This window comes from Clarias gariepinus, chromosome 1, assembly GCF_024256425.1.
Source record: "Clarias gariepinus isolate MV-2021 ecotype Netherlands chromosome 1, CGAR_prim_01v2, whole genome shotgun sequence".
In the NCBI taxonomy this organism is placed as follows: domain Eukaryota; kingdom Metazoa; phylum Chordata; class Actinopteri; order Siluriformes; family Clariidae; genus Clarias; species Clarias gariepinus.
In genome coordinates this window covers 45,051,558-45,195,736 of record NC_071100.1, presented here as the reverse complement: position 1 = coordinate 45,195,736, position 144,179 = coordinate 45,051,558, and the positions used below count along the sequence as shown (strand labels likewise).

Genomic DNA, 144,179 nt, shown 5'->3' with positions numbered 1-144,179 from the left:
AAGTATTCTCATTGGATACCTTCCTATCTTCATTTCTTCAAGTAAGATTTTAAAAATAAGGGCATGGTTTTGCACTCACACACACGCGATGCCCTCACTGCACATACAGCATACACATTACCCTGCATGGCTCAGGTTCTGTATATTGTAGGAGCACAGAAAAAAAACTACAATATCTGCATTGGGTTTAATCATAAACAAAACAGTGCATCACTACCGATATCCGTGACACCATTCAGGGGACAACACATTTGATTGAGAGAGAATCCAACAACACACACAATATTATGTGTAATGTGTGGGGGCTCCTGCATACAGTACCTGTATCGTACTGCCAAAGCTAAGAATCAAAGTTAATGAAGTCACGAAATAACAGAAATCAATAAATTCAAAATATATACACGCAAAGTGACCAAGTGACCCTAGGGATAAAAACTACTGAAGAAAGAAACCCAAAAGCAAAGGTAATAAAAAAATTAATAAAAAGTAATAATCATAATGATAATAATAACCATATTTTACCTCAATTATGTTTATTATCCTTTAAGTGTCTTACGATAAAAAGTGCTACATGACTATCAATTTTAATATCACTGTAAATATTAATATGTATTTCCCTCCTCCCTCACACACTCTTTAATGTGTCACTCTGCTGGAGGCTAGAAATGCATTTAAATATCAATTCATTTTATTAGATTGTTAATCCTTATAGCACTATTATGACTGTCCCAATTATTACCCCTTCTTTTATGTGTGATTGATGTCTTCACGCAGCTGTAAATGTCTTAATTTTAAGTGGAGCCTCCGGCTGGTGCGTCCGGCTGCAGTATATCTGTGTATGTGAGAGATTATAGGTGGGACTATGGGACATATGTCCATTCCTCCAATGTCTATACCGTTTATGTTCTATACCGCTTTATTCTGTATTCAGGGTCGCGGGGACCTGGAGCCTATCCCGGGAGGCTTTGGGACATTGGCACTGGACAGGGTGCCAATCCGTCGCAGCGCACACACACATACACACACTCACACGCACACTACGGGCAATTTGGGAACACCAATTAGCCAATTGTCTTTGGACTGTGGGAGGAAACCGGAGTACCCGAAGGGAAACCCACCAAGCACGGGGAGAACATGCAAACTCCATGCACACATGCAAATCGAACCCGGTCCCTGGAGGTGCGAGGCGACACCGTGCCGCCTTCAGGGACACTATGTTTAAAAAATGTAAAAAAAAATTACCATTTGCAATGAAATCAAAAGTGACATTTTGATGACTAAACTAAAGATCACAAATTTGAAACTGAAAAGCCTTTAGAGTGAAACTGAAAGAAAGTGCAGCATGAGTACATGCCTGGTTAAAATACTCTCTACGATAGAATAACTGATTTTGTGAGGTTGTGGGGAAAAGACAGCATTCAGTCATGAAACAGGCTTGAAGACCGAAGTTAATCTAAAAAAAAAAAAAAAAAAGGTATTTTATTGCTATTGTAAACTGTTAAATCGATATGAAGATACAAGCATTTCAAGCACTAAATAAGGTAAATTTGATATAATTGTAAAAGCGATGTTAAAATATTGCTATTACTATACTTTTTGAAAATGCCTTCATTATCATTAGGCGTGAAGTATGCTGTCTAATCATGGCTGCAGTGTATTGGGAGAACTTTCTACCTTGATGGAGTAGGAAATGAATCTAAAACGATTTGATGTTAAATAAGATCCTTGTATTGAGTCTAACTTGACAAGGTACAGAAGTTGCCATGCTAACAGACTATTGTGGACTAATAGTGTTCATTTTGTCAGCTATTTTATTTGTCAGCTAACGGGATAAATGTCCCTGTTAGTTTTTTATCATATTTAGTCTTTGATCTCATTCTATTTTTGTTTAGTCAAGTTTCAGTCAACTAAAAGTCTGGACATAAAGTTATACTCAAAACCTTTAAGTATTATTAATTAATAGAATTAATTAATTAATTAATTAATTCTTGCCTAAACCTTTTTTTTAAGTTTTTTTTTTTTTTTTTTTTTTACAAAATAATTATCTTTACATTTTAAAATGTACCTTTCATCTGATGTTTTCAGCAAATTATATTTATTTGTAAACATCACAACAACTGCTACATGTGCATATTTTTTTAAACTACAAAACAACAGAAGAAGTATGAACAGTGTTTTGAATTATTATTGTTTTTTAAATGAATTTACGCACTTGGTCTGTTGTAGCTGCTATGGGTCACAATTATTTGCTAACATATTAAATTAATGTCTCTTCAGGTTTGTGGTGTTTCTCCCAGCAGTTGTCTGCCTCCCCTGATATTACAACACATCTGCTTTTTTTTCTCCAGTTCAATATGAAGAAAATATATGAGGCGCCGCATATGGCCTAAATCAAATTTCTCTCATGCACACACACACACACACACACACACACACACACACACGAAACACTGACATACAGATACTGTATGTGAAACAGTCACACATTGTTTGTGTGTGACTGTGTGTGTGTGTGTGTGTGTGTGTGTGTTTGAGGAAGGTTAATACTTTTGAAATTCTCCTGAAAGGATCTCTAATACTGCTGCGATGATGCAGAGGTAAACATGACTGAGCTTGTCACATCCCGTCACTGCACACGCAAACTACTCCTGATACACCACGTGCCATGACCCGGAAACACTGCTGCTTGCACCGTGATGAAGGAACACCGGATAACGCAGCGGATTGTGACAAAAATTATATGTTGACGAAAATAAAGACAGTAGTTTTATTCGTTTATTTTTTAAACCACAAAAATTAGTCTTGCATTAGATATTGCATGCTGATTTTGTCACTGTTACAGTTCACTGATAATCATGACGTCTCGTCATCGTCTCATCTTAGTCATGGAAAAATGTCAACAAATATTTTTTCATAATTATTTTCGCTGACACTATAGCGGGGTAGGGGCATGCTTATCTAATTTTATACAACTTTTCTTAGGTATGCGACTGTGAATGACTTCATGCTTTAGAGACATTCAATTATTTTGCTGAAAAGTGTCTTGTTTTACTGTTTTTTACTGTTTCTCCTCTCACTACCTTAACTATTATGTTGTCTCTTTTGTATAAAACTTAGATAGCTTTTTCTGTTCACTTAAAATCTCAATCTTTTCTTGTCTCAGCTAGCCAGCTAGCAGAGTTGGGTATAAAGCGCTACTGTAATCTAATTACTTTTCCTAAAAACGCAGTAATGTAACGCGTTACATTTTAAATGCATGTATTTTGATTACAGTTACCAAAGTCAATAACATTACGTTACCAGCATTACACAAATTTGGTGTTCAAAAATTTATCAGAATGCATTTAAAAATCACGTTTTGCGCGGCAGCATCAGTTAACGAGCATGCGCTATAAACAATCGTTGGGGAGCGTGGTAGTTTTACATTTGATGCTGTAACGGGTTCACCCTTTTTTTTTTATGGGCGGCACCACAGACACACAGAGGGGTAATTTTATTTAGAAAAAACAGGAAAGAAGAAGGGTTAAAGGATTTTTAACGTGGAGAATCGAAAAATCCATTAAAATTAATTATCGCCAGCCGGCCCAACCTGGCCGCCTCTCCTCTTTGCGCTCCTGCAGAAGGGGGTGGGGGGGGGGCGGGGGCTTTGGTGGCGCCTACAGAGGGAGCCTACGTAGGGAGCGAGGAGCGACACACAGTGACAGATGTTTTTAAATAACTTGAAAGTTGCATAATTGGCAATCTGATTACTTTTTACATGTAATAATCAGCAATGTAATTAAATTACAATTTTAAAGTATTAATTAGTCATTTGTAGTTGATTACTTTTTTTGAATAACTTCCCCAACACTGCCAACTAATTAGTTTAAATTAATAGAACAGTTAATATGTTCATTTATGCTGTACATTTATATTGTCGTGTCAAACTCTAGTCTTAGCTAGTCAGCTAATTAGGTTTCTTAATTAGCTAGTTAGCTTTTGTTAAAAGATGTTGTTAATTCATGTTGTCTGAGGCACCTTAGTCCTGTAGCAGCATTGTTTCTTTTTTACGGTGTACTGAACTGTATATGGTTGAAGTGACAATAAAAACCTACTTGAACTTGATTCACTTTACTTAAAGAAATGTGAGTAAGACCTTGGTAAGGTAGATATCTACATTCTATATGGATCGTTCAAGTTAAAACAGGACTTTTGATTGTGCTGAATAACCTTTATATGATCACCCCTCCCATTGGCTCTTTGCCCTCCTGCCTTCTGGGAGGCGCTAAAGGAGCCTCCAGACCAAGACAAGCAGGTTCAGTTACAGCTTTTTCCCTACAGTTTCTTTGCTGAACTCTGCCTCCACCTGGTCACATACACACTAAACTGTTTAACCCTACATACTTTGGACTACTTGTAAGATACTACGATACAGACAATGTAAGTGGAATTTCACTATACTCATAAATGCTGCTCACAACTTACTTAAATACTCAGGATTGCACAGTTATATTCATAACTGTTGCACATATTGTATATAATAGCCTCCCTCATTTCATTCTTCATTATAATTTGCACACAGTAACCCTAACCCTAACCTTCTCAAACCATAGTATCATATCTAGCTTTTCAACCTACAAATCTTTAAAATGCTTACATGCTTTTTGATGTCTAAATGAAGATCAAGGCTGAAATTGTGCAGAATTTTTGTGCAGCTTTTTCTCCCTGCATTGGAAATCTAAAAAACATTTTAGTGAAACTGACAGTAAGAGTAGAATATGAGGATAGACAGTAGTTAGGATTCTCGGTCTTTAGAATAACTGGTTTTGATGTGAAAGAAGTTTTTTTTTTTGTCTTTACACTTTTTAATGTGGTGATCCTAAAGAAGAAAATAAAAGCTTTTTTTTCCAGTTATAAAGTCATGCATGGTAATTTTCTCATTAGGTTTTACTTAATGAATGAATGGAAATTTTGATGTTTATGCAGGTCAGTAATTTAATGTAATACAAAAAAGAACATGAGTGCAAAGGAATTTTTTTTAACATATTATAAAAAAAAAAACACCATCAGTTTTCTTGCATTTTTCTGTAGAAACCATTAAATATTCTATTTTAAACACTACAAGAAAAGTAACATTTTACTCTTATTTAAATTGAATAATTATATGTTTTTTAATGACTTTTATGGTTTATAACCTGCTAGGCTACAGGTGTCTTAAAACTTATATTCGCTATAAAAACTACTGTTCAAAAATAGTGAACACATACTGTAATAAAAATGGTGTATCTGCTAAGATTTGAGATGTTTCACGGTTTGTGCCAAAATAGATCCTGTTATGCAAGGTCTTCTTATATCTTTCTGTCAGTTATATGGCAGTGACACAGCAGCAGAGACCAACAAGCATTTTGTAGACATAAAACAAGGTGTTTACTGAGAGGTGTCAAAGCAGAAACAGGCAAAATAAGGCTTGGCAGACAATTTTAACCATATGTCATCATTAATTAGTCAGTATTTGCTTTTCCAGACTTTGCTCAGTAATATTTCATGATTCAAGAGATTTTATGTGCAATATGGGTGCATTGGATTTTTTTTGTGCAGTAGCTCGCTGAGTCAGTTTACAAAAAGAATAAGATAAGAAACGTATAATAAACATACAGGAATAATAAAGGAAATAAATATTAGAAGGAAGCAGTCATATATAATAAACATTTTCTATGTACTATAATGGACTATGTACTGTATATCGATAATGTACAATGTGCATCTATATAACTATCTATAACATTATATATAATATAATGTTCTTTTTATGATGTGCATTTTTCTTAAGGTTTAATTGCACATTTAATATCAGTGTTTTTTATATTGCATTTTGTACAGATCTCTAAATGACAGACATGGGGTGGGGCAAACATGCTCGTCCATTATTTCGTTGTTGTCATTAGCCTGGCTACGGCTGGAAAGAAGCTGTTACAGAAATGTGCTTTACGTGTGATTATACTGTCCAGTCTTCGGTGTCTGAGATTGTTTTTGCGTTTGTGCATGAGCAGAGAGTGAGCTCAGTGGTGTGTGTCCCGGAGGATACTTTGTGCTATTTTCCTGCAGCATTGTTTGTATAAAGTGTCCATGGAGGGAATGTCTAATGATCTAATGATCCTCTCTGCAACCTTTATGACACTTTGAAGAGCCTTCCGTTCTGCCTGAGTGGTGTTTCCAAACCAAACGGTAATGCCACATGCGAGGATGCTGTATATAAGTGTTTTAGTAGGCCTGGATGAGAGGGAGACGACTGAGTCTAGCCTTCTTTAGCAGCCTAATTAAGTACAGACAACGCAGAGACTGTCAACCCCTTTCCACCTCAGTCCCTTTAATGATGAGGGGAAGCAGGGGGTGGGGATTCTTTTTGAATTCCATTAGTCTTGTTTATGTTGAGGATGAGGTCATTTTTTCCTCTTTATAGACAAGACTGTTTTTGACCAGTTCCCTGTAACCGTATTTGTCCTCATTGTTGATGAGTCCAAGGATGGTTGTTTCATCTGCGCATTTAATGATTACACTGTTGTCCTGGGTCGTGTCAGGTTGAAGCCCAGGTCAGTCAGCTTCACAAACAGCTTTTTGCCATTGGTACAGTATGATGATGGCAGGCTTGAATAAACGTGGGACGACTGCTTGTGTAAAAGCCAAGTTAAGGATGTCTGTATACTGTACGTACACATCTGCCAGCTGCTCAGCACTGGCTTCTTAGTACTTATGGTGATATGCCGTCAGATCCGACCGCCTAAGTCTTCAGGACCTGTGTGTGTCCTCTCAGGAGGGATTTTGAGGGGGTACAGTATCTGTGTTCACTCTGTCGAATCTGTTGAATTTGTTGAGGCTGTCTGGTAAGGTGATATTTTGGATTTTGGTCCTCTTTGTGTTTCTCTTGTAGTTCGTGACGGACTGAATACCCTGCCACATGCTGTGCGTATTGTTTTGCAGGTAGAGGCTTTCAAGTGTTTGAGAGTATCTGATCTCTTTGCAGCTCTGATGGTTTTTGTAGGTCATACCGGGCCCTCCTGTTCTCCTCTTTATCCTCTGACTTTAAAGCTTCCAAGTTAGCTTTAAAGCTAACTTTCAGTCAAGGTATGTTGGCGAAGTAGTCAATATGGTCTGCAGTATTGAGGAGAGATCAAGCAACTGCCTGGTAAAAAAAAAAAAAAAATCCACATTAAAAAGCTCAAAACTTTCAGATTATGTTACCTGATAATGTTATGTCATCTTAAACAACACATCCTCTCCTTAGTAATTGCCTTTAAGTCATTCCAAATGTGGTGTTTTATTGTATACGCCCAAGGTGAGCTACAGCACAAAGCTGACTAACGCAAGACTGAAGCCCAAATCCCTCTCTAACCCTTAATCAAGGGCACTACTTGGTGTGTGGGACAAGGGGATTAAACACCCTGCAAATTTCACTAGCTTTCTATTAACACTTGGGATTCAAACTCAGAACCTGAAAGTTAAACAGCTGATATTCTTAAGCAGGATCAGTGGAAACATAAAGAGAAACTTTAGATAGATGAAGATTTACAGGATTGTCCACAACCTCCATTTTGGAGTCGCTCTCATTCAGCCATTTAGCCATTACAGTTTGGCCCTTTTGAAAGTCATTCTTATGTTGGCCCATTTATTTTCTGCTTCCAAGTACGCCCACTGCCAGGTACCATTGTAACAAGATATTGTATTGGTGGCTACTGTCAGTAGAGCCAACTTGTGATGGCTAGAGGACTTGGAAACCCTAGGTCTTAATAATTCACTAGATTCCTGATCTGCACTTCCAAGGTAATCAAACCCCAACCACCAGTCTGGCCAACAAAAGCAACAAATTCAGATAGAGAAAGTTCTGATGGAGAATCAGGTGGATTACTAAAACATAGTTATGGAAAGCAAAATTGGGTCTTAGTCTTCAATGCATGCTTCAGTATGGTAGTCGCAGTTTTAACAGAAGTACAATACTGCCACCCATTACAGTTGAAAGATAAATAGGCTAGATTACCCCTAGGTGGCAGCATGGGATTTCTTAAACCATTCCAAAAGACCAGACTTTTCTCCAAGGTAAGTAAGTTAAACAAATTTTTTTTTCACTTCTGCAGAAAATCGTCTCATTCTTCCCCAATAGAAAATAAATACAGGTGTATGGCCCTACACATTAAAATAATATGAGATGTTGATTTTCAAAGTATGCATACAGTAGTTTGCAGTTGTGTGACATTTTAAATGGATTCAAGGATCGACATTTAAAAAAAGGCACTGCAAACATGATATTCAGGCACATGCAGACTCAAGTGCAAGGTTCCAAGATTGTCCATGTATCCAAGTATCTTATGGTTTGTTTAGACTAAATCATTCCAAATTGATTTAAGTGTGCTCAGCCAAGTACACTCCCTAGTAGATTATTAAATCCAGCACATGACTGTCCATAACATTACTTTACTTCACACACTTTGACTGAACACTCTCAGTTTGGGTATTTTGCACGCCCTCACCTGGGACCACTGCGGGTATACAGGCTAATGACCCGTGTTTTATCTCATAGTGGTTCTTCACATAACTGCTTTTTATTAGCACCATGGTGTTGTAACATGTGAGACAAACTGTACATGAACAATGACCTGTCCATATATCTATGAAGATTCAGTTTTTAAAAGTTACATACTTTTTTGGAGTAAGCCATGCTGCGTCGTGCATATGTTTGTGTTTGGTGAGGATTTGGGTTAGGAATGGTTAGGGTTTTATGCTCGTTTTTATTTCTTCCACATTCTCAGTGTATTTACGGTAAACTATTGCATTGATCTGCTATGTTGAGTGGCGTGCATAGCCACGCCTCCTTCGAGGGCAGAAACGCTGTATTTGTCTGAAAAAGCAATGGCTGCTGTTAGGTAATCTGGCACAAAACTCCTCATAACGTCCCTTCTACTCAACATTTTGGTCTAATTCACGGCGCAGATTTATCTTCAGGCAAATATCGAAAGACTGGCAAAGTCCTTCATCCACAGACATGCAGATATACAGACATACTGACATTAAAATACTGATCCTTAAAATTTTTTTTTTATATTTTCCTGAGACATTCTGCATGCACCCTTTTGTCTTGCCCACAATATGGTCATCAGTGTTGGGGGACGTTACTTTTTAAAGTAACTAATTGCATTACAGAATTACTGTCTTTAAAAAGTAATCAGTTACATTACAGCGTTACTTTCTGATAAAAGTAACTAGTTCGAGTACTTTTCCAATGCAGAAGATGAAAACTCTTTTGTGATTCCTCAGGCATGTTGTTTTAGTCAAGACCTTTATAATTATCCTACCATCATCACTCAGTGAAGTTTGGCCCATAATCTGTTAACTACTAATACCCCTATCTCACCTACGCGAGTAGCCGAAAGTACAGTTTATCATGTTTTACCCGCGGGTTCTGACACAGTGATTACTGTAAGTTTCCATCTTATACGGAATACATTTTTTTTTTTTTCATTATTACTTAATAACTGAGTACTTAAATGCCGGATCTAATGCATTAGATTACTCATTACATTTAAAAAGTAACACTTTACACCCAACAGAGATGGTCATACATTGTTCCATATTGCCCAAATCATACATATTTTTTACATTTAGAATGTTCTCAATGCTTTGTCTTCTACAACCTTCTCATGCTTTAGATCATGTTGTAACATTTGTTTTGAACTGCTTGCCTTTATGATTTCTGTTCATGATGACACTAAAAGAGAAGCTAACATGGCACTGTGGTTATTTTGGCATTTCTTGATGAGCTGTTCCTTTAAACTGGATCAGACAGATGAACGTGGCATACAATGTTTCTATTTTGTCTCAGAGGAGGTCCTTGTTGCAGGACAAATAACATTCTGGCAAATCTAAAAGCAGAGCACGGAAATGCAGACAAGCGTATAATATTTGGACTTGTAATGTTAGAGCTGTACATATACCGACTATTTATCTGCTGGAGTGGATTATGTGTGTTTGCTTTCTTTGTGAAGGGAGGAACACAAAATGTATGTAAAAATGTTTCACAAAGAGATCAAGGTGATGCATATACAATAGTGCAGAAGATTTTTAAACAGTTTATCACAAGAGACCTCTTTTACATTAAAATAAATTTTCTATAGTCTCTCAGAATTTAGGACCATCATACTAATACCGGGTAGAGTCCTCATTGCCATAAGAAAAGCCTTGGTTGTTCTTTAATGCATGGACTCCAAAGGTGTTTGAAATGGTGGTTAAATAGTAGGGTATCTCAATTTTTACAGATTTCTGCATTCTGATTCAAATATGGCAACTAGGAACATCAAGGAGGAGATGATTTTTGCTTAGTGCATTAGAATGTCCAGAAGTAGTCATTAGTGCACATAAAGGGATGATCAACAATAAAACTCCGATGCTGTGGTGGTCAAACTGTGATTGATTTCATATTAAGAGGTTCACAGCCACCATCATCACCAAGCTGAAGGGTTGAAAAAAAAAGACTGCAAGGTTGGCAGTGAGTATAATATCCTAAAGGGATTGAATAAAAGGAAGAAAATATCCTAAATCTAGCCCAATTTAGCTACAGTTACTTATTATAAGATTTTTTTTTTTTTTTTATGAGATTTTGTAACCCATTTGTAGATATATTTTACTCTTTTTAAAAACACCTTTTATATTCTTTGGCAGATCATTTTTAAAACAAAGAAATTTAGGTTTTAAAATAGTACAGTACAATACAACAATCAGCCATAACATTAAAACCACTAACATTAAAACCAGGAATAAAACCAAAATAGAAGCATGCACATCAATAACATACAGTAGTAAGGACTTCATTAACTTCTTAGTAAAAAAAAAAAAGTAAACATCAGGGAAAATATTAAGGCTTTAAAACCAGATAATTCAATAAACATTGATGCGGGTAATAAGTTAGCCATATCAGATCAGCGCCTAGAATATTTTACTCCCCTTCAAGAGAGTGAACTAATTTTACTCATCTTTTCTGCATAATCATCTTGTGTACTAGATCCTATTAAAAATGTTAAATCTATACTCAGCAGTGGGAATTTTCCAAAATATTTTAAAGTTAGCAGGTTTTAAACCACTAATTAAGAAACCTGACCTTGACCCTTGTCAGCTGTCCAACTTCATGCATATATAAAACCTCCCCTTTATCTCCAAGATCCTAGAAAAATGTAGGAGCACAGCAGCTATGCCTATATTTACATATGGGGGGTTTAATGTAAAGTAAATGACTTCCTACTGGCCTCAGATCAGGGTTGTGCCACTTTGTGTTAATTGACCTTGGTGCAGCTTTTGACACCATTGATCATAGTATTCTCTTTTATAGATTAGAAAATGTAGTAGGAATAGGGGGAATGGCCCTTTCCTGGCTCAGGTCTTATTTGACTGATCATTATCAGATAGATAATGTAGATTGTAGATTTAAATGGTGACTATTCTGCATGTTCTAAAGTGAAGTTATGGTGTTCCACAGGGTTCAGATTTAGGACCATTGCTATTTTTCTCTTTATATGCTTCCTCTGGGTAACATAATCTGTAAGCATGATACTTCTTTTTATTGTTATGATGATGACAAACAGTTATATTTCTTAGCAAAACCAGATGAAAAAAACAGCTTCATAAAGTTGAGGAAAGTGGGAAAGACATTGGACACTGGATGATAAGTAACTTCCTGCTTAATATTGACAAGGCACTAGTACTAGGACCACATGCAGTTACTGTAAAAGTAAGCTTTCTAATTACACAGTATGTCTAGATGGCCTTTCTGTTTTATCAAGTGCAGCAGTAAAAGACCTTGGTGAGATTATATATTCCAATCTTTCATTTGAAGCTCCTGTAGATAATATTCCTAAAATAGCATTCTTTCACTGCACAATGAAGTAAAATCCGGTTTATGCTTTTGTCACATCTAGGTTGGATTATTGTAATGCCTTACTGTCTGGATGTTCTTCCATGTTCTTGTCTGGACTAGGTGCATAAACAAGCTACACAATGTTTGTCCACAATGCAGCAGAGAGAGAGTCCTCTACTTAGAACCAGAAGACACAAGCACATCACCCCTATCTTATTCACACTGCATTGGCTCCCAGTGAAATTTCGCATTGATTTAAAAATGCTACTATTGACCTATAAAGCTCTAAATGGTCTCGCGCCACAGTACCTGAGTGAACTGCTAGTGTTTAATGATCCGCCACGCCTTCTTCGATCAAAGGATGTAGACTGCAGTCAGTGCTGAGTATTATAAAAAATACAGCAGGGGAAGAGCTTTTTTTTTTTTTTTTTTTTTAAAGCCCCAAATTTATAATATAGCTTTCCAATTCATTTGCCTTCGGTCTGGAGCTCCATGCAAGATTTCACCTCGTGGGGTAAGGATAATAATGAGAAAACTGAGAGATCATCACAGAACTACATGGGAGGAGATTGTGAGTGATCTCAAAGCAGTTGGAACCACAGTCACCAAACAAACTATTGGTAATACAAGACACAGCCATGAGTTAAGATCCTTCAGCGCTCCTCACGAAGGCACATGTACAGGCCCGTCAGAATTTTGCCAATGAACAGAAAATGATTGAGAGAAAATGCTTTGGTCAGATGAGACCAAAATTTTGCTCTTTAGCATTAACTTGTCTCACCATTGTTGGAGGAAGAAAAATGCTGACTGACCTAAGAACACCAAGCACAGCGATGGAACCATCACGCTTTGGTGAACCATCACGATTTTGGATGAGAACCACCTGAAGATAGGTTGTGGAAAGCTCTTCCAGCATGACAATGACCTAAAACATACCAACAAAGGAGTGGCTCAAGAAGAAGCACTTTAAGGTCATGTATTGACCTAGCCAGTCTCCAGACGTTAATTCTATAGAAAATATATGGAGGGAGCTGAAACTTTAAGTTGCCTAGAGACCAAAATCTCCCCTGAGATATGTGCAAACCTGGTAACCAACTATAGGAAACGTCTTACCCCTGCGTCCTTTTCCACAAGTTATTAAAATGCAAACCAATTGATAACCTTAATATCATGTGCTTTTTCTCTATTTTTGTCTCTATCTTTTACAATAAGTCTGTGATAAAAATTATAGACCCTTCATTTCCTTGTAAGTGGGCAAACTCTGCAAGGGATCAAATAATTATTTTTCCCACTGTGTGTCTTTTTTGCAGTGCGGAATTTAGCAAGATGAATTCATAGACCCACTTCAGTGTGACGGTGCACAGTGAAAAAGAAAAAAAAAAAACAGTGTTAATTTAACACTTTCAGTTTGAGTCCAATTTAAATCCTTTTTTTGCTGCGTGAGCCTACCATCTGCATGCCAAAGCAGAAAAACAATTCATCAGACCAGGTAATAGATCTTCTATCCAGTTTAAGGAAGCCTTTACTTGATGTTGCTTCAGATTTCTGTTCATGGCAACATGCGCTTTGAATTGATTGCATTCGAGCCACGAATGAAGGAATCACGTGCTTTAAACTAAATCATAAATACTGTGTAATAACATAGATAATGTGGGTTGTTAAAATTTACACAGAAATAATAATAAGAAGAAACTGAAATCATCTACCTCCTGGTTATGTTTCATGGAACCACCACATTGGGAACCATTACCACGGTGTAGTCACCAACTCTATGATGACTGCCTCTCCTGTGTTCTTTTTCCAAGCAAAGACATTTCCATCAATTGCAACTCTATATATCCATTCAATATATATATATATATATATATATATATATATATATATATATATATATCCATGCAGCTTACAGCTTCATTCTGTGCTTGCTGTTCCTTTAACTATCCCTATTTTAAGCTTCCCATATAACACCCTCTCCAACCTTCTATCCTCACAACTTATCCGTGCATGGATTTTCTGTCGACTTACCTGAGGGAGATCGAAGGCTAATTAAGATTGTTAATGAAGATTTAATTTTCCGCTTTCCAGCTGGGCAAGCACTCGGAAGATGTAAAAGATGCAGTGAATTTTTATTAAACAGAGAAAATAGTGCTGGACCTGCAGTCCGATCACCCCCCCCCCCCTCCCCCAACGTAGCATTGCGATCACTGAAACGTGTCTTAACTAACTTTCTTGTCTTTGCTTTACCGGTCAGGACCTCTAACTCTGCCTACAAATAAAACTAAAACACGCTCTCACCAAATAGCCTGGGGAACGTGTCTCTGTATCAGCCCGGACGGATCAAAAAGAATGGGGTATCGGTTTCCTGCCGAACATCTACCTACCTTCATATCCACAGGGCTGTTTGCCTTGATGTGAGTGCAGGACTGTGTGGCCTGCGGTTCTCTCTCGCTGCCTTGCCGCATTAATTATTCACCAGGCTAATTATGGAGTATGTGGTTATCTTCACCTGCTGTATCTCGGCAAAGCGAACAGCGAGCGCGCTGTCGGCTTCTTCAGTTCATGTCCCTGAAAAAATGTGACACTCGTTTCAATAGTACAAGGCGAGAACAATTTACTTGCGAAATCTTCATTGTGCGAAGCTTTTAGTGCTTCAGTGAACGCGCCTCGTATATTATTTGCATTCCTCTATGCCCATCGCTAGTATTTAGTAAGATTTACAGCATCGTTTCTTTTTAGACCACGCATCCCTTTGTTGAGAAGTGACTTAAATTGCTTATATAACAGTGAATAGAGGAAACAATTACCAAAAATAGTCTTACTGCTCTCGCTGCGTGGGTAATCTGCTTGGAGCTTGTGCACTCCGACTTCACTTTCTTACTTGCATACAGTACTGATTTGCACTTCCCGTAAACAGTTTATACACTTATTCAGTGAACGATTTCACATAGATGCTATGAATTTCACTGTAGGTGAGAATTTCTGCTGTACTCTTAAACAGTGTCTCACTCTCATCTCCGAATTTTATTGATGATATACACAAAGTTTAAAATTTAACTAAGGATTCTTCCTTCATTTCTTTTAAAGACACATGTTTGTGAAATGCCTATGATAAATTGCCCCAAGGTCCTGAAAAATGCTGTACATATTTTGCATTCACCTTTAAAATACAGTCCATAGTCTAGGCATGTACTCACCTGCCTTTTAATTATCTCTAAAACTTTAAAGCTTTGAGCTATTTCAGAGACTGACCCTGTTTCGATCGAGAAAACATCAGCGTGTTATTTTTCGAACAACCCGATCATCTGTAATCTCAGGGCCGGACGGACCACAAATATGAATCACGGGATAAAAATGGGCCCTTGTGGGTATTGCAAAACTGAAACTATTGATTGTGAACATTTTGTGCTACACCATGCACCGCATCATTTTTCCGAGGTTAGATGGTGCGCGGTAAAATCCGATTTGTCAGGCTGCTTGGAACGTTTACAGACAAATGTAGATTTTATTCTTTATGTCAGGATGAGCCAATACCACAGACCTTGGTCTGTATATAGAGCTGTCTATTTTTTATATACTGTACATAGTCATGTGGAATATATTCTCTTCCACATAAAAAAAAAAAAACATGTTTTGGTTATTTGGCAAAAGATTTATCCAAGAAAAGAAAAAGCACTCGAAATGTAAAGGTGTTAAACAAATAGTGTGAAAAAGAGATCGGAATACTGTTTACTGCATAAAGGGAGAATATTTTTCTGTTTTAAATAATCAGTAAAGCTTGATGTAATAGTTCTACAGAACAATATCAACACAAAATGAACGTAACTAGGGCAGCATGTCAACATTCATTTAAGAGCCCATATTTTACTATTTCTGAATCAAGTTAGCACGGGTATCAGAGCTCTCCCAAAGTGTATCTGTTAATGCTTCAGCTCTAATATTCCTCAGATAATGCTTTTTTTTTTATCTCTTTCTCCTCTCACTCCTCCACCACCATTTTTGTGCTAATGTTAAATGATCTACTGCCAAGCCACACCCCTCGACATAACATCAGATCAGAGCAACAAGCTGGGGAAGGGTTACTCTGTATGAGGTCACATTAGGGGGATTGAATCTGCTATGTTTACTTTACCTCTGGCCAAAACGGAGTAATGAGAACCAGGAAATACCTGTTCAGTTTGTACATGCACACTGGAGACCATCTGAAAGTCTACAAATGGTCTTAACTAATTAATTAATTAATTTTCCACAATAGGTCCCCTTTAAAACGCATATCATATACAGTACATACATAACATTATGACACCATATTGAGTAGGTTCCCCTTTTGCCATCAAAACAGCCCTGCACTGTTGCGGCATAGACTGCATTAGACTGGGATGAGGTTGTGCATCCTTTAAGTCCTGTAAGCTGCGAGATGGGTCCTCCATGGATCATGCATGTTTTTCCAGCACATCCCACCAAAGCTTGATTGGATTGACATTTGGAGAGGTTAGAGGCCAAGTCAACATTTATTGTTGTGCTTCTCCAACATCCTTGTGGATGTTACCTTGACACATACAGTACCTCCTGTAGCTAAACACTGTTGCTGACCAAGGACACCCCCTCATGGAAATTCTCCAGAACTTAACCCAATTGTGGGTTTGCTGGAAAAACCAAGACCCATCTTTGGAGACCCGACCTCACAACATACAGGATTTAAAGAATCAGCTATTGACGCTTTGACGTCATATACTGTACCACATCATACCTTCAGCGGTGTAGTGGGGTCCATGCCTCAACTGGTCTGGGGAGTTTTGATGGTAAAATGTACTGTAATGTAACAGCTGATCAATGTGCACAAAGCCATTTTAAAAAGCAGCATAAAAACCTTCTTTAAAATGGAAACCTCTTTGCAGCTTTGTTAGTGAGGAAGACCCCACTCAGCCTGGCAACCAAGAAGTCTATTAATTCTGATTATAACAACTGTCCGAATAATTCCCCGCACATAAAACTTATATCAATACCGGTTTAGTTCCAGGCGGAGGAGGACCCATTCATTTCGAAATCAATTACTGGGAGATGACCTGAGACCCAGCACTCCAACACACTCCAAATAACCCGAGCTAATAACATGGTACGTTCCGTCATTAGTGTGTATGTACTGTAGATGTTACAATACTGAGAACAAATACTTTGAGAACAAAGGGGCACTTTATATCTGAAATGTGTCTTTCTTTCTATTTACAATACACATAATACATCAGCATGTGTGGAACGGTTGCGCTTCAATTAGAAGTATGGATTTCTTTTTAAGAAATAAATGTTGACTCTATTAATAAGATGTATCCCTCCAGTTATAGAACATTCCCAGCCTGCCAGATGTTTACACCGATTCTTTCACTGATATAATACAGTAGTTTTTAGAAACCAGAGCAAAAAAAAAACAAAAAAAAAAAACGTCGTATTATATTATTTTGTTGTTTGATTTTAAGGGGATCCACTTTTAGAGGTCATTTCATCAACATATCCAGAAGCCTGGACTAAATAATAACTGCCTGGGCGCGCTGCCAAGACAGCACCAAGTGGACCAACTTGATTAGACAGACTTTGATATAACTTGTTTCATGTCATCTTCTATCAAGTTATATGTTTATCATTTTCAGTGATGCAACTGTTGTACTTCTTGCTTAGGATTTACTCTTAGTGTTAACTTGTAAGGAGACCCCGTGGTTTAGTGGTAAGCACTGTTCGGTTGGGGGTTTAAATCTTGCTTCTGGTCTGTGTAACTCGAGTCCTGCTACTGTAGGTAGGCCCGACATTCAGGATGTACCCATCTCTGTGCCCAAAGTTCCTCGAAATAGACTCCAGGTGCCCTGTAACCCTGCACAGGATAAGCGGTGTAGATCTTTTTTAAAACCAGGACTGTTGAATAAGAAAATCTTGCAGACGGTCAAAAAAATTTCTAATTACTGTCCTCAATTACTTCCCTGCCTTGTATGAGTTGGAGACCTTAAATGACCTGATCGTGTCAGCTTCACCTTATCGTCACCTTCCACACGTGCACGAGGCACTAAGCGACAAAATACACATCATACTTCAATCCAGGAGGTCCTTTATGGATTTATGGCTTGAAAACACACAGCAGTGCGCCGTTCATGCAATGTACATGCAGTACCTGAACATGTGCACTCTCCCACCGCTTCACCTCAGGAAAGAAAAAGATAAAAAGAAAAAGAAAACATGACTGAGAGGGAGAAACGTGAAGGTCGAGGGTATAAGGCAGTAGAGCAGGTATCGGTTGCTGGAGTAGTAGCCGCACATCTGCGCGAGCGTTAGAGAGTTAGCGGCAACAGATATACACACATTCTGCATGCATTTATGTTCCTCCTGAGACTGAACGCATAGTTAGGTGAATACAAAATGGCTTGAGGGGAAGACTAATAGCCTCATTATTCTAAAAAAAGAAAGCTGGTTGCAGTGCGCTGAAATTCCAAGACTAAATGTTACTGTAGCGTTTCAGTACAAAAAAAGGTGCTAAATGTTTTATTGAATTGAATTCTATTTTCTGGCTGGTCAGATGTATTTTTATCCCTACTGTATGTGACTTCACAGTGAGGTCTTTGTGGATCCTAGGTAACATGAAAAGTGTCTGCTGAAAGAAATAACCCTTGCATACAGCTGCCATGGAAAACCTAATGTTGGATGACGTTTTCATATAGAACATTTGTCCTAACCACATACAGTATGGTAACTAGGTTAGGACAAAACATGACTTTGGGTCAATGCTGTTTTAGAGGTAGAACGATTTTGGGATAATACTGTACAACCTCAAAACAATAGAATATAAACCTTTATTTATAGGATTTATGTCACATAAAATCCATATTCACATTTCCTCTGGTCAGAAATTCCACTTGGAGACTGGGACGTAACCGGCTGTAACAAACAGAAAATCTTCCTGCAGGACACAAAGCGTTCGTGCATGTCTTGATTTTTGAAGGGTTATCTTTAATTACCCTCAAGTTTTCTTAGCAATTATATTACCATCTCCCAAATGCAGCAAATCAGTGCAGTGTTGTAGATGAGAACACTGCCAACATGACAACTAGTGAAATCTTCTTGAATGCAGCCAAACCTATCTACAGTTTCTTGAAATAAGTTCACAAAACAAATCTCAGATTATTAATTTTATTTTTAGTCAAGTGTTACTAAAATTTTGAGCGAAGGTGTCTCATACTATTGGCAGAGGATTTTGCTTCTTGCAAGAAGATAATAAGCAAAATTATATGTCAGTAGAACAAGTTTTATGCTTAAAAATGTAGTACAAATGTATAAGTAAGCTAAACATCTATTTTTTATTTTTAAAAAGTGTAGATTTGCTTATTTGCTATATTCAAGATGGTTTCACCTCCTAACCTTATTAATCATATTATATATTTATATATATAATTTTTATTATTATTTAAAATAATTAATTGAACACCACAAAGATGGAAAAACAGTGAATGATATTGCTCGTATCCCCTATAGCTTTAATAAGAACACAGAACGGATCTCGAATGTTAGGAGGCTCAAACCTATACATCATGTATAAGCACTGCCAAAAATAAAAAATAGCAAGTAAAAATGTTATGTCAAATTTATTTACAAGTTCTTAATACTGTAAATGATTACAATTTATGGGATTATTAAACAACTTTTACAAATTTTGTTCTATTGGAAGTTTTTTTTTTATTCTAATTATTTATTTTTATACTCAATAGACTTATGTTTGATTAGTTGTAGTCTTACACTGTATTATACATTTTTGAGATTTAACACTTGATGTAATTTATTTCCCCAGCGAGTTTATAATGACCATACTTTTTTGTTTATCAAAAAATAATTTATATAGGTTTATAAAAACAGCTTTATAAGTTTGTTTTAGAATGGTTTGGTAAATTGTAATAGTATTTTTTTGATGTATGATTTATTATTTTGTTGTTCATGCTGTTTGACAAAGCAATGTATGTACATTTATTAGTATTAGTAACAGGTGGATGGTTTACTTGCCAAAATAACTAAATAAATAAAATAAAATAAAAAATTAAGCGAACTGTCAATAACATTTTGAAATTGTATTTGCAACGTCGCAGGATGTTATTCAAATGTCATGCAGTCAACATTGGTCCAACATTATATATATATATTTTTTTTTTAATAAAACAAAACTTTCTGCTGAGTTTAACATTAATCATAACTAGAATAAACATGTGTTACCGATGTTCCACACTATATAATGTAACTCTAGATAGATTAAGTGTAATTGTCCTAACGTGCTGTTACATCATAAGGAAGCGCAATTATATTACATTATGTTGTTTTATTGGAAAATAATAACAGCAATTCCACTTTGTGTGTCAGGCCACACCCACACACGTTGTATTGATTGTAACTGACATTGTTGATATCTTAAAAGGGTTGCAGTGCTTTAATTCCTTCTTATTATTTTGATATCTCTTTTCTGGCTCCCACCCACTCAGAAGTCAACACGTACGAATTGATTTAATAAGTCAGCTCTAATTTGAGTTGCGCAACAAGGCTGTCAAATCAATCAGCGTCAAAGGGTGAAAGCGGTATTTATATGATGGAGATAATAAACGATGACGTTAAATTTCTTTTGACCCGCATTTCCATCTCCCATTATGCTCTCCGAGGCAATGTTTGTCTTATTTAAACTTCTGAATGCCTTTCGCCATTCTATTATCGACTTTGTGTTCAGTGTTTGTCAGAGGCTGGTAGAAAAGAGATTGGAGTGGACATACTGTTCGCTGTTGGAGTCTTCCAGCATTGACATCGCCTGGAGTGTATCCAAAGCGATCTGAGTAGCTGGTTCTCATTACTCCATGCCGATGCAAAACGTCTAAGGATGCACACTCGGGAAGGAAGGAGAAAAAAACAAGGGCCGCATAGAGGGACGGTTAAAAACGGTTTTATTTAAGAAATTATTTATTTACGCGCACACACAAAACCTCAAAACATAGGTCTTTATTCAAATTTACAAAAAAGAAAAGAGAAAATACAACAGAATAATATAATAAATAGACTTCTTTTATATGGCATCGTGAGATTTGAATATTACTCTGCATAGAGCAGGATCAATAATGGTAAAAAAAAAAAAAGGAGGCAGAGCCATTGTGGCTGGAAAGATGGAGAGCCTTAAAGCGCCTTCCCTTCCTCTCCCGGCAATCTCAGCCAAACCACAACACTAGTTACAAATGTATTGCTCATGTATGAAATCCTGTAAAGTGTATACAGCATTATAAGCTTTTAATAAGCAATGAAACTGAAGCATTTTTTTTTTACCTAGAGTATTACGGAAAGCGTAATACTTAGTGTTCTCGGTTGAACAGAAATGAAATGGTTTAGTGATTAACTGATGAAATGGATTCAATGAATAAAAGATGGGGGGGTGAAGTGGCTCGGCCTCCTCCTCCTCAACCCGTTATCATGATTGTACACCAATACAGTGGATCTGGTTCTGGTCTGGCCCAGTCACAGTGGCTCTGAGTCAATACGTCCCACTTAATAATCAGAACACGCAGGACAATGAGGAGGTGTGTGTGTGTGTGTGTGTGTGTGTGGTCAGGGTTGGTCGGAAAAAAAAGTATCGATAGCCTCCTTAATGTATTCGGTATCGTATTTCATTACAATACACAAAAAAAGCAACTTGCTCCCAACGCATTTTGAAAAGACACAGTGTGCTCTATTACCATTCTACAGTTTTTTCAGTCACTCGTGTTTTTTTTTCTTCAAGTCCTTCCAAGCACCTTGTTACTACTTCCAGAGTGATCCTGTCCTATAACGCGGCCACCTGCTTTTATCTTGTCTGTCATTTTGAGATTAGTTTTATACATTATGAGTGCTTTTCCAGTTAATGGAAAATACACTCCTAAGAGCCAATATGTATTGATTTGGCTACAATCAAAAGTTTGCTCTTTGTACTCCAGCTTGGTTTTCTTCTCATCACGCTCAATCTTTTTTTGATCTTCTTTTTCCCAAAATTTCATGGTATCACTATACCACACATGAAAGCTGATAAAAATTTTAATTTAAGGCCCTTTAATTGGGCTATAATAAATGACATCACAACAAGTGAAATATTTTAGAATCTAGCCAAACTATAATTTCTTAGAATAGGATAACAATAAGGATGCCACGGAGATAGCACTGTCACCTTGCACCTCCAGGGTCTGGGGTAGATTGCATGCTCTCTCTGTGATTGGTTTGGTTTCCTCCAGGAACTCTGGTTTCCTCCTAATTGACGTTCTCATATTGCCCATAGTTGCATGTGTACATGGATGCCCTGCGATGGATTGTCACCTTGTCCAGGGTGTACCCCGCCTCGTGCTCTTATTCTCCTGGGATGGGCTCCCTGACCCCTGTGACCATACAGGATTAAGTGGTAAAGACCGTAAGTGTGTGAGTGAGTTAGAGTAAGGCTTATAAAAGGTGAAATATTAAATGATTATACTTATTTTTGGTCAAATGTTACTAGTTGTTCTGTTGGCAAAGATTTTTTTCTTCCTTCAAAAAATACAATAATATTCTAACAATAACAAAACTATTTGCCAAGAGAACAAGAAATGTTTGCTTAAAATTAGCAATCTTATATTTGGTTTGTTGTAATCCTATTTTAAGAAAGTATCCATAAATGCAACTATATTCTAAATATTTTCACTTGTTAAGATATTTTTTGCAGTGACAAAAATCTCGGGGGAATCAATTTACTGACCGAAGTATGTCTGACTCTGCTACAATAGGGGGCGATAGGGTTCCCCTCGCAGATTGTTACCATGGTAGCATTTGAGGCGGTGAAAACTCGGTTTGGTGAAATCCTTACTTTTTGTACATAAGGAGTGGCTCAACTCCCAGCGGAATTACAGTATGTGGGTGTGATAGCTCAACTTTAAGAAATTTAATTAACTACGAATAACATGTTTACTTTTATTTTAAGAATCATAACTTTAGATTATGAAGTACTGGCTGTGGACTTTGGTTAAATGCCACTATTGTGGTTTATATGGTTTTCTTTTTATCATACGATGCGTTATTTATTGCTCTCTGACTCAGCAACATCCCGAAACACGTGCCATTGACCTGCTTTAAACTAACTGTGACAGCCACTCTTAAAAGGGCAGAAGCCCAAGTGGGATGAGAATCAGAGAGTAGTATACGACCTACAGCACTAATGCACCATTCTGCACAGCACTACTTGTAAAGGAATTCACTATTTTCCAGGGCAAAGGTTTTATTGAGAGCTTTTTTGGAGGATATGGACAGATAGGGCCAGAGCGCACGTTTTAGCTAATATGATGGATTACAAACAGGTCAGGCTGAGCCACACAGATGGATGATGTTCTTGTGGGAACGTTATGATATTGCATCACACGTGGCATACACTGGCAACACATTATCTATTATACTGCTAGCACTGAAACAAACACTTTACAGAAATTCTGTAGATATGGAGAGTTGGCCAGAACCTTTGCCAGGATATAGTCTGGCTCGCCACCAACCTGGTTAAAGCTTAATGGCAAGTGTGGTTGACACAATCCATGCTGCTGTACATGTGCAACCCTTCAAACCTGACTCTCTTTAGCAAACCCTATACAGACCCAAACAAGACTGAACCAGTAGTCCAGGAATACTCCTGAATGCAAGAGCAACTCTTGAACCTGGCTAGGTGGAAGCTAGTCTGTATATGGTGGATCCAGCTTGAATGGCATCTCTATACCGATCGGGATCCCCCCTTGTACTGAAGTCCGTTAAGGCCCCTTCTTAAAATCCTGTGCAAGACGCAATAAAAACTAACAACCACTTCAACAAAAAGTGTGGGAGAACCACATCCTCTGGCAATTAGCTCATTGGGCATAATGACTTGGGAGTCACCAAGCCCAAGGTCAGGCCACTGAATTTTTTGCAAATCAGTCAACTGACCATGCAGCTTTCCATGAAGTTCCATGAGTCTGTAGATCATCTCATGTTGTGTCTACACAATCTATGGTATTGTTTAGGATCTAACTCGTCCTCAGACCAAAGACTGTTCTTGAGAGCTTGGCACGCTGGTGGTGAACGTTATCACCTTGCCCTAGAGTAGGGACAGATATTCCCTTCCCATAAGAAGAGTATCCATAAAGAGTGTCTCTTCCTTATGGGAATTACTTGAAGGCTTTCTGCTTCTGGTAGTCCACACTGCCGGTACCTCGGTGAATTGTGGAAGCATTCATTAATTCTTTAATTAATTTCGTCACAGAACCATTTCATTTACTGCTTTATCTTGGTCACCAGAGGTGTCCATGCAACGGGAACATGTACTGTACCAGATGCACAACCTTGCCGTCCAAAACAGCTGAGGCTCAGTGGTACTTATTGTAATTTCTTTCACTTGTGACATATCAAAAGGTATTTACGGAGTTTTCAGCGGTTGATATATCCACAGTTACATACCCGATAAGAGTGGGCTTTACAATATTTTATTTCCCAGTGAGAAATAAAACATTCAAACTAGGTAATGTTGTCACCTGTATTTTTCTTGTACAACACAACCCTGTGTGTATGTGTGTGTGTGTGGTCCGTTTGTGTACTGTATGTGTGTTTTCACCCTTGTACAGTATAAGTATGGAAAACAAAATGGTTACATCCAAGTGTCCATCCTTAGATGATTTGAGTTGAAATTCTGTACATTTGAATTGAGGGGATTCAAAACATCCTCAGACGCTCCTTAGTTTCAGGACACGCTATTTCAGACTTCAGCGTAGTCAGGTGGATCAGTTCTAGATTCCAGTTAGGCTCGATGCGTAGGCTCGTAGAGTTAATCCGAAATAATCCAGACAAGTCCGCTTGCTTCCGTTTATTCTTCTGCAGGTGATTTTTTTTTTTTATCCCTCGGTGCTGTAATCCATCATGACATTTTAATCTTTTATCTCCTCTAGCTTTCCTTTAAATTACTTTTCAGGTTGTTGTTTTGAATACTACGGTACTCACTCAGTACTCAGCAATCACTTTACACAATGATATTCGATATTTACATTTACATACAATGTCAGAATATTTATATTGATCTTTTTTTTTTATATGGAAAAACAACAACAGTATCGTCATATCTATTATTGAGCTTCACATATAAAAGTGCATTCCAGCTGAGACTCCTGCATCCTGCTCTGTTTTTTTTTTCTTTTTCTTTGAGTAATTGTGCCAATTAATTTCAGCAGTCGTTCCAGAGTTAGTCAGTACTTAATTTAAAATAATCAGCAAATCATTGTTGTGCTAAAAAGTGCAAATTATCGACTTAAAAAAAAAAGAAAAAATCGAGGCATCTAATTGTTGTTTCCAAAACCCTTTATACGGATCCAGCAAAGGGACACGGACCCTAGATCACACCCTAACCTGTAGCCCCCCGTTGACATGAATGTTCTTTAGATGTCGAACATGGCAGTTGATATCCAGTTCTGTGAATATGAATTGCTTTCACTTCTTCATGGCGTATAGGTTGCGAGTCCATCTGAAATCCAAGTCGAGATGTTTTGCATTGAAAAGGCATCAAAAGAAAGTAAAATATGTCCAAGATTTTTCCATTTCCATTAAAAAAAAATTTGGCCAACACCACAAACAGACTGAATTACTTCGGCACTTTTAGTGCAAACCTTTATCTCTCACCTTTATTGAATCCTTTGTATTTATCAGTTGTGGTATGATAGCCTACTTTCCTTTTCTTTTTTTCTTTTCTCTTTTTTTTTTTTACAGACTCCCTGGCAGTTTATTGTCTTGCACATTGCCCCAAACACATAACTGAATTCACCTGCAGCTCTCTCTCCCTCTCTTTCTCTCACACACACACATACACACACTCACTCGCTCTATCAGTCTGTGAATATAAAAGGTTATATGGGCATTTTCCCCACCCCTGCCTGAAACACTTAGAGAATGGTAAACACTCTAAAGAGAAACAAACCATTTCCTGTCTCTCTTTCTGTGCTCACTGTTATGCTTTTTTTTTTTTTTTAACACATATTGCTTTAAATTGCTTCAACCTCTCTCTCTCTCTCTCTCTCTGTCTCTATTTAGGCCACGTTTGTTTTGCATGTCTGTTCCAATCATCCTCTCTTTCTCTCTCTCTCTGTCTATTACTTGGTTGGCGATTACTTATCCCCCCATAACCCATAACCCTTACACCGTTCTCACCTCCACCTTTCAGTCTTTGTCCCTTCTCTCATCCTCAGACTGCTCCTCTCTCTCCAGTTTTCCCTTATCGTTTAGTTTCCTTGGTGTCTCTGGCTTGCTCTCTTTGTCATCCTCTATCTCTTTCTCCCTTTCCTGGAAGAGTTGGGCTAGTTTGTGGAACCGCGGGCCCCACTCCTCCAGCCCACCGCCCCACTCCTCCTTGTTGCCCTCCTTCTCTCCTTCGCTCTCCAGGGAGCTGAGCGAGCCAGCACGCGACCCTGTGCCTTCGAGGCCGTACACTTGCACCGAGTCATACGGCGGCTGCGTCGGATCGAAGGTCACCTGCGCGAGGCGTAGTCGCAGGAACTCGCCGACTCTCAAGGCCAGGGACTGGCCCCCTCCTCCTTGCACGCCCCTTCCTGCTGCTTCAGGCGCTGTTGGCCATGCTCCTCCATATCCCAGGATCCCTCCGAATGCCCCTCGGCCCTGCCCAGGGTATGGCAGCAGCTGAGGCATCATATCCCTCCTGCCCAGGGTGTAAGCCCCGACACCCACCCGTTCCCGCCAGTCAGCCATAAAACCTGTTTCCTCTGGGACGCACAGTGGAATCCCCCCTTCTGGTCTTGCTACCACAAAACTACTTCCCATTTCCAATCCTCCTCGGCTCAGGCTGCCCGTGTAGTCCTTCTGTTGCTCCCCCTGCAGGCCGGTGGTGAAATTGCGTCCGACAGATTGCATGCCATTGTTTGCTCCATCTGCGCCATCTGCGGAACCAGCTGCACTCTTTTTTGGTGAGAGCCCAGCACGTGAGGAGCGCCGTCCTGCCATGGGCAGCGTTGCTGAATCACACAACCAGCCACCTGAAACTCCAGGCCTGGCCAGCGAGCCTGAGCGAGTCAGCACCAGTTCCCTTGGAGCCGAATCTGACTGCACCTGTTGGAGATGGGGAGGACCAGGAAGGTTAAAGTGGGTCAGGATGAGCTTATGTTTCTAAAGGAAGGAGAATGGAGAGGAAAAGGAAGAAACGTGGGTAGTTTTTTTTTTTAAGATGAGGAGTGTAAAAGAAAGAAGAGAGACTAATAGTTAATCCAAACAGGTGCAAACAAACATGTGTATACGAAAAGCACAGCTGCTACAACGCAATCCTTAAAGGCGGACTTTTAGATGAGTAGAAAAGCTGTAGCAGAGATTAACTGAAGAGCTTAAGAGAGCTCTGTAAATTGAAATACGATATGAGACGGTACATAAGAGCACATTGTCATTGCTACTATCTTCTCATTTTTTGTTTGCACGCCAATCAATTTCCATTGGCTTTCAGTTTAATCTTGCTTTTACATTTTTAAAAAAATACTATATTTTACTCACCATAAAAAAATACATTGTTGATGAAATTATTGACTTTTTCCTCTTTATATATGTTTCCTAAATGTAAATCGATTGCATAGAAGAAAACATTAACCCTGAAACACTATAAATATCTTTATATTAAAACAGGTGTGATGTGTTAATGATTCTGGTGCTGTGTTTCCATGCCATGTCACAGATAGACGTCGTTAGCGCATTTGCTATGACCTTTAACAGGCGACAAAGGGAAGGGTTTGACTGGTAGTGGTAGTGGCTTAAAAGAAAACAGCAAGTGCTTCTGGCAGCTAATGAGAAAGCCAGTGTAGAAACAGCGGACACAGGAAGCGCTCAGGGTCAAAGACAGGATGAAGATGGCGTGTTTAGTAAGCGATGTACAACATGACGGTGGTGTTGACCAAAGGTCGGAGGTTGGACAGATTAAAGGACCGGAGCGCTGCTGCATTGCTGTTTTGTTTTAGCTAGACATTAATTCCAACTGGTGCCAACTGGGGCTTAAGTGAAAATAGAGCACTAGTAATTAAACTGTTAGAGCGCATTAATATTCAAGGTGTCCAGGGGAGATTTTCACTCTTTAAATGTCAATGTAAAAATCAGTGTACAACTCAAAACGAAACAAGCAGGCTGTTTATTCCAAAAAAGGAGATTAATGTCTTTACCCAGTTTAGATCCTGGCTCTGCTGGGCATCACTGCCCGAATCTTCCTTGGTATCGTTTTTCTGTGGCGTTCCCTCTTCGGATGCAGCGGCTCCCTCCTGGGACGCAGTTCCCTCTCTAAAGCTATTTCCCACCTCACTGGGTCCCACATACAGAGCTCCTGGTTCCAGAGGCCCCACCATGGCACCTTGGTTATGGATTACAAGGGAGTGATCCGGCTGGCCACTGGAAAACCGGTATCCCAGTTCGGTCAGGCCGGGGTCGTACGGACCCTGCGACCGCCGTAGTACAGGGAGGGTCTGGCTGCTGTAACACAAGCGACCATAAAGAGGTGTCTGGCTCGGGTACTGTCCAGTGTCCATAGCTCCGGACTGAGCCCAGCTACTGTAGGTCCGTGATTTATCCTGGCCACGCTGGGAGAGGCGTCTGATTGGGCAAAACAGAAACAGGTTGTAGTGTTAGCTCAAATATTATCCTGACATAAATAACATACAGTATTTGCTAGCGAAGTGCACAACTAAGGAAGAGGACGAATAATGCGAATGAATTCAGCCGGCCATGACTCACATGTTCCTACTGTCTAAGGTTCGGTATCCCCTGCGAGCGCTGTGGGGGGCGCTCTGGAGCGCAGTGATGTCGAAGGCAGCGGTGTCGGCTTCACCGCCTCCCTCGTCGTCGTACGTGATGATGTTCTCCCTGACATCGTCTTCCTCAAGAGGAGAAAGCGAGTCCCTTTTTTGTCTGCGCAGGGACAGAGACAGAGCGCTGACAGCTAAAGAGAAAGAAAAAGGGAAATGGAAATGGAAGAGGAATCAGTTTTTTTTTTTTTTGTCATTTGTAAAATGGAAGACATACTGTCTGTAGTTTGATATGTTTTTTTTTTTCAATAAAATTGCAGGGTGCTCCAAAGAGAAAATGATTCCAACAGGCCATTAGAACAAGAAGCACTCAGACTGACGCGCAGACAAATGACTAGTCATTACATGATCTTTTCCATGGTCATACCCAAAAGCGTCGCCCCGCATGCTAAAATTGCCAGCAGGGCCGCTGTGCTGAGACCCGGAGAAGGCAGCGAGGAGTGCTGGGGTAGGCACACGGTTTCCCTATCCCACTCCGCGTCACTCTGCTTCTCCTTCTCCCCAGCTCGTGCGCCTCCTCGCAAACAGGGACACACCGAGACCGTGACGGTCGCTGTGCTCGTCAGACCCGACGACACGTCCCTGAGGACCAGAGGAACATGAAGAGTCAGAGAGGACGTCGAAGAGCGGGAGAGCGCCTGTAACGGCGAGACTAGGACCAGGCTTGCGGTGGGACCTGGAGAAAAACAGACAAACAAGAAAGAGGGAAGAGGAAATGGAGAGATAGATAGATGGTTAGATTTTTTTTTTTTTTAAGGGCAGGAAAATGGCTTTAAGCTCAAACCCTGATAGACATTTAATTCCACTGAAATCATTCAAGTGAAGTTTAATTCCATTGCTTCTGGGACTACATTTGTCCACACCATTGAGTTTGAATGCTATAGAGAATGCCAGAGCGTATCCTCTCTAAGCGCCGAGAGAAGATATATGTGGCAGGCAGAAGCGAAGACAAACAAAGTAGCAGTGCACAAAGAAGCCGGAGACACGAATGATGACGGGAGAAGCGGAGACAATGCGGCAAACAGAAAAGCAGACTGAATTATATATACAGTATAAAAGACAGAGAAGACAGAGAAGAGAAACTGGAAAAGAGATAGGGAGTGAAAGAGAAAAAAAAAACAGCAGGGAAGAGTGGGAGAGCTGGAGTAATAGACGGGGCGAAAAACAACGGCACACCTCCGCTCTCTCTAATGCTGAAGTTGAGTGCGGCGCTGGACTCCGGAGGGATGTTGAAGTAGACTGTGCTGTCGTTCCCTCCCTCGTCTCTATCAATCGCTCTCAACACCTGCACCACCTGAGAGGGAACACATGGCAAAGAAAGGCAGTGAAGCAAGCAAGCAATAAATAAAAAAGAATAATATATAATCTATATATAAGTCAAACCGGGACTTTTGATTGTACAGAATAGCAGAACGCTGTTATGAGTCCTTGCTCTCTGTCACTCACTCATCATCTATACCGCTTTATTCTGTATTCAGGGTCACGAGGAACTGGAGCCTATCCCAGGAGACACAAGGTGCCAATCCATCGCAGGGTACACACACATACACTACAGGCAATGTTTGAACGCCAATTAGCCTAATCTGCATGTCTTGGGACTGTGGGAGGAAACCGGCGTACCCGGAGGAAACCCACCAACGTGCACACAGAGACGGGAATCGAGAACCGGGATTTGAACCCGGACCCTGAAGGTACAAGGCGACCTGGACTTCTTGCTTCTTGTCTGAAATGATGGCCTCCCAGAAACACCTTGAATACACTCCTTTAAACCATCTGAAACTGGCTTGGAGCAAGGTCAGGACTGTAAGTGGGACGAGGTAATACCTCGCAGCCAAGTTCCTGTTGGTGTGTACAGTTCCCACATACAGTACAGTACAGATGCATCTCAGACAGGATCGTCATTCACGTACGTTCTGCCTTCTTTAAAATGTTTGCACCATTCGAATGTTTTACTGAGGTTAAGAGTCTCATCACTGTACTGTGCTTGAGGTTTTTTTGTAAATGTCAAACACTTGATGAAGGTAAAAAGAGAGATATTAAAGCCAGATGCCGGCATTAATCCTCATAAATCAATCAATGTATTTCCACAAACAAAAAGATAACATAATGTAAAGTTCTGTATATGTGATGATTAACTCCAGGGCGACATCAATGCTGTCCAGGGTCGCTGGTTTGATCCTGTTTGTGCTGTGTTTTTACAAGGTGTGCATTCTGGAGTTCTGGATTCCTCTCACCTATCAAAATCATCCTGGCAGGTGGACTGCTTATGTGAAATTGTCCCTGGGTGTGAGTAATGAGTGTGTGCATGGGTGTGTGATTCTGTACAGAAATAGGCTGGCATCGCATCTCATGAACTCCCGTTTAATCCCAAGTGTTAATGGGATCGGTTATTTATAATGAACCAATAAATCAATTAATGAATGAATCAATCACTTACTGTAATGACGTACTGATCATGTTAAAGTACCTACTGTATATACAGTATACACACATCCCAAGTTTACCATAGGGATAAGAATACCTCCAGCCCAACAGACGCACTTAGGCTTGAAATAACCATCAACATCTTGCATCAAGGATCTTTCCTCACACCTCAGGGATACACTGGATAGAAAAACGAGTGTAAAGTGGTTCAGAAGCAAGTGCTGGCAGGACAGTTGCACTGTGCCAGGGGAAGCCTTTTTTTTGTGCATGTGTGTGTGTGTGTGAAAGTGTGTGTTTTACATAATGCATGAAGATTAAGAGACTGTCGAGTCACATTAGCAGCTCGGTACATCCCGAAGTCCGTAAAATGTTCCTGTCTAGTCTGGCTCCGGTTAGAAGTCGGGAAAGAGCTCGAGAAACGAGCGCAGATTAAATGTCTGAGAAGAGACATGTGTTGAGAAATTGGAGCAGATGGGCATGGAGACCCAATTAAAAACTAAACATGTGGGAAAATATCATGACACAGTGAGACGAGCGGCAAATCACAAACAAACAGTGGAATAGCTATTCAATTAGTTTGGGGGGTGGGGGGGGGGTGAGAAGGCAAACAGCGAGATGGTTGAAGAGATCTGGTTTAAAAGTTAAATAAAAACATTATGGTGTACGGAACAAGGGTCGGATATTCAAGTCACACTCTGGATGTTCTAATAATCATAATAGCTGATAAAATCAAGGGAGAGACTTATCTAACGGCTGACATTAGAAGAGAAAAAGAAGGATTTAAACTTAAAGGAAGATGAGGGAGATCAAGACCTGCTGGTACACACCAAGAAGACTAGACAAGAAATGAATTCTGGACCCTGGAAGGTGTTGGACAGTGAGAGCTACAGGTTACGGTTAATTGTGTGGATGAAAACATCTTCCACCATAATGTATGTAACTTAAGTGAAGACAGGTTTATAACCTCGACATATAAACGCCCCGCCCCACAACTTTTCACGTTAAGAAATGAAATTTGTCGAAAAATTTGTCTCGGCATACGAAACTTTTTAGCATGCACAAATATGATTACAGGTTTTGGAAATTGGTGATATTGGTACGGTGTTGTGAGTGACTGGAATGGATTATCTGCATTTACATTATTTCCTATGGAAAAATGTGTTTTGCAATACAAATTTTCGCAATACAAAAGTTCGTATGCTGGGATACCGCTGTAATAAAAATAAAATGTTAGTCATTTTCGCATATAGTGTTACAACAACAGCCAGCCTTTTTTCTAACTAATCTAAGAGCTAATGTTTTAAGATTCGACCATTCTACTCACCTGTCCGATGGAGGCGGAGTCACACATGGCTGTCGTGTATTGTCGATCCAGCTCTGGAGCATTGTCATTCAGGTCTAGTGTCTCTATGGCAACCAGTACTCGGGAAACCTGGCTCGGGTTATCTGATGTCAGAGAATGGAAAAGCATTGTGTTTGTTTTTAAGATATTCCGTGCAATGGATTCCACCTTTTGCATCACTCATAACAAAGGATGTCACATGCTTCTCGTTTCGGGTTTTAGTTCTTACTCTATGCCAACTGTACGACTGATCTGTAACCAGTTGTGTTAACCTGTTCTGTATTAACCCCATGTTTCCTTTGAGCATCTTTGTTTTGTGTTTCCTGATTTCAGCAGTATGAATTATTCTTGTCAATTGACCATGCAGTGGACTTTGACCATATAAGATACGCATATTCACATATATATAAAATGTGGTAGACAGATGCAGTGCGACTATTCCAAGATGCAGTTCAATCTCTAAAGCTATTCGGCAATGTACGACGTCTCTAGCCCCTAACTTAATGATTTGGCCGGGCCAGTGGGAAATCAATATGCGTACCAGGTCACCAAGACCGAGCACATATTGGCATAAGGAGAGTCGGCTGTAACCCAAACGTCCACACAGAGTATGAGGGTTGGGGTGCTGCCAGAGTGTGACATTTTTTACAAATTTAGACTTGAGAAGATCTTCAATCATTTCTCCCATTCCAGATTAATGCCTGTCATATCAAATAAATAGCTTGTGCTCGGTTGTCTTGGACAATATGAGCCTGTCATAGACTTGGGCTTAATGGATCGCTTCTGAGCCTGAGAAAGTATGCCTACAAAAGCCTCCTCACATTAACATTCAGCGCCACACATTCGGCTTTTGGTTCGGACTTTATTCCAACGTATAAACAAACACGTACACATTTATAGTGCACAAACATATAAAAACGTAAAGATACTGTGTAGGTTCCCAGGTACTGCGAGAAGAAATCCTTACTTTGCGTAAGAAAACTTTAGCAGATAAAAGGAGCTTTTTATTCAGTACTTCAGGTACTTAACACACTGGTGTTCATAATGTACAGCTATTCAACTGATTCAACAAATTTCTAATCAGGCAACCACATGGCAACAAATCAATCTACTCCAATTTAGGCACGGTCAAGACGGCCTGCTGAAGTTCAAACTGAGCATCAGAACAGGGAAGAAGTGTTATTTAACTGTCTTTGAACGTGATGTGGTCATCGGTGAAACTGCTGCTCTACCGTGATTACTGTGATCTACTGTGTCCATCCCTAAGGTTTACAGAGAATGCTCCGAAAAAGAGAAAATATCCAGTGAGCACCAGTTCTCCGGGTGAAAACGCCTTGTTGATGCCGGAGGTCAGAGGAGAATGACCAGACTGCTGGGAACTGATAGAAAGGCAACAGTAACTCAAATAACATCTCGTTTCAACCAAAGCTGAAGAGCATCTTCGAACACAGAACATGTCAAACCTTGAAGCAGACAGGCTAGCAGCAGAAGACCACGCCAGGTGCCGAATTGAGGCTATAATTCGCATGGGCTCACCAAAGCTGGTGAACACAAGATTGCAAAAACATTGCCTGGTTGTTTTCCAGCATTCTGCTGTGACATTCGGATGATAGAGTCAGTATTTGGTGTAAATAACATGAAAGCGTGGATCCATCCTGCCTTGTATCAACGGTTCAAGCTGCTGCTGCTGCTGCTGCTGGTGTAATGGTTTGGGGATTTTTTTTGTCTTAGCACACTTTGGGTCCTTAGTACTGTATGACTTGAGCGTGGTTTAAATGCCACAGCCTAACTGAGTACTGTTGCTGACCATATCCATCCCATTATGACCAAAGAATAACATGACAAACTGGTTCAAACTGTTTTTTTAAACATGACAATGAGGTTACTGTACTCAGGTGGTCTCCACAGTCACCAGAGCACCTCTGGGATGCGGTGGAATGGAAGGTTTGCATCATGGATGTGGAGACAAGAAATCTGCAGTGATTGCATGATGCGATCATGTCAATAAGTACCAAAATCTTTAAGGAATGTTCCCAGAACCTTGTTGAATTTATGTCACAAAGGCAGTTCTAAATACAAAAAGAATTAGGTACTGGCAAGGTGTACCTAATAAACTGTCCAGAGAGTGTATAATTAAACGATATATTCTTCATGTACTTCACATCCTGTTGCACCGATACAAGACTTTTTAAACTGTATGAAAACTGCTAATGAAAATCATATCGCATTATGACATGCTTGAGGTCAATACGCCATATACAGTACAGTAGACCACAATTTTTCCCTCAACCTTTGCTCCAAACCATTAAATTCTTTTTTTTTGTTATATTTATTATATATTTATATATATATATATATATATATATATATATATATATACTGTACATATATATTTTTTGTTATATTTATTATATATTTTTTTCATTTATATTTATTATATTGTTTTTCTTTTCAGTTATACTTATTTACTGCATAAAAAAATATAAAACTGAAATGTACAATAGTGTACTGCACCCACTTTTTTGTTAGTTTCTTTCTTTGTTTGTTTTGTACAAACAGATACATGTTTAGTTTATGATTTTTTTTTTGCACATTATGCACATCTTTGCCCTCATTCTGGACACTAATGAACACTGCACACCTGCACATTTGTGCACATTTATACAGTACATATTTCTATTTAATTTTTTGCTTGTTGCACATAAGACATTTTTCTATATTGTACAGAAAATAATGTATTTTTTCATATTTGTACAGCTGGGTTTTTCTTTATATTGCGTATTTGTACAGCTCGTTTTTCTTATATTTTTCTTACACTATATATTTTGTCTTATCTTCTATAGATATATTTTTCTTTCCTAAGTTATTTTCTATATTTTATTTAATATTTATGTGCAGTCGTTTAAGCATTTCACTGCATATTGTATTGTGTATGTAACAAATAAAATAATAATTTACATTTTAATTTTATTTTATTATTCTGATTTCAAAACGTTAGTATTCCACCACCACCCCAAAATAAATTAATTACTTAATTTTAATTAATTATTAATTAAATAAATTAATTAATTTTAATTAATTATTAATTAAAAATTTTAATTATTAATAACAACAACAATAATAATAATAATAATAATAATAATAATTATTATTATTATTATTATTATTATTATACAGAAAAATATTTCTAGGCCAGTAAAGAAAGCAGCAAAAGAGAAAGAAAGCTTTTGGTGTTTAGAAAAAATAATTAAAAAGCCTTTTAAAACTGCACAAATTGTACCTGAGATAAGCAAAGGGTCATCACACCAGTTATTGACTTTGTCATTAATTACTGTTAGGTGTTTATTTATTTATTTATTTATTAAATGTAGAAACTTTTTCTGGAGACCTACTGTATTTGCTCTACAGTATAGCAGCTATTTGCTAAGTTGCATTTTTTTCTGGACTTTTGTGGAATACCGTATAACTGCAGTAGAGAATGCTGGAAAAACAATAATGCTCTGATTTCTCAAACAGTAAGAAAAATAGATTTGAGTAAAAAAGAAAAAAAAAAGAAAAAATCAATCCTAAAAAAATCTGCAGTTCAAAAACAAGATCAATCTTAAGTCTCTCTGCCTTTAATGAACCGTAAATGGAAGAGTAGTTATGTTTGTGATTATTCTTTTTAATCTTAAGATAGTAAAATAGGATAAACATGTGCAGTATTGTATAATTTGTTTTTTTTTTTCATTTAATATTCTGCAATCATCTCTCCCCTAGGTCTAATCTATCTGTTGTACATAACGCTCGAACAGGGACATGTAGTTAATTTTCATTCATTCATCATTCATTATTTACACACCATATGGTCTACATATTGCTGCTAACGGACTACCAGTGAGAACCACAACTTCTTGTAAATGTACAGTATCTAAAAAATGATGTGTGAAACAAGTTTCACCCTTTTGTTTCACAAGTTCTATTGTAAAATTTACTTATTTTTGTGAATACAGAACAAATAAGCTCTGATGGTTTATGTTTCTGTGTTTCCCTGGCATGAACTAGCACTCTTCAAACAGTCTGTGAGAGATGAAGGCCTGTTATTACCTCTTTGTGTAGCGATGATGGTGATATTGTGCCACTGCTCGTGCTCGCGGTCCAGCTCCGTTGTCGTGGTGATAAGCCCAGTGTCTGGGGTGATGCGGAACAAAGCCTCCGGATCTGACTGAGGATCAATGGAGTACCTGAGAAAGAGAGAAAGAGGCCAAAGGTAGGACAGAGACAGGCAAGGATGGTTAACAAAGAGTGACATTGGGATGCAGAGACTTTAGAAACATATAAGAAGGAGTAAACCAGCATGAGACATCAAAGGGGCAATCAAAGACGGTTTGTTGCAGCTGGCTGCTGTGTTTGCTCAAACCTGAACAACGGATGAAAGTAAGCCAAAAAGCGATGAGCCTTAAACATTACTATCCTGGTACAATCCACATCCCTGAAGCTTTCACTTAACTCGATGCCATAGAGTTCATCTGGAACTTGCAAAAATGTGCAAGCTAAGGCAAATGCGTTAAGGGCAAATGAATCAGAGTAACCTCTCTGGAAGACCGAATGTGATAAGCACTTTGGGTCTCTCAAAACTGAGGACACTGTACTGTCTCTGGCAAAAAATCCAGGTCAGTAGGTGCTTCTATTATACGTAAGGGGAGCTATTAAGTTCAAATCAGTAATAGACGACCTTAGCATAGTAGGCCTTGACAGAAACCCATCTATACATCCATTATCTATACCGCTTATCCTATGTAGGGTCAGGAAACATCACTGGATGGACTGTCAACCCATCATAGGGCACAAGGACACACTCACTCACACACAATCAATCACTATTGGCATTTTGAAAACGGCATTCAACCTAGACCGTATGTCTTTGGACTGTAGAAGGAAACTGGTGTAAGCCATGATTTGAACCCTCAACCCTGGAGTTTTGAGGCGACAGTGCTGGAACAGAAACCTAAAATGGTATTTTGAAACCCACTAAAGAATACCTTAATGGCCTAAACCTTCTCAGTAGTAGATCATAGTGTTCCAGATCAATTCTTGATCGAATTCAAAGTCCCTGATTCTCAAAAACTTTGCATACATGAAACTGAGAAAACTCCCTCGTGCTAAGCTCTCTAAAGAACTACAGTATTATACACACTCAGGTCTCCCACATGTCTGCAGCCAGGAGGATGCACAGGAGGAGGTTGGATAGAAATAGTCAGCTCGTTGGGCTCTGGGTTTCACAGAGCCTAAAGTCAAAGAGTCTTTACTTTTACTGTAAGTTTTCACAATAAAGAGAACTGAAATGCATAAATGGCTGCTTAAGGTCTACCTTAAGTCAGTCCCTTACCTGATGTTGCTGCTGAGTCCTGTGTCCGGGTCAACAGCACTGACCCGTCCAACAGTGCATGCCGGAGGACAGTTCTCAGACACCTCCATGTGGTATCGGGCCCGAGAGAAACGTGGCGGTTCATCTGCATCCAGTACTGCCACTCGGATGGAGGCACGGTCCTTAAAGGGGCCGCGGCGCAGGAAACGAGGATCAACGGTTGGGTTCATCACCTCCACGGAAAAGGAATATGAGCTCCGACTTTCATAGTCAACAGCCTGCATGCAAAATGGATTGGAGAATGAGCATAGAAATATAGAAATGAATGCACTTTGCTCAAAGCACTCCTAGGCCGCATAGCTGGCTGCAAAATCTTACCAGTTCTGACCAAAATTCTAGGAATTACCGTCATCCCTGCCTATTAATGTCAGAATGAGAATCAATCTATTCACATGCTCTTCACAATCCCTGCTGCCTGGTGCTATTCTAGCACTCTGACACTAACAGTGGGAATAAGGGAATGAACTGGACTAGAGGCTATTTAGGAAACTAATAGCCTGCAGCTAAAACTGAGCCTGCTTGTCCGTGTCTGGATGCTCTGATAATGTCGGGAAAACACACAGTGTTCTGTCTGAGGTCCGAGGTGATTTTGCGAGCTTTCTTCAGACACTGACTGGTAAATGATGAGTTGTGCTTTCTCACCATTCCCTAGAGAGCTTTGGAGTTGTCACTACTGCCATACCGTAAAGTGATGCAGTCAATCAGGATGCTTTCTGTAGTACAGAGGTAGACGTTGGGAGGGTGTTAAGGTAAAATATAGGCAACACTGAAATAAACATCTAAGAGGAGTCTACAGTAGTTCTGTATATTGCCAATATAATGGTACATGAATAGTCTTAGCCATGAAGCTCTAATTCACTTGAATAATTTCATTTAACAATATGGCTTTCAACCTCATTAATCAGCAGCTTACAGTATAAAATAACCCCTGTGCCAACACATCCCATCATTTACCTGGTACTAAAGGGGACATTAATTATAATTTAATAAAATGGTATGTGATTTAGGAGACAGTCTTGAAATCAAAATAATTTCTGATGGCTTTATATACGGTATTTCGATCAAATACGCACCAGTTGCATGGGCACTCTGGAGCTCCCACAGTCCTATTATTCCTCTTTTATGAGGTCATATAAGGGGGGAAAATCTAATTGGCTTGTCTAAACCCTGGCCAATACAAACCTGATGGAATAACATAGATTTGACATGCACGTGGAGATCCATTTGCATATCTAATATATACTGTAGATTTTGTATAATAGGTCATCTTTAAAATGTCCAGGATATGCAGATTACCTATTTTGGCATCTTATAGCTTTTTCGGTGGAAAAAGAGTTGATTGAAAAAAGTCAAAATCAAAACAGCTCTGCTTACTCAGCACAATTCCTATTGTTTCAAACAAAACTACTTAAAACATTGTGCTTGGCTTAAAAAAATTATATAAAAAAAGCTGGTGTGCCTACCATGTTTTCTGGGGAAAGGAGAATATATTGCAGCAAGGAAAATGCTGAGGCAGTGTTTTGACATTGGTAAGATATACAGCTCTAGCTATGTTGTTGCGCGAGTAAATATAGCCATAATTCTTTTTCGTCTTTATCTGTAGGGGAAGCAGTACAGTGCTGCCGCTAGGACGTACAGTATAATCAGCTGGCATGTTGAAGTGTAAACCCACCGTACATCCAAGATCAATTTAAACAATTAACGGTGAGTATCTATGATTGAAAACAATGAAAGTTCCGCTAGATTACGTTATTTTATACAATATGCATACTAAGACTTTGTTGCTCGGCCCTGCTGGTGGGTGTGGCTCAGAAGTTGCTCATTCACTTAGACACAGAAACGGCGTGTTTGGGACAGGAGTGAAACAGATGGAGTTTAGGTTATAAAAAAAGGCATTTCAGGGTTATTTCAGCTGGACTAATACCCTAGATACTTTGAGGTCATGAGCTCTGACACATTAACTTTAATGTTAACACACGTCGGTAAAGAAAAAGGAAAATATGGGACCATTAAACTAGGATAAATTCCTGTTTAAATGAAAATACTGTATCTTGATGCTTTAGTGTGTATCACGTTAAAACAATTGTTTCCATAGAGCCTGTAACGCTTTATGATTTCTGCTCTTTTAGTAGCTTATATCCTAAAATAAAAAGCGAAAAAAAAGCTTCAATCATAAAAATTTACATTCATTATAGGCATAGTGCCCATAACTGAGCCATAACATTTTTTTTTGCCATTTCATTATCATAAAATCTAAAAACTAAGTGATCCCTTTCCAAAAGATCGAGCCTGAGTAAATCTCTCTACTGATTACGCTTTGAATGTAAGTACAGAGTTTGGACTTGCACCAGGAGTACTCTGTGTGTTTGTTTGCGTGTGTGTGCATTGCATGTGTGCATGTGTGTGTGTAAGTGGATGGCGAAAATTGCTGCGTTTGGAGCTCTGGCTGAAAAGAATGGCACAGTATGAACTCTGAACCATGTAGGTGAGCTCCACTTCTATTGCCTTACTCCAGCAAGCTGCCAACTTCCTTATACTTACTCCGAGGTAGCTCTGTAGCACATGCACACAAACACATACATATACACAAACACGCACACACACACACCCACACACACACAGTGTCCTCCACGGGATTGGTGTGTTTGGCGGAACAGACGGACGCACAGAGGGAAAATGAGCTGAATTAAACCGGCCTGACCGGACACAAACTTGGCATCTTATAGCTGTCCTACTGTCTGCACACACATACTCACACACAAACAAACATGCACAAATTCACATACATGTGTGCTGGGCATACAAATAAGAATGCTCGATTTGGAATTAACAAATCATTATTTGATCTCCTGTACATAGACACAAATACGGATACGAATATATCTGTATAGGAGCAATTTTACTTTTTATAATAATCTGTGTTCATTGCTGCTAACACCGTTCATTTTTTCATCTTTAATAACTGCCTGGTCAGGGTCACGGTGGTTTAATTAGCGCAACAAGTTTGTTTATATATCACGAAGCTAAGCCAAGTAAATTAATTAAACCTGCAGCTGGGTTTAATGGAAAATAATAAGCGTGCATGTGGGATTATAAAAACAGCCTCATGCATACTGAAAGTCAACTTTTTACCGCGGAAAACCAGGCTCAGAGGACTCCGGTTTCTACCAGTGTTTTTAGGATAATCATTTTATTATTTATTTAAAAAATGAAACGGAATAATAAAACGCACTTCTGGTAACATCCTCCTCAGGTATTTGGAGCGTTAAACCGATCCGGATCCAGGTAGTGCGCAGTTCCTCGCCTAACTTGCACATACACTGCACACACTAATTTACTTTCAGGTAATTGCAAAGCCATGTGTTGCAGTAACGAATGCGGTAAACAAGACAGAGTGAATGATTAAACAGCACTTAGCAGAACAAAGGTAATTTAAACGTATTGGTGGTGAAAAATAGACAGTGTAGCAACAATCTGTTTGGGGAGGAGAGATGTCAAATACACTGTGAATACACACTCATCACCATCTTCCTCCCCGTACACCTCCAAGTCCCTACTCCTTTCTCTGTCTGTGTGTTTCTCCTACTCTATTATAGTCTCTACTTTAATCCCAGTCTATAACAGCTTAAGAACACACTTATCAGTCTCTCTTGAGCATGTTTACGGATCAGACACTTATTTATCGGCCTCTCTCTCTCTCTCTCTTTCTCACATATCCTGCTCTACATTCCCTACTGCCCTACAAGTGTCTGAACGACTCTCCAGTGAAATGCCAAGTGTAATTAATTAAGCATTTTAACCACATTATTATCAGACCCCAGGCTTCGAGAATATATCCTTCCATCTCTAACCCTCATAGATAATGTTTAATGTGTGTCTATGTATTAAGCTTGCATTAATAATGCCATGCCCCAGTCTGGATCCCACATATCCATATCAGTAGCACGGAGCAGAAGATAATCAGAAGGGTTTCAACAGTTTGTGATATTTTCTAAGGACTTGAGTTGACGCCAAAATATATCTACAATTTATTCACCGTATTTGAAACAGAATGATCCTGACCAGGCAGTTACTAAGAATGAATATGGCAGCGGTAAAGACTTTCCTTGTATTCATGTTAGTTGGTCTTTCTTTTGTCTTTCAAAATCTGCAACCAGCCTTGATGTGTCCTTTTGATGTTTTGGCTTTAAATATTTCCAGTGGTGCACAAGTCAAGGGTGTACTTTCACTGTCCTGTAGATACAAGATACTGTAGATAACCCTTACATACATATATATACAGTATATAATATATATATATATATATATATATATATATATATATATATATATATATGAATGGGACCATATGCTGCAATGCAGACAAAAACATTATATTCATACTGATAATTGTTTTATTAAAACATTATTGAAACTTATTTAATAAAATATATAAAATTTATTCAAATTAAACTGATAAATGCCAAACTTACTTTACATTCTGTACAAATTTCATTACCAATAAAGAACTAAAATACAATATACAGAATTTTTTTTTATTTATTTTTTATTAAGAAGTAAAGCAATGAGATAATGTTTGTGTTGATTTCTGTATACACTTATCATTTAAGGCCAAACCTGTTTTTCATTTAACATATATATCTAAATGATCAACACTTTTTCATGGCCAACTCAATTAAGCCCGCATTAATGTAGATCCTGATGAAAACATAATTTCCCACACATGTCTCACCACACATGCAAATGCAAATGTTTAAGTGTCCAGTGTGTTAAAGAAACGTGCAGGCCTCGGTGTCAAGTCAGCAAAAAACACTTTATCCATAATTCATCCAGACCTTTAGGTGGCGCACCACCTACTTTGCCTGCCGCAGATCAAATGAAGAAGAAGACGAAGAAGACAAAGTGGCCAGTGAAGGTGGGTTTTACTTTTTGTGCTGAAAATTAAGTGCGTAGTTATTATTGACAAGAAGTCAGAATGTAAAAAAAAAAAAAAAACTGATAGAATGTTAAAAAATGTTAAAGGTAAAATCACAGAGTATGTGGTGATAAAAACATGTATATTTTAGCTGAAAATTACACAGCTTACATTTGTTCTTAAATTGGAAAAGAATTAAAATTCTACCTGTGGGTGGTTTAGCAATTAGCATGTGGATTAGCATGTGGATTAGCATGTCTAGGTAACTAACACTACTGAGCTTGAAAGTTGTTGTTTTGTTTTATATTTGTTTATATATATATATATAACCATTCCACAAACGTATTGGTCTTTATTTATATATACATATATTTTACTTTAACTGGGTCCTTTTCGGAAGCATGCTACTTCAGAAACCTTTGAAGAGAACTAGAATCTTAACAGCGAAACTGCAGGAGAATGTTCCGGAGTCTCCATCAGAACCACATCATCAGTCAGGTAAGCAGCAGCAACCTTCAGACAGTTGGAAATAGAGTAGCTAAATGATGTTTAGGTAAATCTCAAATGTTTTAATAATTTTTTTGTTTGTTTGTTCCATTAGATACTAAGCAGCTTCAGGGGTTTTAGACTTTAAACAAACTTGTTGGACAAGAGAAGACTGATGTAGCCGGTGAGGAAAAACCTTTCCAGCCCTGTTCCTGTATCTCTTACATACTGTACAGCAAGCGATCAATTTTCCCTTTAAACAATTTTCAGATCCTTTTTGACTGATTTTTTTTTCACTGGAAGATTGTCACAATGCTGTGGACTTTGTGTAACTCCTGTATAAATCATACTTTGAGTTGAACAGTGTGACACTTAATATCTTTGTCATGTTGTGTGGCATTTTTTTATTATTTAGTGTCTTGATTTGCCAGATTTTGCTGTTGCTTGTTATATTGTGTGAATTTAATATTTATTACACAATAAAAACTAGTTTGCACTAAATATAAACTAAAGCCCAATCCCAATTCTACCCCTTACCCCTTCCCCTTACCCCTACCCCTCCAACCAAAAGAGAAATGAGACACCCCTACCCCTTCACGTGAACGCGCCAAACGGAGGGGTAGGGCTAAGTGTAGGGGTAAGGGGTAGAATTGGGATTCACCTTAATTTTCATTTATGTATTTATTTGTACGTATGGGCTCGGTTTACACATTACTGGTAATAGTAAACTGTGATATGTATAATACTGTTAACCTGCTGGTGTTAATGTTGTGGTAGACAGAGGTCAGTACTGGTCTCAGGTGGTGTTTGTTGTGGCTCATGACTGTATGCTGTTAATTGAGGATTTTTGATATATTCAATAAAACTATATTTCTCATTTGTGTTTTATGCATCTCATTTATATCTGTCTTTAATCTCATTATGGTCTTGTACAGTATATGGCTCATTTGCATAAGAATATTATAAAGAAATAGATCTATTTAATCAAATTAAATATATATTATGAATTATATTGTTAAATATAAAATTACATACATAAAATATATTTAAATATATTTTTCATTATATGAAAAGTGACAGTTCCTTATGTATGTTTCAATATATTGTAATATATTAATACAATATATTATTTACTATACTGTGAAAATATTTAGGTCAGAACACCAAATCATTCAATATATTGACAGTTAATATGTAAAGAAATATTTTTTCTTTAAGTAAGGAAAGGGTCATATAAAGGTATATCATGGAACACAAAAAAGAGACATAAAAGTCAATTAGGATACCTGAAATTAATTAATGCCAGTTGTAGGTCACCAAACGGAAGCACCGTCAATCAGAGAAATACTCTGCAGGAAGCTTGAAAGGCGTCGCAAAGTAACGCGGGTAACCATTAAAGATAACGTGTTAAACTGCCAATTTTACAAAATGAAGCTGCAATCAACCACAAAAAAAAAATGAATAGAGTTTAAATTAAATAATGACTCTTGTGTGAGAACAAGTAAACATTTGATTAGCCTACGGAGGTTTTTTATTTTTAAGTTAAAAAAACTTTTTTGTGCAAAATGAGCTTCTCATAAACATGCAATTAAACCTGATTAATTTTTTTCCATATTTGATTGTGACTTTTATACAGTATTATTCAGAAAACATCAATTTACCAATGTCCTTTTTTATGTATTTAAATTAATCTTGTAAATCTTGTAAATACTGACATGAATACATTTTTGTACGAAAAAATCAGGTAAAGCATGTTGGAAATTATTATTTTTTATTATTATTATATTATAAGTAGGGGCCCCTGAGGTTGTCGTTACTTTTATTGTTGCATTTTTCAAAGATGCAAAAACTGTGGCGAAAAAATTGGATTCCCTCTGTGACACTTATGCTCTTACTTTTTCTAAAGGATCTGACCGACAGTTTTCCCAAAATTCTGATTCAAAACCGGAGACGAAGCTTATGTCAAAAATTTCCACCAGGTTTCCTAAGTGCAATGGAATGGAAAAAAAAAACGCACTTCTCCAGATCCATAGTTTACCTGTTTTTAGTGAATTCAGTGATTTAGTCTGATCGGGAAACGAGACAGGACATGTCGAAGGGTTCGAAGCACTCTACTACTTTGGTAAAAATCACCACTAAGTCACCCCTTCAAAAATGGTCCTAAAAGCGGTGCAAAAATCACTTCATAAACTTTAACGGTGTTTGTAGAGTGGACACACACTGCAAAAAAAAAAATGCTTTTGGACCACTTGGGGAAAAACTGCAATCCTGTGGTCAATTTTTGAAATACAAATATAAAAAATTGACATCCCACAAGCTGAAGCATCCTCTCTCAATCAATTTAGGAACCAAATCTCTGGCACATACAGTTCCTCTGATATAAGTAAAAGTTTCACCGGCGTGCCATTGGCTTTTATGGTTTCCGCTGCAGCGAACAACTATTTTGAAAATCTCTACAACTTTAGCAAACTTGGATAAAATGAGGTATAATATGTGAGCTTTAAGTAAAACAGTTATTTTATAACTACTGTATATAAACAATAAACTACATGTTTGTATGGCTGTCTGACTCCGAGCCTCTCCGTCTAAATCTCCAGGATCTACGTGTGCTCACTCTGGCTGAGCCTCTGAGACGCGTGTTTGCTCAAACAGCTCAAGTGATTCTCAAGGTTTTATACTTCAAATCATCTCTCTATCTCTCCAGTGACAGAACCATGTCACACGGCTGCCGCTGCCTATTGTTAGAGTCAAACTATATGAAAAAATAGTTCAAATCTTGTTTCAAAAATTGTAACAAGGGCGACACGTGATGTGATGTGTCAGATGTGAGGTAACCTGGGGCGGAGTCAGCGTTACATGTTTATTGGGGATGAGGTCAGGGGGACATATGAGACGAAACAAGCCCAACAAGCATGTTTGGGTTTTTATACCGTAAAACATCTATTTTTAGGTTTGTACTTTACGTAACACACAGGTCTAATTTCACACAGCCTGGTACGTCTGGTCATGACGCTCTCCAGAAGGACATGCACTGAAGACATTTATAGAAAATCCCACACTGTACCCTCTTGCGCTTCTGCCAAGATCATTCCCTGCTTCGTCTCACACTTTCGAGCTTATGGAAATCATCATGGCGCCCAGTTTGTGTCCGTCGCTACACGCTGTCATGTTCGTTGTCCGCTCCACGCCCATGGCTCTTATACCTTGCTTTCTGCCTGGCATGTTTTTTCACCTTCCACCCCCTACCATTCTCTGATCTTTTTTTTTCCTTTGCCCTCTCTATGTCTCCCTCTTTCTCCCTCTCCCTCTCTCAGAGAGAAGATTAGAACAATCTCTCTTCACATTGCAAAGGCAAACACCCATAATCCTGCCACGGCTGCAGGTTTATGGCCTCGGATTAGCCACTCCTTTACAAATAGAGCATGCGGTGAAGGAGAAGCGTAATCATTATTCCGTGACTGGGGACCAGTTACTCCTTGTAGCTCATAAAAAGTTAACTTTTTAGCTATTTTTCGCCACTGAATCTTAGCGACCATGAGTTGAACCCATCTCAGGCTTTTGTAGTTCAAATTTTACACAGATTTGTTGCTGATACGGTCTGAGAAATTGGGTTGAACATATGATTTCAGCCCAAAATTAGCAAATACAGTCGTACCAAGCATTATGAATGGCCCACCTTGAGAATTTTTACCTTGAGAACTGAAATTTTGCAAGAAATTTGTCTCGGGATACGAAGCATTTTCGGCGACCAAACTGAACGCCGGCTAAGTTGCGCGTACCTTCGGGAGCTGATTGAAAAAACTGTTTGCATCAGTGGAAAGCCAAGTGGAGCAGGTTTGGATTTATTTTTTTTTTTTTTGCATTTTGTGCAAGATTTAGTGAAGACATAGCCCCATGGGTCCCAGGAATGTTAGCAAGGACGGTAGCAAATATACAGTAAAAGGGTGCCACTGTCAGTTTTGCTTTCAAAGCAGCCGGTGCCAAGAGGAATCATAAAGGAATCATAAATTATGGACAAGTGAGGTTCAATGTCTATTTATTTCATATTTTACTTTATTTACATGTCTTTCTAAAATATTTTTATTGTTTTGATCTTTTAAAAATATGATTATAGTGTTGAAAAATAATAATATTGGTAATGTGTTTGGGGTGGAGGGGAACGGGATATTTGCATTTCCATTCTTTTTATGGATGAAAATAATTTTTCCTATAAAAAAAATATTTCACAATACAAATTTTTGTCTCCAGAATTAATTCAATTTATAAGACGAGGTACTGTACAAAAAAAAAGAAAAGCAGTTCTAATGGTATGAGGTCATTAAGGTCATTCTAAAGCTTTATTAGTTTGATTGACTATTTTAGAGAATGAAAGGTTGTACTTTCAAAGTGACCTCTTGAATCAATATCACAATATCACTGAAGCACCATTGCCTTGGTTGGAGGTTCAAATCTCACATTCGGTCAGTGCTTCTTCAGGGTGCTCTGGTTCCTTCTTAAAGACATGCATTTCCAGATTGCCAGTAGAGTATGATTGGGTTTGTGAGAGAGTGTACGATTGTGTCCTCTGATGAGTTTTCTCCCACGTCCAGGGTGTACCTGTCTTGTGCCCTAAGTTCCCCGAAATACGTAGACTCCAGGCTATATAAATAACCTTCCACACAAGTAAAGATGATGGACGGATAGATCGAAAGAGACGTGATCCTAACTGGGAATACTGGGATAAAGAACTGGCGCAGAAATGACCCCGAGAGAGAACGCTATCTGGCGAAGAGAAAATTTGGTTGACACAACTTCCTGTTGAACATGTGACTTGTGGAATATTTGATATACTCTATAGAAGTGAATGGGATCAATGATTAGAAGAATTAGACACATTCTCTAATCAACTGTAACTGATGACTTGTAAGAAGATCAAAGCTTTTAATCAAGGATTTAAAGTATGATAATATTCCAAAAAATATGTGTGAATAAAAAAAAAAAAAGTTCCTTAATGCCACTAATGAAGTCATACACATACTGTCGGTTGTCACGAAGGCCAAGTTTGAACAAGTTCAGGCAAAAAACAAGACTTATAAAGGCTATGGTTTTGTCATCCACTAGGTGGCAGCGTCAAGAAGCTGACTTTGGTTTAGACAGGAAGAAATAAAAAAAAATAAAAAAAAGTCATTTTAAATATGTAAAACCTGCACGTCAGTTGATGACAGCACTCGCGTTATACCGAGGCACCCCGGTGTTACAGATGTGGACTTACATCTGGAGCTGAAACTGTTTATCTGCAGACTGCGAAGCAGAGCTATTGTACTGGTGCTGAAACACACACACACACACACACACACTGACTCAGACTTCTTGCAATCAGCATTTAATCAGAGAAACATACCACCCATAGACACACACAATTACACACACACACACATACACAGAATGGTGACACACACCTACAATTACACACATCACACACACACTGTATAATTACGATTCCGGATATTCGTTTTGTGTTGACAATGTTGGGAACAACGCAGTGAAGAGTATCCACATCTGGTGTTTTTATTATTATTTTTATTTTATTTTTTTCTGTTTCTTAGAGGACGCCACGCGACCACTCAAGGTCACTAGAGTTGTTTAGTGGAGTTAATGAACCAGGTCTGAAACTCCAGCTGACTGGTTTTAGATCTCAAATAACAAATACTGCCCGAGCACTGAACGCTCTGTAGATCGAGCGCAGAGAGAGAGAGAGAGAGAGAGAGAGAGAGAGAGAGAGAGAGAGAGAGAGAGAGAGGGATGACTGAACGCTTTATTCAAGCACTCAGAGCCAAGATTTACATGGAGGTCGCATCTGCACAGCTAGTAGATAGCACAGCGGTAATATCCCCAGCCTCCCTGGCAACAGCGTGGCCACACACATACATACAGTACCCATACACACACACACACACACACACAAACACACTATTTAAATTTTAAATTCATCCTTCATTTTAGAACTCTCACGGCTATTCTGACACAAGTATCCAATTTTTCAAAGTCATTAACAAAAATAATTAAATGTAAACAGAATTAAATAGTCTCATTAGAGATTAAATTCAGGGTTAACGGAAAGTGTGTGTGTGTGTGTGTGTGTGTGTGTGTGTGTGTAAGGCAACAAATATCTAACAGTCCTGACCTTGATGGTTGAAGTAAACTAAAAGACATCTTAAGAGTTTTTAAGAATTTCGAGAGAAATCGCTCCTACTGGAACTCTCTCTCTCTCTCTCTCTCTCTCTCTCTCTCTCTTTATTCAGTCCGTCTCCTCTCTACTTGTGTCTCATATCCCTCTATCTTTTTTCCCTGTCTCCCTTCATCTCTCCTTTTCTCTCTGTCACTTCATCTCCGCTCATTCTCCTCTTCGTCTCTCTTTCTTCCATATTTCTTTACTTGTCTCATTCTTTCTCACTTACTCTCTCTTTCTCTTTTTCAGTTTCTTTCTCCCACCTCCTTTCTCTCATTCTCTATCTACTTCTCATCTCTTTCCCGCCTATCAATTATTCACACTGCTGATCTCTCTCTGTCTCGCTCTTTCTCAATCCACTCTCTTTCTCACGTAATCCATTTCTCTCACCATTTGTCTGGATCTCTCAACTGGTCTCCTACTTTCTCCACCCCCCTCTCTCCATCTCTCTCTCTCTCTCTCTCTCTCTCTCACCCTATCCTCTCCTTGTCTCTTTCTGTCTACCTCTTTGTTGTTTTTCATTTTCTCCTTACATCACGTATCTCTCTCTCTTTCTCCTTTAGTCTTTTGCTCTGTCTCCATCTCTCGCTCTTGCTCTCTCAGTCTCTCCCTTCATCATGCGTACCTCTCGCTATGTGGCTCAGTTTTCTTTCTCTTTATCCATCTGTTCTTTCTATTTCACTCTATCCGTATGTCCATACTGCCCTCCCCCTTCTCTAGTTTTCAATGGGTGAGTCTGTCTCTCTTTACTGTATTTCAGTCTGTCTCCTCTCTTTTTCTTCTTGCGTCCTTCTCCATCTCTCCCTGAGCCTCCTTTTTCTCTGTCACTATTCCTCTGTTCATTTCTCTCTTCCTCTCTTTCTCTTTACTTATCCAGTTCGTTCTCACTCACTCTCTCTCTCTCTCTCTCTCTCACTCTATTCTATTTATTTCTTGGTCTCTTTTTCAGTTTCTTGACCCCAAACTTTTTCTCCCACGTCTTTCTCTTGTCCTCTACCTTCTTTTCATCTGTTTCCCACCTACCAATTATTCACTATGCTGATCTCTCTCTCTCTCTCTCTCTCTCTATGTCTTTCTGTCTCTCAATCCACTCTCTTTCTTACTTTTCTCCCACCGTTTCTCTATCACCATTTGCATTCAAGCACCTTTCTCCTTCAGTCTGTCTCCTTCTCTGTCTCTCTTGCTCCTCGTCTCTCCCTCCATCATCACTCAATCTCTCAGTCTTCTTTCTCATTCTCCATCTGTTTATTTTATTTCTCTCTCTTTCTCTCCCTCTCTCTCTCTCTCTCTGCAATCACAGACGTCTATAGAAACCTCCATAAACCCCAGAAAATAAACAGACATCTTTTTTTGTTTGTTTTTATTCAATAATAAATCTGTTTTATGTCATTTTATGTCTTAGCCTTTTTTTCCTTTGTTTCTTTTCTTTTTTTTTTTTTTTGTTGTTGTTTTTGTTTTACTAGCGGTGCCGTGGATTGTCTTCAAACCTCTTTCAACCTCTTAAAACCTCATTTTCACTTCCTCCCACTATGCTCTCCACTCCTCGCGCTCTTTATACGTTCTTTACACCTTTTTTCTTTTAAACAAACACAAATTTTTTTCTCTCTCTTTCCATCCTCTCTCTCTCTCTCTCTCTCCATCCTTATTTTTAGTATCACTGTACTTCAGAGCTGAATTCTGAAAGTCAGAGCGATGAGTGCAAGAATCGAAAAATAGGCCAGTCTAGTTTTTCTTTCTTTCCTTTTTTCATTCCTTCTTTCTTTAGCAGGAATGTTGGCTGAAATGACTCAGTATTTGGATCTTATTGCATTTACAGATAGACTCTGGGTCCGAGGAGAGTCATGAGAATAGTTCATCTGTTTACCCATAATTCCACAAGCTTGTACGCCTGGCTGTTGAGGCACAGAAGAATTGATCTTCCTCCACACAGCGATGAAATACTCACTCTTTCTCTCTATCTCTTATTCACTAATTCTGTCTTTTACAACGGCTTTGGGGCTTCGGCTACAGTCGCATTGACAACGAGCAGAATTCAAGATTTATAGACAGAACAACACCATTTATCTTTTGTTTAACCATCCTTTGTTCTCGTGAGCGTTTTCATTAAGGTGTGGCAGAAGCGATGTTTGATTTTCTGGTAATCCATAATCGAGGGTCATAACCAGGAAATAGAACAATATGTCTTTCTCTTGTAGTTTGTCTCTAGTGGTCTCAATGAGATCTTGGGGTCACCCAAAAAACATGGATTACAACAGTATATAATATATTGGTTTAGTAAATACCACGAGGGTAAGTAAAGAATTATCCACACTCTGTCTATAGAATAAAGAAAACTGTTAACTTTCAGAAAAGACAAATACAGTGGAACCTCGGATTACGAGCTTAATTCGTTCCGGAAGCGGGCTCGTATTCCAAAACACTCGTAAACCAAATTTAATTTTTCCATAGGAAATAATGGAAACTTAAATTATTCGTTCTACAGCCCAAAAAAATATATATATATAATTAATACAAAATATAAAGTAATAATGAAACAAATTAACCCGTACTTTACCATAAAAAAATGTAAAAATAAATCCCGACAGATAAGTGTTTTTGTTTGTGCACGCAGGGTGTGTGTGTGTAAAATGTGCGTGCACACACACACACACACACACACACACACATTAACGGATAGACCGTTTTTAAAACCGTTTAAAAATTAGCAAGGAACATTCCTAGTCACACTCGCGTGAGCGCATACTAACAGGATCACTACTGTAAAGTAAAACAACAACAACAACAACAAAAAACAAATTAAACAGCTCCTCACCTTTGAAAACAATCGCGACAGAGAAGAGTTTGTGTGTTTGTTTGGCAACCTGAGAGGAGGGGGGCTGAAGGGGGGCTCGCTCGCGTTTACAGCCCCCTTCTCTCAGGTTGCCAAACAAACACACAAACTCTCTGCCTTACACAGACACAAACACACACGCACACTCAAAAACACTGCAAGCACTAAGACCCAGCAGGGGAGACGATAGGTCTCGGCTTTACAGCTCCCCTTCTCTCAGGTTGCCAAACAAACACACAAACTCTTCTCTGTCGCGACTGTTTTTTTTTTTAGGTGAGGAGCTGTTTAATTAGTTTTTGTTGTTGTTGTTGTTGTTGTTTTACTTTACAGTAGTGATCCCGTTAGTATGCGCTCAATCAAGTGTGACTAGCGATGTTCCTTGCTAATTTTTAACGGGTTTTAACAGCGGTCTTTCCTTAATGTGTGTGTGTGCGCACGCACATTACACACCCAGCAGGGAAGACGATTACCTACAATTCCGCTGCAAGAGAGAGAAAAACCGTTGGCTCACTTGTGATGACGTGACGCTCGGTGTTAAAACAAGAAGCGCATGTGTGAAACATGATACTCGGTGCTCGTAAAGTAAGACAATGCTCGTTATTCAAGTAAAAAATTATTAAAAATTGTTGCTCGTCTTGTGGAACACTCGTAAACCGTGTTACTTGTAATCCGAGGTTCCACTGTACATCATTTTTTTACATAATCTTCTTGCTTTTCAACACACTTTGTCCGTCTGTCAACAAGCTTTCGTATTCCCACATAACAAAAAGCTGCGAGTCACAAATGCACCGCTGTCTTCAGTTCTTCATCAGAAGTAAATCCTCATCCTCGTAGGGCTGCTTTCAGGGGACCAAACAGCTGAGAGTCCGATGAAGCAGAATCAGGATTATAGGGAGGGCATTTTAAAACCTAAAAACAAAGTTTTTGTAGAGTGTGGACAGAAGTGTGCGGACATGCATCGTAGCAGTCCTCTTCGTTATTCTAAAGGGTTCAGAAACTACTGACGTGTGTATAAGTCGTGAATAAATGTGATTTGATTAACTGACGAGACGGATGCTGTCATTCCTAAAGAGATTAACATTATGCAGATAAACAGTCTTTTGTAATATTAACACTTTCTTGATTAAATATATATGTAGATTACTTAGAAATGACCACCAGTGTGTAATATTAATAGTACTGTATGTCGTCCTTTATAACAATTAATAAAATTGATGCCAGAGTTCCACGTTGTGGATGGATGGGTAATTTTACATGTCCACTTTTGTCGTATTGATGAACCCTTGTTCACTAGTCCCCTATACCAGTTACCAGTTCCCTGGTAGTTTCGCTCCCTACAGTTTGGAATCTCACTTAATACAGATGAATACACTTTGCAGTCCACTTCACAAGAAGCTACTAGCCAATCAGAAAGCAGCCTTAGTCAGAGGAAACATTTACGCTAATTGTTTGGATTTGTCACTGTATTGTCTGGTAGAAAATCACAATACCAAGTCTGTAACCTAAACACACAAGTGTAGGTTAAGCCTTCGCAAAGAGGAATAGAAACAGCAGCCAATAAAGATGAGACATGGAACATGTAGGTGAACACATTAGATGATTAATTAATCAATGTCATGAAAATTAAACCAAACCACAAGTCATAATATAAGGAAAAGCTCAGGGAGTGGATTAGAAGGAATTTATAATAGTTTGTGCTCTTCAGTTCTTTTTTCATACTTCGGTAATAATTATTCCAGGTCTCTATTCTCATTTATCATGTCTCAAACCTTAATTTAATAAACCTTGGCATACGAATATCCCATGCCTTATGAATTCTCACATTAAAAACTGAAAATTTGCAGGAATATTGCCTCGCTTTATGAAACATTTTCAGCATTCGAGCGAACGAACCGCAGTGATAATTTGTGTGCACTGTACAGTATGTCCGGCAAAACTTGTTTGCGTTAATGCAAAGCCAGGCAAAGTAAGGTTACATTTTCTTCCTGTGTTTTTTTTTTTGTTGTTTGTTTGTTTGTTTCGCATTTTATGCAAGATTTAATAAAGAATGTTAACAAGAACGTCAGGAAGAAGAAAAGGGAGCCACATTCTGTTTCGTTTTTAAAGCAGCCGGTGCCTTTAAGGAATGATAAATTACGGTTAAGTGAGGTTTAATGTCTATTTCATATTTTACTTCATTTACACGTCTTATCTAATTGTTGTTGTTTTTTTTATATGATTATACTGTTAGAAATTGGTAACATTTTTGAGTGGCTGGAATGTCTCATCTGCATTTATGGCATTTGCCAGACGCCCTTAACCAGAGTGTCTTACATTTTATCTCTTTTCTGAGCAGTTGAGAGTTAAGGGCCTTGCTTAAGGGCCCTACAGTGGCAATTTGGTGGTCCTGGGGTTTGAACCTGGGACATTCTGATCACAAGTCCAGTGCCTTTACCTACTGATCCACCCGTGCCTTGTCTTCTTGCATTAAAAAAGCATTTCAAAAACCACTGTATTAATCCTAATTTATCAACATTTTGTTAAAAACATGGTTCTTTTGTAGAGTATGCCAAACAAAACATAACATTTTCACTGAATCTAATAAAAGTTTTTAGAAATGCTGATCTTCTTTTTACATATATTGATGAATAACAATCACCAATAAGTTACCGAGTGCAGGTAAATGGCTTTCTCATCTTTTTTTTTTCTCATGTTTCAGTGAAAGTTATTCAGTCTCACAAGCGTGACAGTGCCTGAAAAGGTTAAAATCAAGAGATGAATTACAGAAAAGGTGAATACGATGTGAGTTACAGTAAGTGACGTGAACATAAAAAGGTGTGACATAAAATCAGATGAGGAAAAAAAAAAAGGTCTAGACAGTATCCAGCTGATCACAGACGCCGGGCACGTCACACAGGGGCCGCTGTTATTTTAAAAATGTTTGAAGTGTCTCGGGCGGACATGCCCAAGTGTTGCACAGCATTAAAAAAGTTTCTCTTGCAAACAGAAATGATTTATAAGCCAGCTTTCATCCTCTGAAGAAATAACAACATTCTGTTCTTCAACATGCTTTGCCTTACTGCAGGATTTTCTTGAATATAAATGTTTTCTTGTGTATAAATAAATCCATTTGATTCCAGCTTGATGAATGAAGCCCGATAAATGAAAGTAAACATTTGATGATGTATCAAATTCACCTGAAAACCTGATGTAACTAAAATGCATTAAAATATATCAAATATATGGCAATATTATAATATATATTCTAGTAAATCTTGATTAAGTGGTGATTAAAGCACTGGAGGCATGCTGTTAAAAATGCTGGGGAAAAAAAAGCTTTGGAACATCTGAGGGCAATTTAGTTCCTGTTATCACTTACAGACTAGCAGTTATAAACAGTCAATTTTATTTTTCTTCAAACCTTTAACATCCTTCTGAAGAAAAATATATATATATTTTTTTTCTTTCTATTTTCTCCTTGAGGTAATAAAAAACTATTTATATATATATATATATATATATATATATATATATATATATATATATATATATATATATATATATATATATATATATTATTTTTTTTATTTATTTATTTTTTTAATGCACTGCACTTCAGTATAGACCTCTTCCAAACGGTTGAGATGTCACTTTATGGTAAAGGTATTGATGTATTTACAAATACCAAAAAAAACAACAACACTAAGGCATATTATTTAAAGACAGTGGCATCTAGTGAATTTGTTTTTGTATAGCATAGATCAATTGAGTGGTAAGGAAGGTTTCATTTGGTTAAGTTCATTTGGTTCAAATGCACTTAAGCATAAAAATATTGAGCTTGTATTAGCTCACTGTAGCTTTCAAGTCATAGTAAAATACTCTCTCAGTCTATCTATCTATCTATCTATCTATCTATCTATCTATCTATCTATCTATCTATCTATCTATCTATCTAATATTGTGAATGTTGCCACCTGTACAAAAAAAATGTACTCTACCAAAAAGCTGAAAAGCACATTAAAGAATTAGGCTTATAAGATATACAGTATAAAGAACAACGTAATGTAAAATGTAAAAGTTCTATTCTGATGACTCGGTAGTGCTGTGGACAACCTACAGTTACACTGACACTGGAGACTCCTCCATAAATATTAAAATAACAATAACCATAATAACATGTCTTTTTCACAACATCAACAAATACACTACCGTTCAAAAGTTTTAGAACACTTGCAAATTTCTTTGTTTTTGTTTAGTGATTTACTTTCTACATTCTACAACAATACTGGGGATTTCAAAACCATATGGAATTAGGTAATTACATAACAACAAGAAAAACAACAGTTAGTTGTTATTTTAAGACACAGAGGTCAGCCTTTCTGTAATAGTTCTTGCAAGAACAGTACTGTCAAGTGCATTTGCAAAATCCGTCAAGCACCATAATGAAACTGTCTCTCATGAAGGCCGTCCCAGGAGGGCGAGACCAAAACCTACCTCTGCCACAGACGAGAAGTTCATTTAGAGTTATCAGCCTGAAAAATGACCAATTAACAGCACCTCAGATTAGAGGCGTTATGAAGTCTTTACAGAGCAGAAGTAGCAGAAACATCTCACCATTAACTGTTCAAAGGAGATTAATGCATTTTTTTGGACGCCTTCAGCATTCCTTTACAATGTAGAAAGAAATAAAAATCAGGAACCATCATGGAGTTAGAAAGTGACCCCAAACTTATATGCTTTGCTAGTTAACAACACAAGCATCCACCCTACAACTTCCTGTAAATAAGTTATGAGAACATTATGACAACAAGGTCATCATGTGTTTTTAGAAACCGAATGAAAGCCTTCTGACCAATCAAATTTAAGAATTCAACAGCACTATGCTTTAAAATATTTTATGACAAATGCTGGCTGTGATTTAAGCCAGATAACAAATCAGAATGGAGAGGAAAAAATAGACCCACACCGGTCCCAGGTGATCACTTAAACCAAGCGGTTCACACAGTAAAGTCGAGGTTTTCGATTAGTCTTATTTGTAAATTTACAAGAAAGCACAAGAAGAATACGATTGTATTTTTTCTTCTTAAAATTACAAGACAGCGACTTCCTTACTGATTTACAAATAAATCTGTTCGTATCCAGCTTGATAAATGAGGCACACTGTCTGCATACACATTTAAAGAGAAGTTATAGAAGTGTGTGTGTGTGTGAATGTTATGAATCTATAAAAAAAAAAACCTCTATCAATACAAAGAAGGAAAAGATTGGTTAGAGCGATGTCTCGTTAGCTGTACACGTGTAAACCCGACACATCATGCCTCATCATACTCCATCTTTGATGCCAATGCCTGGCCCACACCCTCCAACATGCTCACTTACATACACACACACACACACACACACACACACATATGCCCAAATTTCTCACAGATTGAGAAAGAGCTGATTCAACTGCTCTGACTCAGAGTCAACACAGCACTCAATGCCTCGCTAACTTTTTATAGAAGATTTCTTTTCTTCTTTTATTCATTTTCTCACGACACCTGGCACAGCAAGTGGATGACCTGCTCCTCCTACACCTTGCCATCACCTGCCGCGTGATGTACTTTTTGTCTCCGAATTCTCTTTCTCTACTGTAAGTCACTCAGTATTTTGATATTTCTTCTATTTTTCTACGTCTTTAACTGATCTTACCTTAGTCAGAGTAATGATGGCCTCCTGGTTTACCCCGGTAATACTAAAGGTGTCTCCTGTCTCCCCTTCCAGGATGGTATATTCCAGCTTGGCGTTCTCTCCCAGGTCGGCGTCTGTTGCCGAGATCCGGCCCACCTCCGCCCCTGGCGCCGCCAACTCCGACACGGAGAACAGCCAGGAGCCTGAGAAGAGGAAAGGCAGACCTTCTTAAAGCACAATACACAGGATTAGAGATAAATAGATCTGAGATATACATTGGGCTGGCATTTACCATCAGGGTCATTTTGAAGGTGTGCAATCACTGAGAGCAGCCCATCTGTTATCCTGCATCACTAAACAACAGCTACTTTTATTATGGGCTGGCGACTAGAAAGTGCAATGTGTGAGTACTAAAGCAGAGGGGCATAAACAGAAGCGTTTGGATATTTGCTAACTAAATTTGGACACTCTAAATGAATAAATCAAAAATTTATGCTTACAGTTTTCTGAGATACTTAAGGGCCGGTATTGGAACATCATCAAGAAGAAGGTTGAACAATCAACAGTGCTCGTTACAGTGAGATGCTTATAAAAGAGCTGAAGCCTAAATTTCGATTAAACGCGGAGGACTGCTATCCAAGGGCGTCATGATTTTGCATGTCGATGCACTTTCGCACACTTCTGCCCACATTGTTGACACTTTGCAAAAACTTCTTTGTAAGGTTTTAAAGCATCCCCCCTTAAATCATTTTTGCCTTACCCTTGTTTACACAGTATATACTGTATTGTCATCATGGCTTGTTTAGTGAGGGGTGTGAGCCTAAATCTTTTTTCGCCCCTCAGCAGATGTGTGAAGATGTGGGGCCGCTAAATCAGGCACAGCTGGCTGGAGATAATTGTTGAAAATGGATCGGACAATTATCGCGGTGGACATTAAACTTGAGAGTGGAATGTGGGTGGGGCGGTGCCATGTGCCTAAGAGACTTCAAAGGCGGATGCACTGAACATTGCAGTTTGATTATGGGGCTAAGACCCTTTTTCTCATCCGGGATCGCCGCTGCAGTTACCCAAGGAGCAACAGCTGATGCTGGCTGTGATCGCGTTAGACACTCATTTGCAGCCACGCCCAAGAAGGGCTGAGCAGGGCCAGTTGGCCATGAATGCGAGAGCCATGTTGAGAAGCTGGCAGTAGCCGCTGCCCACATGTGTCCACTCTGCCTGCCACCACCACTTGCCATTGGAGTGTCCACATGCCAGCTGGGCACTGCTTCTGGACCTGCACGTGCACATCCTTACTTCCTTCCTTCCTCCTTAAGCCCCTGTCCTACATACAGCCTAATGCAGATCTAGAAAAAAACCAATCAGAATCAAGACTTCAACAGAGCTGTGCTATCAGATATCATCATTTATGAAGGTAGCATGTACAACATGTACAAAAGATATACCACAGACGCGCCTTTTCCATGCTGAGATTGGTGTACAACTGTGATAAATTCTTATGGCTAATTTAATCAGAAGTCATAACACATAACTCATAAACCCTTTCTAAATAGTTTGGGAACATTCACGCGCTGATTTACATCTCCCAGTGCTATGGTGAGGGCATCTGGATGCTTTTATCGCTGTTGGTGTACACAGTCCATGATGAGCGCGACAGCTTCTGCCACTTTACTGCGAGGAAGGACATAAACAACAAACAACAGAATGCAGCTACAGACAGCAGATGAAACGGCTTCAGTGTCACGCTCAGAATTTCAACAATTCTATTCCGTATCCTCTCTTTACATAAAATTATAGTGTCTGCAACGCTGGTTACTGATTCCCAAACAAGCCTTGAACTGGCATTTCTGTCGGCTCACAAAAGCATAAATCTCTCAGTTTCACACACATAGAATCTGGCACAGGAAGGATGCTTTTTGAAACACGCACACATGGAGGAAAAAAAAACAGTACCATGTTGTTGTTAATCGAGCGTAGGCTGGTAGAGATTATAGCTGGAAGTGGGGATCCAGTGTACTTTCGCCACAGGTGTCCTCAGATTCCGCCCTCGTACCTTGTTTCTCTGCATCATATCCTTTCTCAGTAGACCCGGAGTATGCAAGCCATAAAGTAGGATGGTTCTTTATATTCCAAGCAAGCACAGAAGGTCAGAATGTCTTGACATCGTTTCTCAGTTGGCAAGTTGTAGCACGAACGTAGCTCATTCTCGAAAACAATTTGCAGCTCAACCTCAATAAAAGCAGTGCGAGATATTCTTTTAAACAACTACCTTCTTAAAATGCATTTCAGTTGGCCTCCAGTCAGCTCCTACTAGAGCTGCATCAGTCACATCCAACTAGACAGTGACCGGGCGCTGACCTAGACCAGGTGGAGGGATTATATCTATCCCCCAGGAGGAGCTGGAATCTGTAGCTGGTGATACCGTACCTAAGTCTGGGTTGACCTTCTCTGCCTGCTGTCACTATGACCCCCAACCAGGAAAAGCAGAAGGAAAATGAATGAACGACTGAAATATCCACGTAAAGAGTTTAAGCAACAATTATGAAAACAGATGCACAGGCATAGTTCCCAGCAGAGCAGCGGACTCCCAGCGTGCTGTTTCTACACATGACACTGCGTCAAAGCAGCATTCTCGTGATGGATTTAACGCCTTAATGTCATTGCTGAGTTGTGAATAGTGATGCGCACAAGTGTGTGTATTTTTAATCTCATTTTAGCCTACCCCTGCAGGTATTTTTGCACCTGATGGCGTATATTATAATACATTCTGTTAGGTCTATTTCCCAGAAATACACTGCCTGTCCAAAATACTGTATGAATAGAAAGTCGCCATTTCAGAAGGGTCAAATTAAAGGCCTGCATCAAGTCCCGAAAACAATTAAGGAGATTTGAAACGACTGGAATTGGGTTAAGAACTGTCCAACACATTATTAAAACCTGTAAGGACTGTGCTGAACCTTTAACTTCATGGGAGACGTCAAGAATCCCTTTAACGAAGAAAACCTTTAACTTCATGGGAGACGTCAAGAATGAACCTTTAACTTCATGTGAAACGTCATGAATAGCTGTGCGTCTGTAAGAAAACCACTTCTTAGTGAGACTAATCAGAAAAAAAAACACTTGAATTTGTTAGAGAGCATAAAGACTGGATTTTGGAGCGATGGAAAAAAGGTCATGTGGTCTGATGAGTCAAGATTGAGCCTATTCCAGAGTGATGGGAGCTTCAGGGTAAGAAGGCAAGCGCATGAAGCAATACACTCATCATGCATAGTGGCCAGTGTACTGTAGATGCCGATGGAGGCTGGAGGTGTTATGATCTGGGGTAGCTTCAGTTGCAGGAAGGTCTAGATTCAGCAATGTTATGTGAAAATAAAATAAGGTCAGTTGATTACCTGAATGTACTAATGAATACATCTATGGAGTTTTTCTTCCCTGATGGCACAGGCATATTCCAGGACTTAAATTGTTAAGGAGTGGTGTGATGAGGAATCATTTTCGTAGTTAAAGCTTAAGGCGGTCAATCAACTTTTGGCATGTGCAAAAGATCAAAACAAGATTATTTAAATCACTGCAACCCTTAACAGAACAGAGCTGGTACAGAAACTTACAGTAAACATGGCGCAAGTCACTGGGTGCTTGCCAAGAAACGTTAAATACTGTATGCCCGATTGTGCCTTTGTACTATAGTCTGAGAAACAGTCCAGACAATAGCAGTGTAATAAAGGTAGTGGTCTGGAGGCAATTCCGAAACCCTGTCTATAAACGCAGAAAGAAAAAAACGTAACCTATCTAACCCTGAATATGAGAAATGTCTCCAAAATAAATATTTATCAAACTTTAAACTTCAGCCACCAAATGCTGAATACACTCCACTGTCCTGGAATGAGTACCTAACTCATCTTAAGTACAAGTCTACAGTAATTCCTACTGTATGTAGGTTTACCTTCTAAATACCACCATCCAATGGTACCACATCTAATGCTACAACGCTTTTACATTGATGCAGTCCTGATACGCACCTCTTGTTAAGAAACAGTGCACCAACCAAAAATATCCAAGCAAGAGCTGTGGAGAAAAGGTTGTGGTCTGGATTCTGTTCAAAAACCCCTATCTTGAACTTTTATTAGTATTTCAGGGATTTGCATCATCCAAAAGTGAGGTCCATACCACCTAAACTTTTAATACGAATAACATTCCCTGAGTAAATATTGCCAAAACAAGTCCATAGTAAGTACTCCACCGCTTAATCCATGACCCAAATAATATCTGATGGTCCCGTAACGCTTTTCCATGAATGCAGATTCACACCTCTGGTTAAGAAACCTTTAAAGAAATGAAAACCAAAAGCTGCGTAGCAAGGAAGTTCTGAAAGGTATTCCGAAATACTGCTTTCTATTATCTCAAAAGGTTTGAATCATCTGAATGGGGAGTTTATACCAACTCGACTTTACCCATCTGATTAAATATTGACGTAACCTTCAGACTTAAGTCGGCGAATCCCAATGCGGCCTATAGAACAGGGCAGTTCTTAGACACAAGTCTATATTACCCAGAGTACGAGTATGTCGGTCCATCCACAATAGCAAAAAAATTGAGACACAATGCAGAAGCTGCAAGCAGCAATCTGTAGGGTAAAACGAGGCATGTCAGGATCTGACCCGGCGTTATATAAACAGTGGGAAGACGAGAAGATGCTGGAAATGGATGCATTCAGGAAGCACTATAGCTGCAAATTGCAGGAAGGTAGGTGTGTGTAATTTTCCCCTTTTATGGGATCGATAGAGGGTTATCTTAACATAAAGACCAATAAAGACCATGTCTGTCACCAGGGACACTCCACTTTGGTATCACTGCTGCGCTGTGAATAAGAAACTACTTTAGTCCATCCTCATCATAATAATAATAATAATAATAATAATAATAATTCATCTTCATGCTTTTTTCACAGATTGACAGCATATGCGTTACAGGCAGCGACTGCACACTAGTAGCAGATTTAACAAATAACGCTAATGAATATACCCACAGTACAAAGTAGCTTCACCTAATAACCCGGGAGCTCCGTGGATTCTCGCCGTCATGGCTTTAAGGAAACAGTGCTGCATCTCATTTCACTAACAAGCTCAGCTGTCAGGCTCGCATGAGTGACAACTGCATTGTGTTACTTTCTCCTTGCTAATACTCTCGATCAGCGACCTTCCTTTCTTAAGCCCTGCATTAAATCAGCACATTAGCCCTGCTCCGCTTGATTCAATGCTACAGTATGCTGTATCTCACTGCTAGAGACCGCCTAATTGTGGCTTAGCGCATGTGACGTGCCGTGGGTATACTTCAGTCACCAAGACCACTTCAAGTATTTGCTGCCGGTTCAAGTGAGGACCAGAAGAAGTAGGAATGAGGAAGGGGAAAATAAAAGACAAATCAAATACAGTTCGCCGTTCGTTCTTAGTACAACCTTGGAATCCGGGTTTCTAATTGATAACATCATAGAGCGAGTCTTACAAACACCACCCCTTAAAGAAGCAACAATCTGGCATCAAAGACAAACTCAAAGCTGTTAAGTGTCCCTTCGGTACAAACAGCTCCGGATGGCAGGAGTCTGAATATTAGACGTCCTCTCATATCCAGATGGCTTCATGTTAGGCTTTGTCTGATGCCGATTTACAAAGCTGTCACTCTGTGAACCAGCCAATTTCAGTGGGCAGAAAAACGCACCGGCGCGCTTGCTTTGAGAGCCTGCTTGAGATAGGACTTGATTTAAAACTGGAAAGCCAATATGCTGGAATGCAGGTGGGCAATTCCTTTGTAAAATAAATGAGAGATGACACGCATGCCACACACACACACACACACACACACACACACACACACAAATATGAAATGCATCTGTCGATGAATTTTTACATTTCTGATACTTTGATGTGTTTTTCTGCCAGTATTACTTGATGTAAAAAAAAAAACAGAACAGAACAGAACAGACACACAAGGAATTCGTTTCTGGCTTACAGGTGCAATGAGCGCAACACCTGACGAGGTGCAACATATGACGGAGAAAAATATAACATTAGAAAAAAAAAGTAAAAGGAAAAAAGTGCAATACAGAGGAAGCATGAAAAAAAAGCGATTTACTTTAAAGATGCATCAGGCAATAGTTAGGTGGATTTGACATTTCAACAATTCCTGCAGATGTTAATGAAGCGCCGTGCCCAGAAAGTCCCCAAAGGGGGAGCGTGTAGAGCATTTATAAAAAGTCTGACAACAGCTGCATCCAAAAACAAACAAAGCCAGGTTGGGTTTTGCAGCGACGTATTAAGCATTTGCTAAGAGCACGGTTTAACCCTTCGTTGTTGTCACCACTTTATTAGGAACAGTACACCATGCTAGTATTGGATTCTATTGGAAAGTTCAGTGCACTCATTGTCCTATCCGAAAAAACATTATTTTAGCGTTGCGACTTTGTGCATTATCTTGTGGGCATAAAGGGACGAACATATTCAGTAACAATACTCAGGTATCCTGTGGCTTTTAATCCACGCTCAATTGGTACTACAATATCTCCTACACCATTACACTAACACAAACCACTGATACAAGGCAGGATGGATCCATGCTTCAATGGATTCAATAGTGATCAGTGCTGGCATACAGTATTGTGATTTCTTCTGACACAGTGTCCCTGCTGCACTCACATTCATCATTTTCCCAAGCATCAGAATTCTCTTTACTACAATCCACACACACACACACACACACACACTGACACACATGCTATCCTCTAGGTGATCAGACATCATTATTATGCCGGTCTCCAGAGGCCAGGATTTAGCGCCGATGGAACAGCATGGAGGAAGAGAGACTAGATGCACCAGAGCTCGTTGCCACGGCTCTCTTTGTAATTGCACTCAGGGGGAACATTTGCTTAGTCTGCTTCAATCCACTTCAAATATCCACCCGCGTCCAGTGACTTCACTAAAGTTGAGTGTTAAGAGTCGAATCATATTATCCAGTCCTCGGTTCATTTAAGGACATTACGATAAGTAGGAGGACAAATCTTTGCTTTAAGAAGCAGATTGTATCATGTCGAATCCTGATGTTTCAACCTTTTTTCTAAGGCAAAGAGTAATAACCACTGTACAGGGTCATCTGAGATTGCACCGGATTGGGGTCACGGAAGATTTCACAATTCTTTCTAAGTATGCATGAAAGAAATTGCTTTGTGGAATATTAAATAATAATGGAAACATCCACATTATTATCATAAAAGTTCTATTAGCGTTCAATCAATTTGAATGTCCATTTAAGCCCATTTTAGTGCATGCGGCATTGGCGCCCCATCCAACATGCTGCCACGTTAATCAAAGTGGCTTTTACTCTAAAGGCTAGACGTGTGGATATTTAAATTACAAATAAGCCTGTTTTTGCACAAAGCAGTCGTGGTTACTAAATAGAAAAATTACAATACTCATGCTATAGCGTGACCTAGTTTAAGCCTAATGCCCCTAGTAAAATCTCTCGAAGCATCTATAATGCTGTGACTAATGTCATATCCTGGACATAATCATGCATACACTGCCTGGATGTGATAACCTGGTCATTCAGTACATTCAGGTCATCAGCTGACTTGAATTTTTTGCCACATAACGTTGCTGAGCCTAGACCTGACCAACTGAAGCAACCTTATAAAAGATTATAACAGTATTTGTACAATGGGCACTATGCATGATGGGTGCATCACTTTTTTTTTTTCATTGCTCAAAAGTCTTTATGCTCCCTAGCAAATTAAAGCTTTTTTTCTGATGAGTCTCACTAGTAGAGTTTTTTATGGTCTCACAGTGGTTTAGTCACAGTTCTCATCACATTGTTTGTGTATGAAAATGCTCTTATTTTCATAATTAAACATATTGTACTGTAGCTCTGGTCTTTACTCTTAATTTTGCACCATTCAACTTCACCTAATGTTTAAGTCATCACCATTCCTATTTTTTTCCCATGTCAATAAATGTATTCTTCTTAAATGAGAAAAACATTTAAAAAGCACCAATAGTTAAACAAATGTGCAAAATACATATTTCCCACAAATATGTCATTTTTCTTGTAGTACTGACGCTGGCACCAACACAGTCACCATGTCTTCACCTGATTAACAGCTAAACTTGCTCCCATTCCAAGCATTCCTATTTTGCACAACCGTGAAACAGTAGAACCTCCAGTCAACATTCACCCACTACAGGCAATTTGTGAATGCCAGTGAGCCTGACCTGCATGTCTCTGGACTGTGGGAGGAAACCCACCAAGCACGGAGAGAACATGCAAACTCCATGCACACATACCCAATGTGGGAATCGAACCAAGGACCTGGAGGTGCAAGGCGACAGAGCTAACCACCATGCCACTGTGCAGCCAAAATAATATATATTATATATAATATAAATGAAAAAAAATCTTTCAAAATGTTTTTGAGATTTTTTCCATCTATTTTGGCAGTGTTTGTTTGTTAATAATGATTTCTTACAATCTATTGTCAAATCCTTAAATAATAAAGTTAGCACTCTGCAGGTTGTAAGCGTAATTAAACTGATGTGCTGTCCATTTTTATGTTCATTTGTTTGTTGTAATAAAGGTCTTTTCTACCATTTTGACTCCAGAACCCCTGGACTATGTCCACGTTATCGAAGCAAAGACCAAATTACGGACAAGGTATTAGGTTTAAACTCTCCCATCTAATCACAAACCAGCGTCACTGCACAGATTAGTGCGACTGAAAAGGTACCCGATTAGGAGGAGAGTACACAGAGCAGAGAGACACAGACAGACGACACGGGTAGGAGTTAATTAGGGGTCCACAGTTTAATATAGGTTTAGCCCGGTAAACACATAGCACAATTATTTCTAGAGGTTTAAAAGGTACGACGACTGAACGGAGTACAATGGAGAGGGAGGGAAAAAAAACGCTTGCACAGAAATGAGAACCTAAGCTGAAAGAAAATTACCAAACATGTCTGCTTATTAATCCAGAGGCAATGATGAGAAGCGAGAGTGCGAGACGGGGAAGAAGAAAAAAAGTGTTGGCCAAACAGTGTTATCAGTGGAAAGGCTTTACGCTGCCATGGAGGGTGGTATGTTGAGTTAGGAGAGTCATTAAAAAGTGTCTAGCTGGCTAAAGCTCGTGCGTTGCTTGAAAAACGCATGAATAAAATCTCCATTCGTTTAGTACGAGTGCGGCGCAGACGTTTAGTGCCGAGGCCTACAAATGAGAAAGCATGTGAGAAAGTGTGTGTGTGTATGTATTCGCATCTGAATAAGTAAGTCCGGACAGCGCGTTATAAAACAATGTGAGAGGAAACTTATCGAGACGTTTATGTGCTAGATGGTTCGCCAGAATACGATTATGGAAATGCCTGTAGTGTCAATTGTTGTTGCAAACTCCCTGTCTGGAATAAAACGCAGCTCATCAGTCATTTCCCGTGTACAGGATTCAGTCTCCAGGAGAACGCCGGGCTCACGCCCGCTCCCGAGTAGGTCCTACAAACAAATGTCTTCACGACCGAAAACGGAAAACGACCTTTTCGTGATTTTATGATTTGCACTTCACCAGATGGAGGCGAATTCACAAACCCCTAGCACATCGCTACAGCTTATTCTCCAGGGCTGGAAAACAGACCGAGCAAGAACTTTTACTGTAGCAGATTATCATAAAAAAAAAAAAAACTTTTTTTCTTAGCATTCTTTTAGCCATCATTGTTCTGTGAAGGATTAAACTTACAATAACATTTAAAGTATCATTTAAAACACAACTATTCGCCGATTGAAAGAAGGAATTTTAATGGCTACACACAAACGTGAAAGGGAAATCAGGATCATCCACAGCGAATAACCTGTGCATCTCCAGTAGTGATGGTAAGTTCGAATCATTTTAGTGACCCAGTCTTTGAATCTTGTTCATCAAAGTAAACAAATCTTTTTTTAAATCATTCAGTTAATTTTGTTCTTTTGATCAGAAATAAAATAAAATGTTGCATTTTCAATAAAAAAGACCCCCAAATTTTGGCTATAGTTCCAGTAATGAAAATATTGCAGTGCAGCTAAGGACAATATAATTAACAGAATGAGTAGCTCACCTCTCATATCTTCCAGTCTGAGTCGTTCATTCTTTTAAATCCATAGCGTCTATGGGAGTCACGTGACAAAGGAATGAACGACTCGGAGTAGAAGCATCATTAAAAAGGAATCGCTCGATTCTGTTTCCTGTACATACAATAACCTACGGAGATTTTGCGATTATTTGCGCATGCGCGACCAGTAGAAAATGAACGAATCACTCTTTAAGACTACTCGTTCGTCTGAGTCACGTTAAAGATTCGTTCAAAAAGAACGAATCCTTCATGAACAACCCATCACTACTGCCCAGGAATATTTCAGCTTGTACACAGTATCCTGCGTTACCCACAAAGACCTCCTAATGCTAGTAAAAATTCACCCAAAATGGGATGCAGCCTCGCTTTAGTGTTTCAGTCTGTCCAGCTCGGTCACTTCCGTCATCATTGCCATCTCATCATGCCTCGGAGGCTACGTTCACATTACCAGCCTCAAATCTGATGTTTTCCAGATCGGTTATGAGTCCTTTCCGAATGCAGTCCTAGATCGGCTATATATCCAATATACGGTCATGTGACTTGAATACATGGTCATTTGACTTAAATACAAGGTCATGTGACTTCCCCTGAACACATCTGCTAAAACAGCTTTCTTCCTTTTTCTGGACCTCAACAAATACAGCGGACTAACTCCTCGCCGTCCTTCAGAGCAAAACTCCAAGCGTATCTTTTGCTAAAGCGTATCTTTTGCTAAAATTGCTTCCATTGTCCCAGCTGGTGTAGTGGGTACGACTGTCGCCCTGCACCTCCAGGGTCCGGGTTCGATTCCCGGCCAGGCTCGATTCCTGTCTCCTGCATGTTCTCCTTGTGTCACAGTGAGGAGCTGGCTGTTTCCGAAGACAGACAAGTCCACATTAGAGTCAGATAAAAGTCACTTGTAAGTATGAATGTCAACTGTCATGAAAAATCTGAATTGATCAACAAGGCTATTATTTTATATGTAGCCAGATTGTCGATCGGCTGAGTCGTATATGTATTGTGCTGGATTCTGGAAGCATTGATCCAAAATTTGCATGATATTTATATTGATCATGTTAAAACTTGCTAGGGAATAGTGAGCATGAAAACAAAGCACCTCTTGTTACCGCTTATATTCAAGATGACTGAATTTTTTTTCCGTTTAAATAACATTGTGCTATGATACATCAGCGTGTCACACAACTCACGCTGGGAAGAACGAAAGCACTGCGTCAACCAGTGAATTAGTATATCACATATTACCACCTATACATATTAAATGTTGAAAGTATAACATTTCTTGGGGTTGCAATAATGGGTTCTTTGATATAGACTTGCTTATGAATTTAAAGGGAAAATTTAAAGAGGGATTTTTATTTTTTTATTTTTACAAGATGGAGGTTTCATAGTGGCACCATACTGTAACACTGCATATCGATGAGCTCATTGTGAGTTGCTGTGTGCGCACAGTGACAAAGTGTTCTTTCCATCTGACTTCAGTCTTGCACTGACTGACTGGCTCATTAGCTTTTGCGTCAAGTGCAAATGGCTTCCAGTCTCTTAGGGCATTTTTTTTAGGCACAATGCGTCGCTTTGCAATGATACATGACGTGTGATATATGAAACTCTACGTGATGTATGAAGACGGAGTGAAGTTGAATTCAGATTCAAGCGTTCCGACAACCGAGAAGCCGGCGTGACGTTCCCGCGGAGGTGACGGCCAGATGGCGCGCACGTTCCAAAGCCTTATACAAATGTATGGCACTGATGCGGTTTACACCCACAACTTACACTCGCTGAGAACGAACATGCGCCGTAATAAAACGCGACCGAGGGGGGTAAATCTGGCACGCGGTTGCAGAATAAATCATGCGCCTCGTCGAAGTGACGTTCGAGCCTAGCATGATTGCGTAGCATGAATATGCGAAAAAACAAACAACTAAGTGGATGGTTAAAAATTGAGACAAATAGACAAGCGTACAGGCAAGATGCGTAGAGGCTGAAAAGATGGAAAGATTATAAAACAACAAGCAAAGAGACACAGAAGAGGAGGGATGAAGGGATGGAAGCAAAAACAAGAGATCCAAGTGAGGGAGGAGGACGAGCGTGAGCAAGCTGTGAATTCTCCAGCTGTGAATTTTACTGTCGATGCAGAATTTTAAGTAAGTAAATACATAAATAAATAAACAAATAAAAGATTCACAGAAAATTAAAAAAGAGGCTAATATGAACCACCGCGGTTTTTTAATTACGGATCTTTTCATGCTCGCAGAACCCAGCTGCGCTTACTGGAATTACAGCCATCGGCTAATTATTTCTTTCTTATCGACACTATTGAGGTTATTTTGCACTCTTTTGTCCGGACTTTTAAAAGCACACGAGGAACAAATTGAAACCCTTTCCACCCTAGTCGTACCAGGTGAAGGGCATTCAGGTCATTTTAATTAGCGATGAATGACGCACGGCCAAATACTGTGTTTGTGTGAGTGTGTGTGTGTGTGTGTGTGTGTGTTCATGAGCTGTACCTAAAACCTGCATATTAGGAAAATCAAGATATCAGCCCCAATTTAAACGCAAAGAGAGAGAGAATGTCTATTGGGATACACTTGCAACAAAGACATGACCCGGAGACAGCTGATGCACCGGGAGAGAGAGGCGCTTTTCAAAAAGTAAAGGAGTCCTCAACAGTATTTAAATGCTGCATGCATTACTATCAGACACGCATTTTGGATGCACTTCACGCAAAACAGGATGAATAAACAAGATAGATGAAGCTGTCAGGTTGTGCTGTGGCTGAATTCCTCCGGAAAAATCTGGTTTTGGCGAGTAATATACTTTGACATCTCCGCTTTACTAAAACATCAATATATCTGAGCAAATGTCACAGAAACGTCTCTTATTTAGGATCCTCTCTGACTGACCATGTCTTCCTCCAATTATTTGATCGAGCTGGATAGTTCCATAAATGTGCATAAGCCTAAAGTCAAGGTTGTGACCGGATATGGATGTCTGTGATGTCCTGAAAACATCATTAAACCACTTTAACAGCACCTGCACACTATAACAGTGTTTAATTACAGTAATATGAATACAAGAGAAGACTTGACTCTTACTAAAGGATATGTAAATACATTGGGTTATGCTGTGCACCTTTTGGGCAACATCCAGACTTTAAAGAAGATCTATTGTAAAATTTCACATCTTAATAAACCATGGTAGTACTTACGATAGTACAGTACTATGATGTGTGCTACAATACCTGGATGATAATCATGAAGTTCCATGATACTCACCAAAGTATTGTAGATATCACAAGTTCAGCAGGTATCTAATATGGTATTATTGTGATGTTCTGTACCATATTCGATATGTTAGTACAGAACATACTGCCAGTATGGTATAGTACAGGCAATATGTAATATTAACAGTTTCAACATGTACTATGGTGTCAAGGGCATTGGTGGCTCAGTTGATGTTTAGCCTGCCATTGTGGAAGGCCTGGGTTCGATTCCCAGCCAGTGCCCAAACTCCAGCCACTGGAAGCACTGCCTTTCCCAAGCCCAGATAAAATGGGAGGGTTGCGTCAGGAAGGGCAACTGGCATAAAACCTCTGCCAAGCTTGTATGCGTGGACCAGGTGGTCCGCTGTGGCAACCCCTTGCCAGGAGCAGCCGAAAGACCAACAACAACATACAGTGGTGTCAACTTGAGGGAGCTAATGAGAAGAGGTGGTATATTTGCCTAAATTTCATTATGATATTTTCCAGTTTGTGCATTACGGTTGGCTAGGGTACTGGAATGGAATGAAAGTTCGGCATCAATTTGTTTAAAGCTACAAACACTGAAATAGCTCATTTAAAAATGAGTAAAGAAGAAGGATCGTCAGCATGCCAGAATGAATGACCTGTGTTGTATTTAAGATGAAAATTTTAAAGAAGCTGCTCAAGACGAGGGGTCGCCACAGTGGATCATCCAATCCGCACACAACTTGGCACAGGTTTTATAGCGGATGCCCTTCCTGATACAACTCTACAGTAAGTATATTATGCTATATATTATATATAATTATGCTTATATAACTATAGCATGTAAAATGCTCGATTTTTTCTATAAAACATAAACTGACCAAAACCTTAATTTACATTTGAAGCACAGAATTGTAGAAAAGTCTTTGTATTCTTTAGTGTTACTAATTCCCATCATGTAAAAACTAAAAAGACCACACGTGTTTTAGCATGGCAAGGCACCCTCTCTCCCCCTCTCTCCCCCTCTCTCTCCATCTCTCTCTCTCCCCCTCTCTCTGTCGAGCTACACATGTCGTTCCTGAGCTGCCAGTGATCCAGACTCCCTCTGCCCTCCGGCCCTGTCTGACCCATCCTGGTGCCCCGCTTCTGGTTGGAGATCTCATCACATGGATGCCCCGTGTCTCTTTGGGATGCGTCTGGTGTCTGGGGATGGTTCTCTCTACCTAGAAGACAGTTCTGGCCTCGACTGGTGTTGACAGCTGTTTCTCTGGGGACTTGACTGTTCGATAGTTCAGGACTGGAACTTCATACAAGTCTACCTGAGTTTTTAATAACTATATACTCCAGATTAACATCAATTAACATCAACTGTTATAGCTGAACTGCCTGCCAACTAACACACTGTATGAATGCAGATCAATTCCTGCTCTCTGTTGCACCCAAATGAGAATGGGTTCCCTGTTGAGTCTGGTTCCTCCCAAGGTTTTTTCCTACTACCATCTCAGGGAGTTTTTCCTTGCCACTGTCGCCCTCGGCTTCCTCACCAGGGACAAACTGACCATTTAGATTCTTACACATTCACATTCCATACAAACTTAAATAATTCTTTTGATTGTGTAAAGCTGCTTTGGGACAATGAATGCAAAAAAGCAAGTCGTAGTTTGCCAGGGATGAAGTGGAAGAACTTGAACAGTCTGCACAAAACCCTGACCCCAAGCTACTGAACATGTTTGGTATAAAATGAGGCAGCAACTGCCCCAAACCACAAACACCCCCCCAAAAAAGCTTCTTGTGTGACATCAATCTTGCGTGAATTACTCCAAAATCTGGCATAAAGCCTTCACAAAAGAGTGATAATGGAGGTAAGTAAATGTTTAATGGGATGTTACTGTAAGTACTACAGTACTGTATATAGTGTATAGTAGAAATTGACTAAATTTCACTGTGGCCTTCAGTCCGCCACACAAATCAGCTTTCAAAATCTTGTGTTTTATTCAGAATACCCATACACATAAATTAAGCTAAACAAAAACCAGTTTAAGACATGGCTAACATTCAAACCTTTGAGAGTAGGTGTTACGCTCAGGTTATGCTTCACTGAACCCGGCGTCACTGCACCCTGCTACTTTAGAGAACTGGGGCAGAGGTTTATTTGGCCAGACCTGCACATTACGAGACCTGGATTCTGTACAGGATTAGTTTTGGAATGGTAAAGTTCAGTCAAGCGGATCTTCACTTTCTTTCTTTCTATAGGTTATTACTGATGTCGGTCACACCTTGGCGGCATCCATTGCATTTCATGTGGCGAGCAAAAGAGCAAGCTTGCGGTTGAGTGTGAGAGATACATCCATGGTACCATACAACACATAAGTTCATCAAAACGATGTAGACACCCTGCTGAGTGCACTCCTATTATAGTTCAAATGACTTCTCTCTCTGTCCAGCACTCTCTCTCTCTTTCTCACTCACTCACTCACTCTGCCTTCCTGCCAAGCCGAACAATGGGAATCACTTTAACTCCTGTTATTCTGCAAGAAGGCATTCTGCCAGGCTCTGACAAGAGAAGAAAAATCATTTGTCACCTTCCCCTCAATGCCCCTTTGCGCAGCAAGGGAGAACCATGCGGCCTGCTGATGTATTCTACCGATTACAGGCTTGAGGGTTCCCCTCAAAATCGCTGAGTAATAGACAATGTCAGTCTAACTGCATTTTTCAGGTCAATATTAATCCAGTTCATATTAATTTTTTAGCCACTGCAGGGTAGGTGTTGCATAGGCTACTCAAATAATGCATTCACTAGATGGAAGCTGGTGGCATAATAGCTTTGTGTTTAACACTGTCTTTTTCCCTCTCCAGGGTAGGGGTTTCAAGTTGTGCTTCTGGATTCATGTGCATGTTCCCCCTCTGATTAAGGCAGAGGTACCAGTACAGATACCAGGCCCTTTGAAAACCTAATATACTTGACCACCAAACTTGACAAAGCCAACATTTTTCAATCTGCAAAGCATTTTTAAGAGTTGCGTTGTCGTTACTTACAAACCAACCTGCCCCCTGTTTATGGTGCCCGTGCTTTATGGGTTTCCTCCAGGCACTCTGGTTTCCACCTTCAGTCCAAAGTTCATGCGGTGTGTGCTGATTGATGTTGCAAATTGCCTATACTGTGGTTGGAACCTCATCCATGGTGTACCCAACCTAGTGCCCTAATTCCCTTAAAACCTTACAGTTGATCAGGTGAAAAAAAACAAGTAAGGTAAGTGGTTAAAAAAATAGACACAGTCAAACAGTTACACAAGCATGCTAAATGTACTTTGTTATATAAGTCCCAAGGCCAAAGCCCAATGAATGGCACGATTGCTCTGCTAATTCTTGAGCAAGGCTGGTTCTGGGGAAGCTAAATCAACCCATTCTTTGCTTTTATTTCTAACCATATAACTGTTCCACTAAAATATTATGAAAAGAATTATGGCCTAACTGGTGACAATTTGGGCTACAAACACATAGACCTCCTAACCCTTCATGATATTGCTATGAATAATATGATATTCCATCATCATCATCGCTTATCCATCCCACATTGCCCGCTTGCTCCCTGAATAGATTCCTTGGAGATGGAATGTATGCGAAACCCTATGATCCAGAAAACAATCCCTTTGGTCTCCTCTTCAATAGGGAAAAAACAGTGTGAAAATATCTAGTGTTAGAACATCCTTACATGGATAAAGGGACCAGTCCAAAAAGTGCACTGTATGATTCCAGAAACATTTTTCCCTGCTTGCTGATATCCACGGATCTCCTTCAAAAGAAGGGGAGTCCACAGGGAGCCAGAGAGCTGAGCCTCTTTCTCCACTCTACTCTACCACTAGCAGGGAGAAAAAGTGCTGTTTTGACTCGGCATGAGCTGGAAGTAATTCACGTTCAAATTATAACAGCTGTCAACGTAGCTGTGGCATGGAAGCGCTCCCCTTCTCCCTCTTCCACCTTCCTCTGTCCTTCCCCTGTGAATCCTTTACGCTTGGATACCTGGCCCTTGGGATGCATTTTGATGGAGTCTTTAGTGTGAAACAGACTACAGGAATATCTTTAACGTAGTAAACAATTACAGAATTAGACTAGCCTGGGACAGACTTTGCATGAGCATTCATTCACCTTGTACTGTACTTTTTCAAGAACCGAGAGTCTACTTAAGATCTAATATTGCATAGCAACTCATTTTGACACTTGACAAAAGAAGAAGAAGAAGAAGTGGTAAGGGTGTATACACATACAGTACAGGTTTACCACTGGGTGTGATAGTTTTATTGTCTGATGGGACTACTGTCGGTAAGAACTGTTTGGCTTGCTGCTATGAAACTATCACCCTGAGGACACCATACCCAAAGTGAACCATGGTGGTGGCAGCATCATATAAGAAAATTCTTTTTGTCAGTTAAAATTGAGGGCATATTGGATGGAGGAAAATACTGTACTATACCAGAGTTCTGGTTCAAATCCCCAAAACCTAAATTTCTCAGAATGGGTCTATTCCCAGACATGTGATAGATCTTAAGCAACCTTTGCTAAGAAGAATAAGGACTTATTCTTCTTAGCAAAGAAGTATATTCAGCTGGAAATATATACCAAACTTGTGAAGCTGAAAACAATAATATACTGCAAATGGTTAACATAAAAATCATTTAAGTAAAAATAGGGGTATAATTTAAGTACGGGGATACGGGTACAAATGTGTAACCAAGGAATGTTTTTAATTGGGGTTAAGGGGTTAGTCCTTAGCACGGTCGTCTCGCACCTCAAAGTGCAAGGATTTAAAACCCTCATCCGGTCTGTGTGCATCGAGTTTGCATGTTCTCCTCATGCTTGGTGGGTTCCTTCTGGGTATTTCTTTGTTGTCTTATTGCTAACACATTTAGCATGCGTGTATGGGGTTTTACATTGTACAAATTACCACTGTGGCTAGCCAGACTAGTGGTAGATCTTGAGCAACTATTGCTAGGAGGAATAAGGACTTATATAATATTCAGATAGAGACATATCCGAAACTTGAAGCAGAAAACAATTAAAATACTCAATATTTCCTCATCAACTGAGTATGTACCAACCATGACTGACGAAAAACGCATGTCTCCAGCAGGGCTTACGTATTCAGCTTGCTACATTTTGCAGGTTTGTCTCTATCACAAGCTGCCTTCCAGCTGAGCTTGTCCTCATCTTGTCTTATTTTAACACTTTATAATATCGGTCGTGCTGACTTTCCACCGCACAAGCTTGGGTACACCGGTGGAAATGAGATTTACGGGCTTATAAGGGTGTAAATGTTGCTGTTAATAAATGTGATTTATGGTGTGCTAAGAGCACACGGTAAGTGTTTTGATGAGTGAGGGGAAAGAGACCCATTTGGGCACTTGTGTTTTATTTTCAGTGTGAATGATTGGCCTCTGCAATGCTTTTAAAAGCAAGCCAGATGGAGGCAAACAAAAGGGGAGAGAGAGAGATAGAGAGACAGAGACAGACAGAAAGAGAGCAAGAGAGGGAGCAGGAAAGAGGACAAAAATTATCCCTAAAGGTAAATGACAAAGTTTGTCACCTTGGAGTTATCTCGCTGTTATTCCATCAGACTGATGACCTGCCAAATCTATGTCGTGGTCATGTGTGTGTGTGTGTGTGTATGTGTGTGCTGTCCAGCACGAGTGACTATGAGTTTGATGCCAGGCATTATTTGACTCTCCCTTTTTACGTGAGACTGTATATGTTTAGAGTGAACGTGTGTACTGTATGTGTGTAATGGAAGGAGCTCAGGCTGAGATGGGAGACAGATGGAGCGAGCGCATGCTTGTGTAATAGATGATACAAAAGCATGAGCATGGACACCCTCACACACAGACACACACACAGACCATAAATTAAAAGCTTCCAAACTTAAGCAGATTTAAGTGTGCTCCTCTGCCTTCTGCATCACCGCCCCTTCTCCTGTTCTTACAGCCTCGCTGTTTCTTTCCTGTGTCTCCGTTTTCCTGTTCTTTCGTTCGCTCTTCCCTGAGGACAAATTACCATGATTATCATTTCTTTGCTCTATTCTTAAACTGCTTCTCTTCTATCCATTGCTGTACTTCTTTCTCTCATCCTCCCTCCTCCTTTTTAAACTCTCTCTCTCTCTCTCTCTTTCTCGCTCTCGGCTTGGACTCGGTACCTGGCATGAGCTCCAGAGGAATAAATTACTTATATATGACTTTCTATATCTTCATCTTTCATATAGTCGTCACATCACAAAAGATCTTATTCCATCTGCCATGCATTGCATTTATCTCTTTATATATCACACAGCCACCGCAAGCTCTTCTCCTCCACAATAAAGCATGCTTAAACAAATTCAAGTCTACAAATATCCGGCGGTAGAGAAAGGCTCGTCATGGAACCAAGCTACCCTATGAAACACGCTCCTAATGAAGCGTAAAGGCGCTGTGAAATCGTTCGATCAGCCTCTAACAAAAGCAAACAGCTAAAAAGGTTAACGTGTTAAGAAACGTTTTTATGAAACGATGACTCTCGGATCAGTACAGACAAACCGCGTAGAGGACGTTAATGCGGCTAATACGCTGTTTGATTAGCGTATTAATTAGTATTATATGTACTTTTTTTTTGGCCTTGACTCCTATGACAAACGGAAAATCAGCCAAATTAAAAGCGCTACGCTCAACGTGTTGAAACTCTGATGCATCCGTGACCTGCGTGCAACTGCCACGGCTGCCAAATCTGTCGTCCCGGCTGACGAGGTAAACAAACCTTCGCCAAGGTAGAAAATCACGGGAGATGTGGAGAGCATGGAGTGCACATGCTCAAAATAAAAATCACTGCAGAATTGTAGAAGTGAGATTTCACATAAGCAGGAACCGTTGATTTCCTGCCAGTCCAAATCTCCAGAGGAGCTCTAATACAAATTGGGAAATTCTTTTGGGTTATGGGTGCAAACTCCCGTTTAAGGAGAAGCAGTTGGCTCCTAATGGTCGCCTCGCACCTCAAGAGTAAGGAATTGAACCTATTCTCCGGTCTGTGAGCGTTGATTTTGAATGTTCCCCCCGTGCTTGATGTGTTTCCTCCTTTAAAAACTTTTAGCATGATGGAATTGGGTTTCACATTGCACAAATTGACATTGTGGTTTTCAGTGTTTATGCTAACACTTTTAGCATAAGTGAATTAATTTTACATTGCATAAATTAGCAATTTGACATTGCTAAACTTTTAGTGTCAGTGAATGGGATTTTACATTGTACAAATTAGCATCATGGCTAACTGACATATTGCTGTGAACACTTTTAAGTTCAAGTTCAAGTTGGCTTTATTGTCACTTCAACCATATACAGTTAATACACATTGAAACGAAACAACGTTCCTCCAGGACCAAGGTGCTACAAGCAACATAAATTTACAGAAAAACTAAACTAGCTAACTAAGAGGCCTAGTTATCTAGCTAGCGGAGACCAGACAGATTGACCTGACAACATAAATTAACAAAAACTAACTAGCTAACCCAGAGAGGAAGACTATCTACATTTTTTTTGTTTTGTTTTTTTTACAGACAACATAAACTGTATATGCAAATGTGCAAACAAGAGAAACAAAGTGATAGTGCGACAAACACAACATAACAGAAGGCATGCATAAGTTTAGCGTGAGTGTATGAGTTTTACATTGCACAAGTTTGTATTGTGGCCAGCGGACACGTTGCTAACACTTTTAACATGAGTGAATAGTGTTTTACATTGTACGAATTAGCATATTTTGGCTAACGGACTTTATGCTAACACTGAGTAATTGGGATTTTTCATTGCAAAAAAACAGCAATATGGCTGTTTGACTTTTTGCGATGTGTGAATGGAGTTAATACTGCACAAATTAGCATTGCTCATTGTTTAAAATTTTCATATATATTTTATCATTCTGGCTGGTGGACTTTATGTTAACACTTTTAGCATGAGTGAATTGAGTTTTACATTGCACAAATTAGCATCTTCACTAATGGATTTTATGCTATCATGTTTGAATGAGGTTTTACATTACACAGATAAGCATTGTGTAGGCTAATTTGGGTTTCCCAAAAGTTTAAGATTGAAGTTGTGTGTGTGTGTGTGTGTGTGTGTGTGTGTGCGTGTGTCCTTGTGCCCTGAGATGAGTCGGCACCTCGTCAAGGGTGTTCCCTGCCTTTTTCCGTGGATAGGCTCCAGGCCGCATGTGGTTCTATGTTTTGGGTTGTGTGAAAGGATGGTCTACGTTGGCTCGTTGCCAACTTCCCAAATTTTCCCACATCTTATAAAGGCTTCCATAAAACATCTCCTATTTATAGAGAATTTTTCGACAGGCTCCTCAGCAGGAGTACCAAATGCCGAAGCAGCGAGAATCCAACAGCAAACAGATTGGAAGACAGCAGAAATATAAGCAGTAGGTATGACATCTGTAACAAAGCAAATTTTTTAGCAATCATTTTAGCATAAAGTGACTTATAGGGAATTTACCAGGGTTAGGCTGCATATTCCTAGTGACTTGCTTTGGCTTACATATGGATGTATAAGGCTAGTTTTCCGACTCAGAAACACACTTTGTTTGATAATGTGTGCATGTGTTTAGGTTCAGACATACAGTAATATGCAATTACAGCTTAGTGCATCTGGCCATGAGAGTTTGATATGTTTGTTCGACTCTCAGTGGGGCAGCCAGAAATAAATTTCAGGGTGGCACGCTTATGCGTTTTGAGTGGATGCCAAGTCGGAGTAGAAGAGCCGCTATTATTCAGAATTTGTCTTTCATTATTTCAAGCGCAATCACGTGTCAAGCAATTCTGCCATAATGTTCACAAGGATCCTGTGAAACGATCACATGTAGTCAACATCTTTTAGGCTTCAAGAGCATAAATCACTTTAAATCATGTAGCTAAATGTGGGATGGTTTGAGGAAAAATAAACTAGATTGCCATGGACAAGCATGGGGCTGCTTCTCTTCAGCTGGAGCTCTTGTCAAGATCATGGATAGCTCTAAATACCAATCTAATCAGATTTTTTATAAACCTACAAAAAATTTATTTTTCCCTCTGCAGTAAAACATTTCTAATTGTTTTATGACTTGGATTATACAGTACAACCGTTTGTTCTGAATGAATTGGACGAGAGGCGTTCCACGAGTGGTGATAATAGAGCATAATATCACTGGGATGTTTAACTATATGTATTACTTCACATCACAGGTGTTCTAACAATCGTCAGCAGTGTTGGGGGCGTTACTTTTTAAAGTAACGAATTACATCATTACTGTCATTAAAAACTAATCAGTTACATTACAGCGTTACCTTCTATTAAAAGTAACTAGTTCGAGTACTTTTTCTTTGCAGAAAATTAAAACCTCTTTTGTGATTCCTCATGCATGTTGTTTTAGTCAAGACCTTTATAATTATTCTACTATCATCACTCAGCCAAGTTTGGCCCATAAACAGCAGGAATAACGGAGGGGGGTGGGGCTTGGGGGGTGGGGCTTGGAAGACGACTTTCATACACACACACACACACACACACACACACACACTAACGGAATCACTGCTGACTGGCTCACAGATTACATAAATTTTCTGAATAATGGATTTCAGTTTTGAAAATATAACGTGTTACTTTGTAACACATTACACCCAACACTGGTTGCCAGTATGGGTGAAAGTAGGGCTGTACTTTCCGGAGTACTGGAAAGAGGAGAGAGAGTGCAGCTGCTAGCCAAAACCCACATTCAAAACCAGTCACAAACACACTTTCAGCAAAAAAAGACTTTTTTGTGTCATCTTAAAAATACACTTTGTCACCTTAGTAATTGCTTCTAAGTCTTTCTAAAATTGTGTTGTTTTCAATCTGTTTTCAAGTCCCTTTTTAACTTCTGATCAAGGGCACTACAATGTGTGTGGAACAAGGGATTGTACACCTTACATAGAGCACTAGCTTTCCATTTAACATTATTTGGAATGACACTGGAACCTTGGATTACGAGCATAATTCATTCAGGAAGCACGCTCGTATTCCAAAACACTCATAAACCAAATATAATTTACCCATAAGAATTAATGGAAACTCAAATAATTTGTCCCACAGCCCAAAAAATAAATACATAAAAGTAATTAACACAAAATATTAATTAATTAACCTTTACACTATTTTTACAAAAAAGTAAAAAGAAATTCCCACAGATAAGTTTTTTCGTTTGTGCGCGCAGGTGCTGTGTGTGTGTCTCTGTGTGCAGGCTAAGCCTTAAGCGGAAAGAGAAAATGGATCTTTAACCTCTCTAATGAGACTTGCTTTTGCTTTACACGCGCGCTGTACCTCACATCGCGTTACTCGCTATCCGAGGGTTGGGGTTTCACTGTAAACCCTAAAACTGCTTTGCAAAAATTACTATTGTTAAAAGTGCTATATAAAGAAAATGTAATTTAATTGTGGGTAGTGGACTTTTGGCTAAGACTTTTTGCATGAGCGAATGGGTTTTATAATACGCTGCACAAATTAGCATTGTGGCTAGCAGATGTTATGCTAATACTCAGAGCTTAGCTGATATTCTAGGGTGGAATAAGTGGAAATATAAAGTGAATCTTATGGTTTCTCAGCACTGTTCACCTCCTTCATGGTTTATTTTCCTCACCTTTCAGCTACATAGTACCGATAGTGCGAATTTTAAACTACTTTCACCCCTTTTAACCACACCAGCTACACTATACCACCAGTTGTGGAAGGATATGTGTTTGTTAAATAAATAACTGGGTAAATAAAGAAAAAAAATCATAATCTGTTGAAGATAAATGGTGTTTGTGGGACTGTTGTACAGACCCAATATCACACTCAAGGGCATCACAGGGAATGCAAACGCATCACAGTCGTGCTGATATTCAGAACAACAGCACTACTTCTCATGTGATATTACTTAATTATCATATTACAGGTAATAAATTAATAAATGATGAATATACAGTATATTCAGTTTTTCAGTTATACATAGAAGAAGGCTTTTCTGTGTACCTTTTTTACCTTTCTTTTTTTGGTTGTTATGACCAGTTATTTGCTATGTAAATAATCAGCTGCCTGAATACACTGTGTTATTTTAAGCACCCACCAAGAAGCGTCTGGCTCCACCCCAGCTACACCTCTGTCAGCTGCATGCTAATCCACTCACAGAGAGAGGGGGGAGGGGGGGCGTAAGCCTGAACTGACCTTGCAGGTTTCGGATGACATTTTTTAAAGCCATTTCAAGTAATTGAGCAGAATTGCAAGGAGGCTGCCTTTGATAGTGTTATAAAATACCTGCAAGCACAGTTTGAGATAGGCAAGAAGAGAGATGGATAAGGTGAGAGCGATATAGGCGGATAGACCTAAAAAGAAACATAAGGAGTGAGCAAGCAGAGAGAGAGAGAGAGGAAGAAAGAGATAAAGATATTATAGTAGTCTAGAGGAGGTTTAAACACCAGGGAAGCTAACATTTCTCACAGGAATAAATTTTTTTTTACAAAGAAAATGAAAAAAAAAAAATCTTAATAAAAATACAATTGAAGGAAACTGATAGTCATGTCACCAAGTTGAAACTGGGAAGCACGACGGCCCTCGTGAAAGCCTAACCGGAATGTCATTAATCATGTACTCTACAAGAATTTAATGGCCTGCCATTTAAAAGTAGGGAACAGATTTAAGAAGATTCAAATTCAAATCTCTAACTAATGCGCCTTTAATTCTGTCACGTCTCGTTCCATTAGGACCTCACCTCTTGCGCTTTCAGATCGAGGTGGGGAAAAGGACGCGTCTTATTCACTCGCTGTCTTAAGCAAACTGACAGCAAGTCAATTAATTATAAAGTGCTTTCAGAAAAACGACCTTTCGAAACAAATTTGATTTCGGGCCTAAAAAAAAATTAAAAAGGAACGCATCCAAACCCTGAAACCTAAATATAAAAGTATCTAGAGAACAATGCACTTCACAGCGCAACCAATTCCCTTATTTCCTAATTGTCTTAACATCATTATTAGGAGAAGAAGAATATTTCCCAAGACACAGGAAAGTTTCTGAGAAAACAGCTATTGTGCAAATAGCACTTAGTACCGGCGCTGCCAAATAAATAACCACGGACACCATCTATTCGACATTAATTTGTCTGTTTATCCGTTTCTAACCCGAGTTCCGGTTTAAAAACCTGTGCCTTTAAGAGTTCTTTAAATATGCGCCTTCTTCAAAATTCAGTTACAGCAAAGCGCACGGAGAGAGGAATATTTACTGTGCTGAATACTAATCATGCATATCCTTTTATTTTTCCTTTCCTGAAGAAAACGGAGGACGCTTTAACCCTCGTGTTCCGTTCATTACTTAGCAATTCAGGTCGAATTACCTTTCCTGGCAATATCGAACTGTCATGCCAAGTTCATTATGTGCAACATAAAAGAAGTATGACTACAAATCCACTTTTTAAAAAAAATCAAACCTGCCTTTGTTTAATAATGAAATAGTCTGAATATAAGACGAGTAACATAAAAGACTTTTCCACCACACACACACAAAAAAAAAAAAAACACACACAAGTGCAGAAGACCCCAGAGATCTTGGGTTACTTCCTGATGGCCACAAGCTGAATAAATTAATAAAAATAAAGTTAAATATACAGAACATTCTAATGTTTGTAATTTTCCTTTTCATCACACAACCAAGTTAATCAAACCTAGGTTTGTGAAAGCAACCATGAAACCACGTATCCCAAAGAGAACATTGAACTGAGAGACTAATACAGAAATCAGAGCTTGTCAGTGTCCTGAAAATTCTGACAAAGAGGATGAGATGCTGGAAGAAGAAGAAGAAGAGGAATCGATAGATGAAGCAAAACCTGCAGCTGAAGTTGCAAGAGGCTTGAACTTACTGTATATTTTTTTAAAGGTAGGAAGACTTGTCAAGCTTTTTCAAGCTACTGTATTAAAAGGAATAGTAGTTGGAGAAACCTGAAGCCTGCTTTACTGTACTAATGAAAACACATGAAGCAGCTGATATAAATATGGTATAAGTAAGTATAAGTAGAACTCCTATATTTACTTGTGTACCTGAGTAAAAGTACCAAAATACTCACCTTCGAGTATCAAAAGTAGACGGCGTGTATTGGCTTACAGAAGAGTTTTGGATGGATGGATGGATGGATGGATGGATGGATGGATGGATGGATGGATGGATGGATGGATGGATGGATGGATGGATGGATGGATGGATGGATGGATGGATGGATGGATGGATGGATGGATGGATGGATTTTTTTAAAACGCTTCTGTAGCTTCTGTAAGCTGATATACTTTTACTCAAGTACATACAGTAAATGTAGGACTTCTACTTATACCTGAGTGTATACTCAGTATAAGTATACTGTACCTTATCTATCTATCTATCTATCTTTCTATCTATCTTTCTATCTAACACACCCAGTCCTTTCCATTTGTGAACAAACTGTTACTAAAAACACCTGTTGCGTTATTAGTTGCGTCTCGAAGGAAAGGCAAGCCACACCATTATGCATAACAGTCAGCAGGTGGTGACATTCTAGCTACAAATACAACACGGTGCTAACGTAACCCAACGCCATGCAGAAATGTACTTAAGTAGGAGTACAGATATTTGCTACACTTTACTATTTGCATCCTCTAATAAAACTACTCAAGCAAAGTACACATATATGAAATACTTACGTAAGTACAGTAACGAAGTAAACATACGGTTACCCCGGACGTCTGATGATCGGTGCATCTTCTGTCTGATAATGGAACTTGGTAGTAGACCGAGTAACAGTGCTGTGAGCATTTTTAAAATGAACTTCACATGAAAAAGAAACGAAGGAGAGGAAATACATCAGGGAGCAGGACAGCACATTGGGAATTGGGAGGAGGCTCCTGGCTATCATACCATGGAGGACATTTGTTTTCCTACCATGCTCTTTTCTCTCACCGCCTCCAGCGAGTCCTGTAATGTTCCTCGGCCTCATGAATAGTGCCAGGTGCTCGCTGTCGCCTACATTGACGCAGCCACCCCAGCACAGCGCAGAATGAAAAGAACCCCATGACAGGCTGATAAAATAGTTCCATCCTGAAGTGTACAGCATATCCGTGTTATCAGTTACATGAGTGTTCAGGAAGATGGGAAAAGGTGCCCGGGTTCATTTCGATTAGATAGAACGTATTAAGTGCACCTTCTCTTTTATTACGCAGTTATCCAGTGAGCCAATCATGACACTTTTAAACTGTCTTACAAGTGACACGAGTCTAGTGCAGCCAGGGTTAAACACAGTCTTGAAAAAAAATAACCAGACAGATTTGATCAGACAGAAATTCCACAGTTTTTAATATGAGGACACTTTACAACCGTGGTAAGCAGAAAGGCATCTCGGAATGCTCAACAGGTTCGGACGTGGAGAAGGAAAGATTTTTTTTTTTTTTTTATTGAACAAAAAGCCTATACTATACTAGCACAATATACTATTTTTTTGTATAGCAAAAGTAAATACAAAGGAGTGTGAGGGAGAAATACAACAACAGAAAAACATGAATAAGGCCGAAAAAAAAAAAATGTATGCACTCAGTCCTTCATCCCCACAAGGGCAACGGCATTGTCAGACTCCTAAAGAAAGCAAAGCCTCTTAGCTGTGCCTGTTTGTCAGAGCATGTCCTACACGAGCATCTACACATTTACAAGTGCAAGCATAAAAGATCTATCTGCACCAAGACTCTGAGCTCACACTGAGCAAGTTTTCTTGCAAAACTGCCTTAATTTATAGGTATAGACATACTGTAGCAACAAGGTGCTGGAAGCATTCCTTAGAGATTTTGGTCCATACTGATGCACTAGTTACTGCAGTTTTGTCAGCTGCACAAGCATGATGTGGTTCTCTCGTTCCAATACATCCCAAAGGTATTGGATTGCGATCCAGAAACTGTTCAAGAAACCAGTTTGAATTTATTTTAATGTTATAAAGGGATGGACAATATTTAGGTAGGCTGTGAGATCTAAACAATGCTCAACTGATGGATCCGTGCTTTCACATTGTTTACGCCCTAAAATCTGAATGTTGCAGACTCAGGCAACATTTTTCCAATCTTCTATTCTCCACATTTGGTAAGCTCGTGCGAATTGTAGTCTGCTTCCTGTTTTTTTAGCTAACAGGAGTGGCACCCGGTGTGGTTTTCTGCTGCAGTAGTCCAACTGCTTCAAGGTTCAACGTGTTATGCATTCAGAGATGTTCTTCACTATGTTATTTACGTTACTGTGGTCTTTCCATCATCTCGAACCAGTCTGGCCATTCTCATATGACCTCTGGCATCAACAGTATATTTTCACCCAGATAACCGGTGCTCACTGGGTATGTTCAAAGCATTCTCTGTAAATCCTGGAGATGGTTGGGGGTGAAAACTTCAGAAATACTCCCATATGTGTCTGGTACGTTCAAAGTTTTTTGAATCACCTTTCTTCCCCATTCTGATACTTCAGCAGATCATCTTGACCATGTCTACAAGCCTAAATGCATCAAGTTGCTGGCATATGATTGACTGATCAGATATTATGGGTTAGGAAGCAGTTGAACAGGTGTACCCAATGGCCTAGTGGCCAGTGAATGTATTCACTCCTCATTTTGTAGGGTTGTAAACTGAAATGTTTGTGACCAGGCCGTTCCACTTTGCATTTTTTTTTTCATCTGTTGCACAACCGTGATCAGTTAGCTTCTGATGAAGAGCATCCTCACTTCAAGTGTTGAACAACTGTTTCTACAAAATTGTGGCACTTTATGCCAAGGTTGAAAAGTTCGATTTTGGTCTCATCAGAGCAAAGAATTACTTTTCCACATGTTTGCTAAATCCCTAACACTTGGACTTCTCCATCTCCTCCAGAATTACCCCTGGTCTCTTGGTTGCTTCTCTGACTAATGCTCTCCTTTACACCTAAATAGGCTTTCAAAGCAGGTTGTCACTTTAATACTCAAGACTACTTCGTGGCATATAATCCCAGTGATGTCAATTTCACTTCCATGCTACGAAATAGGTAAAAGTTCCTGGGAATCAGTGCTTATATAAGACATTGTATGTGTATGTACTGTATGCTGTACAGAACTGTGTAAAAGTCTTGTGCCACCCATGATTTCTTCATATTTTGTTTCCAACGAGCCAGATTTTCTTTCTTTCTTTTTAGTATGTAATCTTGAGGAATAGTTCTTTTTTTTTTTTGACTCTTATTTTTGGCACAGTATTACATGTCTATGTATCATTCCATTCATCCATCTAAAAACCTCTGTAGTCCACCTAGGGATCAGTAGTAAATGTTGTATTTATTCCCATATTACGACCATGATAGGACCTCCGGGTCAACATTCACACACTCATCCACACACTTCGGGAATGGCAATTATGCTAATCTGCATGTCTTTGGACTGTGGGAGGAAACCGGAGTACCTGGAGGAAACCCACCAAGGCCAGGCAGGAATCGAACACGGACCCTGGTGGTGCAGGGGGACAGTGCTAACATGTCTAGGTATATTATATTACATTAACGGTACTCACTCTGAGTAAAATGAGGTGGGTTGTCATTGACGTCGGTCAGTTTCACGGTAACCGTCGTGGTTCCAGAAAGCCCTCCGAGATGGCCGCCCATGTCTTTAGCCTGGAGTACTATGAGGTACTGATCCTGAGTCTCTCGGTCCAAATCAGGGACTGCTGTGCGCAAGATTCCTGAGAGAACGAGAGACAGAAAGAGAGAGATGAAATCCAATAACGTTGCTGAGAGGTGCTCGAGTAAGGTCCTCAAACCTCACCTACATGCTCGAGTTCTACGCTGCGTCACTTGGAACGCTTGATGCCCATAACAAGCACCGATGTTATATAAAGTAGTTTCCTCACACTGCTTTTATATTATAAACAAACCTGAGCAGATGAAACAACTTGCATTTTGCCCTTGGTGTACTTCATAAAAAAAAAAAAAAGAATAAATAATAAAGAGTGTTTTAACTACGAATAAGTATACCACGGATTATTTCTAAACGATGTCATAACCTGCGCTAATGAGACAAAGAGAATGCCATGGACAGAATTAGGTTAATTATACTTGATTAGCATTCAAAACCTTTCAAGAAAGAAAAAAAAAAAAAAACCTACTCGTTCATATCGGCATGGGGTTTACAAATGTCAACGAAATTAATTAGGCTTCTTTAGGCGGCCGAACGGAATCAAAACACAAAGGACCACCATTATTCACTGACAGACACACAATACCCAAAGTGATATGGAAACGTAGCATGAATACACAGGCACGGAGAGCCTCGTCAATACATTTTCCACACAAAATTCGCCAACTCGCTTCTCTGCTCTGTCATTCTGTCTCGTTCTTATGTTCGTTCTTCTTAAGCCAACCCGTTCTCTCTGGCACAAACATACACGTATATACACACACACACACACACACACTCATGTACACTCGCCTCTGTACGCCCCCACACACAAACAAAGCAAACACTAGACTCTGCGCGGTTCATGCGGCTGCCAGCCAATCACCTAGCAAAACACGGCACAAGTATTTCTTTTTATTTATTTATTTGTTTGGGTGTTGTTGTTTTTTTTTTTTGCTAGAACGGCCTCTCTTGTCCTCCTGTCTAATAAAAGCCTCGTCCTTCTCTCTCTCTCTCTCTCTGGCAGGCCACAATGTGACATGCCAAAACCCTACGGTGAAATCTACGACAAAAAAAGTTCCAAGTGCATTTCAGATCATCATTAATAATTTAAAAAGATTCAGTTAAAACATTCAATTTAGTTCTAGTTAGCTCTTCAGTGTAGCGCTTTAACAACAGATTAGCCGAAATCAAAGATCTCCAGTGAGAAAGACGATGGAGAACCTTGAGAATACACGGTTTTATAAATCACTACTCAGCTATAATCTTTATAATTTTGGCATTAATTCGCAGTACAGATCTACAGTAAGTTTGACCCAAGGTTACTGTAAGTCCCGTTCATTGACAGGTTTGGGGACATTTAGATCCATGTACGGTAGTAACATACAGTACAGAGATACAAAACCTAAAAAACAACCAGGGGTAAGAGTATCAGGAGTAACAGCAGTAGAGTGTTACTAAACTAATTCAATTCACAAGATTATTTCATTCTGTAAAAAAAAATAATAATAATAATAAAATTGTGACTGTCTATGAAAGCAGAAGCTTGGGCAGACTTTTGTGCTCACTCAGGCGAAGATCTAAAAACATCACCCATGACCTCAAAGAGGCTAAACAATCTGCAAAGTGTCATAAAGCCATCTCCAAACTATTTATGAATTTGAAATATGTGCCATACTGTACTTTTTGCATATGTCAAATTGGTCTTTTTTAATATACAGTAAGGGATGAATGCAGAAGACCCGGTTGCTTTTATAGCAGCCTTCAGCTCATCTGTATTGCTGGATCAGGTGTTTCTCATCTTCCTCTAAACAACAGCACATAGAGAATGAGGTCAGGTGAGCTGGCTGGACAATCAAGCACAGTAAAATAATGCTCAGCAAACCAGTTAGTGGTAGTTTTGGCACTGTGTGCCGGTGCTAAGTCCTGCTGGAGGAGGAAATCGGCATCTCCATAAAACTTGTCAGCAGATGGATGCATGAAGTGCTCTAAAATCTCCTGATAGATGGCTGCATTGACTTTGGATCTCATAAAACACAGTGGACCAACACCAGAAGATGACATGGCACCTTAAATAATTACCGAATATGAAAACTTCCCACTGGACTTCAAGCAACTTGGACTCTGTGCCTCTCCACTCTTCCTCCAGAACTTCGTTTTCAAATTAAGTGCAATTTTTTCTTTTATCTAACAAGAGGACTGTGTGTGTGTGTGCTTCTCTACGTGGTCATTAACTATATATATATATATATATATATATATATATACAGTATATATATGCACACATTGTATAATAATACACTGTTTATATATACTGTAAATAAATTACCTTGAAACCACCAAATTGATTAATTCATTTAAGTATTTTGCTATATGTATGTAATAGATGTTGATGAATCATCCGACATTTATACATTTATACTGTACATTGTCATATACCAAAATTGATAACATATGTTTTACATATACAACTATATATGTAACATATATTCAAATATTTCTTTGATATATGTCCAGGTATAACATTTCTGTATGGGATGCTGATCTTCCCCAACGTCAGACTGTGTACTGCTCAGAGATATAAAGAAATACTCAAGCGCTACATCATGTGACCTACAAACTAATTAAATGTTAATCTTCATGGTAGCACAAGATTAAAAAGACTGAATTAGTACAGCTTTCAAAAAAGGGTAGCTTAAGAAAAAGAAATGCATGCACACACACACACACACACACACACACACAATACTGTTAGGCACTCTGTTTTTTTTTTTTAAGTTTGTTTAGTTGTTGTTGTTTTTTTGGACAACTTGGTTATACATTTTAATTTTATGACTGTAATATTAAGTCAGTAAAAATATTAGTTTTCAAAATATTAGTATTCCAGCAAAAAATTTAAATTTTACAGGAAAATATCTGTAGGCCAAAAAAGAAAGTAGCATATTATGTAAAAGCCCACAATTCAGACACAAAAATGAGATAAAGAAAGAAAGTTTCTGGGTTGTGCTGCATGAAAAAAGAAGCAGGTGTGACAAAGTCGTCAGAAGGTCGGTGTCTGGGTCTGCAGGATGTTCAGTAAAACCAAGCAGCTAATTTCATTATATAACTGCACAAATCGTACCTGAGACTGTATTTTAAGCAAAAGGTTGTCACACCTATTATTGACTTTGTTTCATTATTTACTTGTTTACTGCTTTTATAGCATTTTTTCAAACTTATTTTTCAAACTTATTTTTGAAACTAAAGTTTTGCAACAACATTCTTTACTCAGGGTGGAGATGGTTGGCCATCAGACAAGCCCCTTTAATGCAATTTGTTTCCACATATTGTTATTAGCAATATCTGAGGATAAATATAATCTTTTTGTAACATCAGATTTTTTTTAGTATTTCTTACTCCCCTCTTTTGCTTTAATGACGGCATGTGCTTGAGTTGGAAGGAACACCATGACTTTTGGCGTTCCTGACGTTCCAGACGATGCAAGATCAAAAACAACCTTCTTTTCAGAGATAACATATCACAAATAGCAACCTAGAAATAATGCCCTGTTCTGGGTTTTGAACATTTCCTTTTTATTTTTAAATCTTTTAAATTCCAGCTTTAAATAGCCTGAAATATGTTGGATTTTTCCCTTTTACATGTTTCTCAACCACAAGTTCTCCAAAGTAAAAATGAATAGTACAAAACACTTTCACTGAAAGGATGCCATGCCTATCTCAGCATATACTTTAAAACTCAATCTTGTCATGCAAAGACATCATTACTTTTGGCACTGAGTGTCAGCATCATCCACATCAATCACTGTCCTGGAGCCTTAGCAAGAACCCGAGGTATTTAACCACCAGCTTTTATACAGACCATGTTCCCCAGTTCTAAGGGTATATGTTCTCAGGGTTGTATCTTTAACAAAACCACATAAAATGATAATCATTAGCTTTGTAGTGTTTGAAAAGTTTTGAAGCTTTGTTCCAATAAAATAAACTGGATTATATTCTGGAAATCTCAAAGTGGGTCACATTTGTCTTAAACATTTACATTTACATTTAGGCATTTGGCAGATGCTCTCATCCAGAGCGACTTACAAAAAGAACACAATACAAGGTTTAACATTTAACCGAAAAATAACAGAAAAATGAACTAGGGAATATAAGGCCAAGAACCAGGAAACGGGCAGGAAAGACCCCTCACACCCTGGACACAACCTTTCACACCTCCTTCTGTCTGGCAGATGCGACAGAACCCTGTACAGCGAAACAATCACCCTCATAAACAGCGGACACTGGTTACATGCAGTCTGTTGTATAAAAGCACTAACATGCTTCACTGTATATAAACTTCTTACATCCTACTTAACATCTACTGGATGTTCTCAAAAGGACCTTCTTCAAAAAAGGTTATTTGTGGGCCCAGTTGGTTTGATAAAGAACCCTCTTTAAATGGTTCTTTACTGTAGGTTAAAAATGGTTCTGCAATAAGTTCCTTAATGAAGAATGTTTAAGTTCCCTTTTCTGGTTCGTTGATGAGATTCTCTAAAGAACCATTTTCCAAAAAAGTTGTTTGTGGGCCAAAATGGTTTGATAACGAACGTTTATTTTATTTTTCTTCAGGTTAAAAAATGGTTCTTAAACTGGAACTGAAGATGATTCTTCAGAATTTTGCCTTTGAAGAGTCATTTCTGATTTCACAAAGAAATCCTTAAAGACGGTTATTCGAGGCGCCTTTTCTGGTTCAATGTTTTTTTTTCCTCACAAAAAAATAAAGGTAATGAGTTTTACAAAGAACCTTTCAAAAACTGTTCCCTGTAAGAAGGTTCTTTAGGGTTTTTCTGATTCTTTGAAGAACCCAAAGAAAACAGTCCCATTCATTATCTATATCCTGTATTCAGGGTCACAGAAGGGCCTGAAGTCTATCCTTGGAGACTTAGGGCTCAAGGCAGGGTACACCCTGGATAGGGTGCCAATCCATCGCAGGGCGCACACACATACTCGCACACTCTTTTGGTAACGCCAATTAGCTTCATCTGCAGGTCTTTGGACCGTGAGAGGAAACCCACCAAGCACGGGGAGAACATGCAAACTCCATTAACACAAGATGGGAATCAAACTCAGTCCTTCGAGGTGCAAGGTGACAGTGCTAACCACTACACCACCATGCCACCTCCAGAGGAAACATAGGTTCTGTAAGGAACCTTTTTCCCAAAAAAACTTTATCGGCCCAGTGGTTTAACGGACCATAACATCTGATAAATGGTATTAAAAAAATTAAAAATAATAAATAAATGAAGAAAAAAAAAAAAAATATATATATATATATATATATATATATATATCATAAATGTAATAACATGATTTGATTAAGTAAAAAAAATGGTCCTTTCATTCACACGAAAATAAAGATGTCAAACTAAAGAACTATAGAACCGTCTAAGTTCTTTAAAGATGTTTTTTAAGCGCCTTTTTTGGCTCATTTAGGACCTTAAATAAAACAAATGTTCTCTAAAGGAAGCTGCTTGTGGGCCCAAATGGTTTAATAAAGAACCCCTTTTAAATGGTTTTTCAGGCAAAATGCTTCTTGTGAATGCAGACTGGATCTCCTTTTAACCCAGAATGATCTAAGAAATTGTAAAGCAGCTAAAGGGCCTGCGTGAAAACAACTAAAAACAGGCTGAATAATGTTATATTTGATTAAAAATAATTTCATACGCATTATATATTCATTCATTGCGATTGAAAAGGCAGTAAAACCATTTTTGTATCTTCTTAAATGCACTGTATTTTCTGTATGTTTTCCTAAAGCAGATATGTGAGAGTATATAGCTGTGTAGAAACCTGGGGATTTCAGCCTTCCTCCACCACATCAGGCACATTTAACAGAGTGAGCCTTATTTCAAACACTTTGCCCTCCAGGAAATAGTTAATTATTATTGAAAAGCGCAGCCTAGGCTGATGAAAACGGAAAAGCCTGACTGAAATGGACAGACTCACCCGTCTGTGGGTCGACAGAGAAATGAGGCTGGCCTTGCACCAGTGTGTAGACCAGACGAGCACTGTTCCCATAGGTGGGGTCATCAGCATCAGTTGCTGTCACCTGAACAATGGACGTGCCTGTGTGTGCGCAACAGAGAGCGCGAGAGAGAGAGAGAGAGGGGGGAAGCAAAATCAATACAGAACAGTACACAGCACTCATCTAACAAATCCTGGTCGTGGAATAACAGCTGACCTCGAATGGAAGACTTTTACACACGTTGACAGATTCCCCCTGCCACCATTTAACTCCTTTCATTTTTCCTTTCCCTTTTCTAACCAAACACAAATGCATTACCCAGAACAAATAATATGTTTATCAGATTCAAATACGGATGCGGAATGAGAAGGGCTATTCCTTTTCTTCCACAGCTCGAGAGAAACAGGGTTGTGCATTGGACTCAGGACTCACTGGACTTATAGTAGGCGCGGTCTGATACGAAACTCGTGCAGCAAATCGATGACAAGTTCCATAAAATTCTCTTTTTTCCAGTTTAATAAAATAATCAGAATTAAAATAAAATGATCAAAAACAGTTCCTGGAGAAATTGTGAAATTTGGGTTCTCAGATGCATCGTTTTTTTCTGGACAAAATGGTGAAAAATGGCTCATTTAAAAATAATTCCTATAAAATGTATCTGAGTGGAGGGATGTGGTCTATAACAACCCTCTTTTAACCAAATAGTTTTCAGACCAGACCAAAAACATGAGAGCTACGTAGGAGCCCAGGGGTTGAGAAAGGGTCCCACATGAATCCTCGTAACCAGAGGCAATTTTAGCCTGTTTGGGCCCTGGGCAAAAACAATTGCAGGGGGCCTCTCTAAACAGATTCATCACCATTATCTCATAAATAATAACTACATTTGTTAGCCCTCAGGGGCCCCCTACTGGCCTGGGGCCCAAGCGGTCTCCTGGTTCGCCTGTTTACAAGAAGCATCTCTGCACATAACTCTAAAACGGTGCATTTTCTGCTGAGGTTGGATTATTCCATAGTGCTCGAGAGACCACATAATTTTTTTTTCACATAATTTTCGTGCGTGTGCATGCAAAAGTGAGGTAGATACTGTACAACCACCCAGTCCTGACTCGGAAATATGAGAATTCGGAGGAAAGTCTTCAGTCCAATTCCTTAAAAAAGTAATAGCAAGCCATCGAGTTCTGTTCGGGCCACTTTTGCTATCAATCCAAATCCAGATGCAGATATTATTACTATGTGAATATTTTTTTTTTTTTAAAAAAACCTTCTCCCTGTCCCCTCACTTTCCCTTCTTTTTCCCCACCACTTGCTCCGTTTCACATCATTTCTCTTCATCGCCATCGGTAATTCCCTTTCGCCCCCTTTTCTCAATCGCCCGGCTTGTTGAGTCCTCCCTCCCCATCCATCCCCTGACCCCCGCCGATTCCCACATATCATTTTATATCCTCCACCCCTGACAGTTATAGACTTTTTTTTCCCTCCCACCAAATAAATCAAACGCTGTCATACACCATGTGAAGGATGGAAATTGTCGGGGGAAGAGGGAGCAAAAAAAAACTAAACAGGATTTCCTATGGGGTATTATCTGACATTATATGGAAAAAGAGGGGTTTGTGGGCAGAGCTGCTGATGCTTTTCTGACAACAGAGACCTGACAGTGTCATCTGGAATGAGCGCAGGGTGGGGCTGATATGATTACTGATCTATCGCAGGTACTTAAAAAGCAGCGGAACATAAACGGAAGACTCCGGAGTGAGACAGTGTGTGTGTGTGTGTCTCTATAGGTATATGTGTGTGTGTGTGTGTGTGTGTGTGAGAGAGAGAGAGAGAGAGAGAGAGATAGAGCAAGTGTTTGGATACACATTGCTACAGGATAATCAGACAGGCAGATCAAAAACTAATGTGTCACCGCGAGGTTGACGCAACCTTTACACAAACACAGAAATCTGTGCACATTCATCTTGCGAAAAGACGAAGCGCAATTCAAAAATTTCAAATGATAATGCATTCAGATGGGGTAAAATGTTGTAACTGAATAGAAATAAAAGAGAAAAAAATTTGCCGCATTCAGTGCACATTGCTAATGCTGTCAGATTTTCAGTATTTTTTTATTTATTTAATGAATTCATTTGGTGCTAAAGTGGTGCAAACACGTCTTAATGATGCATTTATATATCTATTCATAAAGTCAATAAAGTATTCTAACTCCAAAGATAAATATTTCCATTTCAAACTCGGGAGTTGACTCGGTGGCAAACATGCCAAACTTGTCAGCACACTTGTCTCCCACAATATCTATCTATATAAAAAAAAATCTGGTTGCTGAAAGTCCCAGTGCTACAGTACGATGGCGAACCCGACCGAGTGTAGTTACCTATGTTGGCCATCTCCGAGACGGTGGCGCTGTACGGGCCGTCTTCGAAAACAGGCGGGTTGTCGTTGATGTCCTGCACCCTGATGATAAACTGGGAAGAAGGCTCCAGGGCACGCTCTGTCTGGCTGTCTGTTGCCGTGGCGATAAGCCGGTACTCGTCCTTCTCCTCCCTGTCCAAGGGCTTCGTCACGTGGATGTTGCCTGTCTTTTCATCAATCACAAACACCGAGCCCGCCCCTTCGCCCCGGAGCACGTACTTGGTGCGTCCATCTCCTCTGTCCATGTCAGTGTGAAGCTGAGTGAAGGGAAGAGAAAAAAAAAAAAAAGGTTGGGGAAGTGGAAGTGTAAATAATCAGAACTTAAAGATGAGGTGAAAAAAAAAACAGATGGATGGAGTTTGAAAAGGAACTTTTTCACGAATCAGAAATTTGATTGAGGAGCAAAATAAACACAAAAAATGATAATTTCCAGACTAGATCAAATAGACTCAGATGAAGGCTTAAGACTGATTGATTCATGCGTAATTAATGCAAATTTTCATTAAACACCACACTGTGGTAGCGACTAGAAAAAGCCGCACGTGCTCTTAAGTGAATATGAATTACCTTAATTGAGTCATTTAGCATTAGGTCTGGTTTATACTGCTGAGACTGTTCAACATGTTCCTCGCAAAAATGTCTCATTATAATAGTCCCGGTAAAAATATTACATTCAGTGTGTGTTCCCAGCCTCAGCGTTTCTGGGATTGGCTCGGAATCCACTGCCGCTTTGATCAGCGCTAAGGATGAACGAATTACCCTAAAATGTGTGTCTTTACTGCAAGTACAAACAGTATGTTAGGAGAGAAAGAAAGCCACGTCATGAAAGTTAATTCAATTAGTGAGCTAGCGTTAGTCTAAAGCCCGGTGATTTAGATCCGCATCACATCACAAGGTCACGATGGAACATTTCCATCACCGTAATAAAATTGATTTGTAATAATACAGTTGGAGTGACATTAGTGCGGAAAACTTTTCTGAGCACTTGACAGTCGCGAGATCCCTTCGCAAACCGATATCAGTATTCCTGCACATGCTCTAAAAACTACCCATAAGCCCCTTCTCCACGCTGTAGAATACATATTCACAAATAAGCATCAACGTAGAAGTGCGAGCTGGCATTCAAATAACAAAATAACTTCAAATAAGAAGTGACAGCGGCATCATGACACTACACACCTTCACACGCGAGGAACAGAAAAAGCGACGGCCTGAGCCCGCTGGATCTGGGGAATGTTTACGTGTAGCTTTTTCACAACCAGGCTACAGGGCTCAGGCGCAGTGTTCAGAGGGGATCAGCCCGCCCAAAGCATCAGCATTCATTCTCATTACCACTCATACGTGGCCAGAATATGTGCGCCGGAATAGGCACCCGTAATAACACGACTCCCCACAGAAATCTGACATCGCGAGCTCGGAAGAAAAATGGGAACGGGGACAGCAGCGTTTCGGAGGCATCCATGTGTGGAAACAGCTAAGCACATTTCTCTCAATGGAACCAGAGGGATTTAAAAAAAGAAAAAAAAAAGAGGAAAGAGAAAAGAAAATCACTGCTTTTTCAGATTGCTGATTTCTAAAAAATACAGCTCATATCGATATAAATGTATATACAGAACTGTGCAAAAGTCTAGAGTCACCCCCCCTCATTTCTCCATATTAAATGAAATGTAATGATGTAAATTAAATGAAAGAAATGGAAACAAATGTTTCTTTTTTATTTTTTTACTGTGACAGACTTCAAAGAGCCAAAAGATACAATTTAAAAGTGGTTGTTTATGTAGCCTACACCTTAGCAAGAACCTCATTTCCCCTCTCGTCTCAGCATTCAGCATCCTCAGTGCACTAATCATCATCCTGATCATCTGTCATCATCTGCACCTGTTTCTTAATGGTTCATGACATAAATTAAATTTTTGGGGTTTTTTTTTAGTGGACTTTAATGAATCATAGGTCACTGTGTGGCCTTGTCTTCATTCACTGACTCATCTTCTATACTGCTTTATTTACATTTAGGCATTTAGCAGACGCTCTTATCCAGAGCGACTTACATTTTTATCTCATTACACATCTGAGCAGTTAAGGGCCTTGCTCAAGGGCCCAACAGTGGCAACTTGGTGGTTGTGGGGTTTGAACCTGGGATCTTCCGAACCGTAGTCCAATGCATTACAGCTACCCCTGGCTTTATCCTGTATTCAGGGTGGCGGGGGCCTGGAGCCTATCCCAGGAACCTTAGGGCATGAGGCAGGGTACACCCTAGGGTGCTAATCCATCGCAGGGCACACACTCACACACTTATTCACACACTACGCTCTGGCAATTTCGGAATGCCAATTAGCGTAATCTGCATGTTTTTGAACTGAGGGAGGAAACTGGAGCACCTGGAGGAAACCCACCAAGCACATGGAGAACATGCAAACTCCGTGCACAAAGAGATGTGAATTAAGGCTGGCTGGGAATGTGCAAGACGACAGTGTTAACCACTACACCATCATGCCGCCTAAAATGAGCGCAAAAAAAAAAGGCTTTCATGAATCCTGGAGAACAATTCCTCAAGTTTACATTAAAAAAATAAAAGAAAGTCCGGCTCCTTTTTGGAAGCAAAATATGAAGAAATGAGGGCTTTTGTACAGTACATGTGCAACACTGCTCATGTTACTTATACATAATTTAGTAATAACAATAATAAATAATAATAATAAACACCAGAACCGTACAGCATTATATGGCAACAAGAAGTAAAAGCTTATTCAGTCTGACCACCAGGCCACTCGGTGGTTGGGCCATTGTTGCTAAGGAAACTTGTGTGCTCATGTCACCATGAGGGGCTTCGAATATCCTGACACCGGGCATTAGCTCTGGACTGACGCTCAGAGTCGGTCAAAGCTGCCAACACATAACAGTTCCAGACCTGGGGTTCTTAACGAAAGACATTAATGACTGGCCTTAATGACAGGACTTAACGAGGCCCTTAATGAAGCTGCTGCAATCATTAAAGCCAGCATCGGCAGGATGATGAACGAAGAGGAAAAACTGCTCAGTGGGGAGAGGAAGAGCGCAAAAGGAGCTTGAAACTCTGACTTTCCGTTTCTCTTTCTCTCTCTGTCACACATCCAGGACAAAAAAAAAAAAGTGTCTCAGACAAGAACCCAAGCAGATGTTTGAACTCATTACGGTAACAATAATTATCTATACAATTACATCTGTTACATCTAACGTCGTCCAAACGAGCAGAAGCTCAAATATCATATATTTTAATGAGCGACACCGTCAGGAAAATGATTCCGTCACTCGAAAATAAAATCTATATCAAATCCTTCAGTTTATTTAGCGTCACAGTTTCATAGACCATAAAATCCATCTAAATTAGACCTCCTCCGTGGCAAGGACGGTTGCTAGGGAAATTGTGGTGCATTTGTAAGGCCTTGTTCGTTACCATAGGATAATATGCTTATACTCAATTTCACGTTTTTCAATAATCATATATCACAAACTTCAGTGTCAACCTCTAAATCACTTAAATAACTTGTACATGTATACTCAATTTCCCATTTGCACGGCACAATAAATCACGAAAGCAGAAAATCAAGAGCCAAAAATTGCATTTTGTATTTGTGCATTAGCTTAATGAATGTGGTTGCTTCCATGGTCATATTTTTTATCCACCAATGAATATCACAGATGGAGAGAATGACACTTGTGCCCTTGTGTGAAATGGGCTTCGACTGCGCAAAACAGCGGTTCAGCACACATGCGCAAAATCACACACACACACACACACACACAAAAGAGGGACATATTTTAGCATATTATAGTAAGGTGAGTTCATGATTGCTGCATGAAAACATGGTTGAAATTTGCTCAACTAGCATTCACACCTAAAGGTCCCATATTTTAACTAGTTAACATAAGTCTCGGTGGTGTCAGTTAATGTCACCAGCATTTATAAGCATTTTTATACCTTATAACTCCCTTTATTTCACTCCTGTTCCAAATGCACCATTTCAGTGTCTATGTAAATGAGCTAATTCTAGGCCACGCCCCACCACCGAACTATTAAGCTGAGCAGCAGGTCAGGGGAGGGGTACTTCTTATATACAGTAAGATCACGTTAGAGATAAAATCTAATTGGTTTTAAAAAAGACAGTGAATTATATTTTTACAATAGGTGACATTTAAGGCATGAGGACGAAACACAGTTTAAGTGACATTTAAGGCATACCGGAACACCGTTATGAGAGTAAAAACTCCCTTTGTTTCTCAATATAATCCATGCACTCATAAATTAGTGCACTCATCCCAGCGTTTCACTAGTGCTTTACACACCATCAGGGTGGAAAGTCTTCTCAGTTCATGATCCGACTGCCTCCTTCACATCGGAAACGCTGGCCTCCCAGGAATTCCTTTAATGGCTCAAACATGTGGAAATGTCTTGTCAATCAGTTTTACGTCTTTATTCACCAGACATGGCATCACAAGTCCCGGTTTGACTTGAACGGATGTGTTCACCTTTTTTCATACCTTAATTGATGACTCAAGTGAAAGTTTGTTTTAAACATGCGATGTTAAAAGGATTCACACGGTAATCGCACCCCAAAAAAAAAAAAAATTTAAATAAGTATTTCAGTGATTATATATTTTAAGCCATCCAGGACAGAGTCTGTAAGTGCTGCTGTTTGTATAAGTTTTTCAACCATTTATCTAAAACATGCATGTGAAACATACTTGTATTTCAAATGCTGCTTTAACTTTTATCTTGCATGCAGAGTTAGAAATGTGGGACAAAAATGGCACCCGAAATCACAGCAACACACAACAGTGAAAATCATTCAAAGGTTTAATGTGTGATGGTGAAAAAAAAAAGAATAAATCCTCGTCTCATTCACACTCTGAGAAAAAAAAGAAAGAAAAAAAAAAGTCTAAGACTCATGCTTGATACTGCGTTGACCTCAAATCAGTTGAGACACTCATGCAGTTATGGCCTCTGCTCTCATAGACAGCCTGGCCGACTCTGCTCACCAGGGACTTCGAATAATTTAACACCAGGTCCGGACCATTTGGAAAAAGGCAAGATGTTCTCAGCACTGTACTGTATGTGTTGATCTATTGTGTCCTGCCTGTATTATGCTACAGAACTGCATAACTTCCATGATGTCTAAAAATGCAATCATTGTCCATGGCATGGAACATAATTCAGGCGTCATAAAGCACAATGCTGTTGTATCTCCTAGTGCCAGGTTTTATGACAGCCATGTTGGACAAATGAGGTTCTTTCTCAGAGTCTCATCAGCAAAATGAAGTGACATTGCTTGGCGCTATCTCAACTGCTTCTCAGATGTCTGACCCTTTAAACCCTCCTTTCTCGTAGCCAAATAATCTCCCATCTGTCCATCCAGCGACTGGCAACACCACACCTGAGACTGCAGTACTCTGGAGGGTCCTTTATCTCCTCTGGTGACACGTAATTAACATGTGCCTAGCCAGCGCAACTGCATTATTAAAAGCTGTTTATTCCAGCTGAGGCGGGCACCAGACACGCTGCTCCCTACTGATGATTCTGCGGTGCAGCGGATGACTATAAACCAGACTCATGCTGGGCTGTGGGAAATGTAGCCTTGAGTTACAGCCAGCATATGCACACAGAGCCACCACTGTGGAATCAGCCCAGCTATTTTAAGGATGCGTTTTATTTACCATTTACATTTGGTCCTTTGGCTGAGACTTCAAAAAAAAAAAGGGTTTCGTTAAGAATCCAAAGCTTAGCCGTACTGAAATTTGAACTTGTGACCTTCCGATCCGTAGCTCAATGCATTAACGACTGAGCCACAACTTCCACTTTAACAGAATCAAAGTGGTGTAGTGATGAGTGCTGACACCTCACAGGTCCGGGATCTTTGTTCTTTCCACAGCAGGAGATCAGGGTTTAGGGCCTCGGACATGGTTGCGAGTTTAAATCCGAGCACCACAACCGAAGTTGTCGACTCTGGGTACTGAGCAAGGTCCTGAACTCCTAAATGCTCAGTTGTATAAATGACATCGATCGAGGTAACTCTAGATTCAGGTGAAAAAACAGCACTGTGGCCTCACACCTCCAGAGTCAAGGGTTCGATTAGCCCCTGTGGAGTTTGCATGTTCTCCCTGTACTTGGTGGCCTTCCTTTGGTTTCCTCCTACAGTCCAAAGACATGCAAAGTAAGCTGTTTGGAAATCCCAAATTGCCTGTAGTTTGTGTGATTGAGTGTGTGCTCGATGTACCCTTGTGCTCGATGTCTCCTGGGATAAGCGCCAGGCTCCCTTTGACCCTGTACAGGATAAGTGCTATAGAATATAAATGAATGAATGTTTATCCTACTCTGGATCAGGGATCAACTTTGTGAAACCATTATAAGCTGGCATGCACATCATTCACATACACGATTACAACACCTACAGTCGGAGCAATTTAAAGCTCCAAACCCAGGGATCTGGGAAGTGTGAGGTGTCAGCGCTACCCGAGTTTGCATCTGGAGCCATATGGTGTTACGGCCTACGTTCGCTCATTTGACAGATGCCCTGGTTTAAGCTTCGAGTTTTGCTGACGCACAAGCAACGGAAGCGACCACCCCTACCGCCCAGAATACCACTATACTCAATTTTCAGAGTAAATATTTTCAGGGAATCAGGCAGCCTTGTGGAACATGAGGCATCTGGTATGGAGACTATGGGACATGCAATGATATTAGAGCTGTTTGGGTCTGATCAGTCAGTGCGTTAAGTGATGTGCAATGGGAACACGCAACACCTGTTTCTCCGCCAACTAACTGACTTCTGCAGACTAACTCCCAGTCCCATATTCCCATATGAATCAGACAGTGTGAGAGCGATAGAAGCCTGAAGTTGTTCTTGGATCAGATCGCTTTCGTGAAGTAATCCAAGGTGAGCATATTAACCTTGAACTTTGGATTACTGCAAAGAAAAATTGCCTTTTTTTTACTTATTTATTTATTTTTATTTCGTTACAGTAATAAGTGACGATTCAACAGTCCCCCTTACTGTAGGTATGGCCCTTAAAAACTCAGTCTCTTCAGGGTGAAGTAACAGAGAAAAGGCTCTGATCTGACCTATTTCCTTCTGAATTCGGCTTAGCCCTTGGACGAGTCTCTCTCATGCCAGGCCTGCGTGTATTATTCATGGACGTTATTGCTCTACATTATTACTTCAAGCGCTCTCCTACTTACTGCTATCACACTCGGCTCGCTAGCATGAATTATTTATGGTCAAATGACAATTCGGACCCGAGAATATGCAAATGTTGGCTATCATGATCAGCTGATGTATGACAGGACGCCAAGTGATCTTTTGTGTCATTGAAGCTTTTCTTTTTCCTTTTTCTAGATAATTCTGATCTTGATGTATTCCTTTTTTCTTTTTCTTAATTCTGTTAATATACAGCAGTATTATGTATTAGTATATATATATATATATATATGTATAATGTAGTATATATAATGTATATAAATATATAACGTCTTTAATTATTAAAAATACTAAAAATATTTAAAAAATTGCCATTCCCAAATTGCCCGTAGTGTGTGAATGAGTGTGTGAGTGTGTGTGTGCCCTGTAATGGATTGGCACCCTGTCCAGGGTGTACCCCTGCCTCATGCCCTAAGCCTCCTGAAATAGGCTCCAGGACCCCGCGACCCTGAATACAGGATAAAGACGATGAGTGAGTGAGTGAGAGAGTGAGTAAAAATACTCATCATACTGTTGTATTTCATGTATTAATTGCCACTGACTGCGTTCCTTTTTACTTTTTTTAATGAAGCAATTACTGTATAATTCATTAGACATTACTGATGCGTTTAAGCTGTTTATTCATTTTTCGCATTCAGAGACACGCCGACATGTTGGTGCTGCATGTTCCTCTCTCTCTCTCTCTCTCTCTCTGTCTCTCCCCTTGTGCCTTTCTCTCTTTGACAGGAAGTGGACAATCAGTGCCAGCTCTGAGAGCATCAAGTAAATACTAATCTAAAGGAACAGCGCTTCTAATCCTCAAAAATGTTCCTTAAAAACAATTAGCCATCGCCGACCTTTACTTAATGTCTAAAGTTGGTCATGTCATGCTTATTCAAATGCCATGTGCTTTTTTCAATCATATATAATTCGCCTGAGATGGTAGTGTATTGCATTTTGCATGACAGAACAGTCTGGACTTCACCCTCCCAACCACCAGGGGTAGCCGTGAAAGGCAGCTGATTAGGTTTCTTAGTTAGCTAGTTGTATATACTGTATATAGCACCGTGGTCCTGGAGGAATGTTGTTTAATTTCACAGTGTACTGAACTGTATATGGTTAAAATGACAATAAAAGCCAACTTGAACTTGACATTTTACATTTTCCTTCCATCCTGTATTCATTTTCAGACTATGTAACGCTGAAATGGAGTTTGGTAGCTTTTGACTCTATATGTTGGAAGACACAGTTGTCCACTTGATTCTTTCCACTTTACTGAGAGGACATTTCTTTTCTTTTCTTCTTTTTTTTTTTTTTTTGCAAGCCTTCTCTAAATTGCGAGGCATCAATGCATCTCGAGTTTTCCCTTGTGAGCGGTACTGCTCTGCATTTGGCTAGTCACTTTCTATTGTTCTATACAGACATTAATCTCTACATGCCCCAGAGAGCTGAACGTTTTTTACTTTGCAGCGTTGGTGGTACAAACTGTTCATTTTTTTTCTTGGTTGCACTGTGTCAGTTCCCTCCTATGCATTTCCTCCTTTAAATATAAATCACAGTCGGGACTATCTAGCTGGTAAGTGGAGCTTAAACTGCAGCGTTATGTGAATTCAAGCACTAAACAAGCTAATTAAATCGGATTCTTGCTAATTTCCTACAGTAGCTTGTCTTTTGGAGTTGATATTCCCTCCATAGTCAGGATGGAATGCCTTCACTGAATTCAAAGTTGAGAGCAAGTAATAACCATGTTGTAGGACTCGAAAGGTGAAGCTGGTGAACCTCAACCATATCTACTGTACGTCTTCTCAACTGAAATCCTACAAGAACCCATTCCTGCACCCGACTGTAACTTTCCCCTCTATGGGCACAATTAGCTAAAATCATGAACACCTTAATAAGTAACTGGATCGTAGGAAATCTTTAAACTATGCCGGGTAGGGGTTCCCAGTCCTGGTGCTAGACATATCAACATCTTAGCAGCCATCAAGCCTTAGCTGAAGTCAATGATCTAGTGTAACTAAGAAGTCTGCACTTCTCAACAGAGACCTTTTATTTCAGAGCAAGGAGGCAAGGATGTCTACACCTTCATTTGGGAGTGTTGAGTGTCTGTAAAGGGATCTAGTTCCAAGCCTTGACAAGCTCTAATCTAGCTGTTACAGCCATGCTGAAAATGACTGTGACAGAAGGGTTTTCTATGCTACAGTGCAAGGACTGTTGTCATCTTTAATGGGAGTTCAGACAAGCCCTAGCTCATGTGCTCTGGTGTACTGTACAAGCTACACCGAAAATGATGAATCTGCAAGAGTTATGACCAGGTGCAGGGATATGACCTCCTTCTCTTAGCGCTGAAGTCCGTTTAGATAATAGAGTGGAGAAGTTGTATTTTCTGGTGATAAGCTTGCATAAGCTAGGCATGCACTGATGACCTCCAGCATGGCCTTCTAGCTGAATCGGTGTTTCCTCTCCAAGAGCTTATCTCTGGATACCTTATCATCAGCCATTTATGTGTGCAGACAATTAATACGGATTCAGCCAAATCTTCTGCATACTCCCAGTAGGATATCCGGATAATATGATTGTCCTGGGGATTAACTGGTTACTAAGTACTTAACATAGTGTTTCTATAACTAATTTTCTCACACATCTGTTTATAGAGTATATACTACAGTAGTAATACTGCAAAAATACCATATTGTATGCTGTAACTCTCCATTATGCATACAGTAATATGGTACTGCCTGTACTATACCATAACAGTAGTATGTAATAGCATATCTAATATGTTACAGTATGTACAAATATACAGTACCATGATTGATACCTTTGAACTAGCCAGCCTGGTACCCAATAAGTAGCACGGTATTGTAAATATTGTGGTAAACACTATAGTACTACCATACTACTCATAAACCTACAGTGTATCATGTTATGTACTTTAGTTTACCATAGTAACATTTCTTATGGATGCCAATCAAAACTACTGTATATAGTTGAAAGTTGGTCTAATGATGGACTCAACCATGGACCCAACTGGTGGAGGTGGTGTTATGGTTTGGGCTCACTAATATCATTGTTTAAACGATGCAGCCTATTTAGGATTGCTGTTGACCATGTGCACCACTTTATGGACACATCTTCCAGTGGCTACTTCCAGAATAATGTTGCGCAATACCACTAAGACAAAGCCATCTCAAACTGGTTTCATGTGGATCAACGTTTTTCCAGTGGCCTTCCCAGTCACCGGATCAGAATCCAACAGAACGCCTTTGAGATGTGGTAGAACCTGAAATATCTGCATGTGTTCTACCACTGTACATGATGCAATCTTTTCAAAACAGACCAGAATACCACAAAAATATTTGTAACATCCAGTGGAATCCATGGCGTAAAGAATTAATACATCCAGGTATTAATGTCTTATGAAACCAAACTGAATAACTCTGAATGAGATGTTATCAATGGCTTGGGGTAATGAAAAATACACACACACACGCGCGCATATATATGAATAGAAAAGGCGATGTGAACGTTAGGAGCGTTTCTGTTAGACTTCAGCAGTAAAACGACCCTCTGCTCCCTGCTTTCTTTTAATTTCTACATGCAGAATTAAAATGCTTGTGAATTTTGTCTCCACAGGGGTTTGTAATAAAATGGTATTTAACACAATTGTACTCTTTCACTGCCCATTCTTGTCTTACTCACACAGTGCAGTCCTGCTCTATCTCCATTATTCCACCTGTTATCTTTCCAGCTATATATCATTATTGTAATGCTCTCACTTACATTACACACACACACACACCTTTATAACGATTGAGGACTGCAGACACTTGTGTGTTTTTCATTTATAGCACAGGACTTTTCATTGCTCCATTCCTCTTCATGCCATTCATATTTGCTGTACAGTACCTTTTCTTTTCGCTGCTTTGTACTGTATAGTAAATGGCATTTCCTACTATTTGCCTAAGATTTTTCTCTTCCGTCTCATTCATATTTTCTGATTCTAATTCAATTGACATCATTATTTTAACACACATTCTACCATCTTGCCACTCAGTGTCCCTCTCTCTGCCCTTGTCAACATCTCTTCATTCCTAATTGCTCCTTCGCTCCTGCTGAGTTCAAGCCTTGAGGCTAAATATTTCTCACAGTGAGAGAAAGGGAAGAAAAACACAAACTAGTTTGTTGAGAGTCATCCTTGAATTATCTCTTATGATCTCCCTCACAGCAGGTGTCTGTTGGAGCTGTGGCCTCAACACAGTCTGGCTTGCTATCCTCTTCCAAATCTTTCTAATAGCATGTGATTGTCAGTGTGTGACGCAAATTAAAACTGTGCGTCGAGCATGGGTTTGGAAACAAAAGGGTAGCGGCCATATGTGTCAAACCAAATGCACAAGCCACTCGCACACAAACACAATCAATTAAACAGCCAGAGTAGCCACCTGCAACCTAGACCTGCAACATGTGATGTCATGTTCTGATGGAATAGACAGAAGCAACACAGATTCATTAGTGTGCAAACCAAAATGTGTTTGTATAGACAGACAGGATGGATGGATGGATGGATGGATGGATGGATGGATGGATGGATGGAAAAAGAGACGCCTGGGTAGATGGACAATAGTTTGATTGGTAGGAAACTGTATAAGAAAATAGATCAAGTAGGTGGATGGATGGCAGAGGGAACAGACTGTTTGAAGAACAGATGGGTGAGTAGGTGGGTGGTTAGAATAATTGAAGGAAGAGTAGATGGGTGGTGAGTAAATGGATGGATAGTTGGATGGCTGGGTAAACAGATCAGTGGAGAACAAATTGATAAACAGGTGATTGTTTGGTTGTTTTTTTGCAGGAGTAGTTGGATGCACATATGGATGGATGGATGGATGGATGGATGGATGGATGGAAGCAAAGGTGGTTCAACAGATTGTTTGGTGACTAAATGGATAGGAGGATGTGTTGGATGAGTTTGTGGATGGATGTCAGGGTGGACAAATGGGTCAAAGATGGGGTGGACAGATGGGTAACTGGGTGGATTGAAGAAAGAATAAATTAGTGGGAAAATGGATAGATGAATAAATAAACAAAGAGGAATAAATTGGTGGGCGGGTTGGTCCGCTATTGGTTAGTTGGATGGATGGGGTAGAAGAAGGCATAGATGAATAAATTGAAGGGTGAATAAATAAAAGCATGGTTGGATGGACGGATGGATGTAATGATTGTGTGAACAACAGGACAACTGGCTTTGACATTACACCACAGTGCAGCACAAACATTTAGTTTTAACACTTAATATGAGTGAAAAGATAATGTCTGAGTCACACATTGACATCGCAGCAGAAGATGCTTCAGTTCTTAGATTGACAGAAATACTTAAACATTGTGAGTGTAGTATTAATTTGGACACCAAGAGAAAGACCTAAGTCAGGCTCACTTAAACTCAAGATTAATCCCTTGATAGTACTTTAACAGCCACATGTACCGTATATACAGAACCATCATGTCTGGGACTGAACTACAAATTATTCACAGTTGTGGCAATTATGCAGCAGTTCTATAAATATCAGTGGGGATAAAATTCATATTAGAGGATTCAGAAAGTGTACCAGTGTACTAATTAGACTAAAAATAGTACTGATTACTACTTGAGCTAATGTGGAATGATTCGTAGAATGCTTTCTATAATCACAACCCTTTAAAAAAAACACTAATCAGAAAAATAAATTATACTTTATCCAGGGAGAAAACCACAACTGTAGTATTTTGTGTGCTTTAACAGAACGCCCTGTGACTTAAAACGTACTTGCCAATAGCACAGAATGTCATTGAGTGCAATTTTCACTAATGAGGTCCAAAGGGAACATCAAAGGAAAATGCTTACGTCATTTTTAACATACCTTTTATCTTAAGGCTTGAATTTTGTTTGCTCCAGGGGGAAGCCCACACTCCAATAACGGTGGGAATACAAGAACAAGAAGCAAAGCAGAGTGTCATTAGCATAGGTGTATGCTGCACTTGCGATGCTTGAGACATGTCCCCTACACCTACTCATACAGTACCCCCACAAACAAGATCTTTGCAGGTCAGGTTTTGACAGGAATGGCGTTTGCGCTGCACGTGGCAAGAATTGAAAATTACACTTAGAATATTGTCATGGATGTGAATTAAAAGTACAAACACAGACAGTTCAAAGTTTTTTTTGGCAAAATGCTACAACTGATTATTTACCATATCAGAGAGGGTTTAGTTATTTTCTCCAAGTTGAAGAACCCAAAGAGTTCATCTGTGATGTCTTAAAGCACACATTATTCATTTTGAGGACCTAATTAAAAACAAGCATGAAATTAACCCATAATAAATTATATATATATTATAATAAATGGTATAGATACGTATATAATGTGTCCCAAAATCAGAGATGGGTAGAGTAGCCAAAGATTGTACTACTCAAGTAAGAGTAGCTGTACTTCAAAATAATATTACTTAAGTAGAAGTAAAAAGTAGTCACCCAAAATGTTACTCAAGTAAGAGTAAAAAAAAGTATTTGGTGAAAAGACTAAAAAAAAAAAAACTACTCGAGTAACTGTTTCATCATAATGTCTGATTAATTAATTAATTTATTTATTTATTTTTATTATGTAAGCAGCCAGACAAAATGATGAAATAATGTACAAATTCTGAAATTTGCAAATAATAAAATAAATGTAATAAAGTAAATGAATAAAGCTAAATATCTTTACAAAAAAGCTAATTACGGAATAACAAACACAAATTCCCTAATCTCACTTTTTTCACAACATAAAGCTTTAGAAACAAATCCCTACTGTATATGAATGTAGGTGTATGTACCATGTGTATGTATGAACAGTGTAAACTATTTACTGTAAGATGTGTAAGATTTACTGTATATTCAGTTTCCCGCCAAATGACTCAGCAGAAAAATAACATAAGAACATGTACAGTACAAGAGTCTCACTTTACCTCTATGTTATTTGCTAATTATACATTTTAACACTGCAACATTAAATAAAACAGCTAAACTAACCGCGTCATGTTTCCTTCGCTGTCTACCATGAAATGTTTGTGTGTGTGGTAAATAGGCACGTTACTACCCACCTCTGCCGATATTACCCTATTTGCTGGTATACTACATGGGCCACAATGGTGCATACGGTACATGTAGTATAGTATGGTACTATGAAACATGTACCAAGATAATGCCAAAAATATGTTTATTACCATAATGGTGATATTTATATTGTATGATACTATTGTATGTATGTAATATTAATTAAATACCATGGTGTTGAAACTTGTAATATTACATACAATAATATGGCCACTACTAACATCTAATATGGTAAATAAACATACAGTACCAAATTAGATACCTGGTAAACTTTAGTAGCTACTGTGGTACCCAGTAAGTACCATGGTATTTACCACTATGGTGAATACCACAGTGTAAACCACTATACCCACCAAAGTACCTACCCTGGAATTCTATAGGGTCCAATGGTGCCTACCGTGGTAATATTACTATAGTAGTAGATTATGGTATGAACTCATGAGTCTCTACCAATGATAAAAACAGCACTTATTGGCCTTGTAATAGATCACATTTTTTTTTCTTTTCCCATCATCATTGTAGTACCAGGAACATTTTAAAGCAGAGTTACACCCCTGAATATTGGAACAGTACTCTGAGAGAAAGCTTACATGCTTGCGTAGCCTGACATTTCCATGTCTTGAGTGCTCGAGTGATTTCAGCAAACCTGCCAGAGAAAATGATTGTCCGGATATCTGCTTTGCCTGATTGAACTTTCTCAACTTTTCAACCCTCTACAGAGCTCTTGAATCTCGAAAACTTGTTCAGGCACTGAAATAAATTTTAAAGAGTATAAAAGAAGGTAGACAGTGTAATGTTTCAGGTCAAAATAATAAACCGTGTTTCCTTGCAAAAAGGCAATTCGTGATGCAGGAAAAGGAATGTTTGAACTATCCCCCTCCTGCCTTAGCCTCGAGACATAATCAGAAAGCACGCACATCACATTAGCATACTGAGTTATTTGTGCTAATCAGCAGCTATGTGTGTTTTGAACAATAGCAGATAAAATTCCAGACACACCGACACAACACACAAGGATGCTTCGAGCAGGCTTAAAATCGGTCAATTTCGCATCAAGAAACCAACTTTTGAAGGGGGGGCTTTGAGGGAAACATTGAGGCAGTGAGGATGAAGAAATAGAGAATCAAGTCTCTTTCATCTTCTTCCGTTTTTGTTTGTTTTTTGGCTCAAGCATTAGACTGCCAACCAACCAAACAAACTCAATATTGTCAATACGGCTTACTCGGCAGTGTCCACCCAGCATGCCTCTTCTCTCATTTCCACTGCCCACTAATTCCTAATAGTCCTCTCCGTTTGCTTTTCTCGAAACAGTCCTCTTATGTTCAACCTGGACGGCGTGTCCGATGTCACCGAGCTCAGGTGGATACGTCGAGATATTAGTGGGCGCTGTAGGAATTCCATTAAGCAACTGGAGAAGCAACACGCACAAAACAGAAGACGAGCGCACGGTTTTGTATTCGGATCATAAAACGCTGTACAGCTGCCTCGGGCAAGCACACAATATCACGCTCGTTCATTTACTCAGTTCATAAATTCTCTTGCCTTTACATTTCACACAAGGACAAAAAGAAGAGACAGAGCAAAACTGAAGACTTGGGAGACTTTCTCAAGCCTAAGCAAATTTTCTAATCAGCTATCCAATTCAACCAATTCACACATCTTTTTTTTTTCTTCTCCTCATAAAAGCCCCCGTTCCTTACACTCCACAAGCTCCAGTCTGTCTCTAGAGAATCAGAGCCTTAGTACATTTAGGCGTGAGTCATAGAAGACAGTACCCAGAGAAATTACGGGCTCCTGCTCTGTGTTTTCATGCCCTACCCCTGTGCCCTTGATAGTCAGTCAGAGGTCTTATTTTAATAGTTCATCACCCCACACACTGTCGTTTTAAACAGCACTGAATCAGGCTCTAAATTAATGGACTGATTATAATATTATTTTCCAACCTGCCGGGGTTGGCCTCTGCTGGGAATCAAATTGAGAGAGATTGATGGGAAAAAATGGCTGGATTAATCGGTCTAATGGCATTACCATCGCTCTAGAAGAGATTAATCAGAGCCCTCTATGGGGGATCTTCTTTTTTTGTTCGGTTACAAAGCAACAAACGTTAAATATAAATTTGTTATCCTCCATAGGCATCACAGAGTGTGGTAACCTTTTAATGCTTCGCTGTCTAATTATTTAATTTCGAGCCATTTAGAAGTAATTCGGTTATCCAGATGTGAAATCAATGGTGGTTAAAAGCCACAAGGTAAGTGTAGGTAAAAGACATTCTTAGAACATAATAATATATACACATATATATGAGACATAAAGTTTTTTTTTTTCCTTTTTTTAAACTTACCCTTCCGATGAGAACAGGCTCAGGACCAGCATACTCCTCGATAACAAAAAACTGGTTCCAGATCCAACTCCGTCTGCTTCGTGAACGAGACACATGACCTTCCCTTGGATTCCACCCGTTACCTCCGTCATCCTCCTCCATCTCCTGGAACACGAGGCCATGGCCGCCATGCAGAGGCCAGGTGACCGATGGCTCCCATACATCATCCTTGTCCATGGCTTCACCTTCTGGATTCGGGAGCAGTTTAAGAATGTGACTGTCCTCGACAAAATCGGAAGCTTTACTGATCGGTTCCTGAGTCACATTAAATTCCATTCCTGGAGCGAACACGTTTTGACCCGATTCCTCTTTGGCGTTAACAGTTCTCTCAGTTTGTGAGGTGAGAAAGTAGCTCTTCTCCGAGTCTGCCTCAGAAGGTGCATGTGACGTTCCTTCGTGCACTATCACGGAGATATTGGTACGACTAGTAAAAGGAACGACCTCCATGTCGGCCATGAGTTCACTTTGGGGTGTTGATGCCACATGGGTTGAGTGGTGTTTGCTCTTCATATTAGCTATAGTCTCAGCCTCTGTCTTTTTCTCCTCATCTTTGGAATTTGGATTAAGATCACTAACTGGCCTCCTAGAAATATGAACTGGACTGACATTAGGATTCGTGATGGTGCTTGACTGTGTCTCGACAGATAGTCTCATTGAAGACTTGTTATGATTATCAGATTCATCTACATCTGGAGCTACAGAACTGTCTTGTTTCTTTATTTTGAGCTCCTCCAGTTGATCTGTGTTTATCAAATCTCTTTTCCTACTGTGACTAATCTTATTCTGGAAGGTCAGACCATTCTGGAGCTGGGAATTCACAATTCGCACAAGGTTGTCCTTAGAAATAAGCTTCAATACGCCGAAGTTTCCTGTCAGGTTTAATTTATGGGGCGACTCCGATATCACTCCCTTTGGACCTATGACATTATTAAGGAGCCCAGGGCTTGGCCTTGATCTAAATCTCTGCGGTGATTTGTTTCTGGTTCTGTTAAAGTGCAAACTAGAATCTATTTTATGGCGGATTGGAATTCCCTTATCAACTCTTCCGTGTTTCAGGATTTCACTGTTTTTGGTATTATTCTTTATCCTTCGGGTCTCAAGCAAATCTCTGGTACTATCAACAGCGTTAAGGACCCTCGAGTCCATTTTAGTTGAGTCCTCACTCTCCTGCTGAGGATATTTAGCGTTAAAGTCATGCAGCTCATCCTGGTTTGAGACTGAGAGAGCTTCATTGGTCTGCTCAGATTTGGAGCGACCTACAAACTTATCGTCCACTTTGTCAGCACTAATCAGTTCCTTTAGTCGTGCCAGGGGCACTCCGTTCTTTTCCAAGCTTGGTTGGTCCCACTGATTGGTCAACGCGTGCAGTTGTGAGCGAGCCTGACTCAGTCCTCTTCTTCTCACAACCTTTGTCACTGGCTCCGCCCTTACAACTCCCTCCCACAGGCAAAGCGACACCAGTAGCAAAAGCCTTCGGTCAGGCATGTTGGATGAATTTTAAAGCAAATTGTGCTTTATTAGTTTAAGGGACAGTTAATTAAAGGGTATGCTTGATTCCTGGTTGTCTTCATTCTCTCATCAGCGCCTCTTCCCGTGTCCACTGTCTTTATTCCCTCCGTTACCCGTCTTTCACCAGTGCTGGAGGGCAGGTGTCAGTCCCACAGATCCCTTTTTTTTTTCCCCTTCTTCTGACCAAAAAATAAATCTTCACTCAGTTTCCCATGGAGGCTTGATCGCCCTGAGTAGAAAGATAAAGATAATTATGTTAAAACTTTAATCACGGCGCTATGTTAATTAAACGTGGATTGACACAGCATGGGGAGCCGAACACACAGGCTGACAGGCCAATTCATTAACTTTTGAACAATCACAGCGCCCAGAAATCATCAAACTCGCTGTCTTATCTTAATCAGCACTGGCACGCTGTTACTATGGCACATATATGACCCTGCCTATGCTTCATCTTGCTTACTAATTTCACAGGAACTTTGTGGTGATAAGCTTTGGGGCATGTGGTGAGCTTTAAAAGCATCATCAATTTGTGGCTGCCTTTTTTTTTTTTGTGGAGTCTACAGGGTTAACGTAGAAGATAGTGTATAATCAACTATGCAATAATTAGGTATTCTGTTAAGTAAGATGAAAATGCTGTAGGATGTTTTGCATGCTTATGTGCATCAGGTTCGATTTTGAGACCGGGCGTGGATAAAAATAGCAGCAACATTGTGTCATGTTACGGTGAAGAGTTTTAAGGACAATGTATATAAGCATGATACCGTTACCTGTTATACAGATGCTGTACATTTCTTTTTATTCATAGCTAATAACTATAAATTTTATGTATTCAGAGATGATCTAATGAGAGAGAGAGAGAGAGAGAGAGAGAGAGAGAGAGAGAGAGAGAGAGAATAGAAATTGTTATGGTTATATTAGTGTAAATTGTGTGTGTGTGTGTTTTGTTTTTTATGTTTTTTTTTGTTTGTTTTTTTTTGCAAAAGGCTATAATTCCATATCCCTACAGTTTTTCACAATAGAAAAATCAGCCTGCAGCTGTGGTTGTGTTTTAAGTATGCAATTTAGTGTTAATAATTTGTCATAATAATAAAAAAAAAGCCAACACATGCTTTAATTAAGCAAGGAGTAGGAGCAATTTAGTTGCATTTTGCTGTTGCACACAAAACCTTTTAGTTACACAAATTGTTGGAGGTCGTGAGAAAAGTTTTAAGCAATACAAAAACTTCAGTTTACTCCGGTTTACTGATGACAGCTGCCTATCATACTACAGGTATGCACTATATACCTATAACTGCCATTCAGTCATCAACCGATTACGTATCCATCAGTCATTCCTATATTAGATTACAGTAATCGCAGACAGAACCAGACTTCGAATGCAACAGCTTCCCACACACACACACAGCACATGCACCTCTTTTAAATCTATTTTTCTAAAATATTACCGTAACTACATCATTGCTCCCGAATGCATCAAAACCAGTGCAAGTAATGGCAAGAGCAAGAGAAATAGAGACATATCTCTTTGGAAGTACAACAGAATGTTGCACTACAAACTAACAGTCGTAACACTACAGTTTCTCACATTATTGTAGCTTTGTTAAATATATATATAACGTGGTGTTCACACAACATCTAAATCACATATTACGGCTAGTGAGATTGCAACTGCAACAGAGTAACAGAGTGTAAATGTTTGTTTTCTTGGCTTTAACATTCTCCAAAAATCCACTGAATGCATTTAGTTCGCACACAGCGCCAAGTGTTTTGCGAAACAGGTAGTTTCGCTCCACTGATCACATGACAGAAAGAAGCGAAACCTTGTCTACTTTTTAGATGGAATGCCACCACTTTGTGTCATGGTTTGTAGGTTCAATGCTTCAGAAAAATTCAGAGAAAAATAATGAAATGAAATGGCATTTATTGCATTTTGCTGTCAAACTCTTAATATATATCTATATATGCAATACTAGTCAAAAGTTTGGACACAAGTTTGGATTTATTTGCTACATTTTAGATAAATGCTGGGATTTTTTCAAAACTATGAAATAACACTAGGTATGGCATTAGGTAATTATGTAACAGCAACAGTCAGTTGATATTTTAAGACATGAAGGTCAGCTGTTCTGGAATAGTTCTTACAGAACAGTACGCATTGTCAAGTGTATTTGCAAAATCTATCAAGAACCATGATAAATCTGTCTCTCATAAAGACCTTCCCAGGAAAACAAGATCAACACATCTCAATTTCAACTCTTCAATGGAGATTTTTGTATACAAAAATCAGGAGAGACCATCGAATTAGAACCTGTGTACTTCAGGCGTACATCCTCTTTAGGCACTATCCTCGTAGGCCTTATTGCACCATCTGGTTTTCCATGCCTTTACATGGCACAGTAGTATTTTGCGTAAGTTCTGCTTTAGTGCTTCGTAGCTATGTTATAGCAAATGACATCAGAGTGTGTCGGAGACACAGCAAGACGCGGTTTTAAAATCATAGCAACTCACAGCAGGATCTGTTAAAATGGGAACTGGGCTTTTAGTCCCTGATCCTACTCAACCAGCATGTGGGCTTGTTTTTGACAGAGAGCTCAAAGCACTTCAGTAAGTTGTTCTGGACAAGGCAGTCTGTTTAACACTGAACATGTAATACAAAATCGGCAACTTTAACTTATATATACAGGATGTACAGTGTATCACATGTGTAAATGTGTAGTAACGTGCAAAGTCAATCAAATCAAGCTTAACATTAATTAGTCTCAGGTTGCGTCCACATGTACACGGGTATTTGTAATGTTCCGCCTTTGTTCACATGCAAACTCTCGTTTTGGTCACCAATATTTCGAAACTTTTTGACCATTGATGTGTGGACGAAAAAAAATGTGTTATATCGCCATCTCGTATCGATACCCATGTACACGTGGACTAGGCCTAAACTGAACACACTCAGGAGCATGAATCAATTACAAACTTTTTATTCTCCCAATTTTGAGTACAGTTTTTCTTAATTTCACCTTAAACAAAACTATACGGAGGCCACTGTCCAAACAAAGAACAAGCTACGCGAAAAAAGAATAGACGACAGAGTTTGGGGTTTGGTTGTTGATTGGTTGTTTGCGCTGTTCTGTTTTGGGAACACATGTCACGAACGCATTCCAGCATTACAGGCTTGAAAAAAAAATGTCAAAATATCTGTTTGCCTTTAAATGTGTATGATTTGTAATAGCTTGCACCACATCTTACTTATTATGCCATCGACGAGACCTAATAGTTTCGTTCTCAAGCTGCTGATAGATTTTAGAATTATCCCTACCATCCGATATCACCTCCAGCTGCCACTGATTATAATGTACGTATTTGTTTTGCCACATGGACAGAATAATGGAAAAGAGAAAACAGCGACAATTTAAATAATAACACAATTTGTGGCATGTCAAAGTACATTTCTTTTTTTACCACTCTGAGTGTCTGATTTGTGTGTGTGTGTGTGTGTGTGTGTGTGTGTGTGTGTGTGTATGTGCTATTCGTGTCGGTGAGTCACACCCAGAGCCCGAGAAGTGATACAGTATTTATCGGCATTGCTCCTAGTTTGAAGGCCGGGACGATACATCAGGTAAAATCTTTTAAAACATGCCATCATTCTGTCTCCCGAAAGGAAAGGACGTTTTCGTCATGGTGGATTAATTGAAAACAAAACAACCTAATAACGTACTGTAACAAAGAAAGTTAAGTGTCTAGGAAATATGACGTGTGTTTTGCTCCGGGGTACGTTCGCACCATGTTCCGTGTCGTCTGTCGTGCTGTATGACACTCGAGCACTTGCGGTGAGACCCTGTCACAGCATCCATCGAGGCATGACTGAGATCTGAGCTTTCCCTCAAGATCTGTTTCTTCTCTCTCCTCCGTCTCCTCGTCCCCCCTTTCTTCACTCCCCCTCTATTTCTTCTCTCATCTTCACACACACTTTTCCACTTTCCTTCTCAATCAAAATCTCTCCTCGCATTTGTAAAAAAGCCTTTCGCATAAGACTTAAATTCGCTCTCACCACCTCACCCACTCACCACCTGTCCCTCTGTGTCTCGCCATCTTACATTCTGTTCCCCTCTCTCTCTCTCTCTCTTTTCTCTCTGTATTGTTTGAATATGCAGTCCTATATCTCCTCTCCATCTCTTATCCTTGGCTAACACTGTGTCAATCACGCGCTCGCCTTAACCTCTCTCGCCCTCTGTATTCCGTCTCTCGCTTCAATCAATCAGCGTCTCCTCAGCCGCTCTGGTGACATTGACGGCTTTCCTAGCACCCGCGTCGAGGCCAGAGCTTAACTCGAGGCGGCGTGTCAAAGATTTATGCAGGGATTTCAAACACAACATGTATTCTACACAATCAGGACCTTTTGTTATTCAGGCAACACTCGAAATGCAACCATACACCCTGAGAGCATTAACACCAGCATTAGGGCACAATCACGATTAGTAGTTCAACTCGTGCCCGCTTTATTGGCAGAACTCGCTGGTAGGTGGCTGTTGAGCTGACAAGGACACCTGGTTAACTGGCTGGAGGCGAAGACTGAGCCAGCATATTGATGCTGTCAAGTCAACCGAACATGTTTACCATGCCCAGTCTTGTGTATGTGTGTGTGGAGAGAACGAGAGAGAGAGAGAGAGACTCGTTTCAGCACATGAGTCTCCGGAGGCCGTTAAATAGAAGTGCAGGTCTATAGGGTGTGACTCGATGACAGCAAGCAGTTAGTAGAGTGCTGTTATGACAGATAGGTTTCTGTTTCAACTGATATGTAAGTGTGTAAATGTATGTGTGTGTGTGTGTGTGTGTGCTGACTTAAGAACATCTGATTGCTTTAGAACATTTGGCACTTCTTTCCACAGCTTCTCTTACACCCTCCGGACATCTTGAGTATCTCACTGAACTGATTAATTGGGGCCATAAATATCTTAATTAATTTTTCCCTTCCCTGGGCCCCAAATTCAAACGATCTCCTGCTTCATTAGTATTGGAGGCAGATCCTTGCCATTGATCTGTAGTGCACTGAAGGCTGTCACCAACTTAACGAGACTGCAAATTTTAATTACGAATCGCCTTTTCACTCCGTCTCGCTGTCCACTGCCTCCACTGCCGACCTGCAGATAAAACATGCGGCTGAAAAACATCACGCTAAATCGAAACACAAAATAAGTTTTAATTATTAAAAAGATATTATATATATTTTTCTTTCCCACGCTTTAATTTGCGGGTGCTGACATTGAAATTGGGTAAATAGTCCAGGAGATACACCACTTTCTCCATGTAATCCTATCCTTTTTTTAAGGCACCAAAAGTATTGGACTGCTCAGAAGAAAAAGGCCAAAAAGCTGTCACTGCCAGTGAATCAAGCCACTGAAAAATCTAATCAGACCCCTTAGAGAGGTATACCATATAGCCAAAAGTTTATGGACATTTTCTCGTACGCATTTTAAACATCCTATTCCAGATTTAGTCCTACCTTTGCCCCATAATAACCTCCACCCTTCCAGGAAGTCTTTCTTTTTTGAAAGAGAATACATAGAGAAACACATTGCAACCAGGGGTTGGACAATGAAAATGGAACACTGGCCGAATGGCTCATGGCTAAATTTGACCAGCATTGTGGCCAATCTTCATTAATTGCACATTCCACCAGTAAGACCACAGTGTAAGGGTTACAAATAGTCTAAAATTCCAACAATAATATAAGAATATTGCAATGCTCACAACATTATGGGTGACATATCAGCGTTCAAAAGAGGACAAATTGTTGGTGCGTGTCTCGCTGGCGCATCTGTGACCAAGACAGAAAGTGTTTTTTGATGTATCAAGAGCCAGGTATCCAGGGTAATATCAGCATACCACCAAGAGGAACGAACTACATCCAACAGGAGTAACTGTACTAGACGCAAGAGGAAGCTGTCTGAAAGGGATGTCCGGTTGCTAACCCGGATTGTATTTAAAAAACATAAAACCACTGCTGCCCAACTCACTGCAGAATTAAATGTGCACTTCAACTCTCCTGTTTCCACTGAACTGTTAGTCGGGAACTCCACAGGGTCAATGTACATGGCCGGGCTGCTCTAGCCAAACCTTTAGTCACTCGTGCCAATGCCAAACAAGATTCAAGATTCAAAGAACTTTATTAATCCCAGAGGGAAATTGCTTATTCTTGGTTACAGTTGCTCCCTGTTGTTATCGAGTAGAAAGGAAAAGTAATAAATAACTACAAAAAACAAACAAAAAAATTAATAAAAGTCCTAAAACAGTAAGAACCATATTGATGTCGGTTTCAATGGTGCCAGCAGCTGTGAAACCTGTATTGTTCTCTGATGAGTCCACCTTCACTGTCTTTTCCACATCCGGGTGAGTTACGGTGTGGAGAAGCCCCAAAGAAGCGTACCACCCTGGTTGTTGCATGCAAAGAGTGAAGCATGGGGATGGATAAGTTTGAGCTGCAATATCATGGCATTCACTAGGCCCAATACTTGTGCTAGATGGGCGCGTCACTGCCGAGGACTACCGAGCCATTCTGGAGGACCATGTGCACCCAGTGGTTCAAATGTTGTATCCGGAAGGCCGTGCCATGTATCAGGATGATAATGGATAAATACACACAGCACAACTGGTGACAGAGTGGTTTGATAAACATCAAAGTGAAGTTGAACATCTCCCATGGCCTGCACAGTCACCAGATCTAAATATTATTGAGCCACTTTGGGGTGTTTTGGAGGAGCGAGTCAGGAAACGTTTTCCTTCACCTGGTCACTATTCTGCAAGAAGAACTGCGCAAAATCCCTCTGGCCACTGTGCAGGACTTGTATCTGTCGTTCCCAAGACGTATTGATGCTGTATTGGCCGCAAAAAGGAGGCCCAATACCATACTAATGAATTATTGTTGTCTAAAACCAGGCGTTTCAGTTTCATCGTCCAACCCCTGTAGATCAATGATCAGATGCATATACAATAACAAGCAATAACCATGTTCATTAACAAAAAAAAGTCTGGTCAGTGTTGGGGCAGTTTGAGACACAGAGCCTCAAGAGCCTTGAGATATTTAATTATGGTGGCTTAGTGGTAGCAACAGTTGCCTTTCACCTCCAGGGTTGAGGGTTCAAATCTCACCTCTAGTCCTGTGTGCATGGAGTTTGCATGTTGGCGCTTGGTGGGTTTCCTCCCCCAGTCTAAAGGCTGCTGTTTCCAAATTTACCATATTGTGTGACTGTGTGCTTGGGTTGGCACCCCAACCTAGATGTACCCCGCCAAGTATCCTGGGAAAGGCTCCATGTACTGTATACTGCGATCCAATACAGGATAAGCATTATTGATGGCTCGATGGATGGATAACGAAATAAATATAGTGAAATTTAAAACAGCACCTTGTAGTGTAGTTTCGGGTAAAGAACTTTCATACCCAAAATTCACAGATAATACAGTGCAGTGTGGTTTAGACCACACCCAATCCTCCAATATTACAGCTTGACAGTGGCATAAAGTGCAAAAAAACAAATCTAAACCACAACAGCGAAATAGAAAAACGCAATAACGTTAACTCAAAATGAAGCGGGTAAGCTCTGGCTCAATAGCACAAGTACATTCCTGATTGGATACAAACCGTGAGAAGTTCAGTAAGAACCTAGTTAATGTTGTGTTTTTCGCTTTTGCTGTTCTGTATTTGATTTGTTGGTGATTTGCACTTTAGAGACACCATAAAATACAGTCAATTACATTTAAAACACGCAACAAAGATATAAACTTACTTGTCATGAAAATGGCTGTGTGACCAGCTATTAAAAAAAAAAAAAAACTTGCATCCACTTGGAAACATAAAACTATATGCAAATCTGCATGCATTATTATTCTAGGTAACTTGCTCCCTTGCTTGACACTGATGTGTAAATAAACCTTCCTTTGCTCTTCTTTTACCTTTCCTGCCGCAGTGCTCAGGGGAAGGCCGTCCCACACCAAAGGCACGAGAGAGAAGAAAGCTGACTCGGAGTTCTTTATTGCCACACACAGAGGGGGGAAAAGGGAGCAATTCTTTCTACAAATATTCACAAAGTTAAAACCCAGACAAAGTGAAAGGCGCTCCCCGTTGTGAGACCAGCAGCATAGCTCAAGTGCAGAAATGACTTGGGGAAACACAACTGTTTTTCCCTCATGAAGTGCTTAATGCAAATCATCAGCACGAATAGTCAGGGTGGAGAAAAAGGTACATAATTTAAGAGTTTTGCAAAATGCGTTTTAATGATAAGAATTCATCATCTCATAATTCTACTTTATCTGAAAATAAATGAATCATTTAAAGCCAAGTCTTCTGTCTACAATAATGCGAGAGATAAGCTGGCTTTGATCACAAGATGATCGATTTTAAAACCTCTAACGTTTACATAAAGGACTGCTGAAAACGAAATGCTAACTTTAGCATATAAGATGGAGCACAAGGCTATCAGAGTATGATAAGATTAAACAGTTAAGGGATTAGTCTGATAAAATGCTGTGCAAAAGTTTTATGCACAAAGATGCTATTTTTTTTGTACAAACTTTGTTATACAATGATGTGAAAAAAGTATTTTTATGTTGTTTTTTTTTGCATATTTGTCAAATTTAATGATTAAGATCAATCAAATAATTTTTAATATTTTAAGAGAACAAAGCTGTCGAAATTTAACTGGGCCGATGTGAAAAATGTAATTGCCCCTAAACCTAATACCGAGGTATCTCATCATACAAACTCCCCGCATCACAAATTTTCGCCTTAAGAACAGAAATTTTTCAAGAATTTTTCTTTCAGTAACCGACCGCCGCTAAGTTGTGTGTACGTCCAGGAGCCGATTAAAACTTGTTTGCATTAGTGGAAAGCCAAGTAAAGCGAGGTTACACATTTTTGTCATTTTTGTTTTTGCATTTTGTGCGAGATGTTGTAAGGACATAGCTTCATGGGTTGCAAGAAGGTTAGCAAGGACGGTAGCAAGAAGAAAAGTGAGCCACTTTCAGGTTTGTTATTAAAGCAGTCAGTGCCAAAAGGAATCATTAAGTAGGGTTAAGTGAGATTTACTGTCTATTTTTTTCATGTTTTACTTCATTTATATGTCTTTTCCAAATGTTTTGATTGTTTTTATATGCAAAAATATAATTATAGTGAGTCTATACAGAGAGAACACATTTTCGCTCTGTAGACACACAATACTTCAGACTGAAACACGACTACAGGTAATGAAGGGCATTTTTACAGCTTGCCGCGTGCAGCCGCGACAAGTCGCGGGATCCCTTTTCTCGAAATGTGCATTTTTAATGGCGACATCTGTATGCGGTTCGCAATAATAAATTGTATGCTGAGGTATCACTGTATATGTTATATCATGCAACTTTTTTAGGCTACCAGGATATGTACAGTAGATATTTGTGTAAGTGCTAACATTACTAGCTTATAATGTATTTATAAAAAAGGTATTTGCAAGAATTTAAGCACACATAAAATTAAATTTAATTTAAGCTATATTAGGACAAGTATTGTTATTCATAATAAAGTATAAGTTAATGTTTAACTCTCTGATATAGCAATTATCATGTTACAGTTAGCGCTAACTAAGTAGTTAGCTAGATAATTCCAGAAACATACTAAACCAGGATAAGTGGAGTGAATCCTCATTGTATCTTTAGCTTAACTGCTTTACAAATGATTTAACAAATCAAAAATATAAAACAGGAAGGATTTGATATTTTTTCATACCCTGAACTTAGCATGCATTGTGCTATAAACAAGCTATATGATAAAAAAAAAAAATGTGTCTAAAAGTGTCACAGGAGCCTTAGTGTAGTTTGCTAAACAACCATGAAGTCTCTAAAAGGATTTTTTTTTTCGCCTGTAGCTTAGCTGTTTTAAACGATGAGTGGCTTGTAGCTTAGCGCATTACCGTTGCAAAGTAGCTTTTCTAACACTAAGTGTCTTATAAGCATCCGAGGTGCCAGGAGGATGTGACGAGTGTGCAAAGACATTTGAAGAAATTATACCTGATACCCATCTAGAGAGGCTTTCTTCTCTTTCTGCATCAGTAACTCTCGACATCAAAAAGCTATCAGATCTTTTCGGGAAACCATGGCTGACATTTTGCAGGGGGAAAAAAAGGAAATTTTGGACTATATTCCCTTATGGTTAAGCGTGTGGTTTGGGGGGGTCTTCATAAGCCTACATAGGGCACGTTTCTTTGGTCCCTCACGCTAATAATACGCTAACCTTTTTATGCATCGAATCAAGGTTGCATCATGAGTCAAAAACTTGTTCTTTTCTTGTTCTTGTACGACGCGCTTTTTCTTTTTTTTTTCTCTCCTTCACAAGCAGGAAAAACCTGTCAGAAAAACATATCTACTTCAATCTTCAATCTCTCCCTCTGTGTTTATCTTTTTTCCTTTTTTTTTTTTTTACCTTTCAAGGGCAAGCCTGTAGAGTGCAGGCGAACAGCGAGATATTTTCAAGCCCGAATGAATCCCAATCGAACAAGGTTAGTGATGGAATTTTAATATTTCCATCCACTAAAAGCTTTCGGGAACTGACAAAAGCCTCAACGCGAAAGAGACAGAATAATGACACCCAGTCATTCCATTTAAAAAATATTTGACTCGGTTTCTGGTTTAACTACGCTCTTATTTTATTAGCCTCCAGTTCTTATCTCCACTGCCTCTGATGTGGAAGAAAGCGATGTTTCTATAGGACTTGTACTGTGTAACAGACACAGATCAATAGGATTTAGCTGCCTCTGCTTGATATTCATTCTCAGTTCCCTCAAGGCAAACTGATGTGTCATTTTCTGATGTAAACCCATTCAACGTGTCTTATTTGCTCTTCTCTTTCTCACAACCGAGCCACAGTGTAAGGTTCATAATATGTTGCTGGGAACTAAAATGAACAGAGGTGTCGTTTGTGCTAACAGGCTCAAAGCAAACTTTGTTTTGGCTGCTCCTTCACATCGATTTTTAAAAACCCAGGATACAGGGATGTTAGCACAATGCTACTCAAGCGCCAAGGTTCATTATGTATCTGCTGATGTACATCGCAGAAACACACACTGAATCGATGCATCAGTAAAGCTTGGTGTACTGTATATTAGACTTCCTGGCCAAAAAAAAGAAAAGAAAAAAAAAAGTCAGAAGGGTCAAATTATTGGGCAAGCACAGAAAACAACTAAGGGCATTTAAAATGACTGGAACTGTGTAAAGAACTCTTTAACACATTATCAGAATACTTATACTTTCATTATGGACCACTGCACAAATCACTTTAATAATAAGACACTTTAAGAAGTCAGTCACTTTATGCATTTTTGCACACCTCAGCCATTTTTTACATTACTTATGGACAAATTTCTATTTTATATATATTTTGTTCTTATTTGTACTTTTTATTTTGATTCTTATTTTATTTTAGGTAGCACAGTATATTTTTACTTTTACTAGTTAATTTCATTTTTCTGCAATATTTCTTCTACTGCAATATGTCTTTATTTTTACTTGTACAGTATATTTTACCAGTTAACTTTATTTTCTACCGTATTACCTTTTATTTATATTTATTCTTATGTTTAAGTTTTTATTTTAAGGTCACTGGTAGTCGAAAAAGCATTTCACTGCATATCGTACTGTGTATGACTGTGTACGTGACAAATAAAATTTGAATTTGAATTTGAAAATCTGCAAGGATCGTGCAGAACAGTTAACTTTGCAGAAGAAATGTGGTCGTGATTAAATCATGAACGGAGATCATTTTAGCACGTCAGCAGGAAAAATCGTAGTTATGTATGTTTAATAGTGAACGTAAGGGCATTTCCATGCAGTGAGAACTCTAAACACTAAACACTGTGTGTCCATAAGAAAACCACTTGATAAAAGATACAATTTTTCTAGGAAGCATAAAGATTGGACTTTGGATCAATGAAAAAGGTCATGTGGTCTGATGAGTTCAGATTGACCCTATTCCGGAGCGATGTGTGTATCAGGGTAAGAAGTGGAGTGCATGAAGCGATGCACCCGTCATGCATAGTGTCCACTGTACACGCCCCTGGAGGCAGTGTTGCTTTAGGCCTAGGCTCAGCATATAAAATCAAGTCAGCTGACGACCTGAATGTACTGAATGACGAGGGTATTACATCTATGGAGTCTTTCTTCCCTGATGGCACAGGCATATTCCAACCGTACTCCCAGGACATCACATTGTGGACATCACATTACTATATATATATACTATATACTATATTATACTATACTGTACTATGATGTCTAGTATAAAAGATTCTACATACTGTACAATACCCCCTCTGGTCAAAAAATGGAATTTTACGTAGTACGCCTAAATAGTACTGACATCAATTGTGTAGTTACATACAAATACAGATAAGTATTTTACGACTCATGATTGCTCAGTATTACAGAATTATGAGAATAAAATAACTTTCCTGTGCACATCACAGTGACTGTCACAGATGAAAGAGTAAAAAAAAAAAAAAACCTCTCAACATGAGCATGTCTTTTATCTTCCGTCTGCCGGGTAGATCTCGCTGCGACTGATCAAGCAGCATTTCCCGTGCGTCACCCGATAGCACTGTGTAACCACGCTCATTCTGCAAAATCATAAACACTATATCAACAAGCACAACAACAGCGCAAACCTGTCAGCAAACTTAGCCAGTGCTTGTGCTCTCGCTTTCTCTCTCCTGATTAGAAAAGGAAAGGAACTGCCGCTGTAATCTGGAATTTTGCACAGCATGTCATATGCTTGCTTTTCTAATCTTCGTGTATTTCTTGTAATCAAGCAGTCGCCATGGACCATGTAGTGTTAACATGCTAAGTAAAACCCACACCAGCGCATTAAATGAAATACAATTCACAATCCTGGAATATGCCCATGCCGTCGGGGAAGGAAAACTCCATAGATGTGATAACCTGGTCATTCAGTACATCCAGGTCATCAGCTGATTTAATTCTATTGCCGAAGGACTAGACCTGATCATAACACTGCGTCCAGAGGTTTGTACAGTGGTGCATCGGTTTGCATGATGGCTGCATCGCTTTATGCACTTCCCTCTTTAACCTGACATCGCTCTAGAATAGGGTCAATCGGAAACCATCAGACTACACGTTACTGTATTTATCCATTGCTCAAAAGTCCAATCTTTATGCTCCCTAGCCAACTGAATGCCACAAGTGGCTTTTTTTATGGACACACAAATAGTTTAGTCCCAAACCTGTGAGTTCTCATCACCCTGTGAATAATTTCTCCTCGTATAGGAACTGATCAGTTCGTTTTTTTTTTTTTTTTTTTTTTATTATTATTAACATGATGCCAGATGCTGCCAGATGTGTTTACAATCTCACCACTCCTGACTCTGACTCAGGTTCTGACTGCAAAGTAGTTTTATAGGAGGCCCAGGGTGACTCAGCAAGCCAAACATTATATTATATCATACATTACATTGCTTTTCTGTCTTCCCTCAATAATAATGATTTTAATTTGAATAAAAAATAAGTACAGCACAGCCCAGCTATAAAGTTCGCACTGATTAACATTGCTCTGACTGATTAATTTTCCTGCTATCGATTTCTGCTGCCTTCTTCACTAATTGGGGTGTTGTTTTATGAGATGGAATATCGTACATCATGCATGCTTTTTTTTTTTTTTTCATTTACTGATGATGGTTTTGCAGGGTCTTTATGGTGATGAGTATTGCATAAACAGTCCCACTCGGTCGAGACAGAGTCATAGGAGGTCAAAGCTCCTGGGTGCACAGCTCTACAATTGCCACACAAGGGGTGTTCAAGACAAACCAGGACTTGCGAGGGTGTATACAGTAGATGGTTGACATTTACAGAAGACTTCAAGCCCAGTACAGTGATGAGACTTTTAGCCACAGCAAAACTTTCGAATGGTGCAAACATTATAAAGAAGGCTGTCCAGTATGCTCAAAGCCCATCGCAATCATTCCAATAAACATTCAGCAAGTGGAGCGTCTGATCACGTGTTGCCAACTTACAGAAAAGACACTTGTGAAAACTTGAACATGACCTTTAAAGATAAAGAGTGAGTTCCCTGGGCTGTCTGGTGTCCTTCGACCTTCTTAAAGACGTCGGGAAATACACAGTCAAACACGCCCACGTGATGGGTGTTGAATGTTCTCTAGCTAATTACGAGTATTTGGGTCATGTACATCTGTTACATCAAAAGAACAAAAAGTCATTAACATGTCCAGGGAGAACAAAGTGTAAGAAAGTTGAAGCATGAAGATCTGCCCGTACACATGGGCTCTGGGAAGTATTTCCATATGAGGAAGCGCTTGAAAGGATTTGACGACGTCTAGGGGGAATCTAGGAATACACAAACAGAGGGTGAACAAAGAATGAAAGGCCGTCCAGAAGTAGTGCGAAAAATACCCTAACTGAACTGAACATACACTCATTCACGAATGCACCTTGCACATTACAGGAACTTGTCCGGAAGTTATTGCCAGCATGCAGTCCAATTATGGCTCAGGCGTACTGAGAAAACTTTCTACCCGAGCACTAGTGAAACGCTGGGATAAGTGCATTAGTGTAGCAGGAGATTATATAGAGAAATAACAAGAGTTTTAACTCTCATGACTGTGTTCTGTTATTCTGCACAATCAAAAGTCCCGGTTTGACTCGAACACACCACACATAATGTTGAAGATTTCTTCTTTATTGAGGTTTGCCTTAAACTTAAACTCAGAGTACAGATAGTTACTCAGCAAAAGGTTTCTGCTTGTTTGTGTTCCACTTGATATGTGTACAGTTGTGTGCCACCATATCACAAAAGCATTCAAGCTTCAAGTATTTAATCCCAAAAGTCACACAGCCCCTTCACTATTACCATATCTCTCTCTCTCTCTCGCTCTCTCTCTCTCTTTAGTATGCTGTTGACAAGTCTGATTTGTAATTCTAATGACATTTCCCTAATATCAGATAAATGTGTTGTGTTTTTTTTCCTTGAATATATTCTGATTTGGTTTCTATTTCTTATTTTCTTTCTCCTTGAAAAAAAAAATAAAATCCCTACATTATGGTTTCAGGCCCTTATTCAGACTTGATTTAATAGTGAAATTGCATGCATCAGTATTCAGGCTTCAGACATAACTACAGACTTAAGCTCTTTTCAGACATTTATGTGAGAATTACGCATGCAGGGTGGAGTTGGATACATAAAGAGAGGCCTGTCGCAACTTTAACTTAAGGCAATTGTTCTTGAGTGTGGCGGAGTATAATGTTTGACAATTTAATATAACTGTACTGTCATGCTGAAATTCATATTTTGCACAATTAAATCTAGACAGAAATTATGCTATGATAATATTTGGGGTCAATATTAAATATGTTCATTATTTAAACGTTCTGTATCATATCTTCAGAATACACACACAAAAGAAAAATGGTCTTGTTTTTTGGAGGTCAAATGGAGGACATGAGATGAGACTGGATGACTGATTTTAATTTATGGATTAATTATCAATTGACTTCACGAGTTGTGCAGCGAAGATCGTTACTATTCTAGAAACTATTTCTGTGCATACATATTATTAGGCTGTTACTAGATTTACTAATTTTTGCAAGTTTAACAAACTTAAACAGTCATGTGTAAGTTATATAAAGCCTCACTTTTTCATTGAAGGGCGATATTAATGCTTCAGCATATCAAGATGTCTTGGACAATGCTATGCATTGGACTATAAATGCGAGCCAGGCCTTTGCGTCCAACATCTAGTGGACAGCCTTCCAAGAAGAATGGAAGCTGTTATATCTGCAACTCCATATATATATATATATTATTATATTTAGCTTAAGATGCTAACCTCAAACCAGGAACCACATGGCATGTCTAAAACAGAAATGTATGTATTTTCATCATATTATTGTTTTTAAAAAAGTGAATAAGAGATTCACTGAAATATCACAATAACAGACTTGATAAATAATTAATCTACTATTGGTGTATCCTACACATGTTGTACAAATTAATAAGAAAGGAATAATGAAATACCTGAGTGCCTTCCAGATTTTCCCGCCAGAGGAAGTGACATCACTTGGAGAAAGTCACATGGTTTTTTTTATGAGTGCTTTAAAGATTGTTGTGCCTTTTTATAACAGAGTTAACAGTGTTGACCAGAACGTAGGGACAGACACAAAATGTATTTTTTAATGACTAAAATTACAAATAATACAGAAAATAGATGTTTTATGCAACTGTTTACATAAATTAGTAGAGTAAACACACAAAAAAGATTAAAATTAGACGCAATTATTTCATGATAATTAAAGCTGAATGTATGATTCAGGAGGCATAGACAGTCAAAAATAGGTATAGAGGGAGTCTTTAATTTAATATTTTCATGACAAAATGTTCCTAAATACACATATAAACATTATTTTTAGTAAATAAATTGTTCAATAAATTGTTGTTTTTGAAAAATAATAAAAGATTTATCTCGGAGACGCAAAATGTACCGGCGATTCTAGAATGACCCATATATATATATATATATATTTGAATACAATGTCATTGCATGTTTAGCCAAATATGTTCCCGAGAAACACAATACAGTGGGAAAATGTGACCCTGGGAACAAGGGCCCTAAAACAGAGAGGAACATGTTATTTTTTGGAAACCAAGGGTCCTTCGTCGAGTTGCCATTGTATGCCATATAAATCTGGGGACCATAGGACTCAGGGAACACAGGGCCATGGGACCATAGAGATGACCCCTTTTCAGTGCTACCACACTTTTCCTAACTGTGATTGGCCGATTCTCTCAAGTCTAGACCGGGCTTGTTGGCTGGAGGATACCGAGACTGCATTAAAGAGAATGGCATTTTGAACAGGTGAGTTGTTTTTACATTCATGTAGTTAGAGCCAAATATTGTAGCCCTTTAGAAACTTTTCTAGTTATAAAATTTGAGTGTGTGTAATTTTGAGGTTAATTCCAAAGCTTGGGCAACAACTTTTTACAGTATTGAGCTGCTCTCAACATATTTTGTTCCACATAAGGTTTTGCAGCGGGAGTTGAGAATTCTAATTATTTTCTTGAACTTTTTGGGCCCTGCAGCTAATGTAATTTAGTCAGTGAAACAACTGGCTTAACTTTGGAAATGCATGTTACCTTGTGAGAAGAGAGCACAGCTTTTCAAACATCATAGGCTTAAACATGGAAGTCTGGAAGTTATGCGAGAGCTGAGCCCTTTCCTAGCTTGCATCAGAAAGTTCTTTGCACATTAAAATCTCTCAGTGCACTCCATAACAACCACACCATTTCCGCATATTACTGAGGGCCTTTCAACTTATTGGAGACAAATCACAGTTGATCTCAACATCCTGTTATATTTTTTCTTTTCTCCCTCCATGTAGAACTTTGATGGATGGAGACTCCTTGGGGTGGCACGGTGGCTTAGCCAAGCAAGGATGGAGTGGAGTTTCATGTAAAGCAAGATGGAGGAGCAATTTAAACCAGAAAGCAAAGGAAAGGAGTGACACCACTAGTGGAGCAGGGAAGTAGAGCGACTCCCTCAGAAGAGCAAGACCATAGAGCGACACCCTCCATGGAGCAGGAAAGCGCAGCAGCATCTGAGGCAGGACTGGGTGGTTGAAGGACACCCACAGCAAGGCAAGGATCCAGAGTGATGTCCACAGCAAAGTTGGAAATGTGCGAAGGAGGGAGGAAGAGAAGGGGAAATATGTCCTCACCGGAGTCAGGGGTTGAGATGAGTTGGACACGGGAAGCCTTGTCGATGGCTTGCAAAACCTCCCCCTCATCTTCTTGCTTGGATGGTGCTTGTAAGTCCACCCCCTCCAGCCTTCAGCTATCCATTAACATAATTTTTCTGCACCTAAGTCCATTCAGTAGCTCAGAATACTGCGCTTATCTGTGTAAAAAGAGTTTACAGTATGGCCATTTTAATGATTTTGTAATCTGTCCTTATGAGGTTGATAATAGAGCAAAAACAAAATCCACCAATCAGGCCATAAGGCCACAATGTAAGTTATTTGAGCTGATGTAATAGGATAGATCTTTACTATCTTTGGTTATTAGGAGCACTGCATGCTTTTATTTTGTGAAGTATTAATTGAACTGTGCCCCGGGACAGACTCCGTTCGGCGGTGGTACAGTAGACGTAGTTAGCTCAGTGTCACAAGACACGCTAACAGCTTGCTGTTTTTATTCAGCCGGTTTTATTTCTTTAGTGCCTTTATTTGGGAACAGATTTAGGAGTTTGGTTTGCTCCCTCTTGTACGAAATTGAGATACATTTGCTTGATGTTCCATGGTAGAGCTATGGGGCATACGCCAATAAACTGGTTGCTTGGCTTTTTATTAGCTTGATTTCAGTCCATTTTTAGAGCTTAATATGGACTCAGGTTCAGTCTTTGTTGCATTATGAAGAAGATAAATTCATTTTTATGTCAGGAGGAGTTGAGCAGTGCATTTATTCCTAAGATATAGCCTCGAAACGAAGCAGTATTTCATGTGCTAGTTTTAGCGGTAGCATGTCAGAAGCACAGGTAACCATATGCAAGGCTCCTATTAGTAGAAGTTCTACTAAGGGGTTTTGAAAGGTCATATTTTAGTTACATGGTGCCAAAAGGTGAGGTTGTGGGGTCGTGAGAGAGCAGTGGAAGATCTGGATCAGTTCCAGACAGAGGCAGACAGTGTCACAGATGTCTAAGACGTAAGACAGCCCCCCCACCCCCACCCCCCTTTCTCCCCTTCATATCCAGGTGGTCCCCGGCACACTGATTGCCTGCCATGACCTCAACAGGGCAAGGTCATGATGCAAACTCAACCATTTTGGACCGGGATTAAAGGGCAGGCAGTATCGAACCCAGGTTGACATGCAGTAGCTGGTTGTTATTTAAATGTATTGAAAATAGGCAAAGCAGAGCAGTAAGTGGAGCAGCAAGTGTAGGAGGCCATGACAGCCGAATATAAGGCATGTCAAAGTTACAAGGACTAACTGTAACAGGGTAAGTAAAAAAGATGCAGCCATATCAACTAGAAAAAGCTTGCGCTGTAATCCTATAACTATAATCCTTGTCCATCTATCAGATTCCGCGCATTTGACATGCTTCCTTCTTCCTAACCCGCGATTCATCCACAGCAAAAACACACTCTGCCCTATAACAACACTATTCCTTCAACGCGTTTAGAGCATTTCTGTCAAAGACGCTTTTAATTGAATCCATTTTTCCGAAGACACGTCAGCCGTGTAACGATGCCAGAGACCCAAAGCAATCACAGTAAGTCAACGCTGATATCATAATGAGTTTCTGATATTTCTCAAGCACTTATAGTTAATCACAGAAACACCCAAAAAGTTGGAACGGAATTTGAATCAGGGAACAAATATAAAGTTAGCTGACCTGTAGGCGTTTTACAACAGGACAAACTCTGCCTCTATTATTTGCTTATCTTTTCATGCATAATCTTCTCTTGCTTTTTTTTTTTTTTTTTTATATTTTTCGACCCAAATTTAACACACCGTTCCAAGTTGTTGCTTTCGGTCCTCCACTAAAAGCACTGCAACCAAATCACGCTATCACAGTCCCTACAGCTGTTGTTGCCTTAAGTCCCTATTCTCCAAGGCAGTGTTTTGCAGCCTTTAATTGTAAAATGCGTTTCATAGAATTTGGGTTATGAACATAGAGCTATTTATTCCTTGCTTGTTTTTGTTTTTGTTGACCCAAACTTGTGTCTGTTAATGCTCCAGCTGAAATACCCATCAGATACTGTATTTTTTAACACTTCTCCTTTCTCTTACAATAACAAATTCCTCTCTCTTCCCAGTGTGCTGTTTCAATGTTTCTTCTTTTATGAGGTCATATGGGGGTGGGGTGGGGGGGTTGGGGGGGTAATTGCCATTTTTAAGAACTGACCAATAGAAAGATTACAAAGTTTGAATTTTTTTTTTATGTTTTTTTTTTGTCTGTACATGTACACACACACACACACACACACACACACTGGACACTCAATTAAATGTCTAAAATTATTAAAAAGTGAATTGTACATAATAGGTTTTGTTCAGTGAGGCAAAATAACTATAAGACCTCAATAATACAGTAAGTACCTTGTTAATTGCCATTGATCAGAGTGATTTCCACCACTTAACTATATATATATATATATATATATATATATATATATATATATATATATAATCACCGACCTCTTAACCATGCTCAACAGGCTCTATTTAAAGAACCAGTGCTCTACTGAATATTAACAGAGAGCTGCTCAGATACCTAAAATGATACCAGAAGTCAGAAGTATTGAACCTCATCACTCGTCTTTCTTTCCTGAGTGAGCACGGCATTACCTTCCATTAAGAATCTCGGGAGGCTACTTTTTCCCCCATCTCTATTTATCTGTCTATCCTTATATTACTTTATCACTCATTTATCCCCTGCCATCGTCTCTCCTACTCCAGGGTATTAGCCATTCAAAGATCTCTCAGTGGCACACAGTGCAAGTTATTTCTCTCTCTCTCTCTCTCTCTCTCATTCTCGCTCTCTCTCGCATGCTTTCTGTCAACCCTCTCTATCTGCATTCGTCCTTAATCTTGCAGCTCCGAATGAAGTGAGAATTAGTTTCTCATTCTCACTTATCAATCTCTCACACCTTTCCCTTCTAACTCGCTATTGTCTTCATATCCACATTAGCCCACTCTTCCTCATTTACCTGTTCACACGTTTCCTTTTGTGGTCCTATGGGTTTTTTTCTTCTTCTTTTACTTCTTGTCTTTTATGTCCTTTCTTCACTTTGCTTCTCTGTCCTGAAATCACACCCATACGTTGCTTGCTTGTCTGACTAATGATTAGCCCAGTGTACGTGGTTGTTAACATTTGGTAGACTGTTAAAATTAAGTATCACTTAAAAATAAGTTTGTTCTTCTGCCACAAGCATACTGTGTGGGTTGGTGTTACAGGGCTGCGTCCTCATTGGCCTGCTTCGAGACTCAGGGTTTTCTGGTTAAGAAGCATTACAGTGGAGGAGAAACGTATTTAGTCAGGCTTTGTCCTTTGACAGCGCTTTGGTCTTGGCTATATATGGAGTTTGGGGTGTGACTGTTTGAGGTTGTGGACAGGTGTCTTTTATACTGATAACAGATACCATTAATACAGATAACGGGTGGAGGACAGAGGAGCCTCTTAAAGAAGAAGTTACAGGTCTGTGAGAGCCAGAAATCTTGCTTGTTTATAGGTGACCAAATACTTATTTTCCACCATAATTTGCAAAGAAATTCTTAAAAAATTGTACAATGTGATTTTCTGTTTAGTTTTTGTTTTTTACGTATTTTGTCTCTCATATTTGAAGTATACCTATGATGAAAATTACCCCACTGTATATCATTTGCATTTCTCAAGTGGTTGAATTTATATGCAAAGGTTTTTGATCTATAATAAAAAAATATAAGTACATATGGTACAAAATGGTAGCACTGTCGTCTTTCACCTCCAGGATCTGGGTTCGATTCCCACCTCGGGTCTGTGTGCATGGAGTTTGCATGTTCTCCCTGCGCTTGGTAAGTTTCCTCTGGGTACTCCATCAACAATTAACATCAACTGTTATGCTGAAATGCCTGCCAACTAACACACAGTATGAATGCAGATCAATTCCTGCTCTCTGTTTCACCCAGATAAGGATGGGTTCCCTGTTAAGTTTGGTTCCTTTCAAGGTTTCTTTCTATTGCCATCTCAGGGAGTTTTTCCTTGCCACTGTCGCCCTCGGCTTGCTCACCTGGGACTATCTGACCATTTTGATTCATACACATTCACATTCCATACAAACTTAACTAATTCTTTTAATTGTGTAAAGCTGCTTTGGGACAATGACAATTGTTAAAAGCGCTATTGACTTACTCCAGAGGTTTCCTCCCACAGTCCAAATACATGCAGATTAGGCTTATGGCATTCCCAAATTGCCCGTAGTGTGTGCATGAGCATGTGAGTGTGTATATGTGTGCCCTGCAATGGATTCCTCCAGGGGAATGGCAGTCTCCTCTGATAATCCCCCCCCCCCCCACCCTCATGACCCTGTATACTGTGAGTGAGTGAATGACTTACTCAGAATCTTGATAATTAGGCTCTAATTGCTGCTAGGAAGTGTGTATCAGCGTAGGCTTACATGAACTAAAATTACTTACGTGGTGGGAAATCATTCACTCCTGTAAGGAACTGTAAACACTCATGTTTATCAAGACCGTATTGGCTTATATTTCTGGATTAATACTTGTAGAGGCATTCCAATATAATGTCATACAATTTAATGTACATGAGGTGTTATTTTATTATTTAATTGTTGTACATTGTGGAAATGTCTTTTTTCTCCGTACAGGCCCAGTGTAAGTGTTGTCGATGCTCCAGGTCATAACACAGCACTTTCACTTTGCAATACTGAAGAAATATCAATACAGTAAACTGGAACAAATCAGCCAATACAAATCAAATAGTGAGATATATATACAGTATATATATATAGTATAAAGTGAGATGTATTCGAACAGTGTAGTATGTATTATTAATAGTTTATAACTACAAAGTGTAGTGTACTGTAAGAATATTATTTTACCTATCATCTAGGAACCTCTGTAGATCAACTAGTGACCATGGAGGCCTATAGTGATTGCCATTGTATTTAGTTTTTTATGCTAGGGTCTCCAGTCAACATTTACATTAGAGGAAATTTGGGAACACCAATTCGCCTAATCTGCCTGTTTTAGGACCGTTGGAAGAAACCAGAGTACCCGGGGAGAACATGCAAACTCTATACACATAGACCACGAGGTGGGAATCAAACCCCGACTCTTGGAGGTGCGAGGCCACCGTGCTGCCACAACTTTGTTATTTTAAGCCACAGTAACTGTCCACCAACTTCAAATCTTTCCTAGCGATTTTGACTCTGACATCATCAATGCACATGTAAAGATGGTGGATTGGTCTGTCTTTGATGCTGATGATGCTGTAGGTATAATCTGTACAAATCTGGGGACCCTAAAGTTGATGTTTTTGATTTATGATCATCTGATTGTCGACAGTTTGATGCTCTCTAGAGTTATGAATAAAATGTGTTTAGACGCACACGGGGGAAAACATAAGCTCCACTTCTTTACTTTCTACTGTTTCGGAGGTTAGAAAGCAAGATTTCTTGTAATTGGCAAATATCCATCTTTAATTTGAACCGCAAATAACATAAATTGTTTAACTCCGGTTTTCGGGGTTGGAACATAAATCCTGATTTCATATTAGTTTTATTTTTAGTATTAATATTTATATATTGTGTACTTTCAGATTAAACTGAAGAAAAATAAAGAAAATGACTTATTTGATTAGTAACAGGGCGCTGGTGGCTCAGTGATACAGTAGGTGTTTCCCCTGCCACATGAAAGGCCCGGGTTCGATTCTCAGCCACTGGATGAAGTGCCTGTCCCAGGCCCAGATAAAATAGGAGGGCTGCTTCATGAAGGGCATCTGGTGTAAAACCTGCGCCAAGCTTGTGTGCGGACCGGATGGTCCACTCTGGCGACCATTGCTGGGAGCAGGCGAAAGACCAACAACAATTTCTTTGATTTGCAACAACTAAAAAAATGATGCTAGACTACTCATTAATGCAAATAAAGAATGATTAATATAAATAAGTACGACTAACTAAAACCGATAGTTCTGTTTACTCAAAATAAAATAAAAAAAACATCATTACTCAAAAAATTTGATGCAACTGATTACCTTAAACTTATTCGGGTTTACAGTGCACTATATTATTCTTAGAGAAGTGATATAATAATATTAGATGAATAATTGTAGATTTTGATTTATTATTTATTAAACGTAAAACAAGAAATTGTTTTTTAAGCCATACAGTGACCTCTGAATCATGAAAACATAACAGTGGGAAGCAGGTGCAGGTGATGGCAGATGATCAGGCTGATGATTAGTGTACTGGTGATGCTGAATGCTGAGTGGTTGGAACAGACGAGAGGGGAAATGAGGTCGCTGCAGAGGCTGTTACATGAACAAGCAATGTTTTTGAAATTGTATCTTTAGGCTTATATCTTTAAACCTCCCAATTCTTTAATTTAATAATTTAATTTAATTTCATATGAAAAAATGAGAGTTGTCTCAAGAGTTTTGCACACTACTGTATAAGTATAGTAATAATAATAATAATAATAATAATAATAATAATAATAATACAACAATAATAATAATAATAATAATAATAATAATAATAATAATAGCATGACATATCTGTTATGTAATATCTGTAACATATATCTGTTCATATTCTGTAACGACCGGTGATAACGCAGCACTGTTAAACATATATAAATAAATAAATATAAAAAGCCTCCATGGTATGTTCGTGCCAGAAGGACAAACGAAAAACTCAGCCGTGATACTGACAAACAGAGGAGCGAAACTCAACAACTATGGTTTTTATTTTTTGCATTTTAATATTAGTTTTGGGTTTACAATTGTGTTTTATTTACTTTTAATGTATATTGTTTAATCCTCTTTGACTCATTCTATAAATATAATAATGCTCCATGTAATGTGCAAGAGTTCGAGATGTCGTCTCCAAACTTAACCCTGATCGATACTTTTACCGACTTTAGTCCGGGATTTGTCTTGAAAGCTGTTTGATCTGTACGATGCTGTTTATTTACAGCAAGGTCTACTAAGGTGTACTGAAATGAGTGGATGAAAAGGATTTTGTCTGACAAGCAAAACAGAAAAACCCAAGGGTGATTTACCCTGATGCAACCACCAGCATGCTTCACTGTACGAATATAAAAAAATTTACTTTTAGTACAATTCTGTACAAATTGTGGGAACATTTATGGGGTAAATACTTATGGACAGCACTTGCTCTTTCTCTTTATATCTAGTACTCTTGGGTCCAAAGTATCAGTCCATATTAACTCCTCTGTCATGCAGCTCTCTGTTCTTTTGTCTCGAAAAGGGAGCCATCCTGTGAACCGAAATCCGTCACATCACATATTACGAAGTGCAAAAAAAAGAACAAAGAGATTCACAACTTGAAAAATCTCTGCTCAGAAGAAAACGAAAACATCTTTTATTATGTCTATATCATAAAATTGTTGTTTAACAAGCTTTGTGCCTCCCTTTGTTTCGGTTTGTTTGTCTGTTTTGACTAGTACGAGCTCCAACATAGACATCGCTTCAGAAGACGTAGGCTTTTCCGTGATGAACGCATATGCGCAACGAATACACAATAAACCCAGCTGCAGGTGCACAAACCAGGCCGCCCACCCCACCCCGCAAAAACACACAAACACACACACACACACAGATAACGAAAGACAGAGAATTAGCAGCGTGCCAGATAGATTGGAGAAAGAGGATGAGACACCGATTAAAGCGAGGAAGCACATGAACACCGAGGCCAACGGACAGAGGGAATGAGATGAAGATTAGAGCGGCAGGGATAAACAGATAAGGAGGCCTAGTTACAAGAGCAGAGATTGGCGGGCGATAAATCGTAATCCCTTTCGTCTTTATGTTAAAGTGGAGGGAGAGAAGCGGGGCATGCACGTCTACCCTGGTTTGTGTATGCGCGTACCTCGAGCCGCCATGCGATTCCATGCATGCGATTTAAGTCTGTAATTAAAACCATTAATTCTGGCCATGCGGATTTGTAAGGAGGACACAAGATGTCTGCATCTGCCTTTCTCTGCATGTTTTTGATTGAAGTGCTCATCACATTAATCATGACTGAAAATGTCTGAAAATGGAGACTATAAAAAAAAACAAAAAGAGCTGACGTTGAATATATATCACAGTGTTGCATGGAGGTAGTGAGTCATGTGTGAACTGCTTGCTTTATCACAGAGAGGCACAAGCCAAGCTAAGTAAAAGCCTGATTAGAGACAGAGAAAGAGAGACAGAGAGAGAGAGAAAGAGAGGAGGGAGCTCTTATATAATTCAGTCCCATGCACACTAAGATTATAGCCAAACCTGTGTAGGAGCTAGCCAGTGGGTAGTCTTTTGTGCTTTGAGATTGCATCTGCTTCTCTCTCTCCAGATATTTACTTACTCACTCATTGTCTATACCGTTTTATGCTGCATACAGGGTCACAGGCGGGCCTGGAGATTAATGGCACGAGGCCGGGTACACCCTGAACAGCGTGCCAATCCATCGCAGGGCACGCATCCTTATACACACACTCGCTCATTCACACACTACAGTACAGGCAATTTAGGAACGGTAAATCAGCCTAATCTGCATGTCTCTGGGAGGAAACCCGAGTACCCGGAGGAAACCCACCAAGCACATGCATGGAAAGAACATGCAAACTCCATGTACACAGAACCAAAGTGGTTCCGGAAACTGGAGGTGCGAGGCGACCGTTCTAACCTCTAACCCTTACCTTAAGAATAAAATAAGCGTATACAGAATATCATACATATATGCACTTGGAATTTCGGAACCCATCTAAGAATATTATTCACCTTAAAATTATTCAACAGGAAAATTCCTCTTAAAGATGGAACACTTCCCATTTATATTTCCATACAGAGAGAAAAAAAAAATAGAGTGAAGTGAGAATATAACTCTGCAGTGGGAAAGTTAGTTTCCGGCTCCAGAGAGCAATGGAGTGGGTAATGCGTTTGTGTAAGAGAACCAGTGCAGCATGCATGATCTAAGCAATTAACCTGAATCTCTCTGGTGAAACCTCCAGCTGTGCAAGCAGGCCGCGTGTAAAGACGCAACCTACGTCTCCGAAGTCTCCATGGCTAAGGGCATCTGCCAGGCAAATCAGCAAAGCAATGTAATCACGTTTCAAACTGAGCTAATCACTTCAGCCTAATTTACCATGGCTCCAAAAAACAATCTCATATGCGACTGGAGAGGAAGACTGGGAGAAAAAGAGAGTGCTGCAAACAAAGTGAGAAAGCCAAAAAAGAGAGCGAGAGAAAGAGCGAGAGCGAGAAATCAGAATGAGGATGTGGCTAGTAATGACTTGGAAGATGAACGGAGAGAACGAGTGGTAGGAGATGAACAAAAGCCGGATGCAGTGCAAACACCTTGGAAAAGTCATGTGCACGAGACGCGGAAGGCACTAATTCAATCTCTGGCACGCAGGTAAGGTAAGTGATTGAAGGCTCTGCCGGAACCACTTCCACATCCCGGCTTCATCTGGGTAATCCCTCATCCCATACACACCGCAAACAAAAGACAGAAGGGGAAGGAGCACAAAGACGGGACGGTGATTCACAACAGCGACGCGTCGCATTTTTCAGCACGTTTTGAGTAGCATCAGTTCGAAACAAATTCCTCTTTAATTAACAGTCTAAATCCTTCACACTTTAAAGCCTCGTTATAATTAACACTCTGCCCCCTCTAATTAAAACTTTTGCAATTTTACTTTAAATTCCGTTAATTAAAAAACCCCAAATGAGCAACAGCGTGATACTGAGGCCGACCTCCACTATGTTCGTTAGCCCGTGGATAAAGGATCCTAACCAGAATATTTACCATAGGGACAGCATTAAAATCAAACCTCTCGTTTTCTCCCTTTAATGTCAACCCGTTTTTCATGATCAGTTTTTTTTTTTTTTTTTTTTCATTTTATTATGGATACCAAAGCGAAAATAAAGTTCTGAACTTCATGCATATTGCTTCCCTTTCTGCTTGGGTTTAACCTTTAAATTTTGAAGAAGTGCAACTCTTGTAAAACATATAAGTAGGTTTTATGTTTTCTCCAGTTTATGGCGTAGGTAAGAACGGAGAATAAATCACAGTAGACTTCACGTTAACCCCATGACACCAGAAAGAAAGGGCATCAATCAACACTACAATACCCAAGATGCATCAATCCATCCAGCAACAACAGAGGGGAAAACGCACGTCGCTTCAGGCCAACGAGATGGCACGTGAGCTATAGACTCTCTCAGGGCATCATGTTCCGCTTTGCATTTTTTTTTTTCTTTCATGCTCAGTAAAGATTTGTAAGGAAAAACTTTTCTTTTAGCAAAGAACAGAGGTGGCACAAATTCGGGAGTAAGTAAAAGCCATCTTGCTGTAACCTGGCCCTGAAACACAAAATCACTCATAGAGATGTAGTCTGTTAAGTGCTATAGTGCTGTGAAAAAAGTATCTTCCTGTTCTTTGTATACAGTACTTGTCTCACTTATGTGGTTGAGATCATTCAACATATTTTAATATTACACAAAAATAACCAGAGTAAATGAAAATAAAAAGTTTTCTAAATGATGATTTCATTATTAAGGGGGGAAAAAAAGCTGTCCAAACCTGCTTGGCCTGATGTGAACAAAGTAATTGCTTCTTAAACCTAATAACTAGTTGTGCAACAACTGTAATCAAGCATTTGCGATAACTGGCAATGAGTCTTTCCCATGGCTGTGGAGGAATTTTGGACCACTCTTTTTGAATTGTTTTCATTTAGCCATATTGGAGAGGTTTCATGCATGAGCGGACTGTTTAAGGTGGACATGTTGGTGTGTTTCGGATGTGTGTCTGCTACACAACCAAAGTGCGCTCGAGCTTGAGGTCACGAACTGATGGCCAGGCATTCTCATTGAGGATGTTCTAGTAAATGGTTCCATCAATTATGGCAAGTCCTCAAGGTCCTGAAGCTGCAAAGCAGCCCCAGACCATCACACCACCACCACCACCACCATGTTTGATGTTCTTCTTATGAAATGCTGTGTTTGTTTTACACCAGATGTAACAGGACGCACATCTCCAAATTTTGTCTCATCAGTCCACAGAATATTTGCCCAGAACCCTTGTAGATAATCAAGCTGGCAAATGTAAGACAATCCTGTGTGTTCTTTTTGCTCTTTCGACTTGGAACTCTTCCATTGGTGCCATTTTTGCCCAGTCTGTTTCTTATTGTTGGATCATGAACACTGACCTTAACTGAAGCAATTAAGACCTGCATCTCTTTGGATGGTGTTCTGGCCTTTTTTATGAGCTCCTGGATGAGAGATTGTGCTCTTGGAGTAATTTTGGTAGCCTGGCAACTCCTCTATTCACTAGTGTTCCAGGTTTTCTCCCTTTGTGGTCAATGACTAATATGACACCATGGTTCACAGAAGTCCCAAATCCTTATAAATGGCTTGGTAACCCTTTCCAGACTGATCCTTGTCAATTACTTAGGTTGTGTTGCTTTTTTAGGTCTTTTACAGTGGCATGCTTTACTTTGCCAGACAGGTTGTTTTTAAATGATTTCTTGATTCAACAGGTCTGGCAGTAATCAGACTTAAGTATGCGAAATGAAATTTAACATAGCTTTACAAAAATCACACTTTATTTGTGATTTATTAATGGGAAGTGGGTTAATTACTTTTTCACATAGGGCCAGAAAGGTTGGACCGCTTTCTTTTCCTTGATGAATGAAATCCTCATTTAAAAACCTGATCACTACGAGTAATGAATAGGAGGCGAGGTATAAGCACATGACCATCTTTATG

The 144,179-nt window shown here is 39.3% G+C and overlaps 1 protein-coding gene across 1 annotated transcript; it reads right to left on the bottom strand.

The window, feature by feature from the left end:
- Positions 1-25,754: 25,754 nt before the first annotated feature.
- LOC128522673 (cadherin-24) lies at positions 25,755-113,305 on the bottom strand. The gene is made up of 13 exons (XM_053495623.1): positions 113,101-113,305; positions 96,385-96,679; positions 93,995-94,114; positions 87,910-88,077; positions 57,999-58,180; positions 37,848-38,104; positions 36,566-36,702; positions 32,462-32,583; positions 29,890-30,007; positions 29,081-29,389; positions 28,643-28,847; positions 28,078-28,501; positions 25,755-26,989 (listed from the first exon to the last, which is right to left on the bottom strand). Exons 1-13 carry the CDS (start codon positions 113,239-113,241, stop codon positions 26,087-26,089), a joined length of 3,381 nt encoding a protein of 1,126 aa, XP_053351598.1. The 5' UTR covers positions 113,242-113,305; the 3' UTR covers positions 25,755-26,086.
- Between the last annotated feature and the right edge of the window lie 30,874 nt (positions 113,306-144,179).

Coding starts and splice junctions, on each gene's coding strand:
- LOC128522673 (XM_053495623.1), bottom strand. CDS start 113,241: ATGGAGGAGGATGACGGAGGTAACGGGTGGAATCCAAGGGAAGGTCAT. Junction 28,848..29,080: donor ATGCGGGGCGACGCTTTTGG/GTATGACCATGG, acceptor CTTTCTCTTTAG/CTGTCAGCGCTCTGTCTCTG. Junction 28,502..28,642: donor ACCTTAGACAGTAGGAACAT/GTGAGTCATGGC, acceptor TTGCCCAATCAG/ACGCCTCTCCCAGCGTGGCC.